At 38.3% G+C, this 144,179-nt stretch overlaps 3 protein-coding genes, 2 long non-coding RNA genes and 2 pseudogenes across 5 annotated transcripts; 4 read left to right on the top strand and 3 right to left on the bottom strand.

Annotated features, from left to right (window-relative positions):
• Window positions 1-13,748: 13,748 nt before the first annotated feature.
• On the top strand, window positions 13,749-17,004 carry LOC139466951 (putative nuclease HARBI1). Its single transcript, XM_071248670.1, has 4 exons — window positions 13,749-13,769; window positions 14,224-14,978; window positions 16,535-16,652; window positions 16,840-17,004. The coding sequence occupies exons 1-4, from the start codon at window positions 13,749-13,751 to the stop codon at window positions 17,002-17,004; spliced, it is 1,059 nt and encodes a 352-aa protein (XP_071104771.1).
• Window positions 17,005-49,007: 32,003 nt separating this feature from the next.
• LOC139467115 (uncharacterized) lies at window positions 49,008-90,026 on the top strand. Its single transcript, XM_071248833.1, has 6 exons — window positions 49,008-49,065; window positions 58,401-58,468; window positions 62,633-62,726; window positions 69,333-69,432; window positions 70,217-70,370; window positions 89,944-90,026. Exons 2-6 carry the CDS (start codon window positions 58,402-58,404, stop codon window positions 89,982-89,984), a joined length of 456 nt encoding a protein of 151 aa, XP_071104934.1. The 5' UTR covers window positions 49,008-49,065; window position 58,401; the 3' UTR covers window positions 89,985-90,026.
• On the bottom strand, window positions 72,383-77,264 carry LOC139467114 (uncharacterized). The gene is made up of 4 exons (XR_011653634.1): window positions 77,040-77,264; window positions 76,516-76,574; window positions 73,739-73,810; window positions 72,383-72,989 (listed from the first exon to the last, which is right to left on the bottom strand). It is a non-coding gene; the product is annotated as an uncharacterized lncRNA (long non-coding RNA).
• LOC139467113 (uncharacterized) lies at window positions 77,374-87,712 on the top strand. Its single transcript, XR_011653633.1, has 3 exons — window positions 77,374-77,632; window positions 77,887-77,968; window positions 87,293-87,712. It is a non-coding gene; the product is annotated as an uncharacterized lncRNA (long non-coding RNA).
• Window positions 90,027-91,718: 1,692 nt separating the features above from the next.
• Window positions 91,719-108,564, bottom strand: LOC139466950 (uncharacterized; annotated as a pseudogene).
• A 16,728-nt stretch (window positions 108,565-125,292) lies between these two features.
• On the bottom strand, window positions 125,293-133,713 carry LOC139467112 (uncharacterized). The gene is made up of 5 exons (XM_071248831.1): window positions 133,660-133,713; window positions 129,280-129,346; window positions 126,254-126,322; window positions 125,655-125,673; window positions 125,293-125,326 (listed from the first exon to the last, which is right to left on the bottom strand). The coding sequence occupies exons 1-5, from the start codon at window positions 133,708-133,710 to the stop codon at window positions 125,293-125,295; spliced, it is 240 nt and encodes a 79-aa protein (XP_071104932.1). The 5' UTR covers window positions 133,711-133,713.
• LOC139466868 (uncharacterized) lies at window positions 130,824-131,662 on the top strand (annotated as a pseudogene).
• Window positions 133,714-144,179: the final 10,466 nt, after the last annotated feature.

Genomic DNA, 144,179 nt, shown 5'->3' with positions numbered 1-144,179 from the left:
GTAGTATATCGATGGAGTAATCTTGCGGTAATATTGGTCGTTCTTCACGCAGAAGAACATGGCACCGGTGGAGATATGGGTCGAGAATAGGTCTTTAGCAACCCCTGTTTGTATTAAAAGGCGACTATGCTTGTCGAAAGAGGCGACTAACAGGATCGGGTGGTCAGACTCTTTGACGTGGTTGATGCATGTCATCGCATCCAAGTTGCGTAGGTCCATGTTTATGATGTCAATCACTGGATTGTCAGATCCAGACTCGATTAATTATTTAAAGCTGGAATATTGAAATTGCCGAGTGCGGCGTTAACCATAAACAATGATAATAAAACCACTTCAAAACACTAACCACGATGCCAATCGTTAAAAAAATTCAAACAAATACCATACAATGTTTGTGTAACTGAACAATTCATTGAAATATATCCCCTCTTTTCACTGGCAGCACAACGGAAGCCTTAAACATCTTTATCTACACCCTGAAACAAAAAAAGAGAATGCTTTTCGATCTTTTATAACGCCAATCAAGAACGTTCAACAATCTGACCTTTTCACCAAAATGGTGACGCATCTTCCCAGGAGAGCATGTCAGTCCAAGGATACAGCCTCATCAATACGATTGATGTAGGTCTATATGTTGGACTGGTCTGGAAACAATAACAACACAGCTTAGACACCAGGCGCCTGGTGTATAAAAAGCACAGTATTCTCTGGTAGATCTAATATCGCGCCTGGTGTATAAAAAGCACAGTATTCTCTGGTAGATTTAATATCGGCGCACATTCTTTGGTAATAATGAGAATCGACAAAATGAGATTTATAAGAGATTTGTTTCTGATTCCCTGGAATCCGGTACCGAGCTACACAAGACAATCCTTGTTAATTAAAATGTTGAAAAGATGCAATCGGGGAATAATCCCACACTTGCCTATCCACATCGAACTGAGTTTATACAGTTTCCCAAAAAGCTGTTTGAATTAAGTGTTCTTCCTTTAAATCCCTTCTTCCGCCATGATTTACAGTCTCACAAATCAAAAAATGTCTTGGGTGTACAGAGCAAGTCACTTGATCCTGTTTACAATAAATATATTTCTTTGAACTTTAAAGACAGTTAAAGTCACGAAAGCTAGCCAAACGATGAAGGTTTCTTTTGAATGATATTCAAGTCTTTTGATAAAGTACATAGGTTCAGTGACTAATGAGCATGGCCCCCCAGAAGCGCTGTCAGATTTGTGGGTATTTGAAAGAGATTGATAGGAGATTCTGTTTACAGTTAGTTTGACGGACTTCGACTTGAGCACGTAAATACCGCGAGGACAAAGACTCTAACACAGGATACACCTTCAAACACATATTCCTCTTGATTCATCCTTTGTATCGTATACCTTCATACTTGATAAATCATTGACAATAACATATCGATTAATTCTTCGAAGTACAGCTTTTAAATGAACCCTAAAAAGGGAATCAATCATGTTACATGTTGATTCCAATGTTGAAACGCGAAGTTAAACCTAGATTCGGTAAATCCAAAACCAAATAGTGTAATCAGTGAAAAAAAGACACAAGATCAATGAACCATCTTCAAAACACTGAAATACTGGCAAATTTGGCCCTGAATATGTTTTGTTTACACATTTGGAATTATCAGACCCGTTTACGTGTTGATTTTCAAGTTGAAACGCGATGGTGAGCTCAGAAATCGGTAAGTACAGAACTAAATTGTGAAACGAGTAAATAACCACACATGATCAATGAACCATCAACAAATCATATTGAATTTGGTTAGTTTCAGTGTGTGAATCACAACGTGGTTGCATTTTCTTTGTATCGGTAGGGTCGGTGGGGTAAGCATTGTGGTTAAAGTGTTCGCTCGTCACACCGAAGACCAGCATTACTAACATTACTAAAAGCGTGGAAAAAACACATTGACTAATCCAAGACCAATTGAACCAAGTCACAAAAGGCTTTTGAGACAAGTAGGTGGTACACGGGATTTGGGCAAACATATTCTTTCACGTAGAGTGGGTGTACGCATGTAGTGCACGTGCAAGTCATGAAGATAAAATTGACAACGCCCCCGTGGACACACGTGTTGTTCAAAGGACAATTAATAGGTCCATGTGACAAGTCGATACCAGAATTCCCTAAAAGCCGGTTGAAAGAAATTATTAATTATTACAAACAAATACACATGTCAAAGCTTGGTAAGCATAAACTAATCATACATTCTCGGGCTCGAGAATTGGCCAAGTCATAAATTACATGGAGAAGGAATGTATAAATCTCAAGCTATGTAAAAAGTTAGCATTGCCACTGGTCTGACTGTATCTACCCAAAGCTCATCAGCACGCACTATATTATATGCTATTGAACTCGCCACTAGAACTCATTGTTAGCCGAGACAAAACACGCACGTACCTATCGTACTACTTGTCGCGGACTACTCCTACCTCTTTCGAATCTCAAACATAGTCATACGGGGTTAATTGTCAGGTCACAACAGATTATTTATATCTTGAAATGTATTCTGGGATGTGATATTAAGCTTGAATCGCTGGCTAAATATACAGCGACTGAAGGTCTCATTGGAGCCGCTGATACCACCATCCACGCTAGGTTGTAAAGTCAACCTTTTCCACTATAAGAGCTGAGATGTTCTTTCAACGTAGAAGAGCAGAGATGTTCTTTCAACGTAGAAGAGCTGAGATCTTCTTTCAGTTTACTAGGAATCCTTGTGTTATTTCCATGAGCAGTATATTAATCACTGTTGATAGATGGAACTGCAGCACACTATAGCTCTATGAATAAACAATAAACTACGGTTATGACGAACTCAAAGACCACTAATGTTAGTTTGTTTTAAGCATATATACTGCATACTGTCAGTTCGTTATATCTGTCAGTTCGTTATAACTGTGTCCGTTATAAATGTATTTTGCTGTATCCATGAGTGACAGGAACAGTCTTTTAATTGCTTCACTCGTGTTGTGTGAAGGGTGTTCTTCAAGTATTATGTTTGAGCAACTCTACTGTTGATTCGCGATTTCAACGCCGAATTATCAATATTCCAGCGGCCTGTAAATGATCTTTGTGTGGACCAGACAATCCTGTGATTGATATTATGAACAACGATCCACGACGGACTACGTAAACATGCCATTTAAGCCATCGAGCCAGATCACCCGATGCATTTAGTCGCTTCGTGCGACCAGCATAGGTTGCTAGGGACAAATTCTACCCTGATTCACGGGTTTCGCGGTTACGACTAACACGAATGCCGGGGACATATTCTACCCCGGGTGTTTCTAAGCAAGGATGCAACAGGGAGGGGGCCTATATACACCTAGACAAAGTAGTTTTGGGACTGAAAATTCTTTAAGCAGTAATTGAAACGAATAAGAATGGTTGAAAACAGACAAAAAGAGCAAATACTTGAGGTTATATATCCCTGAGTCGTGCTATAATCCGATGATTCGTTCGTTCGATTCCAAGTTTCGCCCTGATTATGATTCTTGATTTGTCAACACGTGTTATATGTCCAGAACCTGCATCACCTCGGGTTTACCGTCCACAAAACATATATGTCATATAGTTGAAATATTGTTCTTAGTAGCGTCAAGCCAACTCACTCAAACTAGTAACATGTCATTTTGTTAATGTTTCATTGTCAATGTGTCCATATTATTTGAGACCCGTGAAGATTCCGGCGAAGAATAGGTCTTCAGGAACCCATGCTTGCCGTAAAAAGGTGACCATGCTTGTCGTAAAAGGCGACTAACGGGATCGGGTGGTCAGGCTCGCTGACTTGGTTGATGTATGTCATCGATCCCAATTGCCTGGATCGATACTCGTGATATTAATCACTGGATTGTCTGGTCCAGACTCGATTATTTACAGACGGCCGTCATATAGTTGGAATATTGCTGAGTGCGGCGTTAAACAACAAACCAACAAACCAACCATATTATTCGAGTATTATACCATCATCTCGATATAAGTTCAGAAAGTACGATTCGCGATGGCTGTTATTCACGTTGACGCCCTCATTTCATTACCTTTTAAGCTCAAATGATATGATGCATGTTGCCAGTTGGATGTTCATAATACAGGGATGGAACTGTTTCTGAGATCATCACAATCTGAACACTGTATTCATCCTTTCGATTCATCTGCTTGAGTAATAAAAATATCGTGCAAAACTACTGACATAATGCCCCCACTTCCAAAAATAATATCCCCGTGAAGATTCCAGGGTAGAATAGGTCTTCAGCAACCCATGCTTGCCGTAAAAGTCGACTAACGGGATCGGGTGGTCAGGCTCGCTGACTTGGTTGATGCATGTCAGCGGTCCCATTTGAGTGGATCGATGCTCATGGTGTCAATCACTGGATTGTCTGGTCCAGACTCGATTATTTACAGACCGCCGTCATATAGTTGGAATATTGCTGAGTGCGGCGTTAAACAACAAACAAACAAAATCAACCAAATCAAAATAATACTTTACATCTGGTCAAAAGACACCGTGCTAGGAAGGGTTGGGGTTGCTGTGGTTACTGGAGACGCAGGGATTATTAGAAAGAGACAGAAGCATACATGACGCAGGACCATGCCTATATTCTAGAGAAATAGATGGTTATAAAATTACTTTGATCTCTCTATTGTAGACAACATGTAAGAAAGCGATGTAATGGCACTGTACAGTAATTGGTATGACTCTGACCAAAATAGCTTTGTGACTATAACGTCAAAGAAAGCAAATGGAACTATGATTTGTCCGCATCGCACAAATTGACGGCTTTACGACATAAAAGTCGTTTATTCCAATAGAAAGGATGGCTTTTTCCATACAGCTAATTTAATGTAATAATCCGGAATGTCACGTACATCAAACGCCATTGTGCAAATATATATAGCCCGAGGAACAGTGAAGAAGTGAAGAAGAAAAAAAAGGATAACATAACGTTCTCCAATTTGGAAACATATGAAGATACTTACTTGCCCCGTACCTTTTCCGACTGTCAGATCATGCGAATAGTATGTGCCTTACATTTTGTTACTATTGGAAAGTTTAGTCACAAAACCCTTTCTGTAACCATGAGAAATCTCCGCTAAACGTCCCTGCTACTATTCGGAGTCACCGTGGCTCTTCTTCACGGAGTGACTGACTGATTTAATTTTTTGAAGATAGCTGTCAAGATTCCAGCAAATTCGGCCAGTGAATACAGCCTTCGACTTGGACGTGACTGGAAAAGTGTAACCGTCACGCTGCCCTGCCACTCACTTTCAAAAATATACGCCGATGAACGGTTGTGTAACTCAGGATCAAAATCCCACATCCCTCACCAAGAATACCCCATACATAAGTAGTTATTGTGCAGCAAATTGTGGATGATTGATTTTTTGCTAGAGATCACAGGTTCTGTTTGCCTCAGGATCCGTTTCTACTCAAATATTGATTTGATCAATTTTGTCTTGCACTTATTTTGAAGAAGCTGTTTGTTTATCAAAACCACAAAAAAATTAAAGTCTATCAATTTCAACGCAAAAGGGTAAATTTAGACCAAAGAGTTATGAATGTGTATTGATTAAGTGTACTATGCAATTAATGACTGAAATAATTAGATTGCAGCAGTAAAAGCAAGAAATACGATGTGGGAATTGAAAAAAAGATACCAGAATTAATACAACATTGTTGCCGAAAACCTATGTAACAATTTGTGCAATATATTTATCTTGACGTAGACGAGGAATCTGTTTTTAAACTAATTAAGCAATGAAAAGCTAACAATTCAAAATTAAGTGACAGCTCAGGTTGAGTGATGAATAGATGTTACGAAACTGTTTGCCTAATAAAATGAACGTTGATCATAGAGCTTCTGTTCTAATGGGTGATGTGTCACTTATCGGTAAAGTATGTCCCTGAATTCGTTAAGAGGGCGAAAAACAAAGGAGAAGATTCATTTCTTATTTACTGACATAATTAAACATATTTAGTTTAGAAGTTCAATCATTCGGATCCGAACTTAACCAACTGATCACGTTTTTACCGTCTTTTCTTTTTGAGGTCATATCTTTGGAAAGATAGTCTTACGCCTAAAAATGACAAATGTTCAATTGGCATTACTATAAGGTAGGACCGTGTGCAGAATTGGACCGTGTGCAGAATTGGCCATGTTCTATCATGGGCACACATCTGCGCAGCTTGTTAATATTCCGCTGTTTTGTTTAAATGACCTATAAAATCGATCTATGTATCGGCATTGTATCACATAATTACCCAAATAGTACCTAGCTGGGTATATGAGTCAATAACAAAAATGTCCACAGGACGTGTCTTCAGTTGCTTGAGTTATGTTATAGGACAACTTGAAGAATACGCATGATATGAATCAATCATTATTTCAAGTTGTTTGTTATGGGTACCGGTAACAAAAGGGTTTAAGTCTTCGCAATTTCACATAACTTGGACCCTCGATAGTAAACCATTTTGGGTATACATATCACAGCTTCGGAAAGGACAGGAAGCATGTATTATTTACTATATAATTAGCGTGCTTTTATTATACACCATTCGGAACTGTTCGTTTACATTCGGTTTGGGGAAACGTTGTTGCCAATGAATCCCTTACCCTTACCGAGAAGTGTGATGCCTTCATGCTTGATGCTTTTTTTCAGATCTCGGCGGAGAGAGGTATCTTGTTCTTTGTTAGGTGTGCATAATAACAAATAATAAATGTTCATATATACAACAGAGAGGGGATATTAAGATATGTTGTAGCCTTAGAAAAGGTCCGTTTTGAGTCCGAACACATCGTTACTAGATGCACTTTTGAGGCTGAAGAGATGAGAATGTTTTATATCGCAGTAATTTGTTCCAACGTGTCATGTCCCTGTTTTAGCTGGTATAATTATGTCGTAGGTTGCAAACTGTTGATTGTCAACGGATTGAACAAGGTGTCATCTCCAAAGAACAGGGCCCAACACCTGCACGTACAAGACGTACTGGTAACCGTAAGATTGAATAAGTGTGACGCAGAGAGTGATTACATATCAAAGAGAAACGTCATCTACAAAATGTGAGGAAGATGTATCTCTTCAACAGTAGAAGAAGAAAATAATGTTTCACATGTTTGCTTTTTGCACGCAAGGTGATAGCTGCTCCCACTGTTTCTCTTGGTTACATTCATCATTGTACGTTCCATGTGCCATCCAAGTATGTTGTACTCTCAAGGTCATTTCTGCAATGTAAACCAAGCACAGTCAGTTTCCTTAAATTGCGACGATTGCTCCACCTTTGGTGTCAGTTTCCTTTCTGTGTACGTCCCCTTGGACATGACTGTTCCTTACCACAGATAACAATGAACATAAAAGAGATCGGTTTGGTTATACTAAAAAAACAATGGCTGTCTATATGACAGATAATAATCATAATAATAATAATGCTATTTGTTTTGCGCAAAATCAACATCATTGAGGGACATGCTCAATACACAAATTTAGCATATGTACATATATACAACAGGGAAGGGACAGTAAGATAGTTAAAATATACACATTCAGTTGTAGCGTTCAAAAAGGTATGTTTTGAATCAGGTCTAAAACACGGTGACACTAAAGTGTCTTGATTTGTTTTCATGTTGAAAGGGGAAATATAAAAATATTAGTTAGCCAAGTCGTCTTAGGCGCCGCGATTCGCTGTGCAGAGTTGCGTCCCTTGGGCACCTTAGGAAACTATGATTGTGGGTTTGAATCCCGGTTCGCCCCGATTATGTTTCTAGGTTTGTCAGCACCATACCCATACTCGTGGGTTTCACCGAAGTGGTAAACGTCAGAGACCTGCATCACTTCGGGCTTTCCTCCCACATTAAGCTGACACGCCGTGATATAACTGGAATACTGTTAAAGCGGCGATAAACCCAAATCACTCATTCACAATAGATATCAATACGTGTATCCCATTTTAATAATCTTAACCATTTTCTTCCTAACATTACACAACTTTCGATTGCTCTTTGCCACCCGGTCATGTATTTGTGACTTCGGTAAAAGTAATTTGAAAATAAAATGGCTCGTAACATTTCGATCATGACAGATTAACCTGTCAAATGTTCTGGAGAAGAAGCTTGTGGGGTTTTGAGGGATCCGATTCGTCTTACAGGAGACACTCATTACAAGCCACTGATTTTGAAGCCTATGCAGCAGCAATGTATCATGGCGATAATACGACATGCATTGTGATTAATATGGTTGATGCTGGAAAACCAAGAGTGATTGGTTACGAGAAAATGGAAGGTCCATACATAATAAAATCTTAACAGTCATAATGTGACTGTTGAGCGGTAAAACTTCAAACTAAAATGAAAGCGTCAATGAAAATTAATTAGAGGGGGTTGATTCTGTGTAAAGGGAAATCAAGAATGGATATCGGGAAAAGAATGATTTCTCCATAGTTATGGTTACCTTCTTGTAACCTTGGTGAACAAGAAATATAGGAGACGAGTGCTGTCGCTTCATCTGTTTCATATTGTGACAAAACACTGTCCCTCCACTAGACTTTATGACAATGTCAACTTTCCCTTTAGGTGGAGCAATATTCCTGTAGCTCCAACCCTTGGCGTTTACATTTCACTTCTTTTGAGGCACAATCAGGCATGTGCTTTCCACCAAGATGTCAAAGAGCGTCATTCGACTGTGGTTCAGAAGCTATATTATCAAGGTTACAACAGTCAAGACATCAGTAAAGCTTTCCAAAATATTTTATGGTAGACTTGTGGAGGACATTTCCAAAGTAGACGCAACGGTGACACAAAAGTTTGTCCAACACAATTTCCTATTCTTACTTGTGCCATATGTTCCCGTGTTTTGTTCAGGTGAAGAAATGACTTGTCTTTGCATGTGTTTGTGACGGGTGCCACCAGTGGGGCAGGATACGCACATCTTTTTGCGTCATAAACACACTCACGATGAAGTCGGAAGCGTTCAATCGACTCTGCCTTCGGCAAAGATTTCTTATGAAGGTGGAAAAGGTTTGTGTCGTTTATATTTATTATGATACATGCAATGGAGATGGCTCTCAGGGTGATGCTCTTTGTAGTTTTCACTAGACTTCAGATTTGTCCACTACGATCGTATGAAGAGCTTGTGTCAAGATGGAAGTTTGAACAATTCACCTGTGACAGCAACTTGCTACTCCCGACTTAATACATAAATGATCATGTGGATGTGTGCAATTGGATGTTACCAGAAAGGTTATTGAAATAGCAGAAGTCGTCTGAAAGTCGTCAGTGCCCTTGTCTAAGATTTCTCCTGTTTTGTCAGATTCTGATGTGAGTACTCAATTTCCTAAATGAGACAGTGTAGTAACATGCAATGTGCCAACAGTTTTGCCTAATGGTTACTCCAGGGCGACATAACTTATATACTCTCAGAATATCTTCTCTGATTGATTTGATTAAAGATCTGCCAATATGTCAAACCCTTGGGTTTTATACCATTTCTACAACAATGTTGCTAATCTCCCGAACTGAATAAAAAAAGATGAGGTGATACATCTGTCATGTCAGTCTTACATAAAGCCATTATTCTATCAAGAATTCAATATGGATACTAATAGTATCACTGTGTCGAAGTGCCACCTCACCCAGCGCCCACTTTAAGCTTTAAGAATATGCACAATAGTTTTTTCACAAAATGTCAGTCTCAGAGCTTCAGGTGATAATTTGTGTTGTCAATGCATTTTCTAAAACTGACTGATTTTCGGTGATTGATTTCAACGCAACACTCCATTTCCTTGGAACATTCAGAAATTAACAAAATAGATTTTAACACATTATTCTATTTTATCGTCTGACAATTTCACACTTTCTTGGCTTCTTCTAAGCGTTATGGATTTAGTTCAATAGCTGAAACGAACATAATATTTCAAAATGGGCTCTCGGTAAACTTTGCACACAACTCTACCTAGAGTACCACTACCTCTGTGCCATGTCTCTTATGTGCTTAGGTTTCATGAATATTTATTTGAAGAAGAACGTTCAGCCATATTGTACACTACTATCCTATGATTTTGATTCAGTACATTTCTAAAGAAGAAAGTGTTCATGGTGTCATCTGTAATGTTGTAATTCGACCAAACTTTCCTTTCCCCAGTTCAGACCTATAATGACATATGCATGTATTCCTGTTGACACGCAGATTTCGGACCATTTCCGCAGGGTTGCCCAGATGTCTACGACCCTGCAGAGCTGAGTTTCTAAGCTCCATGGATCCGGTCTCGCTCGATAATGATCGTTGGTCTAAATCAACATATCCGTGCTCTTTGATTTCAGAATGGTACAAACCTACATCCTGCATCACTTTGAGACATGGACGAAGCTTATGCACATAACACATGTCAGGCTGTTGCGGGGCCATCATGGGTGGTTAGTTGGTTGGTTGTTTAGAGCCGCACTCATCAATATTGCACCATGTGAAGACAATGGAGAAATATTTGGTTTGTTGAAAGCCAGCATTCAATGGGTTTTTATGTTGACGTGAACTGCGAATTTCGTTTCAAATCAACTTTCACAATTCTAAACATGTTCCACTGCTGCTATGAAGTCGTTCCAGTCGAAAATGGTTCCGATTAGACCTTCCTTCATGCTTGGGAATACATGGAAGTTTAACGAGGCCAGATGAAGAGAATACGTTTGGTGCTGAAGAATTTCAAGGCCACATTCGTGGATTGTAGTAATGGCAAGGACACTTGACAGTTACACAAGCATGGCACATTATATATAAATATTTCCGTTAACATTTATTCCGTGTTGTCAGTGCTGTGTTTATCGAAGCTTTGACTTATGGAAATGATTACATATTTTCTGTAAGAGAAACATTCTTTTTTCCATAGCAATCGAGACAATGATAATATAAATAATCGCTTCTGTGGGTGTATGTATTTTGAATTTGGGATCTTATCCATAAGGGACATAATTCAGATCAATTTTAAGTCATTTTGTATTCATCATTCTAAATAAAAAAATGCATTTAAAACATATTTAATCTAAAATATATTTGACTGAATTTCAATTGCACATAGGAGAAATGGAAAACTGATTTTTCAATTTTTAGTGAACCCAGTTGTGCTTGTTACGGAATACAAGCCCCAGGATGAATCATCTCTATTCCTATCGGATCATGGGCGAACACATTAAACGTCACTTGTAGTCGAAATGTTAGCATACATGTCAGAAAAATGGGTTTTACCCTTTGCATTAAATGAATAAAACATAGTTTTGTCCATAGAAAAATTGTATTTCCATACTCTGAAAGTAATTGCGACTTTGGACACCGTTATTTCATACTTTTCCCATCTGAGAATTGGATCTTTTCTTATGAGCAAACGCATTAACCACTGGGCTATGACACTGCCCTGATCGTATCCAGGTGCTTGTGTTTCATGTTGAACCGTTCTAAGGTACCGGTCTGACATTCACGTTGAACTTTATAGACTCTTTGGCTGAATACTTGCAACCTCATTAAACAGATGATTTCCTGCTGTATGTCGCCAGCAACCAGAAATGAGGCAGCAAATTTTGAAACACCATTAGGAATCCCAGGGCATGTTCTTATGAACCGTCGTAATTTATTGGTTGATCAATTCCAGTACCACTCGAGTTGTGTCGAGGATTGCCCCATTATATTTCAGGTTAGCACTTTAAACATTACGTTGTGCATGACTGTTTTCCAAAAGTCAATGTTGACAGAGAGGTTACACACGTACAAAGAAAAGGGGGCATAACTCCGCTATGCTTAGCTCTAGTTTTTTGTAACTCAGGTCACTTGGTGAGAATTAGCTGTGGGTAAGGACAATATATTTTCGTGGTGTTTTGTTCAGGAGGAACCAAACTATTCCAACACAAATATCGATGTTGAAACTGTACACGTTTAGTTATAAAATATACCCATAAGAAATGATGAAATCGTACTTCATAAAAAGGAGGTAATAGATAAATGGATGGCCTTATCTAACCTATAACTTAGTCCTTAGATTTCAACATTCTCCTGATTGTGTAAGTGTAATTTGACTTATGTTGCATCATTATTACTGGAGCACAAGCCTTATCATCAAATGTAATGAAATACCCTAAACATAACACCATTCCTTTTGACGTCATGGCTGGTTTTATGTCTTTGATAACGTCGGAAAAAGATGACACTGGTATTTTGATTAATATATATCTCCCCTAATTTTCGTTCATGGTATGGAAAATCTCGATGTGTGGAACGGAATTTGACGCTTTTTCGACACAACATAAAATGACTGCTCTCACCAAGTAAAAAATGTCTTGAATATGTAAACAATTAGATAGTTTATCGTATTTCTTAATTGGACAAGACACGCACCTGTTTGGCATCAATTTACGTAATGAAATTCCCAAAAGAATATTTCAAAACAACCAAAATTATATTCAATATTGGACATATATTTGTTCATTATTATGTTATTATTTCCTACACATTAAAAGATGCAAAGAAAGCTCTATTGGTATAGAATTATCAGGATAATCGTATACGTTTGAACCAACGGGGTACCTGGCATGAGTTCTATTTCTATACATTTTACAATTCCTGGAGAAATAAATTTGTAAACCATTTACTATCCTGTGATCACAATATTGAAATAAGAATGAAACCATTGATTATATAATGCAAAACGAGAGGAATATAATTCGTAAATTGTTTGTGACTAACGCGCACCTGGCGAATCGTTAGATATCACTGTTCTCTGTATCCAACGACATAAAAGACAAATCCAAGACCAACACATTTCAGAAATGTGTGCATATATTTTACCGAAAAATATTATCCATTTTGTTAAAGTAATATATTCAGTTTTAGTTATAAAATGAAACGGCTATTCATGGACATTAGATATATGAACTTATAATATTCACATCCCAAGAAATACGTACATGCTGCAGTTACATTTATTCGTTCGTTCATACATGTTGTGGCCTATATGTACGTATGATTTCATTTTGAACATTGACAAATATCCAAAGTGAAATTAATTGTGTGAAAAAATGTATAAAAGACATGCAAAATATACACCATAACTGAAACTGTAAATGGCATGATACAATGATCGTGTGCACTCTCATTCAAGGACCTTCACCTCAAAGAAATTACCAAATATGTACAACAATGTTGACGTATGACAACACTACCTGTGACCCACTTTTACAAAATGGCGTGTACACTGTCAACAGTACGCGGGATTGTACGAGGGGACTTTCGTTGATTCAGGCATCGTATAAACATAAATGTGACATGTAAGTAATCAGAAACATTCTGACAATCAATGTACTGTTATTTGTTGTCATAATTTTCATTGAAACACACCGTTGTCGTTGTGCGTGATTTTGCGTCAGTCATGGCGTCAACCAGAACGGTAACTTTGACAACTTCTGTTGAAAATATCAAATCATTGCAATGTATCTATTTGAAATTCCCTAATTTTTCCTACGATTCTCTTCCCATGCATATTCTGAAAATGTTGAGCCAATATCTTGAACGAATAGACGAATGGATAGCTCAAAATAGGATAAAATGCTACACTGTGTAAAATCTGAATTTTGCTTTGTTTACATTTCAACCATGTGCAGTTTTTCGAGCACAGCGTTCGTTTTCACGCCTAACTTATTTTGCTTGATTTCATCTAGCCACTTTGTATTGGTGGCAAAGACCACTGGTCGTTTGTTTCTAAAATGTATGAGGAATTCAAGGATGTAGGTATCGCAGATAAGTTTGAAATATACGTGATGTTACAGGCGTCTCATAACCGGTGTACCTGAAACGTGATTTTGTAAACACTGTCCAATATGGCGGAAAGTTCACTTCGGCGTTCGTGTTTTCGTTTTTTCCAAAACATTCTAAACGACTCTAGCGTTATCGGAGACGTTTTGGAATGATCATTGGTGATTTCATAAAAGACAGATACCCGTGATCACTAATATGCTATTTTTGAAATTCATTTCTCCGAGTAAATATCCGGGCCCGTATTTATATAAACTCTTAGAGTTGGAAATTTACTTCTAACTGCCAAAACTCCTAAGTTCACTCCTAACTCCTAAAAGTTACTCCTAACTCCTAAAAGTTACTCCTAACTCCTAAGAGTTACTCCTAACTCATAAAAGTTACTCCTATCTTTAGGAGTGGTCATTGTCACTCTTATCTACTCAGGTAAACTCTTCGAGTTCCAATGTGGCCGCCGCCGTGCAGCTGCGACATCGTAGAAACCGTATATTTCGAGCTCGAAAAGATGTGTTAAATGACCTTACTGATTATGAACTTATTGAAAGATACAGACTCAATCGTGCCGGCATAAATTTTGTGACAAATCAGTTGCAAAGCCCTACGAAACGAAATATGTCGCTAGACGCTGAACTGAAAGTAATCATTACTCTGCGATACTTGGCGACAGGTAAGATACAGCTTTGCAATGGCGACGATCTGGGGATAAGTCAACCAACTGTCAGTCGTGTCATAAATCAGACCTTAAATGCACTAGTGATTCCGGCCATCTTACATCGCTTCATTTCTATGCCCTCCAATGCGGCCGACCTCAATCGAACGCAGGTGCAATTTCAAGCAATTGGTGGATTTCCGGGTGTGATCGGAGTAATTGATGGGACACACGTTAGGATTATAGCTCCACATGTAAATGAGCCAGAATTTGTTTGTCGCAAGGGATTTCATAGCATTAACGTTCAAGTCGTCATGGACGCGAATTACAAAATACTAAACATCGTGGCAAAGTGGCCCGGGTCAGTACATGATTCCAGGATTTGGAATAATTCCAATTTGAGACATGCGTTTCTGAATAATCAGTTTCCGCACGGTTGTCACCTGCTCGGGGACAGCGGCTATCCCTGCCGGCCACATCTATTAACGCCCTACCTGCGGCCTCAACCCGGACAACAAACAAATTACAACAGGTAAAAAAATCAAAACAAAAGGATATCGTCACCGAAGGAATGCCGGGAACACAAATGAGAGTAGTGTCCCCTTATCACTTTAAATATTTTACAGAAGCTTCACATCTTTGGTGGACTTGATAGTAATGTAATAAAGTATCTAGGCCCTAGTTTTCAATTTATTTTGGAAGTAATTAAGCTGACTAATGATACGGAAAGTATGTGCTTAACATTTAAATATTACATAAGGAGATTGGAGTCATTATCAATATTCCATCTTTTCTAATTGCAACATCTAATTTATATATAAATATTTATCATATAATGGGTAGGTTTCTCGGCAGGATAAAGCCAACGGATAAAAACGATATCCGTTGGGGTCATATGCGGATAGAGATGCAAATATCAAAGGTCAAGTAGGGACTACTTTCAGTGTATATAAACAAACATGGCGTCGCATTTGTCATTCGGCTATCGAGTCAGAATTAACCATCGTGAATCTGGATAAACTACAGGGATAATTGATACAATTATTAAAAAACCCAGTCTTATATACTGAAAGTCAGTGTCGAACTGCGACGTAACTAAGGCATTTTATAAGTTTAGGCAACTTTGGAGATATAAATTTCGAAACAATTTTGCGAGGGCACTAGGCCTAGGCCTAGCCAAGCGGGATCAGAAGCCATACCTGTGCTTGTAGACCTCTGTGGCTTGAAACCTTTTCCACAAATAAAAATAGTTGGGTTTAGGCGAAATATGTATGAATTGTTACCTTGTTTCGTTTTGGCGCTGTGTATACATCTGACTACACTTCTTAACGTTATGACAGAACAGGCCGACTGTGAACAATCACTGGCCGTAATGTCTCATAGACTAGGGTTAGAGTAGCTTCCCTTTTACAAAGGGCAGTTACTCTAGCGGACAGACCGATGGATTGTCGCGAAAGGCAAGTAAAAACAATTGTTGTTTTGAGTATATGTTGCTTCGCCAGTGTATAAGAAACAGATTTCAGTTTGAACTATATTGGCTACTGTCAGTGTCCGACTGACACATCACCTACCCTGTGACGTAATAAATATTAATGCGCGCATTCCAGGAAAACTCGCAATGTTTAGGTAATGTTTGTGAGAGAGGGGAAGCGATTTTCAAGCACAGATTTGAAGAATGACATTATATGATAAAGAGGTTATCACGCTTGTGTGTTTAGGGATGGTAAATATCCTGTATTAGGAATAAACACTATGTATTTAGCTCGCCAAGGCTCGCTAAATACAATGTTTATTCCTAATGCAGGATATTTACCATCCCCAAACACACTCGCGTGATAACCTCTATGTATTTAACCAAGGGAGTTAATGCACCTGTCATTAATTTGAGCATGAAGAAGTGAACAGCAACAACTTGTGCTGTTTATCACTAGGTTACTAATACACAGAACATATTCAGTAATTAATAGGCATATTGAGGGTTTCTTTACATCCAATTATTTTCTAAATATGCTATTATGCCTCTGAATTAATTAATTGTTTTAAAGCAGTTACTTCATAAGAATTCCTACCATTTACATCATGTTCAAGATCACACAAGATCACAAGAAGTTTAGTGGAGCGTGGAATAGGACAAATGAAGAGACGGTTTCGTGTACTGCACAGTGAGGTCCGCTTGGAACCGATAAAAGTCTGCAAAGTTATTGTGGTGAGAAATTATTATTTCCCCATTTTAATATCATTTTTCATTTTCTGTTCTTTTAATTATTTAAGTAGTCATGTACTTGTTCTGATAGATAAAACTTTAAGGTCATTCATTGTTTGTTCATGATTTTGACATTGGTATATGAAATGTTATTCAATGTAACATTTTCTTACATGTCTTTTTTATACAGGCTTGTGCTATCTTGCACAATATTTGCAAGAATTTGAATGTCCCAATGAATGCTGGTGATGGAGGAGGTAATAACAATGGTGGCAATGGTGGCAATATTCACCAAGGTCCAGTTGCAGCTGATGGAATTAGATACCGCCAACAAATCACCCAACAGTACTTTTAGGTTAGTGTAGAGTATCCATGATCATAATAAAATTTTGATTTGAAGGTTTTAAAATATGTTATCTTGATATTCATATAAAGACATGAAGTAACAATTAATTCATATCAACATTTCAAATAATATTGATAATTTAAATAATGTTATATTTGCTTTCAAATTTCAGAAAGCCTGATCATTGATGACTATCTCTGTGTATTGTGACAATGATTATGGGACAGAAATGTAAGTTATTTTAAAAAATTAAAACTTTCATTACATGTGATTATGGATGTAATAATGAAATATTTTCAAATATTCATGACAACATTTAGAAAAGAGAAATGTAAGTTTAAAACATGTAAATTTGCTGATTTAAATTAAATTTTCAAGTTTTATTGAAAACAGAGACAAGACTATTTTCAAGTAAATACACCTTGTTTAGATATTTAGACCATTTGATTTACTTCAGATGGAAACATTATTGATATGGTGAGCTACTTGTACCAATAACGGGATGAGGAAAAGATGAACCAACACAAAGGCAAGTTGATAAAGATTTTAATTAAGTTACAATCACACATATTTTTGGTTATAATAAATAGAATATACAATGTCTTTCTCTAGTTCCTTTTACAAATAATTCGGTCAGAAAATACATTTCAGTTAATTAATTTTGAAAACATTGAATTCAGTAACAAAAAGCAGTGAAAAAGGAGCATGATTTTACTAATATTCATATATATATACTATATACACTTTTTGTAGATAGATAGAACAATCTCAGCCAAATTGTAGTTACATCGATCATTAATATTAAGCTGGTACCAACTGTGACTTATTTCAATGGGTTATGAAATATCAATATTGCAACCTTAAGAAATCAATAAATTAACTATAAAAAATTATCAAAGAACCATGCTTTGACCTATAACCTTGTGTAAAATACAATATCAGTTATTTGCTTTTTAATTTCTTTATCTTGAGACTGTATTACTCCTTCTGGAGTTCAAGCACTTCGATTTCTAATCTTTCTCTCTTTTCCCTTAGTGAGACTTCTGTAGGGCTGAGCACCAGAACAGGTGTGTGAAATTCCAGAGGAATGTAGTCATCCAGCACACAGCTGCTGGTGTGGCTGGCGCTGGTGATGGCCGAGGGTGTGATGTTGATGGGGTTCTGTTATGAGGACCCAGACTCCGGAGTACTGAAACAAATATGATAGTGTGTGTTGATGTATCATTTAAAGTGGGGAATCCCTTTGTGTGAATAGATTATTTTGTATGTAAAACTGTTGACACTTTTTGTTTATATTAACTAAGTACATTCATTAATTTGAGATTGCTTGTCATAACACATTCTTCTTTATTGTTCAAATTTCTGTTAAATACATACTGTAGGCAGGTTTTAAGCAGAAAGGGGGTTTGACTCTCTTACCAAGCAGACCTCTCTCCCACAGCCCAGAGAGTGTACCGACTCTCTGTGGCACCCTCAGTTATTATCTAAGTATATTGTTAATTGTTCTTGTAAATAAAATTGTGATTAGTCTCCTGTGACTCTGGCTCTTTGCTGACTAATTCCCCAAGAAAACCAGCACGTCATTTGGAAGGTATTGTTCACCCAGAACAGTTCCATGAGAATTTGGCGGAGAATCATCGTTTTCGGAACCATGGAGTCCAGGAACTAACTACAACCAGCTACAAGAACCCATTGGAGGACATATCCAACCGTGATCATCTGATGGAATAACAAGCAAGCTGCATCTACCTCTGACCTCAACACTGGATTAAAGACAACCAACTCCTGCAAAGACACCAACAAAGGAGGAAAAAGTCTTCAAATATTGTAAGTACTACATTGTTGATTACTTGTCTTTCTTTAATTTAGTACGGTACATACTAATAGGTGTCATGGCAAATATGGAGTCTGGTATGGAAAGTAACTTTGAAAGTGAAATTCCAACAGTGTCTTTAGTTACGCCCCTTGCCAACAGTGTAATTCAGGCAAAATTTGGCACAAAAACAACAAATTGTTTAGTAGATACAGGGGCATCCATTTGTTGTATTTCGTCTGCTTTCCTGAGCACAGCTTTTGAAAAACTTACTCTTGGAAACTCACCCTTTCCACAGGTGAAAGGTGTTGGCGGCGAATTGCACAAAGTGTTAGGTTCAGTTGTGTTAGATTTTGTCATTGAGGATCAGGAATTTTCTCAAAGATTCCATATTCTGCCTACACTTCCAGAGGCAGTGATACCAGGTGAAAAAATCCTTGATGACAATGATGCAGTCTTAGATTATAGCTGTCATTCCTTGATACTTAACAACAGCACCTCAGATAGGCAATATATCAATTTCCTAGCCAATTCAGTACAAGAGATTAGTGGATTAGCAAAAACAATAGATCAGATTTACATCCCCCCTCAGAGTGAAATTCATTTCAAGGTCAGACTATCAGAGACCAAAGAGGATTCCTTCATCCTCATTGAACCCATTGCTTCCCTCACTGCTCATTCTGAAGTAGCAGGTGGTAGAACTCTTTCCAAAGTGAAAAGCAAAACTGCTACATTTAGGCTTATGAATCCCTCCCAAGAAGAAAAAGTTCTTGACAAGGGTACAGTTGTAGGCAAATTTAGTTACATTGACCAAGACTCTGTTTATGCAAGACTCTGTTTATGCAATCGACTCTGACCAACCATTCATCAGTACCGTTAACACTGACAATGAGAAGAGAGACAATGACACCAGGGATTATGTTAAAATTGCACAAGAATTAGGATTTGATTTGACCAATACACCTGACTCCAGACCAACGACACAGACTACTTAGATTTTTGGGACAAAATAGAGACATGTTTTCAGCGAGTCTTGCAGATTTAGGAAAGACTGACATGCACCAACATATCATTGACACTGGCGACCAACCACCTGTTAAGAGTAGACCATATCGCCAATCTCCTCATCTCCAAAAAGTCACCGAAGAACTTATAGATGATTTTCTGAAGTATGATTTGATCGAGGAATCTACTTCTATGTATTCAGCTCCCATTATCCTAGTCAAGAAACGTGATAGCTCATATAGATTTGTTTGTGACTACAGAAAGTTGAATTCTGTCACTTTACCAATGTCATGGCCTCTTCCTGTTTTTGATGATGTTGTTGATAACATCGTCAATGCACAAGCTAAGATCTTCTCAACTTTAGACCTTGCTAATGGCTTCTTCCAAGTGCCATTACATGAAGATTCAAAGCATAAAACTGCTTTCGTCACCCATCAAGGCCTTTATCAATTCAAACGTTTGCCCCAAGGTTTGACAAATTCTCCACTTGGTTTTCAACAGCTCATGAGCAAAGGGCTAAGAAAATTGCTTTTTAAGGTTGCGCTGATCTACATTGATGATTTGATAATTTACAGCAAACACTTTGAAGAGCATCTCCAACATTTGGAGCAAGTATTTTACTATCTGAAACAGGCAAAATTGACACTAAAGCCATCCAAATGCAATTTGGCAACGGACAAAGTTTCTTTTCTGGGTCATGTTTTATCATGTGGATGTGTTAAAGTTGATGACAAAAAGATTGAAGCAATTAAAACCTTTCCAGTGCCCAAATCACAAAAGCAGATCCGCTCCTTCTTAGGTCTCATAAACTTCTACAGGAAGTATGTGAAAAATTACGCTCACATAGCGCTTCCACTGAATGCCTTGCTGGAGAAGCATTCGGAGGCAGAAGTAGGAAAGAAACCAAAGTTCCAATGGTCACTTGAGTGTGATCAGGCATTCAACACACTCAAACATGCCATGAGTAATACACCTGTTCTGGTTTATCCAAATTTTGACAAAGAATTTCTTCTTGCAACTGATGCCAGTGATATGAGCATAGGCTTTGTTTTGAGTCAAAAAGACGAGAAAAATAATGAACATCCAATAGCTTTTGGTGGTAGAGCTCTTCATGGCAGCGAAAAGAACTGGAGCATTACAGAAAAAGAAGGCTTAGCTCTAGTTGAAGCCATTAGATCCTTTCGTCCATACCTTGCAAATTCCAAATTCACAGTCTCCACTGATCATATAGCATTGAAATGGCTGAAATCCATCAAGGATGCCACAGGTAGGTTAGGGCGATGGTCTTTGGAACTTTCTACCTACACCTTTGACATTGTTCACCGCAGCGGCAAAGCCAATGGGAATGCCGATGCTCTCTCACGTAGGGAATATGAAGAAAATATTAACTGTAATGATCAGACAGAAGAAGATGCTGAGAAAACAGTTTTCACAGTAACTTCAACTCAGCAAAGCAAATCAACTAGCAGTACCACAATATTGCCAAACACCCATTCATCCACACAGGTCACACAGACAACTCAGACTGAGGATATTTGCACACCTATTGTCAGTCACTTAGAATCAGACACACAGACAACATATTGGTCAGTCACCTTTGAATATGAAGAGGATTATCAGTCAGTACCAGTTAATGTTGTCGCAGCATTACATGCTACAAATGCTGATGTTACCCAAGACACATTGGTTGAAGTAAGTATAAAAGAACATCCAAATTTACGTCACCTACAAAGGATTTGTCCAAATTTCATCCAAATCTTTGACTACAAAGAGGATGATGTCCTTCCACAAAATGAAAAGGATCGTCAAAAGATTCTTATTTAAGCCAATACTTTTGAAATTGATGAAGGCATCCTATACAGATTTGTTCCACAAAGACAGAAAGGCCATGCAGACAAGTTCATTAAACAGCTGACAGTCCCAAGAACCCTCAGAAATCAAGTCCTGCAATCCTATCATGACTCAGAGTTTGGCGGTTGCCACCATGGGAAAGAAAGGATGCACAACACCATGAGACCTAAGTACTACTGGCCCAAAATGTACAGCGATATTGCTACTTATGTCCAGACATGTGAGGTATGTCAACAGACCAAGAGGCACTACCATGGCAAGAAGGCACCACTTCGTCCACTACCTGTAGAAGAGGTATTCACCCGATGGCACGTTGACATTCTCGGTCCCCTGCCAACAACACCAGATAAGTACAAGTACATTTTGGTTATCACAGATGCATCATCCAGATGGTGTGAAGCCTTTCCACTTCGGACCCAAGAAGCCAAAGAAGTAGCAGATGTTCTCGTCAGAGAAATATTTTGTCGGTATGGCGCTCCAAGGACCTTAATTTCAGACAGAGGTCAGAACTTCATGTCCAAACTCATCAAAGCAATTTGTGAACTTTTGGCAATTAAATTTACCCATACCAGCCCATACCATCCTCAAACAAACAGCTGTGTAGAAAGGCTCAATTCCTATATCAATCAGTCACTAAGAGCCTATTGTAACAAGTCTCAAAATGATTGGCCCCGTTTTATTCCTGGCATCATGATGGCCTATCGGATGGCCCCAAATTCATCAACACAAAAATCCCCATATGTTATGCTTTTTGATCGAGAAATGAGAGCTCCACAAGATGTAGCATTAATTCCAAAAGAAAATTTAGGCCACAATAACAAAAGTTATCTTTCCAATTTGCTTGAGGAGCTTGAAATCACTAGAACAATCGCAGCTGAAAACACTGCTCGGGCTAAGGAGGTGTATTCAGAACAATATAATAGAAAGGCTAAAGAACCAGAATTCGCCCCAGGTCAAAGAGTTTGGCTTTACTGTCAAAAAGTTGAAAAAGGCCTTTCCAACAAATTAACCAAAAAGTGGTATGGTAGCTATTATATCGTCCATACAGGTCCAAATTATACCTACAAACTATGCCGAAGTTCTGACGACAAAATACACAAACCACTGGTCCATGCCAACCGTTTGAAGCCATATTTTGATCCTGCTGATCGTCCACAGTATCCTCCAGAACCATACCTCAAGGACACCAGTAACATAGATTCAGGAGTCATGGATGACAATGAGGAACCAGTCAATGATTCACAGCTTGACGGCAACAATTCCCCATCAACAAGTTCAACTTACCAAGCGGCTGATCAATCCCCTCCACAACAGAAAGGTAACAAGGTCAATTCCAAAACTAAGGCAGGCACTTCCGGCAACAAGAATTTGAAGCAAATGACCACAACAAAGAAGAAAAACCCTGCTCCAAGTACAACAGAAAAACCTACCAGTCCCACGGCAACAATGAAGGAAAATCATGCCACACCAGGTCCTAGTGCTCCAACCAAGGTAAATGAAAAGGTAAACAAAGGGAAAAGAGGAGTGAATAATAAGCATCACCAGCCCAAATCCAGAAAACAACCTGACGACAGCCAGGTACAACCTCCAAGTCCAACATCAGGTAATCAAACCAAGGATATCCCTCAGGTTTTCAATCCAGAGGACATCCACTCAATTGTAAGTTCCAAGAGAGCAAATGGCAAAATCTACTACAGAGTGAAATGGAAGGATCCAGAAAGAGGAAACACATAGGAGTATGGCAGCAGCATTCCAGACTCCATTCGGAGAGAATTTCACCTCAAAAGAAGTATGTCAGGAAAACGACGAAAACGTCCACTGAAGAATCATAAGTTTTTCGACCAAAAGGAATCAGCTCAAGACAATAAATCAGTCAATGTTCTGTCAGGGAACACAATGTCAGGGAATGTCGAGCAAGAGAAAACCAAACCATGCATAGAATTAGATGTCAAACCATATCCCTTTATTCAAAAACACCTACGACAAACAGAGGGTCATGGAATAAAGAGAGTTATGGGCATTGAAATTATTCAAGGAGATTGCTATGTCAAGACCTCACATACCCACAACAAAAATAATCATGATTACCATACACACTATTTTGAAAGTGTTCCTCCCCACCTCATACAGCGCTACCTTGATGATAGCTGGAAGGATCTCTCTGAGTGGTTCTGTGAAGAAGATAATCCTCCATATAATCCATCTCAACTACCAATTTATAAATCCAAAAGGATTATTTTTCCAGATAAAGACTTTGGAAACATCAACACATTTAGATACCGTGCTACAAACACATACCATAGACCCGGTCGACCATACGTTGATCAACTCCCCAACTATACCTGTAGATGCCAAATGGAAATATTCTTGTGCAAATTACAAAATCTCCTAAATAAACGGTGCAAATCACCAAACAGCTATTAACTGTATCTTGTTATGTCAAGTCTTTTTCACTTTGGGTAACCAATTTCGCCAGTTGAGAACAAATGGCATCAGCCTGATCATCTGAGTTATTTGTATCACAACAAATTTTGAGCATTGACCTGATCAACCAATCTCAAAAGCGAAGTGAAATGACACAATCCGTACCGAAGCGAAGCAAACCATACTGCGAATCGAACCCAAACCGTACCGAAGCGAAGCAAACCATACTGCGAATCGAACCCAAACCGTACCGAAGCGAAGCAAACCATACTGCGAATCGAACCCAAACCGTACCGAAGCAAACCGAAACCGTACCGAAGCGAAGCAAACCATACTGCGAATTGCACAGAAACCTATCGAAACGAAGCAAACCATACTGCGAATCAAACCGAAACCATACCGAAGCGAAGCAAACCATACTGCGAATCGAACCCAAACCATACCGATGCGAAGCAAACCGTAACGAAGTAAAATAAACCAAACCCTATCGCATTGAACCGAACAAAAATCAAAGAAAAGGCAAACCAAATAGTTACGAAAACAAACAAATAATTCTAAAAAGGATATACATAAGTTCTAACACCTTTTGTATACCTTATTAGTGTAATAAATCAATGCACTTGTTAAATGCACATGCACATATTTGTATATATAATGCGTCTAATGACTGTATCCAAAAATAGAAGGATATTTTATAAAAAAAAAATTTTCCTTTTCTCATGATATACTTTTGTAATTTGCCGCCAATACATTCTTCCTGGACATGACACCGTTTAGTAATACTTATGTACTGATCTTTTACATCATAATTATCATATTTGTTTTATTTTCTAGTCATTACAGACAAACTGAGGAAGTATTAATATATGACATATTATTTGCACATGCTAACTCTCTTTTCTTTGTTTCCATGTAAAACCTCCATGGACACAGCCTACTATCTTACAACCCCAATCAAGGATGTGGAACTCAAGGCCTCCTACATCACCCATAAAACCACCAGTACAGAGTGCCAAGACAAGCCAGCTCCACATCCAGATTCCCTGATGACAGCATTTTTATATTATGTTTCCTTATATCAAAGAGACTCTATAATAATTATTATTTACTACTACCAGTTTAACTTTATACATTGTCCATCTAAGCCTTAATTATTTTTATTTTACACGTTTGGGGTCCAAACTTTTTCAGCTGAGGGGAAGTTATCATGGTTAACATTTATACTAAGTTATCTTATAATGATTAGATCTACATCAAGTGCTATATGAGTTATCATGGTGTAATATTTATACATCATTTCATATAATTATAGTTTAGCAAGTAATAATTATCATTAGGTAAAATGCATATATAAAATATCAGTAGTTTCAGTTATAGCTTTTTAGATGGTTGCTAGCCTAAGGTAATGGGAGCGCATCTTCTAGACATACTATTCAATAAGACAAGGGTTACGTCTACATAGTTTAATTGATTTGAAGCTTTTAGATAAATGCTAGCCTAAGGTATCAAGATTCCATCTCCCAGACAAAGGATATTTATTTAAGTATATCTGTCATCACCTACCGGTGTATATTAGAATAACATTACTTCAATTAAGACTCATTAAGGATTAGCCCCCATACAAGCTCGTCTATAGTGCATTAAGGATTAGCCCCCATACAAGCTCGTCTATAGGGCATTAAGGATTAGCCCCCACACAAGCTCATCTATAGTGACACCCTAATCTCTTTCAAAGCATCCATTAAATATGTCAACAAGATTAGTGCCAGTCCAACAGGATAAACAGGATTTAGTATTCCTCTCAGTCTAGCCATCCATTTAGCTTAGGACACAACCAATCGTGTATCAACCAATCACATTCCTCTTTATTGTTCAAATTTCTGTTAAATACATACTGTAGGCAGGTTTTAAGCAGAAAAGGGGATTGACTCTCTTACCAAGCAGACCTCTCTCCCACAGCCCAGAGTGTGTACCGACTCTCTGTGGCACCCTCAGTTATTATCTAAGTATATTGTAAATTGTTAATTGTTCTTGTAAATAAAATTGTGATGAGTCTCCTGTGACTCTGGCTCTTTGCTGACTAATTCCCCAAGAAAACCAGAACGTCATTTGGAAGGTATTGTTCACCCAGAACAGTTCCATGAGAATTCAATGACAGTTCTTATATTGACCAAATATATTGAACACATTTTTAATTGTGAATTGTGAATAGCAGTATAGTACATGTTTTTTATGTAGGGTACCTTGTTGTACTGGCATGTTCAGGGAATGAATCAAAGCCATCCAATCCACTTATGGTAGTGTTATCACGTCCCAGGATGTTTTGAACAACCTCGGCAACTGTCGACAATTCAGGTCCAGTCGGACCACCACCTGTAAATAATTAAATGAATTTTGTCATTCTTTCATATCTCATCATTTGAACTTTGTATCCTAATTCCTCTTTTGATTTTGTATATGTACAGTGTGTAAATCTATATCTGTTGTTATAGTCATCAATATACCCAAGTTATTTAAATTTGATACTGTTTGAAATTTTATATCATGATATATATGCTAAAGTTATTCCTCATCCAATGGGATGTAGTATTTATGCAGCATGTTTATATTATTCTGGAATCAAATAGGAATGTCATTCTTCACATTATGTATATGAAATAAATGAAATTTTAATAACAAAATAAATTGTAAATAATTTTTCCTTAGGCATCATCGTCAATTATGTTCATGGATTATGGGTTATTTTCATCCAAAACCTTAAAGGCAGTAAGAGAAAAAAAGAAAACAATTTTGATTTTGATTGGAGAGTATAAATACATAGAATCAGATCCATTTTTCATTTCATGGCAACATCTTTTACTTAATAGAAATTCATAGCAAAATTTTAACTTCTAGTGAACAATTCATACATTTTTTCCGAAAGACAAATGAAATTGCTGTAGCCTTACACAGTCAAGTCCAGTTAATCCGACATTGTTGGTGGCATATGATCGAAAATTGGACAACTACACGATAGATAACGATTCAAACATGTTGTAATAAAAAAGGAAATATTCCTATTGTTGTTGTTGGGAATTGAAACAGTTTTTATTTGTATTTTAAGGCTGTTTTACCAAGTTTGAATTTACCGGGTTTGGGTTTGTGCCAGACTTTTCACCAAGTTTCAATTTCTCGGTTTTGGTTTGTGCTGTTTAGGATTATGGCCACTATTTTGGAAACCACGTTTTGTTTGGAAGTCGATAGCTGCGGTTATCGACAAACTTTGACTTTTGTGGGGATTTGAGGCACCAAAATTTTGTGAGTATGAACGGAGAATAATTTGTTTGTAGTCAATTAAGAATTGATCTTCACTTTGTGTGAGTTTATTGGAGTATGAACCTTCATAGAGTGAGGGCCAAACTGTATGAACGTCGGAGCTTGCGACGACGTTCATACACAATTTTTACTATTCATACACATTTTTACTATTAAAATGAATCATTTTTTACCTGTACCAGTGAGCTGTCTTCTCTTGGTGGCTATCTCCTCTCTACTGTTAGACTGGAGAAGCCACTACTTCTTCATAATGTCATCTGTGGTTCTTTGGTTCTCCAAAGATCTGCTGGGATGTGCACTATTAATTTGGTTGGTTATACCATCCCAACATTTCTTCTTATCATCAGAAGTAAGGTTGGGCCCAAATTTCCCCTTAATTGTAGCCTTGTTGGCTTCTGTTAGTTGCACTAGCAAAAGACATTCTTCTTTTGACCAATTCGGTTTTCGGCCCATTTTCCCTTTTGTTCATCTGCTGTGAGATTTTACGAACGCTTCTTCTGGCAAAGTGCCAAATAATATTTTATTAAATTGTATTAAAATTAATGAAATGTCGATACAACAAGTAAATAGAATCATAAAAATAAACATATATTTATTTAACATTGGAAAAAATCATTGTTGTGACAAAAAGCACTACTGACAATTCAGTGTCACCGGGAATTACCCAGATCGTCCGGATTTTAGACAATTATTACACTTCCGTTACTAAAAATAACTTGGGAATTCCCTAGTTACGAGATAGGAGTTAGGAGAACTTTTAGAGTAACTCTTAGGAGTTAGAAGTAACTTTTAGGAGTTAGGAGTAACTCTTAGAGAAACTCTGAGAGTTTTTATGAATACCGGCCCCGAAATTTACATTTCAAAACATGCTGTAAATAACGTCGTGAGTGGTGATTTAGTATTCTACCATGAATTTGGAATTTACTCGATTCCGATTGGTCAATCAGAGGCTATTAAATCACAATAAACTCCCTCTGATTGAAACAGCTGGGGTGCGTTGCAAAGCGCCAATCGCTTGCAAGCGATGTACAGCGATTCGCCTTACAACAGTGCGCGAAACAATCGCTGGCTGAGGTCGCTTCGTTCTCAAACCAAAATGGCGGCTTACTTTGACAGCGGAACAAGAAATTCTTGACTGGATCAACGAGGAAATCAGCAAAGGCAGCGAAGACTCCATCATCCTCAGCCTGCTCTACATCTTCAAAGTAGTCATAAATTCCATCAGCTCGTCATCGAGCCTCTTCTATTACGTGCTTCATTACGTCAAGGCAACCAAGCGCTAGTTGCGCCGCCATTTTGGAAGAGTGAGCAAGCGCTTCCAACTGTTGCAGACACCATGGGTGCGTTGCAAAGCGCCAATCGCTTGTAAGCGATGTACAGCGATTCGCCTCACAAAAGTGCGCTAACTTTCAGCCGCTTGCAAGCGAAACTATCGCTGGCTGAGGACGCATCGTTCTCAAACCAAAATGGCGGCTTACTTTGACAGCAGAACAAGAAATTCTTGACTGGATCAACGAGGAAATGAGCAAAGGCAGCCAACACCCCATCATCCTCAGTCTGCTCCACATCTCCAAAGTAATTATAAATTCCATCAGCTCGTCATCGAGCCTCTTCTATTACGTTCTTCATTACGTCAAGGCAACCATGGGGCGGTCAGGTAGCCTAGTGGTTAAAGCGTTCGCTCGTCACACCGAAGACCCGGGTTCGATTCCCGACATGGGTACAATGTGTGTTGTCCATTTCTGGTGTCCCCAGCCGTGATATTGCTGGAATATTGCTAAAAGCGGCGTAAAATCAAACTCACTCACTCACTCAGGGCAACCAAGCGCTAGTTGCGCCGCCATTTTGGATGAGTGCGCAAGCGCTTCGAACTGTTGCAGACACAGGGATGAGCGATTAATTTGCTTTCTCTTAGCGGTTCGTGGCTTGCAACGCGCCCCAGGATGAGCGATTAATTTGCTTTCTCTGAGCGATTCGTGGCTTGCAACGCGCCCCTGGTTTGACGGCCGCATCACCGCGGAAGCTAATATTCATAGAATAGTACTATTTTCAGTAATTGTCGGTAGGCATATTTGAATAATTATATCTACAATTACAGGTTACAAAATGCACAGATGCGGTTACTATAATATTCAAAGTATGTGTGGCAATACATTTCATGCAGAAAAACACGACAGAAATCAACAAAGGGAATGTGTTTACGTTTTGGAGACAATGGTGACTCGCGATGTAGAGCGAAAGCCTTGCAAAGCTTGCTTTGTTTTCTTTAGGGATGCCCACCTCATGTTAGCTTACCAAGTTGCCGTGCTTATATGCTTTCAATGCCTGTCATATGTTCGAGTGAAGTATTACGGTGTAAACAAACTGCGCGTTCGGTTCCAAATTCAATTTAGCGCGGTTAAATCTACATGTAACCTAGCTCTACATTGAAAACACATTATGTTTATCTCCTAAATGTGTAAAAAAATGGCGACATTTACGATGTACCTAATTTTCAGAGGTCATGTTTAGTACTTTTGCTTGGCCTAAAATGCCAGTGGATGACATCACTGAACAGGGAATTTCGGAATTTCCCACCGCATTCAAAACTGTAAAGTGTAGTTGTGTGGGTGATATATTTTGAATTTTATTCGACTTCAAAGTGAGGGTTGTAGAGGAGGGGCATATATGTCCCTGTGGCATCCAGGGGGTATAAGGGCCTACTGAAAAATAGCCAGTACATATCTTAACGCCTTTTGGGTTCGAACGGCCGACCTTCCGCTGACGGAGCAGACGCCCTGTCCACTGGACCACGGGGGCGGTCTCCTCCGTTGAGACAAGCATACATATATGCCTGGTAAGCAGTACATGGTTCACCAACCAGCTGCAAGATGTGTGTGACTTTCGAAATATGACTTCGGGTACAGATGTGGGGAAGTAATAAATAAACACATACAAAGTAAAATATATATAGGAATGACTTAAAATGTAACAAACAGACGTTAAGGCAATAGGCGTGAGTGATTAGCGTTCTGTACAACACACAACACGAACCGAGCAGAAAAAATGTTCATTGTGTACATGCATTTTGGACCCTATGCATTTGATAAATATAATTAGAATATAATAAAATTCTGTGGACAAGCGTGGAACCAGAACATATAAAGTTGGCACAAAAAAACGTTATAAATGTGGTCTTCGGAATCGTTGCCTATTTGTAATTATTATCAGATGGGTGTTTTGGGTGTTTTTATACTTAATAGCCTCAAAATATCCATTTTAAGCTACTTTAGTTATGTTTTCCTACAGAACAAAAGCAACCCATCCCCCCTCCTGGTGTTGTGTTCATCTAATATTGTCCATTCATATTTTGAACGAATGTTCATGACAATATAAAAAGAATATTATTGTGGCATTCTAACCATATTTGCCTTATGTATATTTGCTCTATAATGAAAAGAAATAACAGATAAAATATTTGTCCTTCAACTATTCACTTGATAAAAAATGAAACAGATAATAAATCGTTGTTAAATTATTCAAAACACTTTGAAACATAGGAGCAAAACTTCTTTCTATAACGGTACGAGAAGAGAAGGGGGTATAGACACATTTTGTCATCCACCTCGTTCCCAACTAATTTAGGACAAAACATTTATGAAAAATAACTAAATTTCACATCCATAAACCTATAACTGCTGTGGCTGATGAGACTGTGGTGGGCTGTTAGAATACTACATTATCATAACTAAAGGTGTAGTAACATATCATGGGTGTGGATTTGGGGAGAGGGAAAGTAACCAATCTAGATTTTCACTAGTTTTATTGGTTCGGGACGAGTGATAGTCTAATTCCGAAGGGGCGATAACTCTTGTCAGTTATCTTGGCTCGAACATATGACAGAATAGGAGCTGTACAAAAGTGAAAACATTAATTTTTTTAACTTTGTGAGTTATGAAACATGCTCCTGAATTCTCTATCCGTTTACCACGCTAAATAGCTTGGCACGGTTCCGGCTCCTACCCGGCCATGTCTACATGAGTTAAATCTAGATACGCTGTGCAGTATGTCGGACGAAGTTGACAAACATCGTATCGTTTCAGGAAATGAAGTGTAAATATTAAAAACTGTAGCATGGAAGTTTTTCCTTTGGAGTGGAACATTCATTAAGGTAATTTCGTATAAAACAGGTTGTGAACAACCACTTCATTTTATCGTGTAACTAGAACTGAATAAATTACCTCAACAGAACTGATACTATTTTACATTAATTAAATGCACTCATAATTAAAAGGAAACCGTTCTAGAAATTGCTTTTGTTCGTTTAATTGACAGAATATTGATGCTTGATGCACCGTCAATCACAATTACTCCATTTGTTTTGTTTACTAATCACGTTTCACCATTTTTGAAATAGTGGTATACTATAAAAGTCGTCTTTCCCCGACGTCGCCAAACCAGCCTTGACGTCAAGCAAAAAGGTGTGTAATTAGTATAATGGGTGATAAGACCTGAACTCATTATTAATAATGGTGCAATATAAGTCAAAATACACTAATATATATATATATATATATATATATGACGCCACACGCTGAGTGCACGAGGGGGCACTCCGTCACATATTTATCATATACACGGCGGATCAAGCCCATAAACTCGGAATGTTTTACAGTGAGTGAGTGGATGAGTACGGTTTTACGCCGCTTTTAGCAATATTCCACCAATATCACGGCTGGGGACACCAGAAATGGGCTTCACACATTGTACCCATGTCGGGAATCAAACCCGGGTCTTCGGCGTGACGAGCGAACGCTATAACCACTAGGCTACCTGACCGCCCCGCGGATTGTTTTATTCGGCGTTTTTTATTGTCAACATCATGTAGCAGTTAAATGTCCTTTTTGTGCGCTGACCTTCTTTAGTACGCTTTGTTCTTTCTTTACATATGACGTCTTTTATTTGAGTTGTACATTGGTATTGTTTTGTATTTTGAGTTTCATATAGATAATTGCCTTATTTTGGTAATATTCATGTTTTATTCATAACATTTGACTATTATTGCATACATTTGTACTTTATTATAACTTTGTATTTTTTGACCGAATAAATACCCTTACCGCGTCCCGGCAGTTACCCAACAGGGAACCAGTTAAGACGACGAGACTCCTTTGACCAGCGCGAGCACACTCCCGCGTCGTAGTTGGTTTCTAATATGTTGATTGGTCGCCAATATGAACTACGTCATACTATTTAACGGTCACGGCTTCGCTCTGCGCTGCGACGACTGGAAAGCAGAAACGGCGTCAGTCATCATCTATATTATCATCAGTCAGGCTTGGAAAACCACGGAAACAGGTAGCTACCTACTTTTAATTTCGGCTTTCTGTTGATTATTGTGGTTATTAATTAGGAGACAGAGGTTGCCGAGTTAATGTTCAGACGCAGAGCTTTGAAAAATCAACGCTGTGTGAGATTTGCGGTTGCGCGGTACTGGACCAACCTCTGACTTTGCAATTTAACGGACTTGTATATTATTGAATTTTTTACCCCATGATGGAAAATTAAATGTATAACGTTACACATTCGATACGAAAACTTACTCGTTTTATGTGTCGAAAACAAATTTTCCGTTACATGACGTCAAAACACGAGGGCGATGCTCACATGTACAAAGACAACAAACAAAAAACAACGCAATTCCTAGTCATTGCAAAATTCAGTATCCGTCATGTCCGTGGTGAGCATCTGCTTTGGCTCAGGACATTATATTCTAGTATCTTTTTTGTTTATGTGTATCTACAAAGTTCCCACACAGCTATCGATTTTAATAACCACATCGGTTCCTTTTCTGGGACATTGAATGGTTGTCATCAAAAGTGTCCTGAAGACATATTTCAGATTTTGTTATAATATAAAAGAATAAAAATCCTGAAAGTGCCCTTTGGCCAGTTGAAACCAGATACTTTTAGCTTATTTCCCAATTTATAAGAAACGGTGAAACCGGTCACATTACCAATTATATTCGGTTATAGTATGGAAAATTTCGATTAAAAGAACAGAATGTTGGGCTTATCACTACAACAGCTCCACCCCCCCCAGCAACGCACACCCAAACCCCAACAGACCATGGCCCACCTCCACCCATGAATCTCATATGGTCGGCCCCTATTTTGAAGCGCGCACCTGGTGCAATCTTTAGCTGTCAATGTTCCGCCAATCAAACGTTAAAATCCAAATGTAAGACAAGTAGTTGTCCACACATAAGTTATACATTAATAAAAATATAACGTGGCGAATTTCCTTCAGGTATACATTTACTTTAACTTAACCCTCTTGGTGCCACGGGACCATATATGGTCCCTCACGTTTCACACCTGCATAGTGCCAGGGGACCATATACGGTCCCGAGAAAATGCCCTTTTTAAACTGTGAATTTTGATATTTAACACTAAGTGCGCAAAGTCAAAACTATAACCACCATCACCCCAATCATCTTAGCTTTAACATCGTGTAACTCATACTTTATACAATGCTGCGGTTTGCGAAATATGGCGAGATTAGTAAAGTGGCTACCGCTCTTCTCGGCCTTTTTCTGCCATGTTTGAACACCAAGCGAATGACGGCGAATTTTGATTATGGACCCATGTCACAAACACGTAAATATTTTCAGACAAAATCCTTGTTCATAAGAGAAAATATGACCTGAGTGGTCAGAAAGACATATTTTTCCCAACTGTATACTTATTTACGTAAATAAAATTCTGTTCACTCCTTTACGAACAAGTTAATTTACACGTTTTGTATATGTTTATCGACTATCGGTAATGGCGGAATGGTCGGTACATATGAGAAAACAACAGTGTATATTTCCATTACATTTATGACGTAGATTGAATGAATTTATAACCATCATCACCCTAATAATCTCAACGTTAATATCGTGAACTCATATTTTATGCAGTGCTACGGATTGCGAAATATAGCGAGATTAGTAATGTGGTTACCGCGCTTCTCGATCTTTTTCTGCCATGTTGAACTTCATGCGAATGAAAGCAATTTTTTTATTATGCACTCATGTCACATACACGTAACTATCATTATATCAGACAGCCAATTTGAAAAAGAAATCTTATCGGACTGGTCAGAAAGATTTACTAGTCCCCACTGTACAGTTATTGGCGTAAGAGTACTAACGTGTAGTCGGCCACGGAAGTTTTTTGTTCAAGTATTGCATATGTTTATCGACTGTGTGTCATGGCGATTTAGCACGGCGCTACATACCAACCGAGTGTGCAGATTGTCTTTTTGTTTATGATGCTGATTTACAGAAAATATTCACAAAAAAAATATGGAAAGATAGCTGTAATCGTTAATATTAAGTTGGTGTAGTGTTTATTTATGGGCAGGAGATACATGATCAAAACCTAAACATAGAATGGCCAAGCCCGAAGTGATCGACAGGGCACGTTCGCGTCATATCTGTGCCGCGATTTCTTGTTTACCAGTTGTCCTACATACTCGCCTGTTCAGACAAATAACTGCTACTTTTTTCATATGAAATGACTAAGAGTCATGTGTGATTGCTCAAACTACCTGACCGTGTGAGCTAGAGTGACTTGCCCTAACTGTTTCACATTTTGTCGCAAATGGAGATTTTAAAACTGTGGCCACGACATCTAACGTGAGTCGACGCCATATTGTAAACAAATTGTGTCAAGGTCGGTTCCACATGTGGTAGCTCGGCCCCCGTTTCTGTCGATGGTACACGCGATACAAACATAATGCAACTACTAAAAACATCAACATAACTTCTACAATGATGACATCAATACCTTTTTGTATTTGGATTAACCGCTTACGGATACGCTGTGCTGTTAAGTTCGATTTCGATTTGTTTTTCCTTACATTGAAACTGTGATAATGGCGCTGTGATTGGTTTGATGAAATAGCAAAACCCTTAAAATGGGCCAATTTCTACTCGTCCTTAGGATACCTTTACTATTGAGCAGTTTGGTAAGGACTACAGGACTAGTGCCAATTTCTAACGCTGGTAGTGTTAGGGTACATAAAACTAAACATTTCTAAAAGCTGCAGCTAGTTCTGATGTTAAGGTTACAAAGATAAAAGGTAAAACTAAAAAATTCTGAATTTTTAAAAAGATAATAATTTCTTATCACAGTTAATAATACTTTGAAAACCAACTGTAAGTTATATGAATACTTCTAGCTGTACAAAACAATCGAAATGCTTACACTAGTTACAGTACTATTTTTTATGTACCCTAATACATGTGTAGTTAATACTTATAAATAAACACAAAGAGCAAAATAGAATAATAAACTTTATTATTAATTTATTATTATTTACAAGAAAACAGTGTTACTACCTGCAACAAGGCGGATGTGAAACATATATTCTCAAAACCAGTTTTAAAACACAGTCTAAACATATACCCCTCATAATGGCCTGCAAAATTTCATTTATGTGGCTTCAAATTCAGAGACAACCCCCCCCCCCCCCCATTCCATCAAGTTAAAAAAGCGTGAAGCAAAGGCCATTACTCCATACAAAATAAGTTTTTATAACCATCTTTTGGAGTTTGTACCTTAGATAAGCACGGAAAGTTTCATTTATTAACTTCAGTAGTGTCCAAGAGAACCTGGCAGTATATGTACCAAGTTCAAAAACAAGGGTCATAACCCTGTGAAAAATAGGTTGTCAACACCAACTTTTTGGATTTCTTTGTTCCGTTGCAATTCAACACTTTTGTTTGCAGATTCTCTATCTGCACCTCTGGTTTTCAGTACGCGTTTTCCTTATGCCATTTCTAAGACTTGCTCCTGGAACTCGAAGCCATTCTTTTACACAGGTCACCATGTGGCTTGACATGTCAGTGGCTTGTAAGAGCCCTACTGCAGGCTTCCTCCTCAGCTTCTGTTTACAAATGATAGCAAAAGATGTCAGTGTGTGCATATTATAGTCATTGCATGCACTCTCACAATTACAAGTAATGGACTTCACAAGTGTGTCAAAACAAGTTATTGGTAACATAATGGAATAATAGAATAAGTAATACCCTGTTCACCATGTTCACATGCACCACCTTACATATGTGTGTATATATTATTTTAAGTCTTGACACCTGTTAATAAATACATGGTTCACTCAACAAATTTTCTGCCATGGGCCCTTTATGTGACAATTTTACATATTCCCTAGGTACACCCGCACTTGCCCATACAGCACAATGTTAAAATGCCCCATTGTATTTGAAAATGTGGGCCTTTTTCCAAATTTAGGGGCTAAAAGCAGAAGGCCCCACCCTAGAATTATCGGAATCCCAGTAAGTAAATTGATGAGTTCATTATACCGTATTCGACATAATAAGCGCCCAGTGCGCTCTCAAAATTAGAAATGGGGGGCTATTATTAGAATATTATTTTGGTGAAAAACAACAGAGTTGAAAGATCTTACATTTCGGGGTTTATGCTGACAGCCTGAAATGTTTATATACGACAGATATATTTTTCCAGAATTTAATTTGTACCCATAATTAAGGGTGTATATAACATACGTATTATAAGAATAAATATGTCTTGTGTACATTGATCAATCAGAATGGGTGTTAATTGGGATTGTTCACTAGCCAATATATTTGTAAATAACGCCATGGGCGCTTATTACGTCGAATACGGTATGTGTAAATAAGTAAATTGAATTATGTGTAATTATATATGCAAATAACATAACCCCTCCAAATATTGCATGGTAGGTCCCTAATCTGTTTCTTATGTCAATTAAAAAAGATTTTATAACTCAAAACATTAAAAGTAACATTTAAATAAAGCTTTGGCCATAAACTGGTCCTTTCCTTAATTCATACATCTTATTTCGTATATGCACTTGTACATACAGTCCTTATCTGGAGCCATGTGGCAGAAATAATTTCCCAGGGAAAGTAGTTTCACTTTAATAGCCATAGCCCCATCCATTGAAAAGCAGTGAGAAAATCCCCATATTGACATAATATTGAACAGATCCTGTGAAGTCTGGTTACCACAAAACAGATTTCATTTATTATATGATACCATATATATGTAGATTTCATCATGGTAAACCAAAACTGCCAATAAACGTTTATCATTAAAAGATCAGATACAAAGGTATGTACATATTACAAACACTTGTATGCAAAAAATAGCAGGAAAGTATTGGGGACAAGTAATTTTATGCACAGTTTCATTGCTTGTAAACATAGGAAAAGGGATAATGATAAACTGAAATAATTTACCTTTAGTTAGAATAAATGAAATTTGAAACAAGGCTGTGGGTGTTTTTCTACAATGGAAAATGTCCTGAAAAATCTGTAAAGAAGTATCTATTTTTCCTCATCAAAGTTTTACCATTAATTTGAATTTTGATTAAATAAATGACATTTTCAATTGTCTTGTAATATATATTTAGCATCAATTACCTTTGAAATAGTACATTTTTAATTTTTTAATTCAGTAGGCTATTTCATCAGAAATGTACATCATAAATTACTTAACCAGGTAAGACTACCATACACACACTACCCCCCCCCCCCCCAGGTCTATGTAAGGTATCCAAGTAGATAAAATTGCCCACACCTGTAATACACAGTGATCGTTTACAAAAAGAGCTGTCCTTTCATTTCGCCCTTTATCCAGTAAATGCTCAAAATTCGCAAGTAACTATGACATAAAAAACCATCAATTTTTTTTTTTTAATTTCAACTTTTTGGTGATCGAAAACCGAACTCGGCAGTGTAGCTCCGTTCATCGATCAGTAGGAACATTAGCTGAAAGTTTCCGAAAGCCTCGTTATGAATTTCATGTTCAATGCTTTTTGCGCACAAAATTGCATGGTTTGTAATTAATTTCCTAACCTCATCCATCCCCACACTTAACAAATACGCCTGTGACAATGACAAATAAAGCAATGTTCATTCAAAAATACTAATGTAAGTAATTGTTCGGCTATTCATTTGCTTGCCGCTGTAATACTCGCACCCCGAGATTGCGACTCGTGGGTTGAACATCGCACAATCTACATGGTAATAAAACATATCTTGTCATGTTTTGCATTTGCCCTTGTCCCCGCGTTATGCTAGAAATATGTTTATGGTGTTTAACTCTTTCAACACCAGTCAACCAGAAGTGTTTACTGCTGGGACACCGAGTTCCCAGAGACTCTTGTGTGATAGATGAAGCCAACATTTATCAAAGAAAATATCTGCTTGTAAAATATATTTGCTACTACATGTTATACACCATTTGAAAGATCTGATCCTATGGTTTATAAATATGAAAGTTATGTTTTTCACATTATTTAAAATAATGCATTTAGAACTTATTTTAGTTTGTTGTAAATAAAAAAATGTAAGCTAACACGTTGTTAACGTCCAGATTAGGAACCAAGGAGCCGAAAACTTGACTATTTTCGGCAAATATAAGATTTCTTAAAATCCGCTTACCTATTTCTGTTTTATTTTCATTGTTTACGTGATTGAAAATCATTTTAAAAAGAATTATAAACAGTATCTATATCATCACCCATTTCCCGATAACAGCGGCTGTCCGCTCAGTAACATGAAGAAATACCCCCGTTTTCGAGGCTTCGTATGAAAAGCACGTTCGTCGAAGAATGGCATGTGACACATCGCTGGAAAGCTTATTCCTTCATCTACATGCTCGTAACATCGCCTGGTTTTTTTCGTAGTTATAACAAGCGATTTCATTGGATTAAAATTGGTTTCTAATGACGCTTTCTTTCTGAAATCTGCAACAAGTTTCGTTATTGGTCTATTTTGAGCACGTGACCTAAGGCAGCCAATCAAATTACAGCTGTGATACCAAGCTCCTGTTTGATAAATTTCACAAGTTGGCGAAAGATTTTTGTTAAATCGTGTTATTCTGAACGTTTTAAGCAGGAAATCACGATATATATTAAAAATATGGAACTTCGTGAATGTATCGTGCTAGGTTACGAGCTGTGACAAAGATTTTTCATGCATATATTTTTGCATTAAACATCGTGTCCGAGCCGAGAATTCGAGGCGACGAAAGCCGAGATGTCATTTGACTTACATTACACGCGATCGCACGAAAAGATGGAAATAATAATTTAGATGTAAGTTTGATTACTTTAAGATATTTTTGTTGTTGATTTCATTTATTACTTTGTATAATATATTTAAAGATTTGTTTAAAACGTCTTTATTTTGCTCTTTGACATGTTCGACCGCCTCCGTGGTCTAGTGGTAGAGCGGAAGGTCCGGGGTTCGATCCCCGACCGTGTCATACCAAAAGACGTTAAAAGATTGTACTTGTTGTTACCCTGTCTGGCGCTCGGCATTAAGGGGCTAAAACAAGGACTGGTCGGCTCGGAGTCAGTATGCTGTATCTGAGTGGGGTACTCGTGTTTAACTGCGGCATGGTATCTCAGTGAGCTAGCACTATAAACCGGCATCAGTCCGGACTAGTACAAGCAGCCACACAAACACACACACGTACATGCACGTCGCTATTTCACCTCACCTTTGACATGTTCGATGTGGACCCGTTGTGGAAATGTGTGTCCGAGAATTGTATTTTCAATAACATCGCGGGAAATAGTGAATATTTTTTTAATTTATCGATAAAAAATGATAAATTGAAATGGAATACGTATTTCAGACATTGTGAAATGTGATAGATTTAATAAATGAATGATATCACAGGTAGGTCCATAAAAATATATTCTGTTTTGACGTGACTACGGCTTGGCCGGATAACCGGCCTACGGTGTCTGGGGACTCGATGCTTCTTGGCCGGATAACCGGCCTGCGGTGTTGAAAGAGTTAAAAAATATAAATAGTGAGGATGCAGTGTCACGATGCAGGATCCATTGACAGGAGTGTTTCTCGAACTTCCAAAACACATAGGCATAGATTTCTCTACTCAGGTTGACACTTTTGAATGAACTCTGTTTCTCGTTTCAATTGTAAGGTTTGAAAATGAAATGAACACCTCGTAAATACAGTAATTAAGTAAACACTTACCGCAAAATAGGTTTTCCCTCAGCCCTCCACGCATCATCCTTTCGTCGTCTGCTTGATAAAGACGCGCGTGAGTAACAGCGCCCTCTATAACAAGAGTAGCTTCCCTTGAAACAAGTTGTGACAAGCTCCTTCCCAGCGCGTGACACCTTCGTTACACTCCCGGTACTATCGCTGTGAGGAGCTTGATGTTGTGAAAACGTTGGACCAACGTAACATAACCGCTCGCGATATTCCAAACTTTTGCCAACATCTTGTAATTTGCTGAATGAATTGTAAAACGTGACGAATCCCGTCTGTATCTTCTCTGTCTGTTGTATAAGTGCAGCCAAAATGGTCAGTGAATGTGCTTGATCTATTTAATTTAAAAATTTAAAAATTTAAAATAAAGTTAATATTTTGAGTTCGAATAGTATTATTCGTAAATATACTTGATCTATTATTTGTCACATTGTAATCGACAAATGTGTTTGTTTTTTTATGTTATCATTATGACATAACAAGTTCAAATCATATATCAGGTTCATTGTCAGTGCCAATCACCAGCATTGGCCTGACAGCGGACCGCAGCAGTTTGCCGATGCCGATATTGCCGGTGTCCCGGTATAAACTCTCCCCCGTACAAATTCTCCCCCCGGACAGTTTATACCGGTACAGATTCTCCCCCGGAGAATCTGTTCTGAAATAAAATCTCCCCCGGGCGGATATGTTTCGCGCCCCCCTCAGTATAAAGTCTCCCCCCTGATTATTCGGTTTGTTGCAATGTCTTTCAGTACTATATTCTTTGCAAAGCCAACGTCGGCCCGATGTAGGTGTGCTAGCTGGGCGGATTGTTTTATTCGTCGTTTTTTATTGTCAACGTCATGTAGCAGTTAAATGTCCTTTTTGTGCGCTGACGTTCTTTAGTACGCTTTGTTCTTTCTTTACGTATGATGTCTTTTATTTGAGTTGTACATTGGTATTGTTTTGTATTTTGAGTTTCATATAGATAATTGCCTTATTTTGGTAATATTCATGTTTTATTCATAACATTTGACTATTATTGCGTACATTTGTACTTTATTTTATCTTTGTATTTTTTGACCGAATAAATACCCTTACCGCGTCCCGGCAGTTACCCAACAGGGAACCAGATAACCCTCATGGTGCCTGGACGTCAGTCAGCCTGCAAACCGCTCAGTGCCGCACTGTGATGACGTCGCTGTTTCAAAAACGTATACATTGTATCAAAAGTGTTACAACGTCTTTATTTCTTCACACAGGGTAACCAAATTGTATAACATGCAACTCGAGTTGATTGTCTTTCCAATAGTATCTAAAGTCACCAAATCCAAAAGGTCTGTGCACTGCCCAGCCATCGATAAAAGTGCTGGTATTATAAGTTTCCTACTTATCCACATTAATCGTAATATGGACGCACCCGAATATGGCAAGCAAAGTCAAGTAAGCGCCCTTGTTTGAAATCAAATGACCAATAATTCATATCATTGGCAAATACATGTCCTAACAGTGATGACATATGATATTCATGTTGAAGTACACATTCACTGAGAATTTTCCGTGAGTTATATTTACCGATAAAAAATCCCGATGAAATTGTGCGTGTTTTTGATGTCAAAACAAAATTGACGGAAGTGGTCGTGATTAATTCATACGCAGACTGTTTCAAAGATTATGTCACAAAACGAATGACAGTTTGGAGTGTATATCTTGAAGAAATCCCGGTTACGTCCATGTATGTTTCAATGACCGTGCTCTTTTATTAGTGATAAAAACAACTTCGGGGTAATTGACATCGTACATTTTCAAAGGACAAAATGTGAAAGAGCGCTAAACAGCCCTAATAATACTCAAATTGACATCGCTCAATATCGGGCATCATTGTTATTTCTTAATAATTAACAAGATTATACTAACGTAATACCATCCAAGAGTAAGTACATGTAGATTCAATCAAAATTGTTGAAACGTTTTCATTGGCAGCAAATCTATTCAACAAACCTATTATCGATCACTGGCAACTCGGGCGCCATATGTCATTAAATGTTCCATTATGACCACCAGAAAACATACATCCTCGAATCAGCTCGTATTTCGCACTTTTCTGTCTAACTTAGACCTTTGCTCAAAATATACTTCTATGGCCAGTCCATGAAATACCACTTTTTCTTTCATTTATTCGTTTGATTTATAAATACGACTTTAGAAGTGTATTTACACCTAGCTAGGTATGTACATGTACATTTAAGGACATACGTGATAGTTTATTTCCACTAGTTTCCCATTCCATCCCATTCTACCAAAGGAAAAGTTTGAAGAAGATTATGATCGTAGGTCAATGAAAGTAATGGAATTATTTGTCATAAATATGTCAAAAATATATTCTTGGTGTTGAACTTCGAAAATTTAACCAGCAAAATCTTCAATAAAAATGGTTTATTATGTCTTTCCTTTTTTTTCTTAATTTTGGCCTAGCTAAACTACAGCTTGGAGGGAAGATATACAAATTAAAATGGTGAAAAAAAACCACAAGAATGCATTGATTTTGCTCTTAGACAAATATTTATTTAAAAAAAAATCTATTTCATACTTAGGATACAAAACAAAGTAGCTAGAATATAATTACTACTATATGTCACTGGTCGAAGTATTTGGTAATTTAGATAATGCAAAGTGAAAAAACATAAATATAACTATATAAAACATCAAAACGAAATCACATTTACACTGAAAACGTTTTGTCTTTCAGAAATTGATTATCTATATATTGTGAGTAGATCTGATTACTTTTAATGTTTATGTTATAAATTGAACCATTCGAGATTCCAAGAGATGAAGCTAAAATATTAAAAATCTAGGTTTAATATTGGATCCATTTTGACAGCTTTCTAACTGTACTCAACTAAATGCACATTATTTTTGGGGAATATCAAGCCTTCAATCAGATATGAAAAGCACATGTCAACATACCAAAATTAGAAAACTGCGCCAAATATTCTAACACTGTTAGTCAAATGATAAGCGGTCTCATTCACTCGTCGGTCGCCGTAGACATTTTCCAATCGTGATATACTAGATATGCTTTCTAGTTCAGTCAAAGAGAATATTGTTATTTGGAAAATGAAACCACGTGTATCCATTATACTACCTCAACATTAGATCAGCTGTTTCATGTGACGTCATCCACGTCACAACACGCGAGGTCAAATCACGCGCACCTGTCCAGACGACAAATTCACAGCGGCGGGTAATCACTGACCGTCTATTAGCCTATTTGAATAAGATTGCAGATTGTAACGAAATAAAATTATTTATGTACACTGTACTCTCGATTAACGTACGATAATCTATTGCAAGTCTTCAACCCTTTTTTGATATGTCATCAGAAATTTCAGCAATGAGTAAAATTAATTTGTAAATCTAATATTAATTTTTGATCTAATATCCATGGCAGAATGTTTGAAAACGAGCTATAATATATTCCATTTTCTGAAGAGATTAGTAACGTGTATCTGATGATATATATGCATACACAATTGGTTATCAATTATCTCCTACAATCACAGCATGTACCATGTACCATGTACATGAGACTCATGGAAAATACTATTTCAGCAAACCAATCACAGCGCCATTATCACAGTTTCCATCAAAGGAAAAACAAATCGAAATCGAACTAACAGCACAGCGTATCCATAAGCGGTTAATCCAAACACAAAGAGGTATTGATGTCATCATTGTAGAAGTAATGTTGATGTTTTTAGTAGTTGCATTATGTTTGTATCGCGTGTACCATCGACAGAAACGGGGGCCGAGCTACCACATGTGGAACCGACCTTGACACAATTTGTTTACAATATGGCGTCGACTCTCGTGGCCACACTTTTGAAATCTCCATTTGCGAAAAAATGTGAAACAGTTAGGGCAAGTCACTTACACGGTCAGGTAGTTTGAGCAATCACACATGACTCTTAGTCATTTCATATGAAAAATGTAGCAGTTACTTGTCTGAACGGGCGAGTATGTAGGACAACCGGTAAACAAGAAATCGCGGCACAGATCTGATGCGAACGTGCCCTGTCGATCACTTCAGGCTTGGCCATTCAATGTTTAGGTTTTGATCATTAACCTTCTGCCCATAAATATACACTACCAACTTAATATTAACTATTATAGCTATCTTTCCATATCTTTGATTTGAATATTTTCTGTAAATCAGCATCATAAACAAAAAGACAGTCTACACTGTCGGTTGGTATGTAGCGCCGTGCTAAATCGCCATGACACACAGTCGATAAACATATGCAATACTTGAACAAAAAACTTCCGAGGCCAACTAAACGTTAGTACTCTTACGCCAATAACTGTACAGTGGGGACTAGTAAATATTTCTGACCAGTTCGATAAGATTTCTTTTTCAAATTGGCTGTCTGATATATTGATAGTTACGTGTATGTGACATGAGTGCATAATAAAAAAAATGCCTTCATTCGCATGAAGTTCAACATGGCAGAAAAAGGCCGAGAATAGCGGTAACCACATTACTAATCTCGCCATATTTCGCAATCCGTAGCACTGCATAAAATATGAGTTACACGATATTAACGTTGAGATGATTAGGGTGATGATGGTTATAAATTCATTTTTCAATGAACGTCATAAATGTAATGGAAATATACACTATCGTTTTCTCATGTGTACCGACCATTCCGCCATTACCGATAGTCGATAAACATATACAAAACGTGTAAATTAACTTGTTCGTAAAGGAGTGAACAGAATTTTATTTACGTAAATAAGTATACAGTTGGGAAAAATATGTCTTTCTGACCACTCAGGTCATATTTCCTCTTATGAACAAGGATTTTGTCTGAAAATATTTACGTGTTTGTGACATGGGTCCATAATCAAAATTCGCCGTCATTCGCTTGGTGTTCAAACATGGCAGAAAAAGGCCGAGAAGAGCGGTAGCCACTTTACTTATCTCGCCATATTTCGCAAACCGCAGCATTGTATAAAGTATGAGTTACACGATGTTAAAGCTAAGATGATTGGGGTGATGATGGTTATAGTTTTGACTTTGCGCACTCAGTGTTAAATATCAAAATTCACAGTTTAAAAAGGGCATTTTCTCGGGACCATATATGGTCCCCTGGCACTATGCGGGTGTGAAAAGTGAGGGACCATATATGGTCCCGTGGCACCAAGAGGGTTAAAGCCCCATCTGCGGTAGTAACTACCGCACTCTAGTGGGCGGAGCTTATACAAGTGATCTGACAGGTCAATATGACGTCATCATAAACACATAGATTTCATTGGTTAATGCGTAAACGGGTGACGTCATGTAAACACCCACCCACGTGGGCCGTTTGACAACAAGGACGTAAGTTTTAATGGTAATATAAATATCTAACAAACGATTCCAAGACTTTTCAACAAACGCGTTCATCTTTGGTTTCAAAACTTACCTGCCATGTCGTATTCACATCTTCATAAAATGATACCGTGTGAATGTCCACGATTTATCCAACACACAAATTATAGTTCTAGATTTCTAGACTAGAACGAAATATGTTTGTCGTAATGCATATGAGCAGTGTAAATGAACAAGAAACATAATATATGTTGGGGCACCAATCGTTATCCTGTGGTGTACGGTATATCTGCAGTTTATAAATAGCATTTCTCACAATATATACGGCAATCGGTGATTTCAACAATGTTTTTCTTCGTTGTGTTCATCTTGCCTCATCTGGATGACAACGATCGTGTAAAAAAACCTGGTCAAAAATATTTTCAATTGATCAAAGTAGTTTCTTGTCGTTTTTTCATTGCCCAGTAGCAATGTATTTTGACAAAGTCTAACTTGTCCGATGAAGCTCCTCATGCCGAAGTAACTCGATCCGTGAAACTTGGCGGGTCCGAGTGACCCAGATCCCTTTTGATTGGCATGCCAAGTGTCATTTGCATAAGGCCATCTATATTGTTTGTATGTGTTTCTCCCCTCAAGCCTCAACTAATCAGAGAGCGGGCGGACGAAATAAAATATATGACTTATCAAAAAATGCCTTTTAATAATTGTGTAAGTAATGTTATGACATTTTAAAAAAACACTTGATACTAGAATCAAGTCTATGAATTAATTTATGATGTAGATCGATTCGCTTTGCTTCGGAAACGAATTTTTAATAAACAACGGAACAAAGATAAAGTTGACCTGGTTTTATGACGGTGCAGTTGTAGATGTAGAAGTATTTCTTTTATTAGATCGGTGGGCAATTTTCCACTGCCGCAGCAAAATTGAGACACGAAGACATTATATTATTTCACGTCGGAATGGAGATAAATATATTCAAATACGGACAGCCTCACAGACTTCGAAACGATGTTCAGATAAATATTTGTTCACATTAGTTCTGTCATGTGCGTGAAAATGGGTTTCATCATTACTTTCATCAAGCTTACATTCAGGTCGCTTGCTACTTTGGCAGTCGTGTTTTGTCTCGAAGCTCAAAGCAACAATGTTTCTCTCAGATACATTTTTCTCTCCATCCATTACGAGCATCTGTCATAATGTCAGTGCCTCAACAAATCTTCCTGGGCAGTTGAATTCAACAATGTAATACACACGGCCTCATTCATGGCGTCATCGCAAAGATTTCTTCCACCATGTGTGATCAGGGTTACGACCTTGGGATAAATTAATAAATTATTTTGCATTTTTAGAAAATATTATTTTTTTCGTGAATATTATAATTAAAAAATATCCCGTAGATGGTACTTTTTCATTGCACTGGGTATTTCTTTTATTACTTTCTAAAACTTTTTATTTTCGCATTTCTGACCACGCGATCTCCTAGCAACCACGCCCCATGAGCGCATCGAGTTGCTGCTTACAACTGTGAAGATCTTTGCAATTTCGCTTGTCTTCAATATGAGCAACAGAAGATTTTCATGTGAAGCCTACGTTGACGAAGAATTGTTCGAGATAATCAGGGAGCCTTATGTCATTTCGATTATGACATTGGTGACTTTATCGTGGAGAAAGTTCCAGTTCAAGATGACATCATTCCGATTCACAACTCGAATCGACAAGATGGCGCCTCTCTTCCCGCCCTTGTAAGGGCAACAGAAACTTTGATAAATTCAGTGACGATTCTTGGGATTAGCGAATCAGTGTCACAGCTAGATTTCATTGTGGAACCAGATGAAGCCGAATATGTATGTTCGCACTTCTTTTGTCAACCATGCGTGACACGGCACAGGCAATCGCAGTTAAGGAATGGTGCGGCCAGCATGTTGCAGAAATTCGTCGATTCGAGCACATTGCTTCTGGACGAAGTGTTTGGAGAGATCGTAGATACTTGGACTTGAAGAAACGGAATTAAACGTTGCAGCAGATCAGAGACCATATAATATTATATGGTCTCTGAGCAGATGAAGGATTGGTGTGGACAAAACGGGAAAGGGATCCCAGATTGTATTTAAAACTTGTGCGCAAAGTGTATCCAAATACCCCGAACAAAAATACATGGGACAAGTGTGGATCTAATGATCAAACTCAGTTTTTTTGTGTGAAAATTCTGTGAAAGTGAAGGAAATTCATAATTAAAGTTGTCTTGGAATATGTGTATTGGAGTTTTCGTTTATCGTAAGTACAATATTATCTGGATACGCCTTCTATAGGTCAAATCATCAAATATATTTCGTTACTTATTTACCAGTTGCTTATGTGCATTGTTATTTTGATACACGTGACATATTCATCTATTGTAGTCAAGTTGAGGAATATTGGCGTAACTTCTGGTGCTTCAAGTTAGGCCCCTTCCTAAACACTAGTTGAAAAATCTGTAATAATTTACGTTTTATGAATATAAACTGATTATTGTGTGGCACAAATCTAACTGTTGAATGCAAATGACCAAAACTAAACAAGTATCTGTAATTTTCGGATAGAACTGAAAGAATCGCGTCGTCAATTTCGTATTTAAGTATCGTTACTGTTACATTAACCGAAACTGATGTTCTGCCGTAAAAATATACAACACAATACACTTTGACCACAAATGCATTAAATGTGTCACATGTACACATGACCATGTGCTTTGCTATTTATAGCGCTAACGTAATTAAGCTCCGCCCACTGTGATTGATGCAGACGCCAAACACGATCGATTCGATTTTTTATGATAAAACTACAGAAAATTTATTTACTTATATCTTGATATGGAGCCATTTTTTGTATCCATGGTTTGTTATTCAAGTTGATACGAAGTTTGACGGTCAATGGTGATCTTGTTCCCGTATGGTTTTCAAAAAACCTCTCCCGACACTCGGTTGTGTTTACATTGTCAGTCATTGTTCGAAACTGAAACACCGCCACCTTGCGGGCTATTTATAGTCAGGGTGGGGCTTTAAGACGACGAGACTCCTTTGACCAGCGCGAGCACACTCCCGCGCCGTAGTTGGTTTCTAATACGTTGATTGGTCGCCAATATGAACTACGTCATACTATTTAACGGTCACGGCTTCGCTCTGCGCTGCGACGACTGGAAAGCAGAAACGGCGTCAGTCATCATCTATATCATCATCAGTCAGGCTTGGAAAACCACGGAAACAGGTAGCTACCTACTTTTAATTTCGGCTTTCTGTTGATTATTGTGGTTATTAATTAGGAGACAGAGGTTGCCGAGTTAATGTTCAGACGCAGAGCTTTGAAAAATCAACGCTGTGTGAGATTTGCGGTTGCACGGTACTGGACCAACCTCTGACTTTGCAATTTAACGGACTTGTATATTATTGAATTTTTTACCCCATGATGGAAAATTAAATGTATAACGTTACACATTCGATACGAAAACGTACTTGTTTTATGTGTCGAAAACAAATTTTCCGTTACATGACGTCAAAACACGAGGGCGATGCTCACATGTACAAAGACAACAAAAAAACCAACGCAATTCCTAGTCATTGCAAAATTCAGTATCCGTCATGTCCGTGGTGAGCATCTGCTTTGGCTCAGGACATTATATTCTAGTATCTTTTTTGTTTATGTGTATCTACAAAGTTCCCACACAGCTGTCGATTTTAATAACCACATCGGTTCCTTTTCTGGGACATTGAATGGTTGTCATCCAAAATGTCCTGAAGACATATTTCAGATTTTGTTATAATATAGAAGAATAAAAATCCTGAAAGTGCCCTTTGGCCAGTTGAAACCAGATACTTTTAGCTTATTTCCCAATTTATAAGAAACGTTGAAATCGGTCACACAAAAAAGGAACAGCATATTACCAATTATATTCGGTTATAGTATGGAAAATTTCGATTAAAAGAACAGAATGTTGGGCTTATCACTACAACAGCTCCACCCCCCAGCAACGCACACACAAACCCCAGCAGACCATGGCCCACCTCCACCCATGAATCTCAAATGGTCGGCCCCTATTTTGAAGCGCGCACCTGATGCAATCTTTAGCTGTCACTCTTCCGCCAATCAAACGTTAAAATCCAAATGTAAGCCAAGTAGTTGTCCACACATAAGTTATACATTAAAGGGCAAGTTCACACGAAAATAAACCTATTTTTCTTGTACTTTTTCATCATGAAAAGTATTTACCTAGTAGTTTCGGAGGCAAAACAATTAAAATATTACACGTATCTAATTTATTTTATTCATAAAATCGGTTCATATTTTTCACATTTACAGAGAGTTCTATTTCCACAATAAACACACCATGGCTTATGCCCCTTGCAATATGACGTCATTGGTGCCAATTGATAAAAGAATGACGTCATAAGACTTTATTAGACGCGTTTCACGTGGTGTATGTAGGTGTGTGGTTCTATCTTCTCAGATGCGCAGCCTAGCTATTGTTTTGTTCGGTGCCGAGCTGTCCAAGATACAACGCTAAGCACAATTACTCTAAAATTATTTCGTTTTCCAAAATCGCGACTGAGAAGACAACAATGCACTGATAACATACTGTAAGATTCGCGATTATGGTTGGAAGGGTCCGTTGTATGAATTGCGCTTATTCGTTCATTTGTGTTGTGCATATTGGCTCTTCCTGAGTTGCTGTCGTCTTCCGTGAGAGTTTAGATACCTGCTGGTTCTGAAACCACAGGACCATATGTAACTAATAATAACAATAAAAAAACCTCGCCAAAAACTTAGACACGAGACCGAGGGCCGTTTTGGTTACTATTATTAGTTACATATGGTCCTGTGCTGAAACTGATCGGAAGCGGATGGTGTACGATCCTTATATGGAAACGGGCTAAAGGGACAGCACTCTCATCAAGACCCTGACTGGGATGTTTTTGTAAACAAACGCCGTAAAGTTGAAGTAACTCGATCAGGTAAGTTTGCTGTTTTAGTTTATTCTAACCACAGTAGTATTTAAGAAATGTATTTTAGCAGGGGTAGGGTGATATTTGTACATAGTTTCACTTGATAATCATGAATATCCGCGATGTTGTCTCGTTCACATGTTCACTTCCTGCATGGTTATGTCGATACTCCTGATCAGCTGATCGTTGCAGTATGCAGAAAACTCCTGTTGATGGAGTAAGTTGTGCTACGTAATGTTTTAGTTTTACAGCCATTCCCGTCTGGAATTAACACAAATCATCTCATTTCGGTAATTAATAAACTTTATAATAACACAGGAAAACAAATTATAAATTATATAAACTCATTGAAATTCTGTTTTTGTGTGTGTTTGTGTGTGTACCTAATCTTTGAATAATCATGTACAATAATTTTGATTCAGACTGTTGAAGCAAAAATCCGCAAAAATACATTGTTGCAACATGTTTATTTTTTATATTTAGGCTTTATATATTTTTTATTCAAAAAGATATCTGGTTTTGCTGGTTTGTAGCTGACAAAATATCCAGTCACTATCCAAAATTATTGCCCACCTACCATCCAAAATATCCAAATTTCATGTTGCAATTTACACACATATACAATTTATAGCATATTTATACATGAAAAAATTCAAGTTACCATTTTATATTTTGTGATAGTGAGATATAGATGACAAAAGTGTTAATGTTTCTATGTTGTATCTTTCAAATATGAAGTTTCGAGCCAAGTCATGCCAGACACCGATGCCCAGAAGTACAGGTCCCCAGTCCATCATTGTGTAAAGTCGCTGTCCAATGTACACCAGAAGCATGGCACACCATGCTTCACAGTATGAGGTACAAAATAATATTTTGACAATGAATAATCACACAATGTAAATACCATGAATACTATATGCAAATAATTTCTGTATTGAACTATTTTGTGTATCTATTATATTCTATATTGTTGTCTTTCGTTGTAAAAGTGTAGTGTGGATGACAAATGAATGTATACTGTGAGTGACATATAAAAGTTTAGATCTGATACAATTTGTACACAGTTAACTGATGATATTTGTATTCAGGCACCCAGTGACATGCCTGACACTGCTGAAGATTATTACCACCTTCTTTTACAATTATTTAGTCAGTGTACATATATTAATTTACAAATCTATGTTAAAATTATTTTTATATTTTTCAGGTCCCACAATGATATGGAAGAGTATAAATGCGACAAAACTCTTTCCATATTCATATGAAATCTCTGTAAAAAACAGTTGATGGTACGATTCTGACTCAATCATGAGCACGTGTTAATGAATCGCTATCAAATAGTGATAATACCAGGTGTTTGCGAAAGGTGAGAGTATCCTGCCCCAACGGTGTCACAAGAAATTCCTGGTGTTGAGATCCATTTTCATTGTGTGCAACTTGTGTTTATTTTCATGCAGAGTTACAAGTAATAAAATATTAGAGTGTCTTGTGAGGTACAGTGCTTCAGGCAACAAGAGACCTGTACTTTTGAAATAGTCAACCAGTGCACTAACAAGTTGCCACTGAGCATTTAGCCAGTGCTTGTGATATTTTCTTCAGTCTTTTCCCCGGCCTTCGCCCTTGCCCAGAAACTACCTGATCCAGCATCAGCCATCCTGTATTACAGAAACTTATCAAATGAAACAGCAAAGGCTGATTGTTGTCAGAGACCATAAAACAAGATTTTAATGAAAAAAGTTTATTTTAATGAGCATAGAGAAAAACATTACATACATCAGAAGGAAATCTTTCATGAATCACCTCGACAACACAAGATGGAATAACTTTTCTCTGATTCTTCAACTATTTCTGCAAATCCCCAAATCTTGTTTAAGAGGTGTAGATAGATTCTGAAATGAAAAAGTGTCTTTTATTAGTCATGTATGCACAACAGTACTAAAAAATATCATATCATTTACCTATATATTTTGTCATTAAATCTGGAGGGATGCTTATATAAGAAGTAACTTGTATTGATATGCATAATTTTTATTACATGTTAATAATTCAATAAATACCAAAACAGTTTATAGTTCTATCATGTTGACATGATGTGTTTATTACTGTAGGTTTGAATACTTCTTGAAATATTGTGGGCATGTTTCAATATCACTGATGTAATTTAATAACCTTACAAGCTACATATGCTTTCACAACTTGCTGGCAAATAAACATTTATGGTAATCAAATCTCTTATTTTACTTGTCAGATTTGTTTGTTGCGCATGATAGATCTTAAAATGCATAATAAAATAAGTTGATGAAAGTAAATCATATTATATGTTTTCTAAACTTTATTTCAGGTGTTAATATAAAAAAAGGTGGTGGGGTAGCCTTGTGGTGAAAGCGTTCGATCGTCACACTGAAGACCCATGTTCGATTCCCCACATGGGCACATGTGAAACCCTTTTCTGAGTCCCCCAGTTGTGATATTGCTGAAATATTGCTAAAAGCAGTGTAAAACCCTACTCACTAACTCATATAAAAAAATGATTGCATGTTTCATTTGCATTTTAGGGGGTGGTTGTTACAGACGTTTTGCTCAAAAGGTCAGGTTGGGAGGTCTAAATTTCCAAACCAAGATTTACAATTTCAAATATTTTTCACTAATATTCAACAAGTTTTACTTATAGTTTCTCAGATAATTTGTATGTATTGATTGTGACAGTAAATGAGCTTTTTGTAAACATTTTACATATATCTGGTCCACTCAGTTAAACAACCCACTGTTTTTAATAATTAATTATATATTAGATATTTCTTCTTCTTTTTTATAGTTTCTAAACATTTTTTTAAAAAATCTGGCCCCATGATAGATGATAAATAGTTTCCCTGCAAAGTTGCAATGCATTTTCTATGAATGGTTGTCTGAACAAACCAATAACCAATTATCTATTAAATAGAATAAGATACTGTATGTAGGCCTACTGCAGTAACTGGTTTCAAACACTAAGCAAATCAATTGAGTGATCTATCTTTTCACTTTCAAACGGGGACGGTGTGAAGTGTGAAGTACGACATCCAATTACTTATCAATAAATATGGCAGGTATTTTGAACTCGGATGGGAAAAAATCAAAGAGATTCTTTTTTTCCCCCAGTACGTTTCCACTCGGCAACCGACTTTAGAAACGTACTGGGACGTACCCCATTTTCGTGTTACTCTAAGCATATAGTCTCGTCATCAGCTTGTAGGCCTAATGTGTCATCTTGTTGAGACAACGTTTGGCGACAGATCGTATTTGTTTCTTGATATTGGCAAGTAGCATTAATCTGTAGCCTATAGGTGGTGGGAATAGTTAAACCTAATACAGACAAACTCAGATTGACGACAATGCCGATACCGGAGATAGGGTCGTAACAGGGTGGGACAGGATGAATAGGCCTGCTGACGAAACATGCGGGTCACCAGGCGTGACAAAAATCTCTTAGCATATTACGTTTCCGCTTCTGAAAACGTAATAATGAGTATATAGGTAATTTAGGTATACACACATCAAAGTGTTATTCTTACCACGTTGTCACTGGTAGGCCTAATTGTGTAGATGTCGAGTCGGGGTCGGGTGGAAAATTAGGTGATGTGGGTCTTCTCTTGTTTCCACTTGATTTTCATCGTTTCCAGCTTGCTCGTTTTGGTTCAAAATCGTATGGTTTTGCGATTTCTTGAAGGGTCAAGGGAACTTCTTCGGACCAGGCAAGGTATCGGATGCCATGTTGTCTCACCATAAACTGGTATTTGATATCTTTTGCGTTGTGACAAGACAGGGACCCAGTTAAATTGGCACCAATTACGTCATAATCTAAGGGGGTTAACTCAGGCCTGTTTAGCTCGAAAAACGAAGGCCTCATAACGGCATGACATTTTCACACTTATTGTGAGCTCGCTACATTGACTGTGATGAAAATGAGTGTATATTTTCAAACACTGATACTAACTAATACTAAAATTCCGTTTTGTTAAAATAAGAAAGAAAATGATTTTTGCGTGTACACTTCCCCTTTAATAAAAATATAACGTGGCGAATTTCCTTCAGGTATACATTTACTTTAACTTAACCCTCTTGGTGCCACGGGACCATAAGTATCCTGTCCAAGTTAAGGTTGTCCAAAGGTAGTCTAAAGGTAGTTTTGTGCAACGGGCGAAACTTTTTGATAAGGTTACCTTAACTCTTTCAACACCAGTCAACCAGAAGTGTTTACTGCTGGGACACCGAGTTCCCAGAGACTCTTGTGTGATAGATGAAGCCAACATTTATCAAAGAAAATATCTGCTTGTAAAATATATTTGCTACTACATGTTATACACCATTTGAAAGGTCTGATCCTATGGTTTATAAATATGAAAGTTATGTTTTTCACATTATTTAAAATAATGCATTTAGAACTTATTTAAGTTTGTTGTAAATAAAAAATGTAAGCTAACACGTTGTTTACGTCCAGATTAGGGACCAAGGAAGCGAAAACTTGACTATTTTCGGCAAATATAAGATTTCATAAAATCCACTTACCTATTTCTGTTTTATTTTCATTGTTTACATGATTGAAAATCATTTTAAAAAGAATTATAAACAGTATCTATATCATCACCCATTTCCCGATAACAGCGGCTGTCCGCTCAGTAACATGAAGAAATACCCCCGTTTTCGAGGCTTCGTATGAAAAGCACGTTCGTCGAAGAATGGCATGTGACACATCGCTGGAAAGCTTATTCCTTCATCTACATGCTCGTAACATCGCCTGGTTTTTTTCGTAGTTATAACAAGCGATTTCATTGGATTAAAATTGGTTTCTAATGACGCTTTCTTTCTGAAATCTGCAACAAGTTTCGTGATTGGTCTATTTTGAGCACGTGACCTAAGGCAGCCAATCAAATTACAGCTGTGATACCAAGCTCGTGTTTGATAAATTTCACAAGTTGGCGAAAGATTTTTGTTAAATCGTGTTATTCTGAACGTTTTAAGCAGGAAATCACGATATATATTAAAAATATGGAACTTCGTGAATGTATCGTGCTAGGTTACGAGCTGTGACAAAGATTTTTCATTCATATATTTTTGCATTAAACATCGTGTCCGAGCCGAGAATTCGAGGCGACGAAAGCCGAGATGTCATTTGACTTACATTACATGCGATCGCACGAAAAGATGGAAATAATAACTTAGATGTAAGTTTGATTACTTTTAGATATATTTTTGTTGATTTCATTTATTACTTTGTTTAATATATTTAAAGATTTGTTTAAAACGTCTTTATTTTGCTCTTTGACATGTTCGATGTGGACCCGTTGTCGAAATGTGTGTCCGAGAATTTTATTTTCAATAACATCGCGGGAAATAGTGAATAATTTTTTAATTTATCGATAAAAAATGATAAATTGAAATGGAATACGTATTTCAGACATTGTGAAATGTGATAGATTTAATAAATGAATGATATCACAGGTAGGTCCATAAAAATATATTCTGTTTTGACGTGACTACGGCTTGGCCGGATAACCGGCCTACGGTGTCTGGGGACTCGATGCTTCTTGGCCGGATAACCGGCCTGCGGTGTTGAAAGAGTTAAGATTAACCTTAGTAACTAAGTTCAACCTTAGTAAAGGTTGTTTTGTACAACGGCACCCTGGACTTGAAAAGTATGGTCTTAACCTCCGCCCCTGTTGGGGCCGAGAGTTTTACGATACAAAGTGAAGCCGAATTATCGCGCACGCTCCTACCTAGAGTTCGATGCGGCCGGCAGCCAGCTAGCAAAGTATGTCTGCCACAGGCCAGGTCCATGTGACGATTCGTCACATCTTTCACAGTCCATTCAAGATATTGCATATGATTTTCATCCGTTTCATACTTGATAAGTTTACACATTTTCATAAACAAATGTCAAAGAGTGGTTATGATTCATTAAAAAAGTATCCAAATACGTGAAAATGTACTTGTTTTTGCGTAGTTATCCTTTGTTTACATTGGTTGTTCGACTCCACGTGCTATCATCGAAGCCCCAAGGAGAGCTGGTGATACGGTCACTTTGATTTATAAATATATTGTCATGCAACTCACTGTCGCAGTTGCAGTAGCATATCTATAAAATTATGCAAAACAATATGTCAAGCGCCCCAAAATACTTGCACTAGTCCGCTCTTTACTGAACACGTGATATGCAAATTAGCTTGTGGCAGTGGAGTTTTGCAGAGTCACCACTGCGCCGGAGGGTGTGCTAGCTTCGAAAGAAAGGCAAGGTCACCACCGGAATAAGAAAAGACAACCGAGATCTTCTCGTAACGTTATACTCTAGAGATAGGAAATGTTATTGTTCACATTTGGGATATTTTGTACCACATTATCAGAAGTCAGGCACACTTCTACGGAGTTTTCGAATGATTTATATATCGCAATTGTTCACTTTGAGTGATCTGGTCGTGCAGTCGTGAACAAACAACCCCCGAAACAGTGCCACAAAATACGCTTTGAAGGGGACACTGATGCCACAACCGAGGAGACACAACCTTACAACCGAAGTAAGACAAGACATCTGTCCAGACAGTTTAAAATGACTTCATATTTCACCACGCTTATCCTTTTACGTTAAATCAAATTGACAGTTGCGAAAGTGATCGGTAGTCGTAAATTGTAAATGGATATGCATTATATATAGCTCGATTATATGTCTGTAGAAGCTCCATGCACAACTTTATAGAATGCAAACCGAATTTGATGCGGGTGACTTTCATGTTTGGTTTAATATAGCGTTTGTAAATATCTTTCGCTCTCTTTAAATAGCTTCTGTTCTGCAGTATTTGGGTCCCCACTTCGGAAGGAACGTTTTTACGTGTTTACGGAATTTGTCGAATGAAAAACGTTCCACGCATGCGCAGTTCGTTATTTACGGTCGAAGCGATACAGGTCTGAGGTGGTAAGATACTAAATCCGCACAACACACGTGTCTTGACATCGTTTGTTTTCTGTGTTTGTTTGTTGGCAAATTGTTGCACTCAGCAATATTCCACCTATATGACGGCGATCTGTAAAATAATCGCGTCTGGACCAGAAAATCCAGTGACTGACATCATGAGCATCGTACCACGATCGTTTTGATTTGTTAAACGTAAGTATATATTATTTGACATGACGTGATAACCGGCCTATGGTGTCTGGGGACCCGATGCTTCGTGTTGAAAGAGTTAAAAGCAAGTTTCTGGTAGAAAAAGTGTATCATAAATGATGGTGTCATTTTCCAATAATACTGCCAGGGATGAAAGAGTTAACGCTGACAACCGCCTTGGATCTTCTATGGTGTTGTTCATGTTTTGTGACTGATTATATGTTTGTCACATTTCGGAATATTTAATGAGACGTATACATTTCTGAAAAGATGTTGGCAATTATACTGGTAACAACGGCATACATACAGTGCTTAATTGAATGAATATACTGGTTATGTCAAAGTAAATGTGAATAATGAATGTGTTTATGTGAGTGGCGACAGGCGCCGTGCTGTATTTGTCTTCGGTTTGAGAAAGTTATATGTGGATGAAAAATGGTTTAATAACTAAATATTTGTTTTAATTCTAGTATGCGGTGTTTGGTGATTCTCTGTGTTTTGATGGTGGCAGTACATGGAATTAAGGTTAAGAAGGAATGTAAGTATTTCGATGTCTGTTATTTAACGCAACAGTATTCCAGCTATATGACAATGCAGTGGTTGACATCATGATCATCGATCTACGCAATTGGGATACGATGACATGCTGCTGTTGAAATGATGCCTGACCTGACCTTTGAGTTCTATTTATAGAATACAATGCATTACTATTTTCCTTCTCTCTTCTCTTCCCCCAGCATATACCGTATTCGACGTAATAAGCGCCCACGGCGACATTTGCTAAGATATTGGCTAGTGAACAATCCAAATTAGCACCCCTTCCTATTGATCAATGTACACAAGACCTATTTATTCGCGTATAATACACACTCGTGTGTGTTATATGCACCCTTAATTATGGGCATTTAATTCTGGAAAAATATATCTGTCGTACATAAAAAATTCAGGCTGTCAGCATAAACCACGAAATTTATCTTTCAACTCGTTTTTTTCACCAAAATAACATTCTAATAAGAACCCCCTATTTCTAATTTTGAGAGCGCTTTGGGCGCTTTTTAAGTCGAATACGCTACTATAGTCGAAGCCTAGTCAGACTCAGTACGTCCGTTCGTCCGTAAACTCGAAAAAACGTTCAGCAGATGGTGGTTGGGGTGGTGAAGTGGACTTTTCGCCCAAACCTGGTTGCCGTTGTACAAAGTGAGTGATTGAGTTGGGTTCAACGCCGCTTTTAACAGTATTCCAGTTATATCACGGCATGTCAGCTTAATGTGGGAGGAAAGCCCTGAGTGATGCAGGCCCTTAAGTCTCTTAGTTTGGTTATTTACTCTGCTGAGTTTCTGACACCGCTATAGACTCAAAATCATTAAAAAGATGCTTGACGAAAAGTGTAACTCGACTCACAATAGTAAATACGTATTTGACCTAAACTTGACAAACACTGCAATGTTGGTTATCCACAGATTACTAGAAAAACAGAGCATGGAAAACCGTAGTAAATAAGTTTAGCTCTATACAACCAGAGTAGTGAACGCCGCTTTTTACAGTATTCCAGTTATATCATGTCAGCTTATGTGGGAGGAAAGCCCGAAGTGATGCAGGTCTCAGACGTTTACCATTTCGGTGAAACCCACGAGCACGGGTATGGTGCTGACAAACCTAGAAACATAATCGGGGCAAACCGGGATTCGAACCCACAATCATAGGTTTCTGGCGTGCCCAAGGGAAGCAAATCCCATACCTTAACATAGACCTACGACAGTCGTAGCGCAAAGGTTGTTTTGTACAACGGCACCCAGGTTATGTATTAACCCAGGGCTGAAGTGGTGCCCTGTGCTTTGGGGAATTTTTCAAAATTTTTAATTTTGCCAGTAGTAGGGGGTGGGGGGATTAACCAAGGGCTGAGCTGAAGGTAATGCCTGTAGCTGTTTTCATCATTTTATTTTTCCCTATTTCAAATTTTGACAAATTAGACTTAGTTGAAATGGAGGTAGGTGTCGTTTCCGGAGAAGAACTGAAGAATATATTCAACATTTTTCATCCATTTCTGTTTTCATCTATTAAGGAATTCTTTTCTGTTTTCATGGCAACACATTTGACTTTGACGCTGTTCATAGTGGTGTGTTTGTCCGGACCATATCTAAAAAAAACCTAACTTCTCTTTCTTGAAACTGTGCACACACGAAGACCAGGTTGTCAACTGATGCCCTTTCCTATTAAGAGATTTTTAGAATAATATTTTGTCCATGGCATCAAGTTTGAAAAAGACTCTGTTCGTAGTGGTGTGTTTGTCAGGACCATATCCTTTAAACTCATAGGTATTCTTTCATGAAAGTTTGCACACACATAGGGTCCAGGGTGTCCACTCGTACCCTTTGCTATTTATGGAGTTTTAGAATTTATTTATTTTTGATGATGACTCTTGCTTAGTTAATTTTTAAATGAATTCATGATGCATATCAAATGAAAGCTCTCTTAATTGTAATATGTTTACTCCTGTAGCCTGACACGTCAATTATTCACACCGTGCAAAAGTCAACGTTTCCCACACAGCGATATGCTACAGGCCTGTCCCCGACCCTCTCGACAGACAGACCCGCTTCACGGAAATGGGTCGACGTTTCATCGCAGCAAAATGCTATGGGAAATAGGTCTGTCATTCGCCTCTTAGCTGCTGCCAGCCCGGGAAGATCCGGGTAGAACAGGTCTTCAGCAACCCATGCTTGCCGTAAAAGGCGACTGTGCTTGTCGTAAGAGGCGACTAACGGGATCGGGTGGTCAGGCTTGCTAACTTGGTTGATGCATGTCATCGTATCCCAATTGCTCATGATGTCAATGACTGGATTGTCTGGTTCAGACTCGATTACTTATAGATCGCCGTCATATAGCTGGAATGTTGCTGAGTGTTGATATAATATCCCTAGTCTGTGTATTTGTTTAGTAACTATTAGGGCTTTAACGATATCATCGATGCTACGGTACAGACGATGCTTGACTCGTCAGTTTGGTGAATCGTGATTCCCTCTACATAGGACAGAAACTGATAGAGATACCTACCGTAATAGTCAGTTGGCCACCAGCGGAAAAGAGGCTTAGTTTAGATTTTCGTTCCCACATTTTCCTGTATACCTTAAACCTTTTCTATTGCATAAAGGAGGTATCTGTACACAATTTTCATTGGGTAGTAAGCTTGCAAGTGTGTGCAGGAATTTTCAGGGGCTGTAATTGGCTGTAACATTTTTATTAATTCATTAAACTATCCAAATTATGTCTTTGATGGCACACATTTTGTTTCATTTTACTGTTATTCTAATTCTCAGTGGAAACATTGGTAAAAATCTTGTTTTTTTTACTTCATTTTCAAATTTTTTGAGTAGGTAAAACACTAATTCCATTGAATTGTGACAATAAAACCACTACAACTGGGTATTAAAATCTGCCTTAACTATTGTACTATCCTATACAAAACAGGTCAAAATGGCGGCCATCTTGAAATTCAAGATGGCCACCATAAATGCTCACAGAAAATCTTGAAACATCTTTTTTCTTTATGAGTTTACTATTCTGGTGTTTTTAAGCATTGTTGCAATTATCCCACTCATCCACTACAGCAACATCATCTACCACCATATCTCAATAAGCAATTTTCGTCAAAATTGGTTTTTGGGGGGTGGGGTAACATTGTATACAATATCTCAACCCCAATGTAATATATTTTCATTTTGTTTTTTGTATAGGATAGTACAATGGTTTAGGCAGATTTTAATACCCAGTTGTAGTGGTTTTATTGTCACAATTCAATGAAATTAGTGTTTTACCTACTCAAAAGATTTGAAAATGAAGTAAAAAAACAAGATTTTTACCAATGTTTCCACTGAGAATTAGAATAACAGTAAAATGAAACAAAATGTGTGCCAAATTCAGATAACCGAACATATTACCTGTAATCAAAGACATAATTTGGATAGTTAAATAAAATAAAAATGACTTAATAAAAATGTTACAGCCAATTTTGTGAAATTATGCATTTTTCCTTCAATTTATGCACTTTTGACCCCCTGAAAATTCCTGCACACACTTGCAAGCTTACTACCCAATGAAAATTGTGTACAGATACCTCCTTTATGTAATAGAAAAGGTTTAAGGTATACAGGAAAATGTGGGAACGAAAATCTTGTTTTTCACCCCTGGCCAACTGACTATAATGACTGAAGTAGCATAGCGCAAAGTGTAATTATGTCAGAACACGAGGACGCCGAGACTGAGGACGTGCTTCTTATCAAACTATTACATTTAATTGCAATCCCTTCATTTAAAACTGTTTGGTTCTTGTTTTATTGTTTTTTTCACGTTTTTGATTTTTGAGATAATAATAAGGAATGTATGAATCCACAGGTTAAAGAGTTATATTTCTGTGACTTCATCATTTTCCCTATTTGTTGGTATTGTCAGTAAGTATTTATTGTGATATGTGTCGTATTGGTAGATACCAGGCGGTACTTAACTATAGTAACTTCTTTGTGCTCTACAAAATGTGACAGATTAAGGGACTGGACATTTATTTGTTCGAGTTTTTCAAATAAACAATTTATTATATAACTGCTTGTGGATTCAGCAAAATATGAGAGTCCTTAAACCAATCTCACCGTCACCCCTACCTACAATAAATGTCCCTTCCCTAACTACTCTTTCCATTAACTTGCAGATAAACAGGCAATGATGGTAACGATCCTCAAGTATTATGATGGGCTATCGGAATCATTAAGACTACAGTTAAGCCAAGGGGGAATTAAACTGAAGTGAGTTATTTTAGTACGATATTTTTAAAACCTTGAAAATGAAGTATTAAAATGAATTCGTGTGAATCATTTGCATTTCATTTGTGGATGAAAGCCCTAAGTGAAGCATATGTTTGAGATTTACCATGAACTCATGAAACCGAAATGGTACTGAAAAATCATTATCTGGGATTCGATCCAAGATCGAAGGTTTCGACCCCAGATGGAAGCATTCTGCCACAACCAAGGGTCGTAACTCCGAACAGCAACCTCGATAAGTGTTTCTTGGTTGGGTTAGACCGCCCCCGTGGTCTAGTGGTAGAGCGTCAGCCCGGAGAGTGGAAGGTCCGGGGTTCGATCCCCGACCGCGTCATACCAAAAGACGTTAAAAGATAATACTTGTTGTTACCCTGTCTGGCGCTCGGCATTAACCCCCTGGATGCCAGAGGGACATATATGTCCTTCCTCTACAACCCTCACTTTGAAGTCGAATAAAATTCAAAATACATCACCAACACAAATACACTTCACAGTTTTGAATAAGCTGGGAAATTTCCTGTTCTGTGATATCATCCACTGGCATTTTATGCCAAGCAAAAGTACTGAAAATGACCTTAGAAAATTAGGTACATTGTAAATGTCGCCATTTTTTACGAATTACTAAATCACCATTCACGGCGTTATTTACAGAATGTTTTGAAATCTATATTTAGGATATTTACTCGGAGAAATGAATTTCAAAAATAGCATATTAGTGATCACGGGTATCTGTATTTTATGAAATCACCAATTATCATTCCAAAACGTCTCCGATAACCTGAGAATCGTTTCGAATGTTTTGGAAAAGACGCAAACACGAACGCCGAAGTGAACTTTCCGCCATATTGGCTAGTGTTTACAAAATCACGTTTTAGGTACACCGGTTATGAGACGCCTGTAACATCGCGTATATTTCAAACTTATCTGGCATACACACATCCTTGAATTCCTCATACATTTTAGAATCAAATGACCAATGGTCTTTGTCACCAATACAAAGTGGCTGGATTAAATCAAGCAAAACATGTTAGGTGTGAAAACGAACGCTGTGCTCGAAAAACTGCACTTGTTTGAAATGTAAACAAAGCAAAATTCAGATTTTACACAGTGTAGCATTTTCTCCTATTTTGAGCTATCCATTCGTCTATTCGTTCAAGATATAGGCTCAACATTGTCAGAATATGCATGGGAAGAGAATCGTAGGAAGAATTAGGGAAACAAAAATAGATACATTGCAATGATTTGATATTTTCAACAGAAATTGTCAAAGTTACCGTCCTGTGTGACGCCATGACTGACGCAAAATCACGCACAACGACAACGGTATTTATCGGAATTTCTGCCTATTTCGGTTCTTTTCAATGAAAATTATAACAACAAATAACAGTACATAGATTGTCAGAATGTTTCTGATTACTTACATGTCACATTTATGTATATGCGATCCCTGAATCAACGAAAGTCCCCTCGTAAAATCCCGCGTACTGTTGACAGTGAACACGCCATTTTGTAAAAGTGGGTCACAGGTAGTGATGTCATACGTCAACATTGTTGTACATATTTGGTAATTCCTTTGAGGTGAAGGTCCTTGAATGAGAGTGCACACAATCACTGTATCATGCTGTTTACAGTTTCAGTAATGATGTAGATTTTGCATATGTTTTATACATTTTTTCACACTATTAATTTCCCTTTGGATATTTGTCAAATGTTCAAAATTATATCATACGCAAATATAAGCCACAACATGTATGAACGAAACTTTGATAATCTCCTGTTTGTTTGAACATTGTTTACATAACAAATTGATAGGTTTTTAGTGTCAATTACGATGTTTCTTTCCTTTGGACAAGTGTTACAAGATGAAGCGTAAAGGTAACTGCAGCATGTACGTATTTCTTGGGATGTGTAATAGTCAATATCATAAGTTCATATAACCAATGTCTTTGAATAGCTGTTTCATTTTATTTTATAACTAAACTTGAATAGATCTATATTACTTTAACAAAATGGATAATATTTTTCGGTAAAATATATGCACACATTTCTGAAATGTCTTGGTCTTGGAATTGTTTTTTTTATGTCGTTGGATACAGAGAACAGTGATATCTAACGATTCGCCAGGTGCGCGTTAGTCACAAACAATTTACGAATTATTCCTCTCGTTTTGCATTATATAATCAATGGTTTCATTCTTTTTTTCAATATTGTGATCACAGGATAGTAAACAGTTTACTTTATTCCTCCAGGAATTGTAAAATGTATAAAAATATAACCCATGCCAGGTAACCCGGCCGTTGGTTCAAACGTATACGACTATCCTCATAATTCTATACCAATAGAGCTTTCTTCCAATCTTTTATTGTGTAAGAAATAATAACATAATAATGAACAAATATAATTGTCCGATATTGAAAATAATTTTGGTTGTTTTGAAATATTTTTATTTGGGAATTTTATTACGTAAATTAATGCTAAACAGGTGCGTGTCTTGTCCAATTAAGATACACGTGAACTATCTAATTGTTTACATATTCAAGACATTATTTACTAGGTGAGAGCAGTCATTTTATGTTGTGTCGAAAAAGCGTCAAATTCGGTTCCACACATCGAGATTTTCCATACCATGCAAGAAAATTAGGGGAGATATATATTAATCAAAATACCAGTGTCGTCTTTTTCCGACGTTATCAAAGACATAAAACCAGCCATGACGTCAAAAGGAATGGTGTTATTTTTAGGGTATTTCATTACATTTGATGATAAGGCTAGTGCTCCATTAATAATGATGCAACATTAGCCAAATTACACTTACACAATCAGGAGAATGTTGGAATCTAAGGACTAAGTTATAGGTTAGATAGGGCCATCCATTTCTCTATTACCTCCTTTTTATGAAGAACGATTTCAAAATTTCTTATGGGTATATTTTATAACTAAACGTGTACAGTTTCAATATCGATATTTGTTTTGGAATAGTTTGGTTCCTCCTGAACAAAACACCACGATAATACATTGTCCTTACTCACCGCTAATTCTCGCCAAGTGACCTGAGTTACAACAAACTAGGGCTAAGCATAGCGGAGTCATGTCCCCTTTTCTTTGTACGTGTGTAACCTCTCTGTCACCTTTTGACGTCATAGAGAAAAAGCAGTTTTCGTCATTTACGGCATGCCACTTTTGGAATTGAATGTATGTCGTTATACATACGCACATAACTGCATTTGATATGTAGTTACGTCGTTCAGATATTAGGCAGTATTTTGCTCGCTCACAGTTTCCGTGAAGCTTCTTAATTAAAAAAATTGTCGCACAGTACTTTTATCGGTGTACGATAAAAAGCGGAGAAATTTACCGTTTTTCAACGCAGAATATATTCTCGGACAACACTTAAGAGTGTCTATTTTTAAAACTGGTTTGATGTTTACTGTTAAATCTACACAATCAAATAGGAAATTTAATATTCTTCACCTCTGCGTAATTTTATAGCCAGAGGTAGATCCAGTGCCGCGTTAGCGCAATTCCCGCACCACCTTCACTTTTCCGATCTTAGGAAAATGTGCGTCAGAAAAAAACTCGGCATCCAGTGGGTTAAAGCCCCATCTGCGGTAGGAACTACCGCACTCTAGTGGGCGGAGCTTATACGAGTGATCTGACAGGTCAATACGACGTCATGATAACGCACACATTTCATTGGTTATTGCGTAAACGGGTGACGTCATGTGAACACCCACCCACGTGGGCCGTTTGACAACAAGGACGTAAGTTTTAATGGTAATAAATATCTATCAAACGATTCCAAGACTTTCCAACAAACGCGTAGGTCTTTGGTTTCAAAACCTACCTTCCATGTCGTCTTCACATCTTCATAAAATGGTACCGCGGAATGTCCACGATATAACCAACGCAGTCCAACACAGAAATTTTAGACGTTCTTGTTCTGAGCTTTTCTAGATCTCCCGACGACAACGAATTAATACGTTTGTCGTGATGAATATGAACAGTGTAATTGAACAAAAATAAAAAATAATATGTGTCACGGCACCAATCGTTATCCTGTGGTGTACGGTATATCTGCAGTTTATAAATAGCATTTCTCACATATACACGGTAATCGGTGATTTCAACAGTGTTTTTCTTCGTTGTGTTCGTCTTGCCTTCATCTGGAATCTGGATGACAACGATCGTGTAAAAAACCCTGGTAATGGTCAAAATATTTTCACGTGATCAAAGTAGGTTTTTTTTGTCGTTTCCGTGACATTTTTTCATTGCCCAGTAGCAATGTATTTTGGCAAAGTCACACTTGTCCGATGAAGCTCTTCGCGCCGAAGTAACTCGATCCGTGAAACTTGGCGGGTCCCAGTGACCCAGATCCCTCTTGATTGGCATGCCTAGTGTCATTTGCATAAGGGCATCCATATTTTTTGTATGTGTTTTCTCCCCTCAAGCCTAAACTTAACCAGAGAGCGGCTGGACGAGATAAAATATATATTACTTATCAAAAAATGTCTTTCAATAATTGTGTAAGTTATTTTATGACATTTGAAAAAATTAGTTTAAACACTTGGTACTAGAATCTAGTCTATGAATTTGTTTATTATATAGATCGATTCGCTTTGCTTCGGAAGCGAATTTTTAATAAACATCGGAACAAAGATAAAGTTGATCTGGTTCTTTTATAAAGTTGAGCTAGTAGTATTTCTTTTAATAGATCGGTGCGCAATTTTCCACAGCGGCAGCAACATTAAGACACGAAAACATTATATTATTTCACGTCGCAATGGAAATAAGAATATCAAAATACGGACAGCCTCACAGACTTCGAAACGATGTTTAAATAAATATTTGTTCACATTAATTCTGTCATGTGCGAGAAAATGGATTTCAACATTTTTTTCATCAAGCTTATTCAGGTCGCTGGCTGCACAGCTCATCCTCTCTTGTAAACTACTTCTGCATGAACACATGTTTTGTCGCGAAGCTCAAAGCAACAATGTTTCTCTCAGATACATTTTTTTCTCCATCCATGACGAGCATCTGTCATAATCTGCCTCAAATTCAGTGCCGATTCTTGGGAGTAGTGAATCAGTGTCACAGCGAGATTTCATTGTGGAACCAGATGAAGCCGAATATGTATGTTCACACTTCTTTTGTCAACCATGCGAGACACGGCACAGACAATCGCAGTTAGGGAATGGTGCGGCCACCATGTTGCAGAAATTCGTCGATTCGAACGCAGTGTTTCTGGACTGAGCTAAATAAACGAAGTGTTTGGAGGGATCGTAGATACTTGGACTTGAAGAAACGGAATTATGCGTTGCAGCAAATGAAGGATTGGTGTGGACAAAACGGGAAAGGGATCCCAGATTGTATTTTTAAAGTTGTGCGCGAAGTGTATCCAAATACCCCGAAAAAAAATACATGGGACAAGTGTGGATCTAATGATCAAACTCAGTTTTGTGTGTGAAAATTCTGTGAAAGGAAAGGAAATTCATAATTAAAGTTGTCTTGGAATATGTGTATTGGAGTTTTCGTTTATCGTAAGTACAATATTATCCGGATACGCCTTCTGTAAACATCAAGTATATTCAGTTACTTATTTACCAGTTGCTTATGTGCATTGTTATGTTGATACACGTGACATATTCATCTATTGTAGTCAAGCTGAGAAATATTGGCGCAACTTCTGGTGCTTCAAATTAGGCCCCTTCCTAAACACTAGTTGAATGAATATATACGTTTTATGAATATTTACGTTTTATGAATATATACAGATTATTGTGTGGCACAAATCTAACTGTTGAATGCAAATGACCAAAACTAAACAAATATCTGTAATTTTCGGATTGAACTGAAAGAATCGCGTCGTCAATTTCGTATTTAAGTATCGTTACTGTTACATTAACTGAAACTGATGTTCTGCTGCTGTTCTGCCGTAAAAATATACAACACAATACACTTTGACCACAAATGCATTAAATGTGCCACATGTACACATGACCATGTGCTTTGCTATTTATAGCGCAAACGTAAATAAGCTCCGCCCACTGTGATCGATGCAGACGCCAAACACGATCGATTCGATTTTTTAGGATAAAACTACAGAAAATTTATTGACTTATATCTTGATATGGAGCCATTTGATGTATCCATGGTTTGTCATTCAAGTTGATACGAAGTTTGACGGTCAATGGTGATCTTGTGCCCGTATGGTTTTCAAAAAACGACTCCCGACACTCGGTTGTGTTTACATTGTCAGTCATTGTTCGAAACTGAAACACCGCCACCTTGCGGGCTATTTATAGTCAGGGTGGGGCTTTAAGGGGCTAAAACAAAGACTGGTCGGCTCGGAGTCAGTATACTGTGTCTGAGTGGGGTATTCGTGTTAAACTGCGGCATGGTACACGTTCATGCACGTCGCTATATAAGTGCAATAATCTTGGACGCGACGTTAAACCCAATTTCACCTCATCTCACCTTGGTTGGGTTAGGTAAGATTATATGTCGCACCAGCATTGTTGCAGCCTTTTAAATATTCGCCATTCGCAAGAATTACATATTCTAAATATGTGTTTCCTCTTAAAACAGACGAGTGGAAGTTCAATATATGAAATACCTCAACAGAAAGAGTATGCTGCGCTACTGTCTGTCATACGCTGAATATATCAAACATCTTTTAAGGTACAGAGTAAGTATCCTTTCTTGAAAAGTCCAAAGTTTCATCTCGTCCTTATAATGATAACATATAGCAAAACCCATATAAATGGCAAATTTCTACTAGTCATTACCATTACTATTGGGCAATTTGGCAAGAACTATAGGAACAGTGCCAATTGTTAACACTGAAAGAATACATGGATAGGGCAGTCCGTCTGGTGACTTGGTTGATTGTGTGTCATGTTGCCGCGATTGTTTGAATCGAGGTTAACAATATCAATCCCTTGATTGTCTGGTCCAGAACTCGCTCATTTAGCTGGAATATTGCTGAATGTGGCAGTAAGCAACGCACAAACAACTGCAATTTAATTTTCTTGCATATTCAATTTGGGTAGAGCAGGGACAGGGGACGAACAAATTCCATGTTAATAGATCTCCTTTGTTGATACATAGTACAAGGGGTAGAATAGGTCTTCCGCAACCCATGCTTATTACCGCCTACCACACTGGTAGGCTTATCCTGCCACATGAAAAGAAGGCCTATTTCCACCCGTGATGTTCCGGGGTAGAATAGGTCTTCAGCAACCCATGCTTGCAGTAAAAGGCGACTATGCTTTTCCTAAGAGGTGAGTAACGGGATCGGGTGGTCAGGCTCGCTGGTTGATGCGTGTCATCGATCCAAATTGCGTGGATCGATGTCAGTGACTGGATTGTCTGGTTCAGACTCGATTATTTACAGACCGCCTTCATTGTGGCGTTAAACAACAAACAAACAACAACATAACAATATGGTCTGTATCTTCCTCGTGTTTCAGCGTAAAAAAGTAACTCGGGGTTACTTCATTAGGTTTGGTCATGAACTTGCCATGCGAAACCGCGAAGTCATGTTGTGGAAGTACTACTCATTCCTCATATACAGGCACAATAGAAGGACGAGGATGACTAAGTGGATGTTAAAGCTTAACGCAAGTGAGTAACACATACATTGAGAATCATTTGTGTATTAGTTCATATGATAGTAAGTAGAAAATATAATCGAAATTAGGCATACAAGTCTAGTCTGTTGCGACTCCCTTCATAATGATTATGTTAAAGGTTAAAGATGGGTTCCTTGATGGAAATAATGAAGACCCCAGGATCCCCTTTCATCTCATACTGCTGTTGATTCATTCTTGTGTTCATTCTTCGTGAGGGGCGGTCGGGTAGCCCAGTGGTTAAAGCGTTCGCTCGTCATGCCGAAGACCCGGGTTCGATTCCCGACATGGGTACAATGTGTGAAGCCCATTTCTAGTGTTCCCCCGCCGTGATATTGCTGGAATATTGCTAAAAGCGGCGTAAAACCATACTCACTCATTCTTCGTGACAATTCAGTGTACTATAAATAGATTTCAGTTTCACAACTTAATGACATCTCCAGTGTGTAACCTACTGACATCATATATACGTATATGGCATGGGGCAAAACTCTAACATGATGACCATGTATTGATATTAGCTTTCTTCAAATTTGTTTTTGTAAGATTTACTCATTCATCCCATTTTGCTCGACATTGACTAATTCTGGTCTTGAATTTCATTCAGATATGTTCTGTTATACATTAATTTTGTTAAAATGATGATGAAGTAATCACAGCAAAAAAAGTGTAGGTTTCCGTCTTCCGGAAACCTTCCGGATACCTTCCCATTTTGGATCCGGCCCGGATACCTTCCGGAAACCTTCCAAAAAAAATGTCAAAATTTGGGGGGTGCATTTTGTTCACTTAAGTGTGAAACACACAAAAAAATTAACTTGAAAATACCAAGCAATTTGAAGGTTGTTGAAGGCATCTGGAAGGTTTCCGGAAGGTATCCGGATGCAAATTTTCTTCATGACTTGCTTCTGGTAAATAATGTTAGCCTGTGCATTACAGGTACCTGTTGTAATATTCTGTGTTATTTCAATGGTAAATATCCTCCTAAAACATTTTTGGAGAAGAAAATTTTTCAATTTCATATTTTGTCCTTTTTGGTATTTAATGAACAAACATCAGTTCTTGTATAATGCTATCCTTAAATTTCATGTCCAGACTTCCAGTTTGTACTGAGAAAAAGAAAAAGTCATTGACAATGTGCTCACTTGGGCCTTTGGTCCTAGTAAGATGATAATAAGACTATTTGTAACGGTACATGTACTTGTTATATCCAAAATACTAACTTCATTGACATTTGCCTCACCCTAGTTTTATGGTACTACAGTAAGCTCTTCCTCAGTTACTGTGAATTATTTTATTAAAAGGGATTGACAGTTAATTTGACACTGGAGTTGTAACCACTGCACATATATGTGTATTCAAATAATATATATAACGATGTGCTTAATACTTCACAAATATCTCCAGAAATAGGCATTTTAGTTATAATTGCAGAAATACTTTATGAATGACCCCTTCACTGTTGCCTTGATCTTACACTTCAACCCCTCATGAGTTATCACTTTTGAGTGTGAATTTGACCTTCAATATCAGTGATAAATATTTCAAAAACATTTCAAAGAGCTATCCAGCACATAAACCAAATATGCAGTCCTTTGGTAGAATTCAACATATCATTGACCGAAATATGGAAGTAATGTAACCAGTATATGTATAAGAGTTACTAAGACTTCTGTAGAAAAGGCAATTTAAGGGAAAATGTAGTTTATATAGATCACACACGACCTTTTTCCAACTTCGACCCCTGCCCAAAGGAAGAGTTAGACCACAAACAAACTTTTTGTCTGGTTGTGACTTTAACCTTTGACATAACAGATCAATGTGTCATCAGACGTTTTCAGAGCAAAGGAAACATGTGTTATTTATCCTGAGATGCCCAAGCAATGCATGGTTTCATAAGATAAGTGTGGCTATTAAACTGAGGCAAAATCATGAAACATCCCCAATTACACAGCTGGCAAATGAAACATAAGCAACAATCAAATTATCAATTTCTTTTATTCATATGCCTATAGTATATCGCACATTGAACAGTGTTCACATGATGGTTCCTGATGCAGTATGCAATTTCATCCTATTCTTCAATACTCATAACAGAGTGTGATAACTGTTCGCTTGACAGTACCTACGGATTATGTTCACCAGTTCAGATAACTTACTTTCCCTCAATCCTCCTTTTCTTTCTATATTGCCATGGATGAACAGGAACCAGGATGAGGGGATAACAGTTAGACTCTATCTCTGCTGCATTGTGTTAGTAGAATTGTGAACTTTCCATTTGGTGTTTGGGTCCACATTTAAAGACAATAAGTCCCATTTATCATTCCTTTCAAGTGTTTACAAGAATTTCCTGAATGTCCTGGAAGAATTACACTCCAGCTTGGCATTGGTTGGTCTTCTCACATTAGCCAGACCAGCCTTTGTGTGTCCCAGTACCATTTGGCATACAATTTCTCGGTCGGCCTCCATTGAAATAACAGGACCCTCATCATCGCTGTCTGCAAATCACCTCTGATATCTGAAGGGGTGCAGCCTCTGTTTAGGACTCCCTTGTCTGGTCCTTCCAGACTGTCAACCTGGAGTACTCATCCAGGGATCTCAAGCAGGACTTCAGTTTCTGCAGCATTATGTAAAAAGATTTTAGCAATCAAAAAGAATTGTGGCCACATGCACTTACAGATAGAAGGCAGCAAAATCACTTAAGTTGTCATATGTGAGTCTTGTTATATGCTAAACATTTAAGATAATCACATCTCAAATCTCAACCAGACAAACCAGTGACTATGAACTCGGTCCAGACAAACCGATGATAACTATTATGGACAATATCCCACATCACTGTGGTATGATTACATGTGATCAATGAGCCTACTCAATCACAACCTTATCTATTAATGAGGCTTGGAATGCTGGGAGTCTTTTAAAGAGATGTCATTTAGTGATTGTTTCAACTCATCAACATGGAAAAATATATATTCACAATCCTTGTCACATAGCCAAACTATTGCTGGATGCAGTGTTAAATAAATGATTTGGCTTTAACACTGCTTTAAACAGTATTCCAGATATATCACCGCATGTTAGTTTGATGTGGGAAGAAAGTCCTAAGTGATGCAGGTCTTTGATGAATCCCACGAGTATGTGTATAATGCTGACAAACCTAGCAACATAATCGGGGAGAACCAGGATTTGAACCCATGACTATAGGTTTCTGCTAAGCCCAAGAGATGCAACTCTGCACAGAAAATTGTAGTGCCTTAGATAATAGGACATCCGTGCCTACAGCGATAAGGAACAAACTGAAGACATATTTGCAAAATAACCATATGAACCAAACAGAATAATTTCAAAATATTTACCACTCACTGTTGCTCTTCTATGGTCTTTCTTTGCATTGATGCTGCACGGATGACTGTCTCTTTTATTCATCCGGACATTCTACAAACATAAGTAGCATTCACATCACAGAAATGTCCAAACTGTACATGTTGTACATTTGATTCAAATGAAAAAACCCCAGTTGTGATTCCGACTTAGAACTACCCTAATCAAAATAATTCATGTCAAACATTCAGAGATGACATTTATCCCTATATTTAACAAATGTTAAAACAATATTTTGACAACAAAGTCAGGGTCATTCAACACATACATTACATAGGAAATAACTTGTTCGACAATGCAGAGAGATCCTCACCGAGGTGAATATCATTCCATGAATTATTGCCACATTTTCTTGAAATGCAGATTAATGCAATGCAGTATTTACTTTTATTTCTAGGCTATTTGTTTGGCTTTTCCATGGCACTGTTTTGACAGAGATCTAACCTTGATATGACACTTTGTTCAGAAATGATATAAATAAGAGAATACTTTATTATTCCAGAGAAAATTTGGGTTACATAGTAAAAGCACAGGGAAACAAGTATAAGATTCATGATTTAAAGGGGCACTGATCTAACGCAATTCCCCGGGACTGGTTGTTGCCTTTGTTATTGTTTTTTCCCAGTGAGTACCCGGATGTAGAGCAGAAATCTAGACTAGCTCGCGACCTCTGTTGCGCCATTCGTAAGCGCATTAGTCACTTTTATGGATACCGGTAGTAATAAGAGCGTATGGTCACATTGATCAACAAAATGAAATACAGTTTCCGAGATAATAAGGAAATGTAGGCATCTTTGTGGGTAGCATCGGTAATGGTGACGAAGTTTTGATAAGTCACTTGCTTGGTAATTTTGCGATTTTCGTTTACACTATTTTGACTTGCAACACAAAGTAAATATTTCACCTGAGCATTGCTTTTTTTATAGTGTGTATATTTTTTTCAAATGAAGGAAAACAAAATGCAAATACCATAATTACAACTTACCAGATTTATGTGTATAAATAGGCAGCTTCCTTATTCGAGGAATGTATCCGTGAATATCCACACAAAGGAATAATATCCCACTCGTCTGCAGCTATACAAAATAACTTATTCGATGTCACGTGTCTCTGTAACTATCAAATATTCTAAAAGATATATATCGTTTCGGATGTCAAGTCTCAAGGGTCGGCTGAGAAAGGCCACGTGACAACTATTTTCATTACGTCGACGGTTCCTAAAAAATCCATTGAGTTTGATAACAATGAGCAACCAATCAACGTATTATCAGTTAACCCTTTGAACAAATTGTATGTTGTTTTTACATCGGCATTTCACGCCATGATTGAGTGTATTCCCTTTGTTTTAGTAAACCTAGACATGTAAACACTCACTTTTGACATATCCACTGTGCAAGATAACAGTGATTAATCAATCAACATATTTTCTGTTAATCCTTTGATGACTAGGAACGATCCGTTGATTTACAAAAAAAAGTAAATCAACTGATCATTCATCTCTTGCTGGGCTGCCACGTGCATATTACATAACCTCACTTCAAACCTGGATTTAGATTGAATAATTACCCCAGACACAATAAATGCCAAATGAGAACCTTTGTCAGGTAATCTAAGTGGTGCTACCACTAATTGTACCTGTAATAAATTCATTAACTGAGCATCAAGTGAATGACGACAAATACACAAGTGTAGGGTTATACGAGAAAACGTGTATGACAACAAGGGAGTAGTAATCGTATTACACAATCCGAAATCCGAAAATGCTTTCACTGCATGGATACTTTTTTTAGTATTAAACTATAACCATCTGGGGTATTTCCAAATGACGACTTCCGATGAGCTCAGCCGTTCTTTTTGTCTGTTTGTTTAGGCTGCAGAAATTATTTAACATGCGCCCTTTGTCGAATCTTTATAGATCACAGTTAACCAATCAGTGTTTATGCAAAAATGCGTAAAACAAATATTGCCTCCAAGTTTATTTAGCTGTCCTTGCAGACGGTAGCCCAGTCTCTGGTCACGCTCAGTTGCGTTGCGTATCATCCGGGTACTCACGGGGGAAAAAACAATAACAAAGGCAACAACCAGTTCGGGGAATGGCGTTAGATCAGTGCCCCTTTAAGTTAAATACACTCGACCCGTGAAGATTCCGGGGTAGACTAGGTCTTCAGCAACCCATGCTTGCCATAAAAGGCCATTATGCTTGTCGTAAAAGGCGACTAACGGGATCGGGTGGTCAGACTCTCTGACTTGGTTGATGCATGTCATTGATTCCAATTCCGTGGCTCGATGCTCATGATATGAATCACTGGGTTGTCTGGTCCAGACTCGATTATTTACAGACCACCGTCATATAGCTGAGTGCGGCGTTAAACAACAAACCAACCTAAATACACTCATACATACACACACAAACACAACATCCAAACACCAGGGTTAGAAATTGGCACTAGTCATTTTGACATTTTAAAGGTTTTGCTATATGCTATCATTTTAGGACTAGTGGACTGAAAGTGTTAGTTTCTACCGCTGCAAACACTAATCAACTAATGAATTGAGTGGTCAGACTAGGTTGTCATCATACTCTGAGGGCATGGATCTTTGCTGAAAATAACAATCACTAGATTGCCTGGTCCATGTTCAATTATTTACAGGCTGCCATCACAGAGCTGGACTATTGTGAGTGTGATGTTTCACATTACATTGAAATATACCATGATGAATACATGTAGTTTGTATTTATCACAAACAAAAATACTCACTCAATACTTGGTATCCTCCCTGAGGATGTCTGTGAACCTCCCCACAAACCCTGAACATGCTGAAACAGAAAACAACTAACTTGTCTTTATCCTTTCAATGTTTCAGTGTGAATTTGTTAAAGATTGATAAGCTGTCATTATTCATTGTAATCCATATCTCACTTTCAGGTGGTAACACATGATTGGAATTGAATGCCACGTTTTGTTTGACATGCACTTTGCCAGATTTATACCCTTGGCAACTAACCCTCATCATCAAATCCCAGCGTTATGTTGAGAATAAGGACACGACCCTTAAAAGTCCTGCACCTGTAGCTCTTATGCAATCCCAAATAGAAATATCATGTCACAACAAACACTTGATCATAATAATAACAAAGGGTTTCCGAAAACAACAAAACTAAAAGGGCCCTTGACGTTTACAGTAGTAACATGGAGATCAGGAAAATATCTAAATCAATCCATTCCATAAGATCTCTGTATAGAAATCATGGAACATTATGTCTCGAAGCCCTGCTACGTACCTGGCATCTGCAAGCTGCTCTTCCTTCCTTCGGCTGTCAATCAAGTTTTCGAAATACTTGACGTCCTCGTTGTGGATGGCTCAGGTGGATTTCGACCGGGATTTCTGAGTTAGAGGTGATTGAGAAAAATGTATCGATACACGAGGTAAGCATATCGCAATCAAGCATCACGGTGTACATCGATTACACGAGGTTTGAGTGTTTGTTTACATTTGTGTTCCAAAATGGCGCCCTCGGCCATACAGGGAATTATGGGTAGACTTGCTTGTCCCGGAATAACACGAGTTGGTCACGAATGACGAGCGGTCATTTCTGCAGCAGTTACGGAAAGAGACGAGGTTGGCCGATTACAGTTCATACAGGCCATATTGGGAGCCGCGGGGATTTCGACAGTGTATATTAGGAAGTATACCTATGTGGTGTATGGAATATGCGTTTGCCTACCATGCCAGGCAGTGTGACAAGGGATATCCCAGCGGATGTAATATTCCTACAGCAGAAATGTTTCACAACCTCGATTGCAGGGAGCTGAAGATGTGACATATTCAGACAGAGACCATAATACATAGACTGTTATACGGTCTCTGATTCAGGTAAGGAATATGTTAATAATATTGATCACGTATTAAAGTTATTTATCTTCTGTAAGCCACTTATTATGTTTTATATATGTTAGTAAATGTGTGATTTAATTTTTGTAGGATAAGCAATCTACCTAACTTATGTTAATCCTTGCTAATGTATATGATGTAGAAATATGTTTGCTTATTTATATTCCTTTATCTAGATACTCTATAGTGACTCATTTTTTTAGTTCATACCGTACTGACTAAACTTACTTTTGCAGGTGTGAATAATCAAGAACAAATTAAATGACAGGAGTTTTGCAACAGTGAACATTGTGAAGTGGAAGATAAGACATTTGAAAGGTATGGATATTTTCACTTGAACTTGTTGAAGAATACCGTGATGACAACTTTATCATGTTGGGAATTTTGGCGGTGGGGTAGCCTAGTGGTTGAAGTGCTGAAGACCAAGGTTCAATTCTTGTCATGGGTACAATGTGTGAAGTCTATGTCAGGTGTCCCTTGCTGTGGTATTGCTAAAAACAGCGTAAAACCATACCCACTCATTTGGGGATTCCGGGTTGGACTTGGTCCCCATCAACCTATGCTAGTTGTAAGAGAGGGTTATACTATAAAGGGAAATAGTACCTCGCCTACTATTGCCTGGTGAAAACAGCACCTTGTTATTTTTTTTACCTTGGGTCTGAATATGCCCGAATACATGAAATTAAACTTGCATGGTCACTTGTAAACACAAATAACTGAGAAATGTTCAAAAAGGTTTACATTAAAAACTAGCATCTACTTGCCAACTCTGATTTGGAGATGCAACTAAACTTATTGTGAAAATATAATATGCTTTGATTTCTTTGAAGTAAAATAAATGCAATTAAACTTGCAAACACAAATAATTGTTAAATGTTAGTCACCTAAAAATAGTTTACATTAGAAATTAGCCTCTGCTCAAATTTACTCATGATTCTGATTGGGAGGTGCAACTAAACTTATCATTGAAAGATCACATGCTTTGAAGTTTTAAGTAGCTTTACTCAGATTAGCTCAATGTCAAGCTGAACCTGAGTCTGGCGAAAATGTCAAGAAACTGGACAACAGGTATACTATATATGTCATATTTATTTTAGTAAGTAGGAAATAAATAGTAATTTTATAGAAATTTCATTTATATATATTTCGGCCAGGAATCAACATGTCTCTCCAGATAACAGACAACAATTAGTAGCCTTTTTGCCAAATCAAGGTGCTGTTTTCGTTGGAGAAATCAGTGAAATTTTGCTGAGGTGCCGTTTTAGCCTCACCCATAAGAGATAACCTAATAGATCAGGTGATCAGGCTCAGTGACCTGGTTCATGGCATCTGACAGTGACCATCTAACAGTGTGGATTGATGTTCACAATATCAATCACTGGATTGTGTAGAATTTTGGGCCTACCTTTTGAATACAGTACCTAACTTTTCAAACAGGTCACAGTATCCTGTGATGTAATTCGTAGTATTCTGTTGCCTGGCACACTGGCAAAAGAATGCATTGTGATGTCAGGGGTCATTGGATGTGCATATATATGCTCTTTTCAGTGGTCTATCGTCTCCACACACTATGTTGTTGCATGAGTTTTAAATTATTTGTTTACTAAATATTGTTTTAAACATTTATATGTGAACTGGATGGGTAAACAAGCAAAAACTTATTTGAATACCGCTCCAGAATTAGAATACAATATGATATGACAAAAGTACAGTCAAGGAATACAATTATATACATGTTCTTATTATAGAAACTACGTTGTCGGCGCTGTCAGGTCGCATTTTTAGTAGTAATAGTGTACTGCAATATACGGCAAGGAATAGTATTATAAATTTAAGATGCTATGTAAAATCACAAAACCTATTGGATAGCCGAATGTAGTCTTCTACTGATTTAAGAATTCTAAGTTCATTTTTGACGTCCTTTCAGGATTACCTAATAGAATTGAATTTAGATCATATCCCTTAACATAATAGTACATATTCTGTCTTAAATCATTGTAATTTGGGCATATGAGAAAGAAGTGAAGTGCATCTTCAGTGTGATGGCCACAGCTACATGCAGGATTATCTTATAAATATTGCCTGCGGATGCACATTTTATAACAAGTGCTTGTTTATTTTCTATATACTTTTATTTCATTTTTTACTTATTACAGTGGTTAAAATGATTATAAATATAAATTGAAACTAATAATGTGCAATAAGCGGGTTATAGCTGAAACGACACCTTAGCAAAACAGCACTGACTGGCGAAATACTCGCCGAAAGCGAAAACAGCGATTATTACTTGACGAAAATGACACCTTATTTTTTTTTTTACCTTGGTAAAATAAATGAAATTAAACTAGGATTGATAACTTGCAAAGACCAATAATTGTGAAATGTTAAAACAAGTTTACAATAGAAATTAGCCTCTACTCCAACTTATCCTATACCCGACTCAATTTATTGTGATAACATGCTTTGAAGTAAAATATATGGAATTAAACACACATCGTCTCATACAAACACAAATGCATGTAGTTGTTAAACGTTGAAACAAGTTTACCTTCGAAATTAGTCCCCTACTCCAATTTACTCACCGACTCTGATTGGCAGACACAGCTCACTTGTTGTGAATGTATTTTTCACTTTAAAGTTTAAAGTACTCAATGTCAAGCTGAAACTGTATTTAAGAATCCTAACATGGTGCAGTTTTCCCAATGCACCTACCCTAAAACTAAATGTAAAAAATGCGCACAAACAGACTGCCCAGGCACATGCACACCCTGGTGCATCCACTGCAAATCCACCCAACACACTTCACTTTCAAACCAATGCCCACACAGACACACACTCACCCAGCAGGCCAACAAACACATAAACATAGAAACGGCTAAAATCCAAACACGAAAATTTGCTACACCTGCATCTAAACCACTCCTCCCTACACCACACCCAAACACCATCCCACAAACAAACACCACACCCATAACCGACAGCTCTGTCTGGGACCCCTACCGAGAAACCGCACCCACCTCACACACACAAGCAGCCACTCAACCAACCACGAACCCTCCCAAAACATCAACCCCCGCATGCAAAACAAACCTCAAAATGACCACCACAACACGACCCTCATCCAAGCACCCTACAGGCCATATGGCAACAACGCTCTCCCACAAGCAAGCACAACAACAAAACACAAACACTAAGAAAACATCAGCTACACCCATCCCGCCAACACCTTCACAACCCTCCACATCACATGCCTCCCCCATGGAAACTCAACCAGCTAAACCTAATCCAACCCATGACGAAGATTTCTCCACTACTGAGGAAACAATAGACACTACTCCAACTAAAACAAACCAAACTTCCCAACCAGCCAACACCCCAAACCTAAATAACCTCACCTTACTCCTAGCATATATGCATAGTCAAAACTCACCAAAAGCTAGTATGGAATCCTTCCACAAAGTAGCTTTCAATCTAAAATTAACCGATCTTCCCTTCTTCCTCTTTAACCTCCATCTAAAAGAACTCACCGAATAAAATAAAAACTAAAAACTAAATCACCAATCACCCGAACCCAATATTCGAAGGACTAAATATTTTTCAGTGGAACGCCAACGGACTCACCTCCCACGGCCATGAACTAAAAACTAAATTTAAACTAAATAAAGGCCCTCACATTGCTTGTATACAGGAAACCAAATTCTCAAAAAAATCGAAATTCACACTACCTAACTACAACTCAGTTAGAACTGACAGAGCTAAACCGAAAACAAGAAGAGCCGCAGGAGGACTAATCATATTTATCAGGGAAGATATAAATTACGAAGAAATAAAAATAGACACGCCAAACCTAGAAGCCAACGGCATTAAAATCACATTAAATAACCGAAACATAAACATCATAAATATTTACCACTGGGCGGAACAAAAAGTCCAACCTGAGGATCTAAACAAACTACTCAAAATAAGCGATAAATCTACTATATTCCTAGGAGACTTTAACGCTCACCATCCTACATGGAGCATAGATGATAAAATAGATACTCATGGCAAATTAATCTCCGAATGGATAGAAACAAACGACCTAGTACTCCTTAATAGCAACCAACCCACGAGGTACGATAAGATAAACCAAAAAATGTCGGCTATCGACCTAACCATATGCACCGCAGATCTAGCCCAAAGCACTCAATGGGAAGTGCACGACGTCCCGCTAGGTAGCGACCACTTCCCCATAAACATAACCATAGGAAATACAAACGTACCAATCCAAACAGAAAACCAAGAACCAAAATTCCATTACAACAAAGCTAACTGGGACCAATTCCAAGATATCTGCAACGAAGCTAACTTAAACGAAATAGAAAATAATGATCCAGAAACCTATTGTAAAAACCTAACAGACTATATAATAAACGCAGCCAAAACCTCCATCCCCTTCAAAGTATCTAAGACAGGCAAACCGACGGTACCATGGTGGAATGAGGAAATAGAACAGACTAGACGAAAACGTAAATCAGCCTTCAATAAAGCAAAACGCGACTACAAATATTTAAACATAGCCCACGAACTAAACCACCAGGTTCAAAAACTAGTCCAAATAGCCAAAAGTAGAGACTGGAAAAAATTCTGCGAAGGTATAAATAACCGTACAGATGCCAGAACGGTCTGGCGCCAAATCCACGCCATTAGAGGCTTAAAACGACATAAAAAAAACCCTAACATTAACAACTCAACCAACCCCGCCCAAAAAGCAAATAATCTCGCCAACCACTTTTCGGCCGTTAGCAGTAACAGCAACTTCAGCCAAAAATTCCAAGATAAACTTAAAACAGAAAACAAACCCACAAAAGAACCAAACAATAACAATCTAGAAATAAATCAACCCTACACAATGGAGGAGCTCCTCTACGTAATCCAAAACAGGAAAAAGGGCACAGCCCCAGGATTAGACCTAACCTCTTACCAAATAATTAAAAAACTCCCCCTAAAACTGCTCCAGGCACTACTCAAACTATACAATCTCATCTACCTAAACGGACAGGTTCCTACACCCTGGAAACAGGCCCTAGTCATACCAATCCCTAAACCTAATAAACCAGCTAATCAAGCTAACTCATATAGACCAATATCCCTAACTTCAAACTTATGTAAAGTAATGGAATCAATGGCTAAAAATAGATTACAACATTACTTAACCCAAAATAACACCATAAACCCAGATCAAAGCGGTTTCACTCCTGGCCGCTCAACCCTAGATAACCTCGCCCGACTAGAACAAGATATTAAGACAGGACAACTAAATAAACAATATACCACAGGCATCTTCTTAGACTTCTCTAAAGCTTTCGACATGGTATGGCACGATGGGCTAATACAAAAACTTAAAAAAATAGGACTCAAAGGTCAGATAATAAACTACATCCAGGACTTCCTAAACAATCGTAAAATAACCGTGTGTATAGACCAAACTCTATCGGACCAATGTCCCCTAGAAAATGGCACTCCACAGGGCAGTATCCTCAGCCCCACCCTCTTCAATATAATGATAAACGATCTATTCGAGGGTCTATCCCCTAAAGTAAACACATCAAAATTCGCGGATGATGGAGCCATCTGGATCCGCACTAAAAGCATGAAAATGGCCACAAATCTACTCCAAAAATCTCTTAATAAAATACAACAATGGGCTGACAAATGGGGCTTCTCCCTTAACTCAGAAAAAACAACAGGAATAGTATTCAAACATAAAAACATGAAACCCGCCTCCCCAATCCTCCAGCTAAACAACCAAACAATCAAATTTCAAAAACAAACCAAATTCTTAGGACTTATTTTCGATGAACATCTCACCTGGGATGCTCACATCCAAAACCTAACAACTAAATGCAGTAAAGACCTAAACACCCTAAGATGCCTAACTGGCTCTAACTGGGGAGCCTCCAAAGATACTCTCCTCTCTCTCTACATATCCCTAATTAGAACAAAACTAGACTACGGCTGCGCCATATACAACACCCTAAACAACTCTCTATCCAAAAAACTTGACTCAATACAATATCAGGCTCTCAAACTCATTACACGCACCCAACATGGCACCTCCTACACCTCACTTCAGGCCTTAACAGGAGAAATGCCACTAAGTCTACGCAGGGAACAGCTAAGCTTAAATTTCTGGGCCGCGTCCCAATCAAACCCTCTCATCCAAAACTTAATAAACCAAAACATCAGCCCTAAAAACCAAGCTCTAGCTCGTAAACACCCCTTACTTACCCCAATATCCCAAAGAATAACAAACTACCTAAATGAACACCAAATTAAAAATCTTAAACAAAACTGCAAACAATCAAATATCTTCACCCCTAAACTTAAAATACCCAAAATAGACACAACACTAGCTAGCCAAATAAATAAACAAACCGACCCAAACATAGCTAAAACTACCACACTAGCATACATACACAAAAATTGGCCAAATTGGTGTCACATTTACACGGACGGATCCTCAGATCCGACCTCCAAACACACGGGTTTCGGAGTCCATACCACACAACCAACTAAAACCACACAATCCTTCCGACTCCCAAATAACCAATCAATATTCACAGCCGAACTAATGGGCATGGCCTCAGCCCTCCACAATCAAGAATCCAAAAACAACCAAAAAATCCTGATACTTACTGACTCCCTAAGTGGACTACAAGCCCTCCAAAACAAAAATACCAAAAACCGACCTAAATTAATAAATCAAATACTTAAAAGCTCCAACGACCTAACAAAAGCAGGCAAACAAATAACCTTCTTGTGGATACCCGCCCACGTAGGAATATACGGTAATGAAAACGCCGATAAAGCAGCTAAACTATCCCTTAAAATCCCAGAAATAAGCTTAAACTTACCCATCTCAAAAACAGAAATTAAAAGTGTAAACAAACAAAAAATCACAAAAAAATGGCATAACCTATATCTAAACTGAAATAGCAAAATCAAAAGAGTGCTCAGCAAACCACTAACCAAACCAAAAATTCTCCATCCATCAAAAAAAATCGACAGAGTAATCACTAAACTCCAAACAGGACACACCAACCTAAATAACCACCTAAAAAATTTTAAAAAACACACTACAGGTAACTGCCCACACTGCAAACAACCAGAAACCCCAGAACACGCACTCATCCACTGCACACACTACCTAACACATCGAACCGCATTACAAACCACCCTCAATCTAAACAAGGCTCTCACTCTAGAAGCAATACTAAACCCACAAAATAAACTAGAAAACTTCAAGGCCTTAGGCGTATTCTTAATAAAAACGGAAAGCGCACGTTAAATCTCCAAAGTAAGTAAGTAAGTAAGTAAGTAAGTGCAGTTTTTCACAATGGCCTTTCGATGTGTCATTTGAACATGTTGAAAGGTTCTACAAGGGATATTTGTAACCCAATACTTTCCGTAACGGGCGACAATACTCGTCTAAAGAGTTGACTAACGCCATCAGTCGGCGATCAGGCTCGGTGACTTGGTTGATGCATGTCATTGATCCCAATTGTGTGGGTCGATGCTCATGATGTCAATCACTGGACTGTCTGATCCAGACTCGATTATTTACATATAGCCGGAATATTGCTTGAGTGCGGCATAAAACAGCAAACCAAATCATAAGTGTGGGATGAATGATTTGAAATTAGCAAGTTTAATGTGACCTTCAATCACTACAACCTGATCTGAGTCTTGAAAAGATATGACTTTGATTCAGTGAAAATTTGCATCATGATAGTTTCAACTGTAGATACAGTTAATCTGTTTTTTGTACAGTTTCTGTTTATTCAATATATATTTTGTTCAAATAAGCTTTGCCTCTTCACCAACCCTATTCCTCTTTTGGAATAAATAGTGTCTAATAATTCAAACACCATCACCATCATCCTAGTGAACACAACAAAGAAATGCACATCAAAAACGTCATTATTATTATTTCTGATCTCTGATAAATTAGAAAAAAACTGTTATCCAGCAAGATACATTTCCTTGGTCCCAAGAAGCATGTTACATAGTAAACTGACTCGATAATTGAATAGCAGTTGTAAAGGCACAACTGACTAAGCCGTCACTACTCAATTAAGTAATTAACAGACAATTGCAAGTACTAATACCCACCCGACACTAATTGCCCTGTTAATCCCTAGTCCACAATGAGTTGACATTGAGTTCATTTTGCTAATTAGCTGTTTTTAGAGTAGCAAGGTAATAAACATCAAAGGTGGGGCAGGCTTTGATCATGTGTTCTGTAGAAGAGATGATGTCACTTGTTTTATGTTTATTTAGGATTAGCTACATCCCTTGATGCTACCAAGGCAGCCCTTGAGATTATCAGACAGTTTGGCTAGACACAAACTGATGTCTCCCTTGTAGCACACTATGTGTCAGACACAGACTTTGACCACTCTGTGCAGATGCATATCAATGCATAAGGAACATTGGGTAGATGATTCAACAATGCCACACAAGTCAAAGTTGGGTTTCACTGTATTTAGAAACAGACGATAGATCCAAAACTTCATAACAGTAATTATGATTAATTTAAACTTTGCAAGGCCAATATTTTGGCAGATTTGCATGTTATTGTTAATCTTCATTTAGTTAATTTTCAAAAAAGATAGGATGAATGATAAAATATGATAATGAGTCATGAATATTTGAATTCAGATCAGAACAAACAGGGAGGGTCACCCCAAAATGTGAGAGTCTCTAGGGGAGACTTTTGACAAAACGGACAATAAAATATAAAGTGCTTTGCATTTTCTTTCAGTGAGGGTTGTGTCAAAAATGAATGAGAACATACCGGTAATACATGAACGGCCCCTTTAATGTAATATACATAGTTTTTAACTGATGGTTCAGGTTGTACTTTTCAGTTGAATTTCTTATCACTGTCTATGATGGACTACCAATTAACGGTAGATATTTAATATCCATAATAACTTAGATAAATGCTTCTACAGTCTCGTCCTAATTTGTCAAAATTTGAATTTCAATATAGCTTCCATTAATGAATTAATGAATTTGGTGAGAATATCTATTGTCTGAATTCCTAATATACTTTCTTTTGTATTTGGTGTGCAAGGGTAGCCTAGTGGGTGAAACAGTTTCTGAAACCCGGGTTCAATTCACCACATGGGTACAATGTGTGAAGCCCATAGCTGGAATATTGCTAACAAGCTGCATGAAACTATACCAACTCACTCGCTCATTATGTTGTATTTTGAGATCACTTACATGACATGTGTTTTGATAATTATGAATAGTTGCATTTATGTATTTATGTATAAGAACCTATGTAACTTAGTTTTGCATAGTCTTGTTTACCCTTCCTTACATTTTGATGTAATGCAAACACTCAAGCAAAATTCAGGTGAACCTTGTGGTATTGTTTTCGAAGACCGCATACATTTTTGTATTTTCTGACCACTTTTCTGTTTGCATTGGCTTATTTACATGTTCAAAGATTGGTTCAATATCAGTTGCAAGATAAATTGTCAATACCTCACTGTTTGAGAAAACAACTTTAAACATTTGTAAATTTATATGTGTGTGTTTCATAACTTTTGACTAACAAGTTTCTAAAGATGTTATGAAATGTTTCAGGTACCTGGATTTCACAATCTGACACCAGCTACATTTAAGAAGATCTTGCTCACACAATTCAGACAAGGGACTCGCCGGATGATGAACAGTACTCCTGATAACAACCAACAGATTCACCTCAGAAAGTGATGATTCTGAATGAATAATGCCACTAATGTGACTGTAGGTGGTTTTATTATGACACTAATGAAGTCTGAATGAATTTATGCCAAAGCACTGTGACTATGTCCAGGTTGTGTACACCGATGCTGACCATACAAATCTGAATGACTTTTGTGGTTTACTGCAGAAACATAATTGACTTTAGATATTCTTCTTCAATAAAATTCTTCTGAGATTTGACTAATTTGTTTATTTAGAAAATGGCATTGAAGCGTCTGTTCTGTAAGGCCTTGCAAACACCACTGGTTACTTTATGCTAGTTCCTCTTCTTGCTTGATCAAATTTCAATTTGTGATATGTACCAATGAAATGCCATATAATCAATAAATAAGATTTTTTTCCAAAAACATGATTTCTTTTGCTTCATTAGCATAAAGATATATAATACTGATCAGCCATAACATAGGTGCTGAACAAATATGAAATGTACTAATGCCCTGAATGTTTTCCTACTATAAATACTTAACAAAAGTTGTAGTTCCACCATAGTAGACAAATGACATTGATATTTTTTCTGTACTTTATTTAGGTGTTTTCTATGGATGCCATTAGTCTTATGCACCAATTTGGGACAATTGTATTCTGTTTTATATTCCCATGAAACTACACTGTCCCGATATAACAAGTACTGATACCGTTCCAAACTAATCTGTTAATCTCACCAGGGCCAAATGCCAAATCACATAGCCAATGACTTTCCATTTTTTTCTGAGTGAGAATGCTGTTTTGCCACTTTTAGCAATATTGCAACAATATCATGGTGGCGGACACCAGCAATAAGCTTCACACATTGGACCCATGTCGCAAAACAACTTGTGAACAATGCATGCCCACATATCTCAGTTTGAGGAGGATATTTACCATTAAAATAACACAGAATATTACAACAGGTACCTGTAACTTTTTCTTTTTCTCAGTACACACTGGAATTCTGGACATGAAATTTTAGGATATCATTATACAAGAACTGATGTTTGTTCATTAAATACCATTAACATCCGAAAAGGACAAAATATGAAATTGAAATATTTTCTTCTCCAAAAATGTTTTAGGAGGATATTTACCATTGAAATAACACAGAATATTACAACAGGTACCTGTAATGCACAGGCTAACATTATTTACCAGAAGCAAGTCATGAAGAAAATTTGCATCCGGATACCTTCCGGAAACCTTCCAGATGCCTTCAACAACCTTCAAATTGCTTGGTATTTTCAAGTTAATTTTTTATGTGTTTCACACTTAAGTGAACAAAATGCACCCCCCAAATTTTGACATTTTTTTTGGAAGGTTTCCGGAAGGTATCCGGGCCGGATCCAAAATGGGAAGGTATCCGGAAGACGGAAACCTACACTTTTTTGGCTGTGAATACGAGGGGTGTTCATTAAAGATTTCCCCTGACCCCCTTCCGATTGACCTAGTGGAATGAAACTTTTGATACTCGAAGCTGACAATTTACGTGAGGCAGTACAAATCACCACACAACGAAGTGGAATGCAGCGCAGTGCTGATGCCTATGTATTGTGTATCAGTAGTGTTCAATACATTATTTGGATATGATCGATATTTCCAGGGATGCTGACCACTTACCGACTCCATTTGCCAATTCGTATCATTTTGTGGAATATGTCATGAAAACAGTAAACCGTGTATGCAACAAAGTGGCACATTACATGAGCGTTTCCAGAAAGGTTTTTACCGAGGAATCGACAGAAGTAAAGCCGGAGGTATCAACATTGGTAATATTTTAATACATTTCTTTTGTTGTCCAGCTTGCAAGAAGGGGTAGACGGTTTCGAAAACAGGATGATCTGGGTCACTTTAGCATTAGACGAAGTTGTCGAATTGACTGTGGTTTGCAGCAGTAGAAACTAACAGTTTTAGTCCACTAGTCTTTATAATGATATATAGCAAAGCCCTTGCAAATGGCAAATTTCTACTAGCCATTATGATACCCTAACTATTAGGCAGTTTGGCAAAGACTGTAGGACTAGTGCCAATTTCTAACGCTGGAACTATACAGTGGCGTCGTACATGTATGTCAGTAGACAAGCCAAAAAAAACCCGGACTGCTACAAGTAAAAAAAAACAAAACACACACACACACACACACACACACACACACACACACTATTAATGTTCGCAATATAACCGGTCTTCATAGAGGGACTAGCGATAGTTCACCTTGGAACATAGAGTGAATGAGTGAATATGGTTTTACGCAGCCATATATGTATGTTACATCGGGCTTAGCTATCATATAAAATTTTGGCAATGACTACAGGACTAGTGCCAATTTCTAACGCTGGGGTTGTGTGAATTGACACTGAATGAGGTACTGGGAATGTCGACTGCTGTTTTGCGTACTTTTGACACATTGGTACATCGCAAACACCGAATAACTGTTATATTACATATACTAATTTGGGGGGAGGGGAGCGGAATACCCAACAGCACGCATCATTTGTTGATTTTAATTCTGTTTACAGGGGATGTTAGTGACATGCGCTGCGTAGATACGCCGTGGTAACTCACCCACTCAGTCCCTGACAGTTTCACCATTACACCGAGGAACGAGTAATGAGAGACTTCACAACACCTAATGTAGTTGTCAGAAATTAAACAAAACTATCTAAAAAAATAATTGTTGTCGAGTGTTTCATTGTGTTAACCGTTATCACGGTTTTCCGGTTTCAGGTACAAAGCATATTTGGACTAGAATACCTCAGTCATTCCTCATCAGGCCGCAGTGATATGGGCAGTATCAAAGTATCAAATGAATCGTATCAACTGTAGCAGCAAACTCATACCTGTTGCTTTTTTTATATATTTTCTGTACAGTGTCCCTTTTTCTAATTGAAAGATAGACATTGCTTCATTTGTTCTCCCTAGTATTGTTTATGTGTAATTCGTTAATCATTTCTTTGGTAAAATACATGTATATTGTTTTGCCCTTATAGTACACGGTACGGTTGTTTTAACAACTCTCTTAGAAACATGCAGGTGACCAAGCATATGCTATGGTAAGGATTGTAAGTTATGGTGTCTCCAAATATTCTTGACGAATTCTGTTTCGATGACGGCCATTGTGGCCATGTTCAAAATGTTATGGTGCCCATAACTCAAACACTTCTCCATGTAGCTCAATGAATGTGTATTTGAAGTGAGTTTCTGGTAGGGTGAATACAATTTTGGAGTGTTTTGATTTTTCACCCAGCTGTGGCCATTTGAAAATGTCATTTTGTAAGTTTATGAAATCGTTATATGCATTACTTATGTTGCATGTCTAAAATCACCTTACATTTTGTTGTGTTATACGGCACAAATTCACATTTGACCCTCAACTCTATATCAACCTGTATTTAATGTACATGCAGCGAGTATGTTGTATAAAACCGTCAGTTACTGTCAGCCCATCATACCAAACACACTATAAAATATGGTACTTGTGTTTACCCAGTTTGGCGGTCGGCATTAACAAGGGCTGGTCGGGTCGGAGTCAGTATAACAGGGATAGAAACTAACTGTTTTAGTTCACTAGTCCTTTTAATGATAGCAAAACCCTAAAAAAAATGGCAAATTTCTACTAGTCCTCATGATACCCTAACTATTAAGCAGTTTGGCAAGCTGTAGGACCAGTGCCAATTTCTTACGCTGGAACTATACAGTAAAACCGGATTGCTACAAGTAAAACAGACACACACATTTTAAAATGTTCGCAATATAACCGGTCTTGATAGAGGGACTAGCGAGAGTTCACCTTGAACATAGAGTGAACGAGTGAATATGGTTTTACGCCGCCATATATGTAATGTTACCTTTGGCTTTGCTATCATATATAAAATTAATATGATAGATGGTAAGACTTTGTCATTAAATCGGGTGGAAATGGGAAATAGTATGACGTTTTATACTAATGGGGGGAAAAAGTAACTGCTTGAAATGAAGGTCAGTAAAAATAAATTTATTCTGAAATTAAATGATGCCTCTTTCATGAAGACGCCGACTTTAAGGTCAGTTTGCACGGGCATGTCCATACCGCATTATCGAGAGGAACATAACAATTTACGACCCCAGAAGTCGAGTAGGATAATCAAAGGATAATAAGATAGATAATGTACATTTAGCTTAAGTGGTCACTAAAAGTATGGTTCTGGAAGTGGTGTTTTACAATCACATTGATTAACATATTCAAGTATTCGGTACCATACACTATTATTATTATTATTAGATGACAGGGTTGATTGTTCTTCAAATTCACCGGCTAGTTTATCAAGGTCAAGTAGGTTGCCAATATTGTCAGAACAGATAAAATGACGCCGATTGGGTTTGTCTGCTTCATTCCGGAACTGACTGGACATTGCGGACGTTCGCTGGCCTGACCACAACAGGCTTGTTGCTTAGTTTGAATCTTTTTTACGGTGTACGCCATGTACTGGCGGTAGGTGTCGGGGATCACCCTGAAGTATCTCAAACCGACGACGGAGAGGTTGTTGTAGCGGATTAAGTCGCCAGCCCTGAACTTGCATCTGCAACAAATCCAAGTTGGTAAGTGACTGTAAAAAGGTACTATCTAAGTGAATTTTAGTCGGTATACACAGTGAAATGTGAAATTGCATTTTAGACAAAGAAGACGTTTTCGGGAAAAGTAAAACATTTTGGAGGAAAACCTGAGACACAATTCATTTACTGTATTATCTTGACAAATTATTTTCAAAAGCCAGTGTAACTGTCTCATTGTGTGAATACAGTAACTAAACTGCCGGCTAAAAGAAAGTATACACACGAAAACTGAATTTGACCACGAAATTATTTACGTTATCAAAACACCGAAAGCACAGCAAAACCCACACTCCGGCACAGTGGTGACTCAGCATAACACCACTGCCACAGGCTAATTTGCATATCACGTGACCGGACTTTTTTCTTGTTTGTAAACAAACGCGCTTTTTCAGAAATCAGTATAGAACGGACTAATGCAAGTTTTTTGGGGCGCTTTACATATTGTTTTGCATAATTATATAGAAGTGCTACAACTGCGATAGTGAGTTGCATGACAATATATATTTATACATCAAAGTGACCCTATCGCTATCTCCCCATATGGGTTCGATGACAGCACGTGGAGTCGTACAACCAATGTAAACAAAGGATAACTACGCAAAAACAAGTAGATTTTCGCTTAATAGGATACTTTCTTAATGAACCGTAACCATTCTTTGACATTTGTTCATGAAAATGTGTAAACTTGTCAAACATGAAACGGATGAAAAGCATATGCAATATCTTGAATGGACTGTGAAAGATGTGACGAATCGTCACGTGGCACTGGCCTATGGCAGAGGTACTATGCTGGCTGGCTGCCTCTCGCATGGAACTCTGGGTAGGAGAGTGAGCAAAACCATTTCTTGTTTGTTTCATATTAAACCGCCTTCAAAAGTGGGTGCATACTTTATTTTGCCTGGCTGTTATAGCATACTCGAATTTTTAAATCCATAGGACAAGGGACATAACTCTGTAAAACATAGATTTACGAAGAAACTTAATTGTCGCCCTTGGACATCCGGAATATCCACACTGAAGTTGGGGGTGGGGTAGCATTATTACAGCCCTAATATGTCGAGCGCCAGGGTTACCATGCATCTTTTACCTCTTTTGATATGACGTGGCCAGTGATCGAACCAACGACCTTTCGCTATCTTGACAAACGCTTTATCCAAGAACATGTAGTTTTTTGTTTATTGTTTGTTATACTCAGCAATTTTCCAACTATATGACGGCGGTCTGTAAATATTCGAGTCTGGGCCAAACAATCCAGTGATTGATATGAGCATGGATCCGATGACATGCATCAACCAAGTCAGGGACCCTGATCACCCGATCCCGTTAGTCGCCTCTTACGACAAGCGTCGTCGCCTTTTGTGGCAAGCATGGGTTGCTGAAGACCTATTCTCTAACGGATCTTCACGGGTCAAGAACATGTAGTGTAATGGGAAGTTTACGTACCTTGTAGCTGGACGGCAATCTGTTGATCCGAAGGCTCCAGCTGTTGTGGTACTGATAGATGTCGTCTGCTCGAACAAGGCAAACAGGTAGAGCTGATTCAATACTGGTGTCATGGGCAGTAGCCATTCATACACGTTACCGGAAGTGATGTCAGTGCCCCGGATGTTGACTTGTGTGATGTGGTTTTTTTCCAATTAGCAACCATCAAACATGGGTGTATGCTTCCTTTTGCCCGGCACCTAATATCGTGCAGTTTACAAACTGTTTGCGCGGAATATCCCACTAAAATGTGGAGCCAAAACAACATTTTCCCTATTCATTCACAGACTGAGAAATTCACAGGTCTTTCCTTCTTTTCTTCAATTAAACTAGGTCAAATCGAACATCCATACTTCCTGTGAATCAAATCCGTCGAAAGTACACGTTGTCACTTTGATCAGTTTGATCAAAAAGTAAACATACATTTATAAACTGCCGGGGGAAAAGAAGACACGCTTGATGGTGGCTAAAAATTTCGATGAAACAACAACAAAAATAGCCCTTATTGATGTACATGTATTTGATACGGGTATCATAATTGTGTTTTGGACCTTTAGTTTGCAGTGTATAAGTTTTCCCCGACAGTTTCTATCACCTGAATGTATATGAAATGTCTTCGGTGACATTGTTCTGTGTGCAAAATCTGAGAATAAGTTTACTTTTTCTGGAAGAAATTATTATTTTTCACTCACCTCTCAGTGTGACGACACTGATTTCCACGGGAACCAGACTGACTTCGGGGGACATCCGAGTCTCCACGGCGCCTAATAGATCCTGCTTCGATAATCAACAGTGACGTTCACAGGGCTGGAAAAAAGAATTTCGTCTTCTTCAACCTACATGCTATTTGGACCAGCATTTGTAACCTTATTAACACGGCAAGTGGCATTGTTTACACGCAGTTAAGATCATTCATCAACGGAAAGATCGGGTTGATTTTGGTTTGGTTTGTTGCTTAACGCCGCACTCAGCAATATTCCAGCTATATGACGGCGTTCTGTAAATAATGGAGTCTGGACCAGATAATCCAGTGATTGATATCATGAGCATCGATCCACGCAATTGGGATCAATGACATGCATCAACCAAGTCAGCGAGCCTGACCACCCGACCCCGTTAGTCGTCTTTTACGACAAGCATAATCACCTTTTACGGCAAGCATGGGTTGCTGGAGACCCATTCTACCCCGGAATCTTCTCAACTGAGATGTAATGCATCTAAAATTCCGCGATTTTGACACTAAATAGAAATAGTAGTTCCACTGAGAAAAAATCGTCTTCCATGATACGTTATTCCGCACGATATGTGTGATAGTGGGGGTATGAGAGTACACACCTCTGAAATGCTATTCCGCACGAAGTGTACGTTATAGAGGGGAGAAGAGGGTGGCAACCTTCTCTGATAGACTATGTCCCACGATGTGGACGTTATAGCCGGGACATGAGAGTGTGAGTGAGCATGGTTTTACGCCGCTTTTAGCAATATTCCAGCAATATCACGGCGGGGGACACCAGAAATGGGCTTCACACATTGTACCCATGTCGGGAATCGAACCCGGGTCTTCGGCGTGATGAGCGAACGCTTTAACCACTAGGCTACCTGACCGCCCAGGGACATGAAAGAACCTATCTTCAGTAATTCACTATGTCGCAAGATGAGTAAGTCATGCTGATAGCGGGGGCATGCGATTACCAACCTTCTCTGATACACAATGTCGCACGATGTGTACGTTATAGCGGGGGCCGTGAAGGTGACGTCAGTGGATACGGTGAGATCAAGACGTGACGGGAGCCCACCTCTTTTCTGAATGTAGCTGCTTAACCCTACGTAGTAAACATATTGTCAGAACTCAATCATTATAATTTTGAGTGAATTTATTGTTTAGAAATGTGTGCCCATGTTTGAAATAATAACTCGATTGGATTCTACGTATGATAAAACGCTTATATCAACTATTGGTAAATCATCCGGACTAGACATATTTCACAGAGTGATTTTGCCCATTCCCAGTCTATAGATCTGTACATTGCTAATCGTGTCTTAACACAACCTTGGGTACGCAGGGTAATCGTATGCTGCTAGATAGATATAGGTACAGCAGTTGATCGGTACCTGGTAGGATGATTGGATGGGATGGTGAGTGACTGTTAACCTTCTTGTGCTGTAAAGGCGGCCTGGGTTGTACAAGAATGACATTCCAGTGCACACTGATCAATGTGGGGTTATACTAGTATACTATTCCAAAAAAGAAACGCAAAAAGGGGTTTCTGAATTTTAAAAATCCTCTGATCAAAGAATATGTCAACTGAATGTTTGATAAGACGTTTTACAAATTTCTGAAAACACACCCCCAAAAAGAAACCAAACTCATTTTGCACGTGCAAAGTGGGCCATGAGTTGCATGCTGTATCGCGTCTAGACGTGGCCAAATGATTCCGTCGTGAAACTCTTCAAAACTGATTTCACATTACGAATGCAACTCATGGCCCAATTTGCACGTGCAAAATGAGTTTGGTTTCTTTTTGGGGATGTGTTTTCAGAAATTTGTAAAACGTCTTATCAAACACAACGTATTGCGTTTTGGTGGGTTTTTTTAATACAGATTTGCATAGAAGTCTCCTATAAACAGATTTATAACATATTTTATCGATTCAGTTGACACATTCTTTGATCAGTGGAATTTTATAAATTCAGAAACACATGCGTTTCTTTTTTGGAATAGTATATATTTAAGTAGCCCCCATGGGAATTCACTTTGTGCATGGAATCTGACGCATTATAAATGGTCTTAATGTTTATATTATTTTATACATCGAATGTGATATAGCAGAAATACAACGCGGATTTTGATTGACTTGAAACATACTTACTAGGATTTGCCCCACTAATTGAGATAACACTTTCTTAGTAAAGTACTTCCAGGATTTGAACCCACACTGTCAGAATGAGGCACCTATTCGCCAGCACACAAAGTCAGCTATCTAACCCAACTCAGCCACCGAGGCTTCCATCAAAAATAAAAGTCCGACAACTGGTAGTCTAATCAGGTACTTTGTCTAACCCTCTGACAAGTGTAAATTGCACGGCTCCCATAGCGAGGGCTATGAACACACGGATGCCATTTAGAAAGTGTTCAAATGTTACATGTTATATTTGGGACAACTTTCTTCGGAAAGTACAGTTTCGCGAATTTTTTTGCGATTAGATTCGTATCAGGTGACACACGCTGGCAGTGTGGGTTCAAAGCCCGGATTACCACTGAGAGATGGTTGGAATGTCTGATGGGCTAGAGATTTCAGATGTTTCCTTCACTGTATAAATCACTCCATTAAGACTCGAAACAATTAACCAGAATAAAATAGTTTGGTTTGGTTTATTGTTTATTGTAATTAAATAAAGGACCATAAATGACCATAAATTAAACACGTTAATGACTGATTTCTGTACAACTTATACTGCCCATAGAAGAATGGACATCCGTTGCGAAGTCCACGTGAGCGGAGGCGGAAACTGGCGTACTCGTCCGTTGTGGCCATGACCACGTTGATGCCATACGACTGCACTGCAACCATGAACATAAAGTATTATCTTTACGAAATCAGGTTTGTGCACTTTTGAGAGTAAGTGAGTCTATGGCTCCAGGTGAATGTTTGAGCCAATGAGTATTTTCTCACGTTATTCACTTTGTGTTTTGATAGTTTTCTTTTAGGCATTCAAAACAGTATTACCCTTTGGTCCAGTATATTGGGTATTGTTAAACTAATGAGTAGCCCATTGTAAAGATAAGTTTTCTTTTACTCCTGGTTTGAAAAAACCAAACCATCTGATTCGGGAAAAAAAGACAAAATAAAATATCATTGTATCCAAACCAATTACGTTTATGACAGCTTAGAACCTAAAATTATTTCGTTAAAGCCGTTTCTCGCCTTATTCGATTTATACGAAGTGTAAAACCACCCATCTTCGTGTATCAACTAAAGACATGTGACTTTTCAGCATGGTTCGTGATGTTAAAATGATATTTTATAATCGAGAAATAAATAGTATATAATCTTCCTAATTGTAAGTCTTACTTGAAAGCCCCAGTGGCGATATGAAGTCATCCACAAAGACTCTGGATTGGTTGCGGGAGCTCTGTGTCGTGTAAAGATTGTTGACAGTTGCGACGTCCAGTGACCTCTGTTGCTAATACACGAGCCAGACGTAAGGGTTGACCCGGTCCACGGGGTTGCCAGGCCCAAAGTGGGGAACTATAGTCTGCAACGAAGGATGTATAATTTAATGAAGCCATCGAGCAGTAACTCAAAGCCTAACGCCCGACCTAAATACGTCACGGTGGCATTCTCTGTTTTGTGACGTATTTGCGTCTTCCTACACATAAGTTTGTGACGTATTTACTAGTTTTTGAACTTATGTGTAGGAATGCAAATGACTCTAAAAATAGTACGATGATTTCATCTTATTTTTGGATTAAGCAGTGCACGCTTGATATCTACCTTTTGTACCAATTATGTGTTTCAATGACCAGATCACAGCGACCTTTTGAATGCTTGGAGTTGCTTTTGCCAGTATTTCCTTACGCCGGATAATGTCAGATTTACTCATAATTGATGGCATAAACAAAGATGAACCTGCAGTGCACGGGGAGACATTTAGCCAGGTCACACGTCGTTATCACCCTGTAGTCATTTGTAGGCTCTGAAGACAAAGAAGGACAAGCAAGGAAGACTTGTTCTGCCCCGGATTTCCGCCAGATTTCGTCTAAAAGAGATCAGTAGTCTCCCCTTACATTTTTGGAATTTTCCTGATTAAATATTGAATTGGAGACAGCACCGTACTATCACTCTCAGTCTCAAGCGACACGGTCTACACACAACCTTACATTTCGAGGTACATGAGTTGAAATTTCAAGACAATGATCTTGAAAATTCAATATAATAAGTGCTTCCGTACTATCGTTTCACTGGATTTACTGTTTCTTCGGTCACTTGATTGTCTGGTTCGTTTTCAGGCCGCCGTCGCACGGCAGGACGTGGTCAGGCAATAAATACTTACTTTCTGTGCAAATTGCAATCTCATTAAAATAAGATCTTAGTTCTCGCTATCGCTTAGCGGTAGCGAGAACTAAGGTCTGATTTTAATGAGATTGTGCAAATTGTATCCCGCGCGCGTTAGAAATTGGTCCCAAACAGCTTATGCTTGTTAAAGGCGACTAGAACTGCACCTGGTGGTTCGATGATTGGGTTACCGTATTACATATTATCGCACCCCGGTGTCGTTGGACGCTGTACATAATGTAACATTGTGTCAACCACTGATTTATCTGGCCCAGAACCCCAAGGACAGGGTATTGGTCTGTCAAACCATGCAACATATTTAGGTCAAATCGAGGATTCGAACCATCGATCAGCGAATACTGGCACGACTGAGTCACGCAACTCTGCAAGCAATTTCAGATGATTGGACCATCCTCACCTTTTCTCTTATTGAAAAAGAAGAAGAAATAATCTAAGTGTGTTACAATTCAAATGCACGTCATGGTGGGGCGAAATCTTGTGATGTATTCTGGGATTTTCAGTTAAATATATAAACTGCCAGGCAAAGGAAAGGAGACACCCATATTTGATGGTGGCTAAATATGAAACAAACAAGAAATGGTTATTCGATGGTGATGTCTTTAAAATGGGTATTCTACCATGAATTTGGAATTTACTCGATTCTGATTGGTCAATCAGAGGCTATTTAATCACAATAAACTCCCTCTGATTGAAACAGCTGGGGTGCGTTGCAAAGCGCCAATCGCTTGCAAGCGATGTACAGCGATTCGCCTTACAACAGTGCGCGAAACAATCGCTGGCTGAGGTCGCTTCGTTCTCCAACCAAAATGGCGGCTTACTTTGACAGCGGAACAAGAAATTCTTGACTGGATCAACGAGGAAATCAGCAAAGGCAGCGAAGACCCCATCATCCTCAGCCTGCTCTACATCTTCAAAGTAGTCTTAAATTCCATCAGCTCGTCATCGAGCCTCTTCTATTACATGCTTCATTACGTCAAGGCAACCAAGCGCTAGTTGCGCCGCCATTTTGGAAGAGTGAGCAAGCGCTTCCAACTGTTGCAGACACCAGGATGAGCGATTAATTTGCTTTCTCTGGGCGATTCGTGGCTTGCAACGCGCCCCTGGTTTGACGGCCGCATCACCGCGGAAGCTAATATTCATAGAATAGTACTATTTTCAGTAATTGTCGGTAGGCATATTTGAATAATTATATCTACAATTACAGGTTACAAAATGCACAGATGCGGTTACTACAATATTCAAAGTATGTGTGGCAATACATTTCATGCAGAAAAACACGACAGAAATCAACAAAGGGAATGTGTTTACGTTTTGGAGACAACAGAGAGCTTGGAATTTGGGCGCTTTTCTATATACGACTGTGACGTCATGTTTTGCGTCACAATGAGCGATATGACGTCATAATGGTGACGCGCGCTGTAGAGCGAAAGCCTTGCAAAGCTTGCTTTGTTTTCTTTAGGGATGCCCACCTCATGTTAGCTTACCAAGTTGCCGTACTTAAATGCTTTCAATGCCTGTCATATGTTCGAGTGAAGTATTACAGTGCTTGAGTTTATACAGCACCATATTTTGTTCGGTGATTCTGTAATTAAGATCGATAACCCACTCAAAACACTGAACTCAACCCATGCCGCTTCACTCTGTATATTTGCTAACACCAAAGAGTTCGCATTTTATTTATTATTTATGCGCGTTCGGTTCCAAATTCAATTTAGCGGGGTTAAATCTACAGGTAACCTAGCTCTACATTGAAAACACAGTATGTTTATCTCTTAATTGTAGTTGTGTTTTGTACCTTAACTTTGCAGTGTTCTGGCAACCATTTCAGACTCATAATTTGGTGGTCAAATCCCATTTTCAAGTGTATAATTTACTTCCTTTTGCCCGGCAGCTTATCTTGTACGGAGGAAATGTCACCCACGTCTCCACCCTGCAGCCTGCCGCCGGCGACGTTGACGTACAACCCATGCGTGAAGCAAAACCCAGCGTCATACATTATAACAGTGTAGAGGGCGTTATCCTCAGCAGGCCACGTCACTTCCGGTAGTTCGCACACTTCGAATGGGGGATATTCGGTGCTGTTGAGGGGGTCGATGGATAAATATTGTGGTCCTGCCAAGGGTAAGTCCACTATCCTCCCACATCCGGGGTATGTTCCTGGTGATTATCAAAGACACGTATATAATTATGACGGCATAGTGTGTCGGTTTTAAGAAATGTTGAAGACTAATATGAAGAGTCCTCTCCGAGCTGTAACATAACTTGTCTCAGCTCACCATGATTTGCAACATATGTAAAAAGCTTGTAATAAAAAACTTACCATATATTGTTTATATATTCTTATTTTTTAGTTTAAGATGTTTCCGGTGATGTGATTGGTATATTTGCTGCTCACATAACCCGTTCATTTTTCAACAAACTTTAAAAAGTAACGTTTACAAAGGATGAACTTCACGTTTTGACGTTTACACGATTTCGACCGAAACTTACTTTTCGTAAGCCCCGGCGTTTACATACATGACTTGGTTGGTTTGTTGTTTAACGCCGCACTCAGCAATATTACAGCTATATGACGGCGGTCTGTCAATAATCGAGTCTGGACCAGACAGTCCAGTGATTGATATCCTGAGCATCGATCCACGCAATTGGGATCGATGGCATGCTTCAACCAAGTCAGCGAGCCTGACCACCCGTTCCCGTTAGTCGCCTTTTACCACAAGCAAAGTCACCTTTTACGGCAAGCATGGGTTGCTATTTAAAGACCTATTCTACCCCGGATCTTCACATGACTTTACCTTGCACGGTCCAGGGCGTTCACACAATATCAAAATATTTCCTTTTATGTCTCAAATTCACTTTGTGAATATATCAAAAGATGTATTATAAGGTAACACAAAATGAATAGTTGACATCACTAAATCGATATTTTTAAATTTAAAAAATACTTCTGATTTTGTAATATCACAAATTCATTTTTAATGTTATAAAATACACATTTTAAGATTTCACCAAATATATATTCAGATACAATTTCATTTTCTGATATCTTTTGTGAAATCAAGAAATAGTTTCTACAATAAAATCAAATTTGTGATTCAATATACTCGTATGAATTATTGGTATTATTCAATAGCTAATGGGTAACAAAACAGCGACTCATATATGGATTAAATGAGTACTTATTGGAGTAGGCAAGGAGAGTTAAACTCACGGTCAGTGCCATCAGCTGAAAATATAAGAAATCACATATGTATGTGTGAAGGGTAGTATATTGTTTATCTGAGACTGTTTCCGTTGCAGAGTATTGACATAAACTCTAAATAGGTCAGCATTCTCTGTATCCCCCTGTGTTAGCACCTGTCACTAAATGCCCATGCCCCCCCCCCCCCCGTAAAACAATGCTTCCCCCCCCCCCCCCCACTATATACAATATACAAGAACACAAAATCAAAATGTCTTACTCTGCCTCAGCAACGGTATAGTAGTAGTTTTCTAACAACATCATATAAGAGTGACCTCCCTTTAGCTTAAGTAAAAGTCGGAATCAAACGGAATTGGATTCCATCGTAAAGTCAACTGTTTTCCTGTTTCACTATATATAGAAACAAATAATTTCTCACAATATGTGATTCGTAACTACAACATTGAGTTTATTTCTAACTGAATTCGTAAAATGTAAAGGAAAAACGCCGCCATAGCGAAGAAGTTACTCACCCGGAAGAGTAATGGGGTAAGTGACGTTGATGACGAAGGTTAGACCGTTGGGGTCGTTGGCGTTGTCCCCCAGCAGTCGTGTGATGAGGGAGGTTCCTGATGGTCTAGTATTTCTAAACAAGACTCCCCCTCTGCCCGGCGGGCAGTCCGTCGCAAACCTCGTCCCAAACCAGTAGGCCGAGGTGTTGGTGTAGAGGGATCTCATCTTCGCCACACACGCCGCGTCATGCCGGACGCTGCAGGCAGTCTGGGCGTGAACGTCTGTCGGGCGTTGGATTAAAACAAGAATAATGATAATATACCTACCCTTATCATTATTCTTGTTTTAATCCAACGCCCGACAGACGTTCACGCCCAGACTGCCTGCAGCGTCCGGCATAAATGATAATATACCTACCCTTATCATTTATTGAATACTTATATTGGTGCGATAAACTTGTTGACTTGGTATTGTATCAACATTGCAAATGTGGTCACCTGGCAGGAAGGACATATACATCGATGCAAAGTCTATTTTGCACTATAGACGTGCACGGACATTACAATAGTGTTCATCTTTCGACAGTAACCCATTCTTGTCATAAGAAGCGACTAAGGGGATCGGGTGGTCAGGCTCCCTGACTTGATTGATGCATGTCGTCGTATCCGAATTTACGTAAATAGATGCTGTTGATCTCAATCTTGTCCAGACTTGATTATATACATATATTTACATCCAGCTGGAATATTGCAGAGTGCGGCGTTAAACAACAAACACTAAAGCGGTAGTTTCATCACTTCAGGCTTGACAGTCAGGATATAACTGATATACTATTCAATTCAGCGTTAAACCAAACTCACTTTAGACGCATTGAATTTCTCCAGACCTCGGTAATGGGGTTGATCTCTCTCTCTCTCTCTCTCTCTCTCTCTCTCTCTCTCTCTCTCTCTCTCTCTCTCTCTCTCTCTCTCTCTCTCTCTCTCTCTCTCTCTCTCTCTCTCTCTCACACACACACTCTCTCTCTCTCTCTCATCTGTAACTGCAAAATTAGAAGTTCGCGACGTATATACATTTACAGGAGATTTGCTCTAATCCTCTAGACTGCGTAAACAAACATGTGCTGCTCTCATTTTTGCCAGTACAGAAACCTCTCTCAACGTATAACGCACTGGGATCGGAATGCATGAGCAAATATCACTGGGCCACATTCCTATTTACAGTTTGCGCTCAAACTTGTGCACAAAAGGTTTAAGAAGCCCTTTACAGATGGGAGATACGTATCATTCCAATCGCGATGTGAATTATAAGAAAAGGAAACGTATTAATATATTCGACACCGACACTTCAAGAGATCAGTTAACACACGACATTTCAACAACGTATACACGATAACATATCTTCCATGTTTGATTGTTACTTACAGTGTGTTTCGGTCTACTAACGTCCCGACAACGTTTGTAAGTTTTGGGTCAAATCCAGTGTTCAAGTGTATGCTGTCTTTTGCGTGGCGGTTTATTAAGCTAATTCCATGTAATGAGGCTGTGGGCGTATGGATGAGAGAAAGGTTCCTTTTGTGTGTCTCAGACGGGCGTATTTATATAAGTCTGGTGACAACGCGGCATTCATGCCCAGGAATATTCTCCCGACAGTTCCCTTTGTTGGAAGATCAGTCATTATGTGATGTTGCCTGTCCCAAGACAGCAAGGTGGTCGCTGTGCAGCGGAATCGGATATGTGACAGATACAGGCGTCAAATCCTGGATCCTACCGTTGTACCACAATATAATAACAATCCTATATCTGCAAGGAAGACAACGCGAGACCACTCTGTTCCCGACAGGTATCTGAGACCTGCATCACTCCGTGTTTCTTCCCACACGCCGTGGTATAACTGGAATACTGTTAAAAGCGGCGTTAAACCCAACTCACTCCCTCACTCTCGACAGGTAACCGGGTTCCTCCATCTGGACACCCTCACGACCATCCCTTGGCCCGACAAAAGTCCAGAACACATCTGGGACATCATGGGACACCAGTCTACAGAATCTGGGACAACAATTGCACCGAGAGTGGCGAAAGCTGACGTCACACTGGAGGCATAAGACGTTGGTGTCCGTGCACGCCAGTGACAATCTCGTCACAGGGATATCATGTTGGGTCATTTGTAGCAACGGTATTTTATACCGGCCATACCTTAAGGTCCAAAACACAATTATGAAACCCGTATCAAATACATCAACATTAAAACAATTCTTGGTTGTTTTTCAGCCACAATCAAAGATGTACGGTGGCCCATAAGGGACATGGAGTCTGTTTTTCAATATTTTGATGTTTAACTTACTTTTATCTTAACCTTTTGCAAATTAACACAATCTGCCATACAAATATGTGATAAATCATGTATAAAAACATCCGAAAACATAGAAAATGTACTTTTAAGTAGCTTTTGAGTCGCTGAAATGTGAAGTGAAAATGTCAAAAACTAAAATGCAAATGTCAAAAACCAAAACGAAAGGGTCAAAAACTAAAATGAAAATGTCAAAAACACAAAACGAAATTGTCAAAAACTAAAATGAATACACAGAAAACTATTTCAACCGCGGTGGAAATAGTTTTCACCACGGTGTAAATATTATCACCGCGGTGGAAATAGTTTTCTGTATTTTCATTTTAGTTTTTGACATTTTCGTTTTGTGTTTTTGACATTTTCATTTTAGTTTTTGACATTTTCGTTTCGTTTTTCAGCGATTCAATATCTTCTTTACACATGATTTATCACATATTTGTAAGACAAATCGTGTTAATTTGCAAAAGGTTACGATAAATGTAAGTGAAATATAAAAATATGGAAAAACAGACTCCATGTCCCTTATGGGCCACCGTATATTAAAGATGGGTGTATTTTTTCTTTGCCCCTGCACAATCGTCTTGAGACTGGATTTCAAGGCTTACGGGGATTCAATGAGTCAGTATGATATTTTATCCTCTAATGGATAGTGTTATCGGTGCAATAACCCAATATGATAAATTTGGTACCGATAAATATGCAAATGAGGAATCTTGCAGGAACTTTTAGTAAACTCTATGCATCGTTGCGAAGCCCACTTGCTCAGAAATCTTTGCATGGCGTTCCCAGTTTAGATAGGTTTCCCGATTTTCCCGATGTGTGAGTGCTTGTGTTTAGAAACATTGCTGCAAATATATATGGCACAATATGATAAATTGGGCGGTTCACTCAGGCATTATATAACTACGCTATTTCTGAAGTCACTTTAATGAATCAAAATGGTCTTAACAATGTCTAAAAAGTATCCAAAAAAATATTATTTTGAAAATGTCATTAAATGATATAACTACGCTATTTCTAAAGTCACTTTAATGAATCAAAATGGTCTTAAACAATGTCTAAAAAGTATCCAAAAAAATAATTATTTTGAAATGACATTATATGATAAAGACATCCTCGTATTTTCCCGTATGTTAATTATCATATATTACGAATAAAAATGCTATCATTATACAGTTTGTATTCCTAATATATATTACTCATGCGGTAACTAACACGCTCGGCCGAAACCTTCTCTGGTCCCACAATGGGTTGTTTCCGAAGCACTTCGTGTCACGAAGATTAGATGAAAGGCTGACCCTGCGTGAAGCGGTTGTTGACAGGTAGGGTACGGATCTGTATATAGCCGTGCTTTGTCATCACGACACAACCCTTTTTTTACAACCTATTCAACCATCACGTGACATCCTTCGCTGCATGCTTATTCATGTATTGATGTGAATGATGATTTCAGTTCGTATTTCGTCTTTTTATCATTATATGTTATTGGCATGTTTTAACATATTCAAACACTGTATTAACCTCAACCCTCTACCCTGGGGAGCTAGTACAACAGACGATGCAGAACATCGGCAAGAAATCTGCCCCCCCTGCGTCAACACGTCTGCATCCTTTGTGAGCAGCAACTTTTTTTGTTTGTTGAGAACACGTACATTAGAAATCTTGTAGAATTTATCATTATATCGTTGTTGGATAGTTGACAGAGATTTTCTAAACAAAAATAATTATGATTAACTGTCTTTGGGATATCCATTTCCCGCCGACTTGCATAAAGAGGACAGTTGTATATAACATGAAGTTCATCCTCAATTACATGACAGTGTTTACATAAGACGGCATCCTCCTCAATATTAGCATAATCCCTACGAATAAGTTGAATACCAAGAGAGTATTCTGTCCACATCTAAATTTGGTTATTAGCCTTCTATATACACAATGCTTAATATTTGATAAATATTTTTCACAAACGATATAAGATTTATGCAGTTTATAGAAAGAGAGGGTCTTGCTGCCTAGAGATCCATGCCAATCTTGAAACGAACAATCTTTAACTTTCTCGCTGAACACATGTACAAATAATTCTGCATTGCCAATGCTTTGTGCAGCCCATACATCCCCCAAACAATAGTGACTTAGCAAAAGTCTTATATGCGATGCCCAGTTATGACGTTTTGTTTTAAACATATTTATTTCACAACTTGTGAACTGGATTGGTAAACAAGCAAAAACTTATTTGAATACAACTCCAGAATTAGAATACAATATAATATGACAAAAGTACAGTCAAGGAATACAATTGTATACATGTTCTTATTATAGAAACTACGTTGTCGGCGCTGTCAGGTCTCATTTTTAGTGAGTGAGTGAGTATGGTTTTAGGCCGCTTTTAGCAATATTCCAGCAATATCACGGCGGGGGACACCAGAAATGGGCTTCACAAATTGTACCCATGTCGGGAATCGAACCCGGGTCTTTGGCGTGACGAGCGAACGCTTTAACCACTAGGCTACCAGACCACCCACTCAATTTTAGTAGTAATAGTGTACTGCAATATACGGCAAGGAATAGTATTATAAATTTAAGATGCTATGTAAAATCACAAAACCTATTGGATAGCCGAATGTAGTCTTGTACTGATTTAAGAATTTCTAAGTTTATTTTTGACGTCCTTTCAGGATTACCTAATAGAATTGAATTTAGATCATATCCCTTAACATAATAGTACATATTCTGTCTTAAATCATTGTAATTTGGGCATATGAGAAAGAAGTGAAGTGCATCTTCAGTGTGATGGCCACAGCTACATGCAGGATTATCTGATAAATATCGTGCGACCCGGTCTGCATTAAGATCACTGCATCCAAGTCGAAGGTGGGCGTGCACAAATTGACAAAATCTGGACCCGTAGTTTAGATCAAAACTTATCATATTTTTTGAAGTTATTACGTTTTCTATCAGCAATGGATAATAACATTTTATAACACTGGTGTTGGTATCTGTTTTGACTCATTTGCAAAATCTTAAACCAATATTTAATGCTTTTTACATAATATATAGTATGAACAGGATACCTACCACATTCACCATAGGCTACTGCATTTGCAGTTCTGTAGCCCGTGTGAAGTAAGAATTTACAAAATTTGCGGTGAACCTATTCAATCGAATTCAATTTTGGTGTCCCAAATCTCAGCACCATACATTAATATCGGAACAATTTTTTTTATCAAATATAAAGAATGCTTCCGTAACCGAAATGTAATAACGTCTTATTAACGATTTAACGGACCAAAGTGCTTTGCTTGCTTGCTCACATACAGTTTTACAGGCCTTAGTCCAAATTAATTTGGGGGGTGAAAACAAGTCCCAAATATTTATAGGCATTAACCGTATTCATACGCTCACCGTTATAATACCATTTCTCATTTCTTGACAAGGGTCCTCCCATTTTAAACACAATGATTTTACTCTTCTCAGTATTAATATCCAAACCCCATTTATCAGAGTATAAACATAATTCATCAAGTCGTTTTTGTAATTTTAATACACTGTCTGCAACAAGTACTAAATCGTCGGCAAACAACAGGGCAATTTTATTTAACATTTCCTCTGAGATAAAAACACCATCCTGAAATTTACTTTCCAAACATATAACTAATTCGTGATAAACAAAGAAAACAGTACTGGACAAAGAGTACAACCTTGTCGTACCCCACATGAACTATCAAAATATTCAGTAATTTTCTTGACATAATCGTATGTTACAGTTGCTTTAACATGATTATACATACTCTGGAATTAAGAAACAGCTGCCAATACAATTAAATACATCACACTGATAACACTTACAGTGAGTGGCCGTCAACAGCAGAGCCAGCAGCGCGGGTAGTTGCGCCATCGCGGTCGTATCTTGATGTGTCTACTGCCAATAGGGGTAAATATAACCACATATACCCACTGAACTGGTGGAATCAGGTCAGCCTACGCTGACAACTATTGCGCCATCCACACCAATGCATACCTTATTTCCACTAATTGACGCCAATACACGCCGGCCTCTAATCCTCTATTTAACGCCCGGTGTTGAATACTGCTATATGCTTATTATTAACGACCGTTTCCTGCAAATGTACGCAAATGACTTTAGTATTTGGGATTTGGTAAGGTAGTGAGTTGCCACTGTACAGCAATACACAGAATATACACGGGGCCCTAAATACACGCCAGATCATCGGTTTGCGCGAAATTAATAGACGCCCGAATTGAGGAAATGACCCAAGCCTCAAGACTGTCGTTTCACAGTGCTATATGTTCAATATATTGTCATGCATAGTGCGTGTGATTGATTGCGAGTGACGTCATTAATATGTCTTTTGGAAATGGTGGTCCCCTTGAGCACCCGATCCAGGAAATATTACCTACTACTAGCACAGAGTTGTTAGCAACTATGACCTGCTACTAGCAGGTACAAAGACGGTCTCTACGTCTCTGGAGACTAACATTTACTGCTACTACTAGCTAACGGCAAAGGAGCATGTCTAAAATGATTTTCATTGGTCAACGAGTCTACGTTGACGGTATGCAAGCCAGGCTCTGTCTCAACAGAAAAATAAACAGATTACCGCAGAGCAACTTCAGCCTGTAACCAGCTAGCTTTCTAGATGTAGAAGTAGCTTCGTAATGGTGAAATGCGCCATGCAAACCTTTCAACCACCATTCCAGTATGTTCCCAGTCACCTGGAATTACAAATAGAATCTACATTATCATGAAGAAAATTATACAGTAACCACTGATAATTACATCACCAGCTGGTCACATGACCTCGTCATGCATCATTATCCGCCGCCATTTTGTGTAAGGTCACGTCATTTGTTCCACTCAACCTAGGCCAAGTTTAGGCCAGTTAATTGTGTCTTTTCTCTAAATAGAGCACAACTAAAGTGGGTGTTTTCATAACAATAAATACTCTTCAATATTCCTACCATTGCCACAAATGGGAACGTAATGTCGTGCGTGTTTTCTACAGGTAGCCTTGCATTCTTTACGTCCCTAGAAACAACGTCGGCGTGCACAAGCAAGGTCACGCATCATAAATGCCGTTTATTCTAAAAGAAAGAGTGCTTTACCGAAACAGTATGTCCTACAGTACTACCTATCGTATATTGTATTGGAGTTGTTGCCTGGTATCAAGCGCCCATGTTTTGACGCGAATCAATTGCATCCAAAGACGATTGGGTCACATTCCTTTTCCAACTAGTAGTAATTACTAGTAATTAGTACTTACATATATATACTATTATATGTCTTATTTTGTTTACATTTCAGCAGTATGCATCGGAGGCAGAAAATTTATTCAAGCTCTGAAGTCCCAAACAACTGAAAATGCTCCAAAACACCATCACGTGACCCTGGTATTCTCAAAGTGCTGGTAAAAGTGTTTGTTTTGTAGGCCTAAATGTTTGTTGATAGTAGAGAGGCTGATTGATAGACTTTATAACAAGTCATGATCAACATTCCCCAACTGTTAGTTAATTACACTGGTCAGTCTACATCTGTATTGTTTCTTTGCAACCCCTGTCAACGAACTCAAATTTATCCATTTATACCTGAATAATTGTGTTGTCATATTTTAAGATTATGACTAGGCCTACAGCATCTAACTAACTGTAATCCTCTGATAACTAAATGTCTGAAGGCAAAATAACATTTTATTGATGAATATATCTCCATTTAACTCATACAATTTAGTGTAGGGTGTAATGTTGGAATGTTTTTGTTGACAGTAGCAGACACTACATCTGTTTTTGAGCAATGGACAGAACTGAGAATACCATATCATGAACCGTAGAGAACACTGCTGGCAACATCCTGTTTTAGTAAGTATAATTGAATCCCCAATTATAATGTCATTGTACATACAAAAAATGACATAGTGTTGTTTTTAAATAGTGATCTGTTTGGCAGTGTTTTATATAGTGTATATTTTTCTTTTCACTTTGTCTACTGGCCTGCATTTGTCCTTGTCATTTCCCTATTATTTCTGATACATTCCAAAATAAGATTTGTCTGTATAGTACCAGCACACTTTAATAATAATGTGCCTATTTCTCAGTGTTTTAGACAATTTGTGTTGTACCCAAATAGAGGGAATATTGTTACTGTAGTTCTTGTCATTGTCTTGGTGGCAAGTGCCACATGATCATGGGCACTACTTCAGCATGTTTAGTTATACACATTTACCAGTGAAGATCAGGGTCAGAATTGGTCTTCAGCAAACCATGCTTGCTTTAAGAGGCGACTATCCTTGTCATAAGAGGCGACTAACGTGATTGAGGGGTCAGGCTCAGAGACCATGTTGATGCATGTCATCGTATCCCATTTGCATGGATTGATGCTCACGATGTCAATTACTGGATTGTCAAGTCCAGATTTGATTATTTACAGGCAGCTGTCAAAGCACGAATATTGCTTAGTACAGCATTAAACAACAAACAAACAAAGTTATACAGTTCAGTTTTTTAAATAATCTTATACTCTAGTATTATAATGTGCTATTTTTATTGATTATCATGAATACAGACTGTTTGTATCAGTTTGTAAGAGACACAAACCAAGGTTCCCACAACTATCTGCACATGCTTTGTCGTAACACAATTAATACGGTATCTTCAGGTTATGTATGTTTGTAAAATGTGCTAGAAAGTGTCCACTTTAGTTGTAAAATCAGTATCTTCCTCACAACAGAGCTTATGTGCACTACCTTGTTGTGGTATTATTTGTTTAACTCGTCTCTGTCTTTCTCAAGTTATGTTTGTGCAAGGTGCCTACCTGGTGTATTGATAATATTACCTGACAAGAGTCAAGTTTGCTCATCATATTCTGAAATAAGTGTCTCCAATCTAATAGAAATGGGAAAAGTAATAAAAGCGAGTCACCATCATTTTAACCGGTGCTAGGGATGTCAGCATAAAGTATATGTTTTTTTATTAATATTATAAATATTAAAACTCTTTGCACCTGGATTGGAAGAATTGAACATTATAAGAAAACTGCTATGTTCCTTTTCAGCTGACAGGCTGTTTGTGGAAGATGTAAGGTCAAGTGCTAGGGCCCCCTGTTTAGTTTAGACCTACATTGTAAATGTTGTGCACTGGACCATGGAGCCTGGTCACTACAGGGTTTACCCAAGCCTCTTAAAACTGGGGACAAATTCAATTTCTAATCTTAAAAATATCATCTTGATTCTCTAATCATACTGTTAAAATTATGTTTTACGTACTTATCTAAACTCTGTGGAATTCCTAATCCAATTAAATAGTAATGTCCAATATTTTTTAATATATTTGCAGATAACAAATTGCTATAGACTAATAAGGCAACTGCTATATTATATTCTGACTCTTTACTGGACTCACCAGACTCTGCACTGTATACTACTGAACACAATGAAGTATCAACGTCTTTTCATTTCGGAATTCAAGTAGCAAGCGGTAGCTTGTTGTCTGGTACTTTAAAGTATACTATAATGCATGTACTAATTCTTTATACTGTAAACACATAACATGTTTTGCTTGAGCAATTCTTCCTGAAAAGACCCCAAATTTGAAACGCAAGTCTAGTAATATTGTGCTCGATGTAGTAAGTCCAATTAATAATTGTCAATATGACAACACTAAAGTCCTGTTCGGACTAGTTGACCCATCATTTTGGGGCACAGACTGCTCATGTAATTCAATATATGGTGACAATGTTGCACGAGGTTCTGTTGTGTGTATTTCAATAACTTGCACATTTATGAACTTTAACCTGAATGTAATCCTTGAATCCATTGATGCTTTATTTTTACATTTCTTTAATAACCTACAATTGTTATGAAGCTGTCATTTTTTGTGTGGTTCCAGGAATAAAGTCACCAGAAATGTATTCAAATTTTTTATCTGAGTTTGAGTATGACCAACATGGCAGATATGTTTAAAATGTTGTTTTCTTCCACTACTCAGACATGTAAGTTATTGTACAGTAAGTCATCTATAGTGTAAAAACATGTTGATTCTTTTGTTTGCATGTTTAGCTATTCCAGAACTGTTAGATGATATTAAATTGCTGTAGGAGGTATTTATTTCCATCTATAATGTCATTATGGTATACCAGTGTGTATGACAATTGTTTTGAAATTCATCAATATCTTCAAATATGATCTATTGTATCCAGTGACTGACATGTAAGAAAGAAGGAAGTTAGGCAGCACCCAATCAGAGAGCGTACCATTAGACACATGTGATCAAAGGGGTTCCAATTCAACACATTGCCCTTACGTATGATGGACACTGTCAAACGTTTTCCATGGATCTATGTGTTTGAAAACCAACTCATCCTGATAATAGGTTTCTGATTATATTGCCTATTAACTTACATAAGATACACAGTTTTGAGTAATAAACAGTTGAATGTAGAAATCTGTTAATGTTGACAGGAAGAGAACAATCATTATCTTAGGGTTATGTTAAATATCATTAACATGATTAAGGCTTTAATGACTTATTGATACATAAGAAATATACGCAGCAAATTCTGTCATTGTCATTGTAGTATTTGTCTATACTATTACTTAAATACTACATTAATAGCCATAATCACATTCAATTACAGGGATCGATTTCTCTACATACAAGCCCCACCAGTGCAGGTAAAAGCATTGCTGGGTCCACTTACACAGAACAATCTTAGCACTTCAATTATTGTAAATCCTTAAGATCACGATCTTAGGCTTCAGCTACAATCACTGTCAAACTGATCAAAGGGATTGTAGGCTATGATCATTGTAAGCTACAAGCGAAACCTACAATTGGTCCAAACCAATCTTAAGTAGCTAAGATCGTTGTGGTCCCTGAATAAACTTGACAAAATGGCGTGCAGGACCTCATCTAATTCACATAAATATTCTGCCTTATGTTCAAATATTGCCTCGTTATTTTGTTAACTTTATGATTCAAATCAACACTTAAATTTCAGATTTAACGTCAGAAATATCGTTAATTGCAATAGTGAACCACTTAACTATCGAATCGATAGCTAAAAGTAAAAGTACTCTACCCACCGGACTCAATGCTGAAAGAAGTGGGAAACAACATACCTTTTCACTAATCAAGGGAAGGATAAAAAGTTGTATGAAAGGCGATTAGTAACGTCAGTGACCTTTTCGATAACTCAAGGGCAGCTAATCATAGTTTATACTCTAGATGAGAGTGGTTTCCCTTTGTGTAAGCATGTAGCGTAGAATCTACCTTGCCCAGTGTATTAATGTTGTAGAATCGCTGAGCTCCCCCTGTTATTCTTTTCGGTCCCATTCGTGTCAGTTATTTTGTCTTTAGTTCATCATTAAATTAATCTACAAATAAATATTAGATGAAGTCAAACATGTTTAAATCTAAAATCGAGTTGGCAGGGGACGAGGGATTTTAAAATCTGAATTAAAAAGAAAAGAAAAGTATTTATTAAACAAGCAAATACACATGATGAGACATTTGAAATTTGTGTAAAATATACCATAAATAGCAAAAGTAAAATTTACACCTTTTAAAAATAATTATCAATATAATTAACACCAAGTGAATATATATTAAACACCTGCTTTCTCGATACATTATTCATTATTATTATTTCCCATGCGTTCTTGAAATCCTGCGTCTTCCTGTGTTTTGAAAAGGTACTCATAACATCCTTTGTCACAGCAACGAAATGAAAGCATGAAGGATATATTTAGGATTTTAGGAAAAGCTCCCCCATGTTATGTTATTTGGAAATATTTTTAGTATTATGTATTTTAATTTTCATAATGATTGTGTCACTAAATAATATATTTATTCGTATTTCAATACTTTTGATAAAAAAAACATGAGTAGGTATTTCTCAAGTTGAAACAGATAACAATTCGACAAAAATATATGCCATCATTCTAGTAATCGTTTCCTTCAAATAATTGGCACCTTTCTTGAAACTGTGCAAGGTGCCATGGAGGGAGGTACATGTTGTGTCGTGAACAGTTCCACTTATTGTATACGCAGAAAGCTATGCGCGTTTGCAGACAACTGTAGACAGGAGTTGAGTTTAAGATATTTGTACCTCCACCGTTGAAGATTTCAATCATAGATGAGCCGTCTTACAATCGTGCTAAGATGGGTTTGTGCAAGTGAAATAGGACAATTGTATGGTGATTGTAAAATTGATTGTAGCCGCCTAAGATCGATTGTAACTAAGATTGTTCTGTGCAAGTAGGCCCAGGTGTCGGTAACTTTTAGGTGAGGTTAGGTCGCACCCAGTGCAGGTAACATTTCCAACCATAAGTGGAAAACTGAATTCTTTTAGAACTGGCTGCAAGTCTTTTCGAATCCAGGAAACAAAAGTTCATGAAAATAGTGAAATACACAGGTGGTCTGAATGCATTGAACTTGCAGGACTCATTCTTCACATTTACCAATAGAACAGTCACTCATGAGGTTACAATCACAACAGACACTTTGAGACTTCTGTTTAAAGTTGTTTACTCGATATCATGATATGAAAAGGCATGTACAGATTCACCTCAAAATAAATTCTGGAGCACATTCTCAAGGGTTTTTTTTCTTTGAATTTATTTAAAATTCAAAATAACAGAACATTTTGGTGGTGCAACCTGCTTAGTTCACTTTGTCGCACCTGGTGCAGGTGGTAAGACAGAAAAAAATGAAATCGTACCCTGAATTATAGACCAAGGCCCCGATGACTATGACTATGGAGTAGCATTGATTATCATCATCATATTTTTTATTTCAGTTGGCACACAGCAGCATCCCTCCTGATCAAGTGAAAAGGAATCCTATGACACCGCTTGATCTTTGTCTGACATGGAAATCTGCAAATCAAATAAGGTGGAAGAATAACATCTGGTTAAAAAAATTATGTTGAAAAGTAAGTTTTTCAACATTTTGGGTAAGATTAAACTTCCAAATTTCATCAGGGGTTTGAAAATTAAAGTATGATAAATTCCTCATGGCTTGTTGTGTGTTATTTATCCACTGTTTCCTTTGTTTGGACTTTTATTTTTATAAAATTACATTAAATGTAAAACTAGGTAAAAAGTCAACAAAATCAGTCAAAATCAAGAAGGTCTGAAATCGCAAACATAACTACATTGAGGTGGGCGTTTGAGTTGAAGCAAATATTGATCTGAACAATAATCTGTCAGCAGGTCAGAAATCACCCACGTAACTGCTGTTATCTGAACACAGTTCAGGTTTGAGATTCACCATGAACTTTTCAGGTATTGAGGGGCTGTGGGGTCCAAAAGTCATCTGAAAATGATTGAACACATGAATAATGGACATGAAATTTAAATTACAACATAAAATAGAATGGTCATGTGTGTAAAGACATGTTATGTTCAATAGTCACTTTCAAATTTATCTTCCTTTTAAGGTGGTCGAAAATAACATGGCTGCGGATATAACGACACAAAACTATGGCCACCATGTCAACCATATTGAATTTGTCGTCGATGCTAAATTATATAACATTGTACTTTGGGGCATAGTATTATTTTTTTAACTGCTGTGACTTTAACTGCACATACTTCACATGTGCCCCCTTATCTACATTTACTGCATTTTCGTTTAGTCCTTTAGGTTTTATGCATATACCGGTAAATTGGAGTGATGAATGGAAAATATCAACACTGTAAATGGTGACACAGGAGTGTATTAAATGTTATGAATTGATCTAAGTGTTAAAATGAAAATGATATTGAGAAAACAGCCACATAATAAAATATATAAGTACCCTTTATCAGAGCGGCAGATCAGTTCTAGAAATGTGAATTGTATTGGGATTCCAAACTGTATATTTGTTCAAGATAAGGATTTGAAATATCTGATGTTGGTTCTTTTTGTAATGTTGCAACATAAACATAAATACAGTCATCCCTTGCTAAAACACCCTTCATGAAATACCACAGATTGGGTTAAACTTCAGGTAAAATACATGGGTCCCATGCATACATTTAAATACTTCCCCCACAAACGCATTTTTAGGTCATCGGAAATAGCATATCAACAAATCTGCTCTGAAATTATGCAAGTTAGTCATGTTGTAAGGATGCACAGATGTTCTTGAGAAGTGTTCATTGTATACATCTAGACTTAGGACATATGTTTGCAATCGATTTGATTAAGTTTAGTCATATTCTTTATTTGAAACACTATGTGCTTCTTAAAACACTTGCCTTCAACTATTTGTTCTTATGTTTTTGATCATGCAACTTTCTATGTACTTATTGGGTTGGAATCATCAAAAGGGTAGCAGTTTTGGGGCACCATTGCTGAGAAATATGCCAGAAAATAAATCTTGAAAGTGTGCTTTCACTAATTGTTGTTAATAAAGTCTATAAATGGGCTGAGAAATGTGTGAATTTAAAATATTTGAAATATTTTATTTGAGGTTTGAGATAAAATGTAAATTTTACAGTATTTTAACAGAGCTCCAGATAAGATTTTTGATTCAGTTTTTTGTGGTTTCAGATATCTGCTTTAAAGTGATGTCATGAACTGGACGCTGCACTCTTGATTCCAACACTAATATTGTCATGACCAAATGTTAAAGTTCATATTCAGCAAGTTGAAGATAACTGACACCATCTTTAAGTATAAGTTTCACAAATATGATATTCAGAAGTTTTTTGTTGTCACTACTGATGTATATATTGTATAAAAAAATGGATTTCTGTATAGAATAGAATAAAGTATTGGAATACATGTGATACTAGTTGTGTTTCCGTCACCACAATCTCATTAAAATCAGACCTTAGTTCTCGCTACCACTAAACAAAGACCTGAAGAAATCCCATTAGGAGTCACGTCAGAACGACCTTTCATTCGACCAATCAGAGTGTCGCTTACCAGATCATGAAAGTGACAGTCAGAATGTGATTTCTAATCATACAACCTCGAAAACTTTAACACGGGGTATTCCGAAAGATAGTTACAGGTTTAACGACTGTATCCATACAATCTAGACCATCTATTAGCCACTCCAGAATGTTCTTTTGTTTAGTTTTCAAATTTGTAATCGAGAATTTGTCCAAATATGTTTCGAAGCGTAGTCGCCAATTTGAAATTAGTGCCGTAAAGCACGAGAAAGCTGCCTTCTGATTGGTCATTCTATTGGTCGGTCAAAGTTCGCACAAGGTTGGTCTGTCGTGACCCGTACTGGAATGTCCTCAGATCTTTGTTTGGCAGTAGCAAGAACTAAGGTCTGATTTTAATGAGATTGTCGTCACCATAGTGTGGATGTTTTATGCTGTTTGAGAGAAAAGTTGGCCTAATGGTCTAAAATGCTTCAACACTGCAGAGTTGTGTCAATTGGTTATGAGAGGATCCATTCTGATCACTGGTTTGGAGAATAGTGACCTTAAGCTGAACAGATTGACATGTGGCAGTGTGATTTGAAAGTGAGACACAAATTTATGCAACCACATGAGGTATTGTGGTGCTGAAACGAAGGATCATATTCTGGATTTGAACCCATGACCAGTACATCAAGTTCCATCAACCATGACAATTGGGACACCTGTGCACCCAAGTTTCTCTCACTCTACTTCAGCAAATTTGCAGTACCATAAAGGCAGAAATTAATAAGTAGGGTCTGTGTGACTAATAAAGCAGTTTCTTGTCACTTTTCGGCCCAGTCTTATATCACAATTAGACATATATTGGGTAGGAACACTAACCCTAGAACCTTACGATTCTTGTTCTTTTGAGATTCCGTAACAGCTGCGTCTGATTCAAGAATAATCCAGTTTTACATCACTGTCGGACATATATTGGGAAGAAGCCCAAACCCTAGCACCTCACGATTCATGTTTCTGTTGAGATACGATAACATCAGCGTCTGTATCAGAAATAACCCAGTTTTACATTACAATTAGACATATATTAGGTAGAAACCCTAACCCTAACACCTTATCATTCATGTTTCCGTTGAGATTTCGTGACATCTGCGTCTGATTCAAGAATAGCGCAGTTTTACACCACTGTCTGACATATAGTGAGTAGAAACCCTAACCCTAGCACCTTATGATTCGTGTTTATGTTGAAATACGAGAACATCAGCATCTGATTCAAGAATAGCGCAGTTTTACATCACTGTCGGACATATACTGAGTAGAAACCCTAACCCTAGCACCTTATCATTCATGTTTCTGTTGAGATACGAGAACATCAGCGTCTGTATCAGGAATAACCCAGTTTTACATCACAATTAGACATATATTGGGTAGAAACCCTAACCCAAGCACCTTATCATCCATGTTTCTGTTGAGATACGAGATCATCAGCGTCTGTATCAGGAATAATCCAGTTTTATATCACTGTCGGACATATATTGAGTAGAAACCCTAACCCTAGCACCTTATCATCCATGTTTCTACTGAGATACGATAACATCAGCGTCTGTATCAGGAATAACCTAGTTTTACATCACAATTAGACATATATTAGGTAGAAACCCTAACCCTAGCACCTTATCATTCATGTTTCTGTTGAGATACGAGAACATCAGCGTCTGATTCAAGAATAACGCAGTTTTACATCACTGTCGGGCATATACTGAGTAGAAACCCTAACCCTAGCACCTTATCATTCATGTTTCTGTTGAGATACGAGAACATCAGCGTCTGTATCAGGTATAATCCAGTTTTACATCACTGTCGGACATATATTGGGTAGAAACCTTAACCCTAGCACCTTATCATTCATGTTTATGTTGAGATACGAGAACATCAGCGTCTGTATCAGGTATAATCCAGTTTTACATCACTGTCGGACATATATTGGGTAGAAACCTTAACCCTAGCACCTCATGATTCATGTTTATGTTGAGATTTCGTGACATCTGCGTCTGATTCAAGAATAATCCAGTTTTACATCACTGTCGGGCATATATTAGGTAGAAACCCTAACCCTAGCACCTTATCATTCATGTTTCTGTTGAGATACGAGAACATCAGCGTCTGTATCAGGAATAATCCAGTTTTATATCACTGTCGGACATATATTGAGTAGAAACCCTAACCCTAGCACCTTATCATCCATGTTTCTGCTGAGATACGATAACATCAGCGTCTGTATCAGGAATAACCTAGTTTTACATCACAATTAGACATATATTAGGTAGAAACCCTAACCCTAGCACCTTATCATTCATGTTTATGTTGAGATACGAGAACATCAGCGTCTGATTCAAGAATAACGCAGTTTTACATCACTGTCGGGCATATACTGAGTAGAAACCCTAACCCTAGCACCTTATCATTCATGTTTCTGTTGATATACGAGAACATCAGCGTCTGATTCAAGAATAACGCAGTTTTACATCACTGTCGGGCATAAACTGAGTAGAAACCCTAACCCTAGCACCTCATGATTCATGTTTCTGTTGATATACGAGAAGATCAGCATCTGATTCAAGAATAACCCAGTTTTACATCACTGTCGGGCATATATTGGGTAGAAAGTCTAACCCTAGCACCTTATCATCCATGTTTATGTTGAGATACGATAACATCAGCGTCTGATTCAAGAATAACGCAGTTTTACATCACTGTCGGGCATATATTTGGTAGAAACCCGAACCCTAGAACCTCATGATTCATGTTTATGTTGAGATTTCATAACATCAGCGTCTGTATCAAGAATAACCCAGTTTTACATCACTGTCGGACATGTATTGAGTGGAAACCCTAACCCTAGCACCTCATGATTCATGTTTATGTTGAGATTTCGTGACATCTGCGTCTGATTCAAGAATAATCCAGTTTTACATCACTGTTGGACACATATTGGGTGGAAACTCTAACCCTAGCAACTCATGATTCATGAAATACGATAACATCAGCGTCTGTATCAGGAATAACCCAGTTTTACATTACTGTCGGACATATATTGAGTAGAAACCCTAACCCTAGAACCTAATTATTCGTGTTTCTGTCAAATACGTTAACATCAGCGTCTGTATCAGAAATAACCCAGTTTTACATCACTGTCGGACATATATTGAGCAGAAACTCTAACCCTAGAACCTCATGATTCTTGTTTCTGTAGAGATTTCGTGATACCTGCGTCTGATTCAAGAATAATCCAGTTTTACATCACTGTTGGACACATATTGGGTGGAAACTCTAACCCTAGCACCTCATGATTCATGAAATACGATAACATCAGCGTCTGTATCAGGAATAACCCAGTTTAACTTCACCGTCGGACATATATTGGGCAGAAACCCTAACCCTAGAACCATGTGATTCATGTTTCTGTTGATATTTAGCGACATTAGCGTCTGATTCAAGAAAAATGCAGCTTTATGTCACTGTCGGACATATATTGGGTAGTAACCATTACCAAAGCACCTCGCGATTAATGTTTCTGTTGAGATAATATGGTGACATCATTATTTTGGTACTGTCTAACTTACCATCTGTTTTGATGTAAAATCATAATCTGTAGCATTGATTGCCAGGATTGTAATGTAGGCTGTATCAAGGCCGCTGGTAAATGTATTGTGGATAAGGAAAATCAGTGGCTGACAAGATCAGCAAAACCCATGCCATTGGGCACATTAACACAATCAGCCATTTGACATCATGTCGTTCGGTGATGAATACATGAACACATTCATGCCTACATAATACTGTTTATCCTTGTCATAATCAATCAACTACAAACAAAATTCATCATTTTGCTAGTTCTTTATTGTTGAGGAAACAATAAACATAAATGTAACACATGAAAAGAGTTTTGCCTCAAAATGCTGAAAACAGTGTAAGTGAAGAAATTCCATGCACAGTATATTTGTAAGATGCTAAATTCACCATATATGATAATTGATATTATGAATGAAAAAAACACTCCTCACATTATGAAACAATATATAATATGAATCATATGTTTAGATGTACAGTACTGTCCATGAGAATAGGGAGAAACACTGTCCCTCCACACAGTAGCAAACTGATGCTACTCCCTGCTGATCTTTTCACTACTCAGGATGTCAATGCTGACAGGGCATAGTTGCTCTCCCTTCTCAAAGCACACTGTATTGGGAGCTGTATATGTAGTTTAGCGTTGGTGTAAACTGATACCATCAAGTTTCATTACAGCATGGTAGTTGCCCTGAAAAGGTTGAAAATATTCACATAAGTGATGTCATCACCATTGATTGAACATTTTTCATGGAAAAATAACTTATGATTTAACTTCAATATAAATAAATCCACATAGTGCACCTTATTTTTACATTTACATAAATCAGTGACATTGTTAAACCCAATATAATGAAAAACAAGCCCCTCCCATTCTATTATCAGCCAATCAGGAAACAGTTGACAGTAGCATACATTTATTTTAGGTTCATGGCAACATCAAGATATGTTCCATTAAAAATGCCTGTAAAGATATTATAGTTTAATATCATGTTCTCACTTAAATTCAAAACTTAATGGGAAGTTATTATTTGCAGTTATCTCAACTGGCAAGGAATTTTTCTCAAGCCAGTTAAATGTGTCCAGGTTACAAAATTGAGATGGTGTTTTTAACACAAATATTTTCTTGAACAAAAATGAAAATATCTGATGATAATTTGTGTACTTTTTGTAATTCACATCCAGAAACTGATATGCATATATTTTTTGGTAAAAGATTTCTGGCTTCTGGACACAGACTCATAATTTGTATCTGGATATTCGTGTGAAGGAAAAATCCGATAACAGATGATAATTTGATCTGATTTTGTTATTTTCAAAGTATGTAAGTGTAAGGTTCTTAAAATACAACCAAATTTCTAACATTTTGTGAGGGAGATGACTAATACAGTCAGACATGAATTTCGAAAAAATATATACTTCAGCAAAAACCTGCAAAACAAATTTTATACACAGTATACTGACTCCGAGTGGACCATTCCTTCTTTTAGCCCTTACTACCGAGAGCAAGACAGGGTAACAACAAGTACCATCTTTTAACGTCTTTTGGAATGATGCTTCAAGGGATCAAATTTCTGACCTTCCGCTCTCCGAGCAGACACTCTACCAGTACACCATAGAGGCAGTCAATCAGACTTGGAATTTGATGAATTTCAATGAGTTAAAGTAACTAAGTTGACAATCCACCAGTTTATTGTTATTTTCTGAGAACTAACAATCAACAGTACTTTTCTTATGTTCACCATTTTGTTACTTATGTTCATTGGTGTAGAAAATTCTGGACGGGAAGCATTTTATCTGGACAGGAATATTTGCAAAGTTGCCCTTCCGGGAATTTTATACGCTGCTGTTACATAGCGACACGCTTAACATCAAATCACAATTCTGACATCATTGCTGGGATGATTCATGCCAAGTTTCAGCTTCATAGGCTTTGTAGCTCTAGAGGAGATGTTGAAAGTGTAATCGTTAACGACATACATACTAGCAGAAAAAGGTAACTTTTCTTCATAAAAAGTCCAACAAAACTCAATCTCATTAAAATCAGATCTTAGTTCTCGCTACCGCTAAAAAATGATCTGAGGACATCCCATTATGGGTCACGTCAGCATGACCTTTCATCCAACCAATCAGAGCATCACTTACCAGATCCTGAAAGTGACAGTCCAAATGTGTTTTCTAATCATGCATCCTCGAAATATTTAACAGAGGGTATTCCGAACGACAGTTACAGGTTTTATGATTATATCCATACAATTTAGGCCATCTATAAGTCATTCCAGAATGTTGTTTTTGGTCAGTTTTAAATTTATTTAATCGAGAATACGTCAAAATATGTTTCGAGGCGTAGTCGCCAGTTTGAAACTAGTGCAGTAAAGCTTCAGATAGCTGCTACCTTCTGATTGGCAAATGTCGATTTCAGTCATTTCATTGGTCGGTCAATGATCGCGAAAGGTCGTTCCTACGTGACCCGTAATGGGATGTCCTCAGATTTTTGGTTAGCGGTAGCGAAAACTAAGATCAGATTTTAATGAGATTGAACAAAACTAAGTTTTATCTGAAATTAAATAATGCATCTTTCAATATGCATATTGATGAAGACATCTCCTCAGTTTTAAGGTCGTGATTCACAATTTGCATGCAAATGTTTATGGACTGCGCATAATTTGTGTGTTTGCATGTTCGTTGGGAGCAAGGTATTTACACACGATTTCATAATGTAAACAGCAAACAATGATTGTTTAGCTCTCTGGGTCTAATAAAATCTTTTTTCTTTTTGTTCAACTGTAATTAATAATGCTGTCACGGCTTGATGACATGTTGCAAACACGAAATGCGCAAAACGAAGTTGCCAAACATTTTTAATGTTCATCGAATCACAAATATCATCTGCCACATTAATAATCAGACAATTCTTGGGTTAAGACGAATTAGTGGCAGAACTGTACGTTACCGGTTGAGAGAGCACAACATCAGGTCCCAACATTCAGCAATATGCCTAATTTTGCTTACACAGGACTATCAGTCACACTTGGTGTAGACAGCATCTGAGGTTCAGAAGAAAAACAGGGACAGTACACTGTTCAAAAATGAGTGAGGGTTTCATCTGAACACCTCTGATGGTCGTGCAAAGTTCTACATGCATACTGGAGAATGTTTTAGCAACTCTTGCATTACTTATCATAATCAGTTTTGGGGTGGAACTGTAATGGTATGGGGTGGCATCAAAACTCATGGGAAAACACGACTCATCATTGTTATGAGTGCACATGCAGGGACGTAATGTCATGTTGCAGCAGGATAGTGCCCGCCTACAAGTTGCACCCCTCTTTGGGGGCGTGTCTCTCCGTCTCCAATTACCAGGAATGGATTTTGTCAATGAATTTGTTATGATAAAACATTGATGAGACAAAAGACCAAATATTATGTTGTAATATACAATAACATAACATTTACACTACTTAATACACAGCAGTTACTTTTTTCCATTAGTATAGATGAACACAGCCATGACATAAGCTTATTTGAACCTTCGCTTTGTGTACCGGTAAGCTACAAGTGATCATCATCATTTCTACAAAGTTAAGTTTCAGCTTCTTGGAGAGTGTAGTTTCTCTTTTTTTATTTTCATTCTTAATTGTTTTTCAAGAAGCAATTTCAGCCCCTCCATTTCTCCAATTTGAATCCCCACCATTGGAGAATTGATTCCAACCAAATATGATTGATGTCTATCTCTTAGTTCCAGAGAGGAAGTCGTTTAAAGCAATATAGCCAAATTACTCCTATTTGGCCCCTCCACCCAGCCCTTTGGGGGGTCAGCCCCACCATTTGTACAATTTTGAATCCTCACCACCTAGGGATGCTTCCAGTCAAATTTCGTTAATTGTCAATTTGTGGTCAAAAGAAGAAGTTTTTTGAAAAATTCGTTGACATACGGACTACGGACCCTACGGTATGGCATAAGCTCACCTTGGTGAGCGAATAGTTGTGTCAGGATGACAAACACCAGACAAACAGGCCATGTTGTTTGTATTCAAAAAGAATTTTGTTTTATTTTGTATATTTGTCTTATCTGGAAAAATAGTCTATGCTATATTACAACCAGTTTGTTTAACGTTTCGAGGTGATCAATGTTACTTTTGTTGGGTGCAACTGGACCAAACAAGCTATTTACACCAGGCTTCTTGTAACTGGACAGTGAAACCTGTGAACATGGTATGCGAAGAATGAAAATCTTCATAAGAATAAACACAACACATGACACCACAGAACTGAATGAACAAATTGTAAAATAAAACACTGGGACAACCACATAACTTAATCCGAGTCCCATTGTGGTGCTACACATGCCAGGTGTCATTAAGTTTTAGTTTCCTTGGTTTCTGAGAAGAAAGTTCTTAAAGTTGAACAAATCAGAATTGGAAGCTACAAAAATACCTTTGCAAATGAAGGTTAAAAAAGTGTAATAAACATCCATCAACCTCTCCATGACAACATTGCTAAGGTTAACAAAAATATGCCTCACTACGAACCGTTTGAATGGGCCTGAAACTGATCAGAATTTTAGGGAATTAAATACTGGTAAAGGTCATCATAAATAGATTAACAAGATTATGCAGAAATAAGTAACAAATGTTCAGATACACCAAATGATATGAATATTTAATAATGATTGACAAATGAAGAAAAACGAGTGAATTGTTTATGACCACTTAAATTAATGGTGCTTGGTCCAGGCAGGCAGGCAAGAGGTTGATAGCACTAACAACTATCCATGTAATTGGGGTGTAATGTCACCAAATCAGCCAGGTCACACAAAACTGACATTCCATATAGTTGCCCTTTGGGAATGTTAAGAATCAAATTCTGTGACTACGTTTTTGAGACTGAATTGTTTGGATCATGTCCGTAACAATCCAAACAGTGTTAGTATACCTGTAATCTAGATACAAGGGTGCATGCAAAGGGTATGACCATGGCATGATAATCTGAATCTGAAATCTGAAAAGAACAGTAGATCTATTTTATACCATTGTTGGAGTGCATGATAACACACATATATAACCAATCATAGCTTCACTTCCAAAAAGATTCATAGGAAATATTGCAGGTACAAGGTTATTACACTTACTGGTACATTCCATTATTAGGACACAAAAAGGTGAAAGCTGATGGCATGACCAAATGGAACATATGATCACTGAAACATAGCACATTGGAGATTGAAATATAGTATTACAGCCTGATAAATGAATAACGCCATGATACATGAGTACCTGGTCAAAATAACATTCAATATGGCTGCAATGTCGTCACCCCAAAAAATCACAGACACAGTTTACCAGATTCAACCTAATGGAGGCCAGATGTGCCCATTGTATTGGTGCCATTAAACTGACTCATGTAACAGAGCTCCAGATAACTTTTTGAGCAATTCAGTTTTTACATTTTTCATTGGGTAACCAATATTTTTTTCACTCATCTATTCATCACTCTCTTGGGTCTTTCCCCAAATTAGTGAACATTTTAAGATTTCAAAAAAATGAAATAATGTTCTAAATACATAGGTTTGACTCAGAAAGTAAATTAGCTTGTAATTGGGTTTCAGCAATTAGCTCCATTGTATGCATGCTGAAAAAGCTTTGTTGGGCATTTACGCGAGCTGTTATAATTATTTGAGTTTTTCATTTAATGCATGCGTTTCTGTACACAAGTTAATGGAAAGTAATTGGGTTTAAATAATTTTTGGGGGTATTGTACACAAATACGCTTTTTATCTGTAGCTCTGATGTAATCATTTTTCCCTTCATTACCTTTTGGCTGTCCCCTCACATGACTGACAGAAATACTGTTCGAACAAACTACCCTGGGTATAGGTGTTAAAATTGCATCTGTAGCTTCCCTGTACTTTTTCACGGAATATATTATTACAACAAAAAGGCAATACAAGGGTATAATAAATAAGCAAAAGAAACAAAACTATTTATCTACAGAACAGACTTTCTCACAGCATCTTGACCAATTAAAAGGATGACAGTATATGCAAGAAGACAAATTCACCATTATCCCCTAAATATTAAATACTTGCTATGGAAACTAAATATCCCAAATTATCAAGAGGCACCAGTTCAACACTAGACCTATCTATGTTCCATGCTTGTTAAGGAAATATTGTGAGGTTTTTTTTAATCTGCCCAGAAAGGAGCACTAACCTCATTTTCAGTATGAGTCAAAGTTGTGGCTTCTCAAAAAAATCAATTTTTAAAAAATCCTAAACTACCAAAAGGCACCAGTTCAACACTAGACCTATCTATGTTCCATGCTTGTTAAGGAAATATTGTTAAAAAAAATTAATCTGCATAGAAAGGAGCACTACCCTCATTTTCAGTATGAGTCAAAGTTGTGGCATCTCAAAATATTAATTTTTTAAAAATCCTAAACTATCAAAAGGCACCAGTTCACCACTAGACCGATCTGTGTGTCAAGTTTGGTGAAGAAATATTGTAGATTTTTAAGGTATGTTCCAAGAACGATCACTACCCTCCTATTTCAGTCAAAGTTGTTGCCATGGAAACTAAAAAGATACATTTTACAAAAATCCAAAACTATCAACTGGCACCAAGTCACCACTAGGCCTATCCATGTACCATGATTGGTGAAGAAAATAGTAAAAGTTTTTTCAAAATCTTACACAGAAGTATGAATGCAAGGACTGACCATGTCCATTTTAATACCCCCGCAAAACATGTTGTGGGGGATAATAATTGGTAATGAAACGAGTCAAAGAACACATTCATCATGACTGCTGCAGCAGCGCATGAAGACAAAATGTTGCAGTTCCAAATATAAGAAAAACTTGCAAAATATGACCCTGTTGTTGGGTTTAGCAAATAATTACTGTATATCAAATTGGATAACGTAAATGCAAAAGTGGCTTTCTAAAGGGTGAAAAGTATATGTTCAATATAGTTGCCATGTCTTGACAGCTTGAAGTTGTATTGGCATCATGCTAGTGGGATCAAATACACAAAATCTCAGCTTATTGAAAATATGATTTTCAGAGAAGATATTGAAAACACAAACAAACTTCATAAGGTATGTGAAATTTTAAGGCCATAGAAGGCACAGGTAATACAGTCATCCAAGAAGCCACCTCAATTTGCTGGGCAGAGTTGCATCCCTGTCTGTCTCACAGTCCTTGAACCATATTATTTTCCCTTCCGCCCAGCCCATCTCACTGGGTCTACTTTTAAACAAAAAATGAATATAAAATGTTTCTATCAATATTTTACATTTTCAGATACTAAGCTGCATCCCTTTCATATGCCAGAAATCTATGACAATGGGTTCAAATCCCATAATTACCATGATTATTTTCCTTGGTTTGTCAGCACCATTTCCACGCTGGTGGGTCTCATCAAGTGGTAAATATCTAAGATGTTCCTCCCAGATCAAGCAAAAAATACACCAATGTAAACCCCATAACACATATCAAGTTTCATAATACCACATCTGAAATGGCTGTGTAATATGCAAAAGCGATATTTTGTAAATGGCCTCATGTTTTAGAATATCATTGCTGAGATTTCAGTTTCATAGGCCTTGTAGATTCAGAGGAGGTTTTGAAAGTGTACATGTTAGTTATGGACAGATGACAGATAATGCACCCTGACATAAGCTCATTTGACTTCAAATTGGATATTCCTGTATTCATGATAGCCTGTAGTTTGATTACAGTATACCAACTCACACCTCATAACTTAATAAATGTCCTAAGGTCTGAGGGAAAGTAATACTTTCACAATTGCCATAATCAGGTCAGCGAGTTTGCATAGTGAATGGTTGAGTTGGCTTAATGCAACTGAGAACAGTGTTTCAGTAATATTACAGTGTTTCAGCTGATGATCCAGTGAGGAAAGACTATAATGAGGTACCGATAATACTACAAATGTGTTTTTTCATATCATGACATCCATGATTTAATTTGATGTATGATGATTCCTCTATTGTTATCCCTGACTTTATCATGGTGGCACTGCATAAATATAAATGTTCACAGCACCTGTGCTTAGCTTGTGCTAAATCTATACAACAGTAAATTAGCCTTAGTATAATAATATAAATTCCCAACATGTATAGGTGTAGAATACAACATACCTGATTTCCTACAAGGGTTGCACCTCAAATTTCCTGAATGTGGCAGGACACAGCCCACTTGGATACCCTGGGAATAAAAAAATGAGTACATTGGTACTGATATCTTGACATATTGGTTGCAAAGGGAGGTAATCAATGATACATGTATAGTTTACTATAAATTTGCCGGATGCACAATAATCTTTATGATCCTTAATTAATCTCGTATGTCTACATATTCCCTCAGTGTTCATCATAACAACAATAACAAACAACAACAACAACAACAAACAAAAAAGAGGGCATGTAGACTAGTGAATTAGAGCGTGGGCCTTATCTCACAATGGAGCGAACGCCAGAAATGGACCTCACTTTGAACCCAGAACACAGACCCTTCAGCAAAACAAGTTAATTATATTTCAACCAATCACGACGTAGATCGTGATCACGTAAGATAGCGAGAGCGAGCCAGGCGTCAGTGCGTTAACGAACCTTGCAGGAAGAAGACAAGTGTGATTATGCTCTGACAATTCAGTGACTTCGAGCCCTCACAGCGCTAATTGGATCTGAAAAAGTGCGCCCGGTAAAGTGCACTACTACATATCGTTATATAGTCAGTAGTGCACTTTACCGGGCGCACTTTTTCAGATCCAATTAGCGCTGTGAGGGCTCGAACGCGCTTCGACGGCTCACCGGCTCTGCTAATTAATGGGTTAATTAGCCGACGCTCTACCACTGGACCACAGGCGCTATCACATGTAATCAGTGCTCGTTTAACAGGTCATTAGAATCCCCATTGACATGCATGCGTAATTCAGTAAACAATGAATTGCGCATGCGTGTGACGTCACTGCCCGCTCTCCCATTCATCTTTTCTTGAAACCACACCCGCAGTTGACCGACCAATCGGATTAACTGGATTAACGCTTAAAAAAGGTAAGAATTTATGGCTAACCCTTGCCCAAAGCCAGCTGACCCTAATGACCGAAATGGGGTTTTGGATCGTAAAAGACCAGAGCGTGAGGCACGGTAACGGTATAACGAGACAGCGGTGGCACTATAGCGCGGCAATTGAGCGGATGGTAGAGCTCGGGCTGCGCCCGGGAAACTGCATTGTTGCCAAATCTTGGATGACATGAATGCTTCATCATCTAAAGGTGGAGAAGGATGTCCAAAGCCACGTCCTAAATGCGCTAAAAAGCGCTCCCTGGCATCTAAGGAACAACCCAAATCCAGTTCCAAACAAGCCAAAGAGGTTAGTAACTCGGCAGATAACCAGGCCTCCAACGGCAAGTCTACGACTACACCCTCTAATGAGAGTCAAGACTGGCTCCTAGCCCAAGTCATGCAACAGAATAAGAACACTCAGCAGCTGATATCCAGTATGACATCATCTATTTCCAAACTTGGAGACACTATAGCTTCATTTGTGAATCAGACGCCACCCCTCAGCCTTGCCAGTGCAACTGTGACCCGTCCTCCATATGATGAAAGAGGGGAGGGGTGGGAGCGCCATGGGCCATGAGTCTAGCGACGAGCTCTCTGACCATTGCGGGAACGGCGCCATGGAAGACCTCTTTGATGATGCCGACTCTAGCGCGGTGGCAGCTGAAGAGGCTGCAGGTGCTCTGGGAACAGCGGATGACTCCACGCAAATGGATGAGAGTAGTGATCTCTTAGACTCCCCGCTTCAGGATTATACCAACGGAGATCTCTTAGGCCCCCCCATACAACCAAAGTTGGCAGAGGCAATGAACAATATGATGTTCAAGAAAATGCCTGAAGAAAAGTTGAAAGAGAAACTTTCAGTTTACAAGTCTCCCCACAACTGTGAGTTGGTGAAAACGAGCAAAGTCAACCCAGAAATCTGGACTAAGCTCAAATCACAAGAACGGTCAAATGACATAAAGATGCAGAAACTCCAAGCTCCTGTCCTTAGGGCAGCTGTGCCATTGCTACACCTGGCCAGCGACCTGCTAAAAGTTAGAACAAGGAAATGTCAGTGCAGCAATTAGACATCAAACAACTGGCGAAACAGGCCACTGATGCCATTAGTCTGCTCGCTCACGTGAACACAGAGCTAAACTACCGCCGACGGGAAATGATCAGACCACATCTCAATAAGCAATTCCAGCAGTTGTGTTCACCTCAGACGCCTATGTCTACCCTGCTGTTTGGAGACAACTTGGCGGAAACGATCACGTCAATGAGTATGACCAACAGATTGGCTCAACAACTCACCTACAGTCAGCAGCGCCCGGCGCCCTACCACAAGCCGTTTACTGCATACAAGACTCCCTCTTATGCAACCAGCCGTAACCATGGCAACCCGGTGAGAGCAAGGGTTTTTTTAGACAGGAGTCGCCCCTTCCACAAGAGGAAATTCGAAGGGGGGAGGCACTAACTGGTACCCCAAGAGAGGTGAGCACTTGCAATATACCAAACAATGTATTTGTTGCGGGTAGACTACGATTTCACGTTCAGAGCTGGCAAGAACTATCTTCAGACCCGTTTATCTTGCAGACTGTAACTGGTTCTTACATAGACTTTACTTCGTTGCCCATCCAGTTGCATATTCCCAAAGAAATTAGCTTCTCACCCCAAGAACATTTCATCATAGGTGGAGAAATTGCTAAACTTTTAGCTAAGGGAGTTATCGTTCCATCACGTCGTGAACATGGTTAATACATATCCACAATCTTCATTAGACTTAAGAAAAACGGGACATGCAGACTTATCCTGAATCTGAAGCAACTAAATGGAAGTGTAGACTATGTCCATTTCAAGATGGAGAGCCTTACAACTGCCCTCTCATTAGTGCGTAAGGACTGTTACATGGCATCGATAGATTTGAAAGATGCCTACTACACTGTGCCTGTTCATCCAAATCATCAGAAATACCTTAAATTCTTCTGGCAAGGTCAGCTTTACCAGTTTACTGTTCTGCCAAATGGACTTAGTTGTGCTCCTAGATACTTCACAAAATTACTCAGAGTGCCGTTTTCATTTCTGAGAACACGGGGACACACTAATGTCGGATACATTGATGATTCGTTCATCGTTGGTGATGATAAGAAAGAATGTTCAACGTTTGTTTCGGAAACTGCTGTCTTGTTCACCAAACTAGGCTTTGTTTTACACCCTGAAAAATCGGCACTGTCACCTACACAGGAAATCACTTTTCTTGGTTTTGTAATCAACTCGTCATCAATGACCGTTTTCCAGTTCCATCTAAAGCTCAGTTCGTGAAACAAGCCTGTGAAGCATTACTCAAGAAACAGTTGTGTTCGATCCGGGAACTAGCCGAGGTGATTGGTTACATGGTAGCGTGCTTTCCCGGAGTTCGATTAGGTCCCCTTAACTTCCGTCGCCTTGACAACGGCTCTTCGAAACGCGAAAGGCAATTTTGACAAGGTATTGGAAGTCACCACAGATCAAACGGCTGATCTACAATGGTGGGTAGATAATGTGTGTACAAGTAGCAAGCCGATAAGTGTCACACCTCCGGTAATTACCCTGACCTCTGACGCGTCAGACACCGGGTGGGGTGGGGCCCGCGGGAAACAGTCCACCGGCGGCCGGTGGTCACGTGATGAAACCGTTAAACATTTAAACTACCTTGAGTTACTTGCGGCTTCCGTGTGCGAAATACGCTTGGCTATGGGGTCTGCATCGAAACTTGTGGTTAAGTGCTTGCCATGTTCCGGGTAAAGACAATGTGATTGCGGATCGAGAATCTAGAATAATGAAAGACAATACTGAGTGGTACATCGTTGATGAAGTGTTCAGTGAAATATGTAGGGTACTTGGAAAACCTGACATAGATTTGTTTGCCTCAAGACTTAATACTAGACTTGAGAAATATGCTTCTTGGAAGCCAGACCCAGATGCATGTGCCATTGACTCTTTTACGTTTGCATGGAATACTTACTTCTACGCTTTCCCGCCTTTCAGCATGCTCAATGCAGTGATAAAGAAAGTGGAAGAAGACCAAGCAAGAGGACTACTAGTGGCCCCAGTGTGGCCCACACAACCATGGTTCTCCCGACTCTTCAGACTCCTCATCCATCCACCATACTACCGTCATACTACCACCAGTCTCTCAGATCCTACGCCTTCCACACAACAAGGAGGCGAGACACTCTCTCGACAGAATGAAACTTGCAGTGTTTCCCTTATCAGGCAATCTCTTACACGGAGAGGAGTTTCGGACAGAGCTGCCAGTGTTATCCTCCAATCCTGGCGCAAATCCACTAGAGACCAGTACTCCACATACATCAAGAGATGGGTTGCGTTTTGTAATCAAAGGGGAATTGATACGCTGTGTCCATCTGTGACCGAGGTGTTAGATTTTCTGACGGAACTCTATGAGTTACACAACCTTGGTTACAGTGCACTTACCACAGCCAGATCCGCTCTGTCCTGTGTTACATCAGCAGATAACGTCACCATTGGATCTCATCCTCTCATTAACCGCTTCATGAAGGGAGTTTTTCAGACTCGCCCCTCACTGCCCAGAAACTCCGTGAGGTGGGATACCAGTGTTGTTCTAAGTTATCTGAAAACATTGATGCCTTGAAGGAACTGTCGTTGAAAGATTTGACACTTAAAACTGTGACTTTGATTGCGCTATTGTCAGGGCAGAGACTGCAAACTGTTCATCTATTAGATGTTAGAGATATTAGCTTGTTCAGTAGTTGTTGTAAGTTCAGAGTTGGTAGCCTGATCAGGTGTCGGCCCGGGAAGTCGAAAATCTATTTACCAGTAGTACCGGAAAGGCGAATGGAGGGGTAAGGGACTGGGGACCGGGAAGGCGAATGAAAAGATCAGTGATGTGTACCCTCGTTATGTATACAACGGACACTTATACATTGAGGACACTGGGGTGTTGTGAGACGGAAAAGTGAAGAAAGAGATCAAACAAATTGAACTCAGAGAATGTGATTACTAACTTCCATTGAACTCGTGAGACGGAAAAATAAAGAAAGAGATAAAACAAATTGAACTCAGAGAATGTGATTACTAACTTCCATTGAACTCGTGAGATGGAAAAATAAAGAAAGAGATAATCTACTAAAATTGTTAAAATTGAACTCAGAGAATGTGATTACTAACTTCCATTGAACTCAGATTAAGTAATCTAGTAAAAAAACGATGAAACTATAACAACACGCGGGAATCAGTTAATCTCTACTACTATATCTTGTATTGAGAAGATGCGACATTAACGCAAAAGTTGTTTGAATTGTGAGTTGGATGTCTCTTTGTTCTGAAACCCAAGTTAGAAGTATATAAGATTTTTATATGTACAAGATCAAAAACCTATTGTAAAAACCTAACAGACTATATAATAAACGCAGCCAAAACCTCCATCCCCTTCAAAACATCTAAGACAGGCAAACCGACGGTACCATGGTGGAATGAGGAAATAGAACAGACTAGACGAAAACGTAAATCAGCCTTCAATAAAGCAAAACGCGACTACAAATATTTAAACATAGCCCACGAACTAAACCACCAGGTTCAAAAAACTAGTCCAAATAGCCAAAAGTAGAGACTGGAAAAAATTCTGCGAAGGTATAAATAACCGTACAGATGCCAGAACGGTCTGGCGCAAAATCCACGCCATTAGAGGCTTAAGACGACATAAAAAAAAAAACTAACATTAACAACTCAACCAACCCCGCCCAAAAAGCAAATAATCTCGCCAACCACTTTTCGGCCGTTAGCAGTAACAGCAACTTCAGCCAAAAATTCCAAGATAAACTTAAAACAGAAAACAAACCCACAAAAGAACCAAACAATAACAATCTAGAAATAAATCAACCCTACACAATGGAGGAGCTCCTCTACGTAATCCAAAACAGGAAAAAGGGCACAGCCCCAGGATTAGACCTAACCTCTTACCAAATAATTAAAAAACTCCCCCTAAAACTGCTCCAGGCACTACTCAAACTATACAATCTCATCTACCTAAACGGACAGGTTCCTACTCCCTGGAAACAGGCCCTAGTCATACCAATCCCTAAACCTAATAAACCAGCTAATCAAGCTAACTCATATAGACCAATATCCCTAACTTCAAACTTATGTAAAGTAATGGAATCAATGGCTAAAAATAGATTACAACATTACTTAACCCAAAATAACACCATAAACCCAGATCAAAGCGGTTTCACTCCTGGCCGCTCAACCCTAGATAACCTCGCCCGACTAGAACAAGATATTAAGACAGGACAACTAAATAAACAATATACCACAGGCATCTTCTTAGACTTCTCTAAAGCTTTCGACATGGTATGGCACGATGGGCTAATACAAAAACTTAAAAAAATAGGACTCAAAGGTCAGATAATAAACTACATCCAGGACTTCCTAAACAATCGTAAAATAACCGTGTGTATAGACCAAACTCTATCGGACCAATGTCCCCTAGAAAATGGCACTCCACAGGGCAGTATCCTCAGCCCCACCCTCTTCAATATAATGATAAACGATCTATTCGAGGGTCTATCCCCTAAAGTAAACACATCAAAATTCGCGGATGATGGAGCCATCTGGATCCGCACAAAAAGCATGAAAATGGCCAAAAATCTACTCCAAAAATCTCTTAATAAAATACAACAATGGGCTGACAAATGGGGCTTCTCCCTTAACTCAGAAAAAACAACAGGAATAGTATTCAAACATAAAAACATGAAACCCGCCTCCCCAATCCTCCAGCTAAACAATCAAACAATCAAATTTCAAAAACAAACCAAATTCTTAGGACTTATTTTCGATGAACATCTCACCTGGGATGCTCACATCCAAAACCTAACAACTAAATGCAGTAAAGACCTAAACACCCTAAGATGCCTAACTGGCTCTAACTGGGGAGCCTCCAAAGATACTCTCCTCTCTCTCTACATATGCCTAATTAGATCAAAACTAGACTACGGCTGCGCCATATACAACACCCTAAACAACTCTCTATCTAAAAAACTTGACTCAATACAATATCAGGCTCTCAAACTCATTACACGCACCCAACATGGCACCTCCTACACCTCACTTCAGGCCTTAACAGGAGAAATGCCACTAAGTCTACGCAGGGAACAGCTAAGCTTAAATTTCTGGGCCGCGTCCCAATCAAACCCTCTCATCCAAAACTTAATAAACCAAAACATCAGCCCTAAAAACCAAGCTCTAGCTCGTAAACACCCCTTACTTACCCCAATATCCCAAAGAATAACAAACTACCTAAATGAACACCAAATTAAAAATCTTAAATAAAACTGCAAACAATCAAATATCTTCACCCCTAAACTTAAAATACCCAAAATAGACACAACACTAGCTAGCCAAATAAATAAACAAACCGACCCAAACATAGCTAAAACTACCACACTAGCATATATACACAAAAATTGGCCAAATTGGTGTCACATTTACACGGACGGATCCTCAGATCCGACCTCCAAACACACGGGTTTCGGAGTCCATACCACACAACCAACTAAAACCACACAATCCTTCCGACTCCCAAATAACCAATCAATATTCACGGCCGAACTAATGGGCATGGCCTCAGCCCTCCACAATCAAGAATCCAAAACAACCAAAAAATCCTAATACTTACTGACTCCCTAAGTGGACTACAAGCCCTCCAAAACAAAAATACCAAAAACCGACCTAAATTAATAAATCAAATACTTAAAAGCTCCAACGACCTAACAAAAGCAGGCAAACAAATAACCTTCTTGTGGATACCCGCCCACGTAGGAATATACGGTAATGAAAACGCCGATAAAGCAGCTAAACTATCCCTCAAAATCCCAGAAATAAGCTTAAACTTACCCATCTCAAAATCAGAAATTAAAAGTGTAAACAAACAAAAAATCACAAAAAAATGGCATAACCTATATCTAAACTCAAATAGCCAAATCAAAAGAGTGCTCAGCAAACCACTAACCAAACCAAAAATTCTCCATCCATCAAAAAAAATCGACAGAGTAATCACTAAACTCCAAACAGGACACACCAACCTAAATAACCACCTAAAAAAAATTAAAAAACACACTACAGGTAACTGCCCACACTGCAAACAACCAGAAACCCCAGAACACGCACTACCTAACACATCGAACCGCATTACAAACCACCCTCAATCTAAACAAGGCTCTCACTCTAGAAGCAATACTAAACCCACAAAATAAACTAGAAAACTTCAAGGCCTTAGGCGTATTCTTAATAAAAACGGAACTAATAAAACGCATCTAAAACCATAATAACCTACCAAATCAAAATCACATAAACAAACAATCATCCACCATACCCAGCTCCCTTAGTTCTCCTCCCCAACCCCATCGGCATCTATTCCAAATCTCAAAATTCCCAAATTCTATATAAGCAACCCCTAAAGCCCCCTCTTGGGTTGCACAGACCACCCTCGCCCCTTTCGGAAACACATTAAATGGCCTGGCCGGGCCCGTGTGCGAAATACGCATCAGTCGGAAAGCGCACGTTAAATCTCCAAAGTAAGTAAGTAAGTACAAGATCATTCAGTTGTGTAACAGGTCCCGTACTGTACACAACCCTCCGTGCCTACCAAGCTCGGTTCGCTCACCAGCTTAAACTGCACGGTTGTCAATCACCCAGGCCCCTGGGACTGACAAATATGAACTTGGAAATGGAGATGGCGGACTTATGTCCAGAAATTACAATTGTTGAGAGTTCGCCCAACTCTCAAGAGAACCAGCCCAGTTCTCGAAAGGGTCAGCCCAACCCAAATGAAGGGAATCCCTTCACTCTTGTCACCAGAAAAACTGCCAAAAAAAACAGCCAACTTGACTTATAGTCAAGCCGCGCTAAATGTCCCTGACCGTTTTCAGGACAGATTCACGTTCTCAGGAACTAAAAACAAAGAAAATATCGATTATAGTGCCCTATGGGCTCAAGGCATGCTTAAACGCAAACAGCCTCAATCTAGCCCACCTAAGGCTAAAATGGTACAGAAAAGACAAAAAATGGTCTCATCAGAATCAAAGACACAACAAAATAGAAGACCACAAACCAAATGGGAAAAAGTAGTCTTTAGCGCAGACTTCTCCCAAGATCTTAATAAGATCCTAACAGCTCAAGATATTGCCAAAGAGCTGAAGCACAAAAATATTAATCGAATAAATAAGTGTGGAAGAGGGTATGTTGTTGTCGGGGACAACCTCACAGAGTCAATTGATATGCCCAAAAGCATAAACGGGATCAAACTAAAATGGGATACCCCAAAGTGGCTTAGCAATGTCAGATGTGCGGTACATCTAGACAAAAAAATTAATGACGACGAGCTTTATCAAATTGTCTGTCAAGCTCAAAAGAAAGACACCCAACCTACAATCCTGTCGGAATTCAGGATTAAATCAATGGGCACAAACAACACACTCACATTACTTGGACAGTCAGTCCCCGGCCACCTTAATCTAGGTGGTAAGGACATAGAAACCATGCCATACAGGAAAAGGCCAACCCAATGCACAAACTGTATGCTCTATGGACATACAAAAACATCATGTAACCAGCCACCCAAGTGCAAAAACTGTTCCCGAGTTTCTTGCAAAGAAAACTGCAACACATGGTGTACAAACTGCAGGAAAGAGGGTCATTCATCCTTGGCGCCGAAATGTCCTAAACGCTTGCTCATCAGCAAACGTATAAATAAAATACCTACTCAGCAATCTGAATCCAAATCTATTCAACCCAATGAGGTCGAAAAAACCCAAGCGACTACTGATCACTCTACTGAGCAAACAATCGAATCTGTGAGCACTGAGCACACAATCGAATCTGTGAGCACTGATCCGCCTGCTCACAGGCACAAAGCCACTGCAAAACGCAAGGGGAAAAAGACCCAAGCTCCCCAATCAAACCCCATGCCTTCTAATCCTCAAACTGAGGAACACAGCAAACGAATCAGTCAGGCAAAGAAAACACCAGCTCATGGTAAACAAAAGGCTCAGAACACAAACAAAGTTGTAGAGTTCATTGCAACGGCATTGATCCAAATTACAAGAAGAAAAATGAGTGTCAAAGCCAAAGCCACCTGCATCCTCAAACTGGCTTCCAAAATAATGAAATACAAAGGAACAAAGAAACAGTTCCTAAATAGGGTATGCCCTAAAACTCAATAAGCGCTCATCTGTAAATTATCATGGACTTGCTTTTACTACAGTGGAACGCAAATGGCCTTAAGAGCCACGGCAATGAACTGACTGCACTCGTCAAAAAAAAGGTGATCAAGCCTCATGTCATTCTAATACAGGAGACTAAACTCAGTGAAAAAGCCAAATTCACACTACCTGGGTACACCCAACATAGAAAAGACAGAAAAAGACTTATGCCTGGCAACAAGGGAGGAGGACTAATCACCCTTGTCCACGACAGCTGTACCTCCAAGAATATTGAAGCAAACGTAGGAAACCTTGAAACCCAAGTAATCTCCCTAAAACTGGCAAATGGCAACGAATTACGCATAGCTAACATATATCACAGGGTTACCCATGAAACGAACATGGAAGAGCTAACAAGACTAGCTCAAATAGTAGGCAAAAATGGGATAATCCTTGGTGACTTTAATGCCCACAGCCCTCTTTGGGAAGACAGGAATGATTCATGCAAATACGGCAAAATGGTAGAGAAATGGGTTGAGGACGACAATCTCATAACTCTGAACAACGGCAGTCACACACGTTATGACCAAGTCCACAACACGTGGAGTTCAATTGATCTTACAATTGCCACCAAACACCTCGCCTCACATTGCCAATGGCAAGTCCATGACGACACTTGGGGAAGCGATCACCTTCCTATACTCACCTACATAGGTAGCCCACCACAATTAGAGGAACAGCCCGATCCTCAGCCCACAGGGGACTATGCAAAGGCTGACTGGCCTAAATGCAGGAAGGAATGTATATCATTCAAGTCCTCAGAAATTGTCTCGGATGATCCTGATCTTTTTTGCCAAAATCTCACCTCAGCAATTATTGCCGCAGCTGAAAAATCAATTCCCAAAAAAGACCACAAAACTGGCAAAACGCCGGTACCATGGTGGAACAGGGAAATAGCAAAAGCTAGGAGAGTGAGAAAGAAAGCCCTAAATAGGTCAAAAAGGGATAAATCAGCCTTTGCCCAAGTCCGAGCAGCCAGGACGAAAGTAAGACAACTCATAGACGATTCTAAAAAAGAGTCATGGCAGACCTTCTGCAAATCCCTTAATGAGAAAACAAATGCTAAAACAGTCTGGAGCAAAATACACGCAATCAGGGGTAAGCGGAAACCCACAAAAATTCCCAAGTTAGCCAACGCCCATACAGTCAAAGAAAAGGCCAACATTCTAGCTGAGCACTTCTCATCTGTCAGCAGCAACACAAATTGCAGCGAAGAATTCAAACAGGAAAAAATGCTTATGCCTAAGATCTCAAAACGGCCTCAAAGCAAGCATCTGGTATACAATATACCATTTACTGTGACAGAGTTTGATGATGCGATACAACATAGAAACGGCACAGCACCTGGTCTTGACACAACCAGCTACGAGATATTGAAAAACCTACCTGATCAAACCAAAGGCTTACTCACTGAGTTGTATAACACGATATGGTCCAAAGGAGAAGTCCCAAAAGCATGGAAACATGCTGCGGTTATCCCGCTGCTAAAGCAAGGGAAAGAAGAAACCCTACCAAACTCTTATCGACCGATTTCACTCACCTCAAACATGTGCAAAGCCATGGAAGCCATGGTTACAAAAAGGCTCATGCATCATCTTGAAACTGGCAATCACATAAAACCTGACCAAAGTGGCTTCAGGAAGGGACACTCGTGTCTAGATCATATTCTAAGATTAAACTGTGCATGATCACTTGATAACGACATTGCGAGGTTTCTTGTTTGGTCTCTGCTGGTATTCGTATTTCTGATGTAATAGGTGGGCGACTCTAGTGCATAAATCGATGTGTGTCTCTAGCGGTACACTCAAGCAGGTTACACTGCGGCAAAGTTGTGACATGGAATGAACATCATGGAAAAGATGCATAGGGTTTGGTGAGGGAGTGTTTCCGTGCAGTAGAATTACTGTAACACTGTTTAGGTTACACAAATGCCTACCAACTGGATCTGGAGGTAAGCTTGCAGTAAAACCTCGTCTCCTTAGACAATAACCACTTTGGTATAACCCACAAGCATGGTATGATCTCTTTGTCATTTTTATGCCACATTTAACCCAGTCAACAGAAGGCACGTCCTGATAAAAACATCCTCCGCCTCGCGTTGGCAGTGGGTGTAGTCGCTATAAGTTCCCACGTTTTTCCCGGATTTGAACCACGAGTCTCCCCTCTGCAAGATTAGCTGCAAAAAATGACAGATGCGGCTTTAAGCAATCATTACTCACTCCAGTTTTTTCTCACCAAGGTTTCACCAACGGCAGGGGCAACTGCTGGGTCTAGACACCGTTTTCATCACTGTACGTTCATGATAATGTTGACTTTGTGCATATGGGTTTGCTGCTGTAAGATTGAGTGGTGTCAGTTTGTTTCCACATGAAAAGAGCACACAGAGTATAAGCATCACCAACGTTTCCGATCTTTTGATTAAATCACAGCCTGCTCTAAAAATCGCACATGTACACGTTCTCTGATTATCTGTTATAACAATTGACAATGTGTGGATCTCTCTCTCACACATTTAATCAATGTTGTATTGATTGCATTTGTGTGAGAACCTGTTGCAATATCAATCCCATTTAACTGATGTATTTGTAAAGAGTATTCTTCTTTATTGGTATATTTAGTGATATTAGCTGCTGCTGGACCCCTTGCCCAGTTGGTTACTTGGATGATCTCATACATGGAGTGAATAAAGACGTCTACATAACCCCTGATCCAGAAAGGACAACGATATAACACTCGTAATTTAAACTCTGATGCAGAAGACATTGGTCTATATCAAAATGCACTTGGGCCGTGAAGTGGACGTGATAAATTGTACCTAATACTAAGAACCATAGAAGCTTTCATCAGCAGGCGCGGTAATATGAACTAGGGAAATAAAACAGCAATCCATTCGTCTGGATCCTGACATGGTGCACTCAAGTATCACGCTTCAGTCACAATACTTGCACTAAAATGTGAATAGCATTCGTTTCACACGTACATTTTACTTGAGCGGCATTCCTGAAATAGACTTGTTAACACCATTGTACATGTTTCCAGTTACCTACTGACCTCCTTGGGGACATAAACCAGGGAAAGCGCCATGACCACCTGAACTGTTGATTGTTTATTGGTTCACCGATTATTGGGAAACCCATCTATATTTTCTTCAGATGCCTCTTGATTGGATTGCTGTATTGTCATGCAAGGAAACAACATAAAATACACCCAGTGAATGTGATAAATATTACCACCCGATTGCATTTCTCAGAGGGTCATTCAACTCTTTCCAAATTTGATGCACCAGTGACAGAAATGATATCCGATGCAATGCCCTACTTTTAATTGTACAATATGTTCTCGTTGGTTGTTGTTTTTTTCATGTGAAAATTAACTTACCTTTGCGTGTATTTGTGACGGGTGCCTCAGGTGCAGCAGGATACTCTCACCTTCTCACGAACACCTTGTATGATCACTATTCAACTTAACGATTACATAATGGAAAAAAATATTCACTGGCCTATCTCTGAAAGAACCTTGTTAAACGATATTGTGAACATGTACATTTTCTTCAGATGGCTCTTGATTGGATTGCTGTATTGTCATGCAAGGAAACAACATAAAACACACCCAGTGAATGTCATAAATATTACAATCCGATTTCATTTCTTAAAGCGTCATACAACTCTTTCAGAAGTTGGTTAATCAAGCTGACAACATTCAAGACCTGAGTAAAGCTTCCATTTTTTATGACAGACACGTGGGGGAATTTCCAAATTTGACGCATCAGTGACAGAAATGATATCCAGTGCAATTCCCTACTTTTAATTGTACAACATGTTCTCGTGGTTTTTTTCTTTCAGGTGAAAATAAACTTACCTTTGCGTGTATTTGTGACGGGTGTGCCTCAGGTGTAGCAGGATACTCTCACCTTCTCGCGAACACCTTGTATGATCACTATTCAACTTAACGATTACATAATGGAAGAAAATATTCACTGGCCTATCTCTGAAAGAACATTGTTAAACGATAAACAACAACTCTGAGATTTTGAAATACTTCCTTTCATATGGCGATTGTCTGTTTTTGGATTTCATTGGATTGTATTGTGTTGGGCGCTTGAGTGTGTATAGGATAACGCCGCTTAATCCAGCACTTCAGAATGGAAACCCAAAGTGATGGGAGTCGTGCACATTTATCACTCATGTCAAACTCTTAAGTATAGGGATGGTTTGCATGAAAATGAGACAAGACACATTGTCAACATATTTTACAAACCACTCTAACAGCAGGACTAAGTGATATTTTGTTGAAGCATTTCAAAAACGTAATCAATTGGAATGGCATTAGGATAGTTAAAAATGTTGCGTCATTTACAATGCCTCTCCAAAGGATAGCCGCAATGCCACGTGAAGATTCCAGGGCTGAATGGTACTCAGTATCCCGCGCTCTCTCACCTGGGGATTCCAGGGCTAAATTGGTCCCGAGCTCTCTAAGCTTGTTTCGCGTGAGGATTCCAGTGCTGATTAGGTCCCCTGTAGGCTATGATTGTGTTAAGATCCGACTAATGATGATCTGATAGTTACAGTGAATGATCTGCCCCTATGTGTCGTGGTATCCTCACGGCTTTGATCGTTGGTCGTGGTGACAACCTGTCGATTTCCTGGGTCGGACTGGATCATTTATGTGATGCCATAATACAGGTGACTGGAGACGGTTCCCCCGTTTTGTGCTATA

This window comes from Haliotis cracherodii, unplaced genomic scaffold, assembly GCF_022045235.1.
Source record: "Haliotis cracherodii isolate W230 unplaced genomic scaffold, xgHalCrac1.p SCAF_19, whole genome shotgun sequence".
Lineage (NCBI taxonomy): Eukaryota > Metazoa > Mollusca > Gastropoda > Lepetellida > Haliotidae > Haliotis > Haliotis cracherodii.
This window is presented reverse-complemented; position numbering and strand designations above follow the sequence as displayed.

Excerpts from the sequence above, each read along its gene's own strand:
- LOC139466951 (XM_071248670.1), top strand. The coding sequence starts at position 13,749 with ATGTATGAGGAATTCAAGGAT. Across the intron at positions 14,979-16,534 it reads CAACAAACAAATTACAACAG|ATCACACAAGATCACAAGAA; the intron begins GTAAAAAAATCA and ends ATCATGTTCAAG. Across the intron at positions 16,653-16,839 it reads AAGTCTGCAAAGTTATTGTG|GCTTGTGCTATCTTGCACAA; the intron begins GTGAGAAATTAT and ends TTTTTTATACAG.
- LOC139467115 (XM_071248833.1), top strand. The coding sequence starts at position 58,402 with ATGCGGTGTTTGGTGATTCTCTGTGTTTTGATGGTGGCAGTACATGGA. Across the intron at positions 62,727-69,332 it reads CAAGGGGGAATTAAACTGAA|ACGAGTGGAAGTTCAATATA; the intron begins GTGAGTTATTTT and ends CTCTTAAAACAG. Across the intron at positions 69,433-70,216 it reads AACATCTTTTAAGGTACAGA|CGTAAAAAAGTAACTCGGGG; the intron begins GTAAGTATCCTT and ends CTCGTGTTTCAG.
- LOC139467112 (XM_071248831.1), bottom strand. The coding sequence starts at position 133,710 with ATGGTGACGTTATCTGCTGATGTAACACAGGACAGAGCGGATCTGGCT. Across the intron at positions 129,347-133,659 it reads ACAGAGCGGATCTGGCTGTG|GGTATCCAAGTGGGCTGTGT; the intron begins GTAAGTGCACTG and ends TTTTATTCCCAG. Across the intron at positions 126,323-129,279 it reads CAACCCTTGTAGGAAATCAG|TGATCATATGTTCCATTTGG; the intron begins GTATGTTGTATT and ends GCTATGTTTCAG.